Source organism: Ochotona princeps, chromosome 1 (genome assembly GCF_030435755.1).
Source record: "Ochotona princeps isolate mOchPri1 chromosome 1, mOchPri1.hap1, whole genome shotgun sequence".
Lineage (NCBI taxonomy): Eukaryota > Metazoa > Chordata > Mammalia > Lagomorpha > Ochotonidae > Ochotona > Ochotona princeps.
Genome location: NC_080832.1, coordinates 38,353,159 through 38,497,337, shown reverse-complemented (window position 1 = coordinate 38,497,337; position 144,179 = coordinate 38,353,159). Strand labels below are relative to the sequence as shown.

Here is a 144,179-nt window from a genome sequence, read left to right as displayed (position 1 = left end):
TTGAGCCAAGCTGAGTCAGAGCAAACACTGGCATGCACAGGATCTACGGCTGGGAACAGGCCCAGTTGGGGAACTAAGGGGACAAACCTAGCTGGGTTGAGGTTCCCACCAAGGGGCGCGTGGGCTGGAATGGGGGCTGTGTTCTGATCAGGAAGCGGTTGTAGTCTCCCTTGGCACAAGTGTGGACTGGGATTGGATGCACCAAGCCGGGCCAGACTCCAACACCCTCTGGTGTCCTGGAGGACCAGGGTAGATGTGGGATGGACTAAGCAAGGTCTCAACCCCTACTGAGCCATGTGTGAGCTGTACGTGGGTATGGACAAGCCAAGGCTGGGCTGAAACATCCAAAAGCAAGGACCAGTTTGGGTTGAAGGCCAGTCAGGAAAAGCCACTGTTCCTGCTAGGACAGGGGGTGAACTGAGTAGGGCTGGCTCATGGACCCCCTGGAATGCACAAAATCTGGCATTGGGAGAGGTTCTGATGGAGGAGCCTGGGCAACTCCTGTGGCAGGACACAGACCCAGCAGGTAAGCGCAAGAAGCATGATAGGAAACAGCCCAGAATAGGCCATGGAAAGTTACCCACTGGCATACATTTGGCATGGGTCAGGGGTAGACCAGGCTGAATCTGTTCACATCATCTACTGGCAAACCGAGCACCAGAACAGCCTGGGTCAAACCAGGTTCGGTTGCGACAAAAACCAGTGCACAATATGGAATGCCAAGGTGAGCTTGCCTGTACCGGATGTGACCGCAGTGCCTATCAAGCACGCATGAGAACCAGGAAGGGAGGGGGCAGAGCCGGCAGGGGAATATGGGGTGGTTCCCTTGCTGAACAGCTACTCCCACTGGAGAGTGTGAGCTGGGATGGAGGCAGACCAGACTAAGCTGGGCTACAACACCTGTAGGCCTCATATGGACTAGATTAGGGTAAAGCCAGGCTGGGCCGATTATTCCTATTGGTTCAAACAAAATCAGAAGGGTGAAGGTTGTTTGGGCTTAGCCACAGCATCAGCTGGCAGAAGCTGGCACTGGGGTCTAATTCTGTCAAGTCATACCACAGAACCACTTGGAGAGTGCATAATCCGGGAGTGGGAGAGGCCTGGGAGGGAAATAGTGGGCTCCTCCCTCTTGCATTACCACTCCCACGGGAGGGCATCAAAAACTAGGACAGGGGCTGGGATGGCTAGACAGACCCAACACATCTGTGTTGGCTGCATAGTCGATCTGGTTAGATGGAACTAAGCTTTAATACCCATTGACATGTACGAGAGCCGAATGGGGTGTGGGACAGACTGGACTACTGCTACACATACTGGCAAACCAGGATAGGAGGCGGGCCTGGTGGGGGTTATTGTGGCTCTGACTAGGCTGCAGCTCCCACTGGTTTATGCAAGGGCCGAGTATGTGCTGGGCATAATCAGCCTGGACTGCAACACCCATTGATTCATGTGGAAGTCAGGGCTGAAAACAAAACCAACCCAGCAATTGCAACCATCAGGTGATTGGGGCGATGGACTGTGCCGGGCCCTGTGCTTGCTAGTACGTACAAGAATCTGGTCTGAGAACACCTCAGACAAAGTTTCTTTAGAGATCTCCCCAATCGAAATGCTGGACTCAGAACCCTAACCAAGAAAAGACAGAAGACAGAAGTGGTCAATCAACCATCTCAGCAGTATGTTGGCAGCGAAATGCTGGGCAAATGGAGACTCTATGATGGACTATGTCAATCAGTGGATTCTTCAAAGACCTCATCGTGCTTAGAGTGGCAAGCTTGGCAGCGATTCATAACAGGTGAACTATCAAAGCCACTTCAGCAAGAACCTCGGAGCATGCCCTTCATCTGGGCCCTGGGGTGGGTGGGAAACTGGGTGGACCTTCTCCCTTAATAGCCCCCTTTAAACATGAAGGAAACAATATGGAAATAATAGTCTTACCCACTTTCCTATAGCCCTTGTACCTTTTTACCCTAACTAACTATGTAAAGATTGTCAAAAAGAAAAAAAAAAAAACCCGATTGATTATATAATTAGAACATTAGCACTTATCAGAATTTGTTGAAATGTCCAGATATTACATGTTCAAAAAGAACCTTTTTAAATATATCGTAAGATTTTTTGTATTTATAATGTTATCGTTATTTTCCATAATACAGTTTTGTAAATATAGGGATTTCTCTCTCCCTTCCCCTCTCCTTTCTCCTCCTCATCATTTTCTTCCCAGCAACCATTTACCCCCATATGATGACAATAATATGGTCATTCAGCAACAGTGACAGGTACAACATTCTGCTTTTTATATATTAGGAATTTTGAGTGCATAATATATCACTATGCATTATTAATGTTACCTTTCAGTTGAATATACTTATGGCCATATTGCCTCATTAACTGCTAGGAACCTTAAGGGGTTCTTGAGTAGCAAATATACCTAGAACAACACTGTATGTACAGAGAATCACAGTAATCAGTGTAATAGGAGCACATTCTAGAATACTTGGTACACAGTGAATGCCTAGTGAATACTCACTTCTTATCTTCTTTTTCATGCTTCCTATTGCTAAGTGCTTGTACTCTCAGAATTTAGGGATATCAAGGAAAGTAGCACTTCTGTCATTGTTGCAGTATTTTAAATATATTTTATGAATATTTTTAAGAAATAGTCCTAAGTCAAAAGGTTTCTAGCTCTTCAACTCTATGTAGTCTTGCCTCTTTTTATTCACCCTCTAATGGAGGTAATATTATTAATTCAGGGGTACAAAAATCTCATCTGTAAAGTGACAAATAGTAAATATTTTAGTATATTCTATATTTTTTACAGGCTCTTAAAAATGCAAAAAAAATTTTTAGCTGAAGAACTATGCAAAAACAGATGTTAGGCTATAGTTTGCTGCTTCTATGTATTAGACATTCTCTTCATACAACATTAGTGAAGAATCAGATGAATAGTACATGGGAAAGCACAGTGTAAATTACAATGTGGACACGATGCTAATATTAATTGTAATAATTACCAATTTTGGTCTGGAGAGCAGCAAAAAAGGCCTGAGAGAATTATATGTAGGTTAGGTGACAGAGGAAATGATGTTGGGAAAATGTGAATTTTGCCAGATTTTAGTAGTGAAAGAATCTTTTCCAAGCAACAAGAGCCCAGTACCATGAACAAGTATAGTATGGAAAACACAAACACAGTTGCTTTCTTTCACAATATTTTTAAAAGGCTTATTCACTACTATTTGAAAGGCAGATTTACAGAGAGAAGGAGAGACAGAGAAAGATCTGCCTACTGGTTTACTTCCCAAGTGGCCACAGTGATTGTAGCTGAGTCGATCTGAAGTCAGGAACGAGGGGACTCCTTCAGGTTTCTTGCAATGAGTGAAGTGTCCCAATGCTTTGGGCCAACCTCTACTGCCCTCCCATGCCATAACCAAGGAGCTGGATGGAAAGTGGAGCAGACAGGACACAAATTAACACCTACATGGGATCCCAGCATCTTCAGTGTGAAGATTGTGCTATACATGCACAGTATTTTTCTTTGAATTTTTCTTTGAAAAATTTATTTTCATTTTATTTGGGAGAGAGACAAAAAGAGACAGAAGAAAAGGTAATGAGAAAGAGAGAGAGACAGATAAAGGAAGAGTTTTTTATTGGTTAGTTCACTTCTCAAATGCCTACAAAAGCCAAGTCAGATATCCAAGCCAGGAGACAAGAATTTAGCCTTTGATTCCCACATGGTGGCAGGAATGGATGCATCTGAGCCATCAGCTTCTGCTTCCCAAATGTGCTTCATCAGGGAACTGAAGCAGGAACAGAGCTGATTCAAACCCGAGAACTCTAACACGAGATGCAAGTATTTCAAAAAGTTGCATTAACCATATTGTCAAATGCACACTCTAATCGTTTCTAATAATCAGTCATAACACAACTGCTTTGGAATTAGAGCAAAATGGCTAAAATAAATTGTCTTAATGATACCGGAATCATATCTGGCCAAGATTATGCCATAATTTGATCTTCTTATATTTTGACTTTAGTACATAATTTTTAGCCTATTAATACATGTGTCTTGTAGATCCTATTTATAAACTATTTTTTGTTTGAAAGGCAAGTTACAGAATAAAGAGAGAGAATCTTCCATCTACTGATTCATTCCCAATGGCCAGAACTGGGCCAGTCCTAAGCCAGGAGCCCACAGCTTCTTCCAAGAATCTCATGTGGGTTCTGGAGACTAAGCTCTTGGGTCATCCTCTACTACTTTCCCAGTCACATCAACAGGGAGCTGGACCAGAAGTGGAGCAGCTAGAAACTGAACTGAGACTCATATGGGATCCTGGCATTGTAGATGGCTGTTTTTCCCACTATGCTGCAATGCTGGCCCCGTAGTTCATATTTTAATTTTATTTCATAATCTTATAAAGTGAACAGTAAATAATCAAACAGTATAAATTTTCACTATCTTTTAAAATTTTCACTGTCTTTTAAAAACACAAAAATAGAAGATTTTGACGGATTATAAAATATTAAATGAGATTTTCTAAAATAAACACAGAGAAGAGAAGCAAGATGGTGGAATAGGGTAAGGACACGTTTAAACAGATGGAAAAACATTTAATCGAGATGAAGCAGAGAGGACATATTTCAGGAAATAGAAAAGGACAGAACAAAAGCTGAGGGGTACCTGGAGACTGGCAGACACAGGAAAGCAGAGGACATAACGATGTGGTGTTGCAGTGACTGATACTCCAGCATGGCTATCTGAACTCCACCAGCAGTCAGAACTCCAGCAGCAACCAGGTGGGAAGGGACTTTCACTGGGAGCTTGGGAGGTGAGCCCAGAAAAAGAACTGTTCGTCCTGCTGGTCCATTTAATTTGATCAGGAGCAGAGACAGAGCAGCAGATCCCAGCCGGACAGTGTGAGAACAGGGTGGATTTCACAGCCCAGTCAGACCCCAAGAGCTGAGTTGGGCGCCAGTTCGCATAAGGAGGCAAAGGACAAGGGAAAGGACTGAGCATACGCTGAGCTGGGAGTGAACTCATTTCTGACTCAGTGAACTGCATCAATGTGGCATTCTGCAGGTTCCACCCAAGATAGGTCTGGATATCCCTAAGACCTGACGGCCAGCAGATCAAGAACTCTAGTAGTGGTACGTCAGGCACCATTTTGTACACTGTGGCAATAGCTTCAGGACTGTAGGGGACAACAGTGATCTGCGCATGTGCTGAGCTTGTAAGAACTAACTGAGTTCCGTGGATTGCACTGGTCCCGCAAGAAAACAAAACTGAGTATGTCATCGTATGGGTTAAAACAAGTCTGTGTGGCACCCAGACCTAATGTCCAACAGGTTCTGACAAGATCACTGCCACCAACAACCTAACTATATAGGACACCTGGTGTCTCTCTAATCCTGGGACCTGCTCCAACTGAAAGTGGGAGAAAGGTTGTACACACAACAGTGTGGCCTCAGCACGGTATCACAGGAGGTGGAGAGTGGTGAGCCAGGAGCTGGGGCTGTGGAAACCATAGTGGAAATCTAACATAAGAACCCAGACCAGGAACTCGCTGGAGGTTGTGGCACAAGTGGCTGCAAGCAAAGAGTTGTGTACCAACTGCAATAAGTAAAATCGCATTCTAGACCTATGGGTGACACAGCTTAGAAACCTGCCCCAAGGAGAAGACTCTGCTAACCAGAAGTACAATGACCAAGAGCAAAAGAAGAGATAAAAGCACAAAGAATACTACTGGAAACTCCCCTGCAAAGGAGCAAAACCCTATGCCAACCTCAGAGTTATCACTGAGGAAGACATTGAGAAAATGGGGCACACAGAATTCATAAAACTCATTTTAAAGCTTCTGATCAAAAATGAGAAGCGGGGAGACTCGCAAGATGGCCGACATAGGAGGAAGACTGTGAGAGAGCTCACAGACAGAGAGGGCTAGAACGCGACAAAAGCGTAAGTGGAGCAGCATAGAACTACAGGGAGAAGAACGTGAAGTTCCCTGGACAGTGTGGAACCAAAAAAATCCACACAACTCGGAAGAGCAACCAGGGAAAAACAAAACGAAGGGCAGGGAAGACAACTTTCCGCTCCTGACCTGCTGAGTCACCTTTGAATGCAGACGCTGAAAGCCGCTGACCGACCCGCAGACACTGTGGCTGTGAGGACCGGCGGTGATCGGGACCTGCTGGCATCTGCTCACCCTGGTCACCAGGACGCGCCAGGACCTGCGCCCGCTGCGGACACCAGGACCCTGAGTCACCGGGACCCGCCGGCATCCGCCCACCCTGGTCGCCAAGCCCCGCCGGGACCACCGCAGCCTCCAGGTTCCACCCGCCTACACCCGCCGGGACCAGCAACGGACGCAGTAGCCGGGAGACACATCCGCAGCGAGGGTTCCCACCAGAGGAAGAGGCAGACTGCAAGAACCTGAGGTTTGAGTGAGTTGGGTGGGGACAGTGGTGGGTTGGAGGCTTCGGGAGTTGGCCCCCCAGGGGCATGCACAGAGCCTGAACACAATTGGTGCTCGTCTCCCCGCCCCTCCCCCCCCCGAGACTCCAGCGTCTAGAGACACCGGGAGAGTGCCTTGAAACTGCCAAAGTTGTGTCTGGGAGAAAGGCAAAAGGCACACTGAATACTCCCCGTGCCTTTGCGGTCTGGCACTCAGCTGAGCGGTGCTATCCCACAGGAAGCCAACCACGCCTCTGGGCTGGGCAGTCCCGTGCTAGCGCTGGGGCAGTCGGATCCCCGCAAGCGCTGGGGTGGGCGGGTCTGCGCAGGAGGCGCTTCCAGAGAGCACCTGGAACACCCCACGCCCTATAGTCCCGTGCTTGGGAGATGAACCAGGAGAGCACTGCGGACCCGCGTGCAGGAGGCGTTCCCAGAGAGCACCTGGAACCTCCACGCCCTGCAGTCCCTGGCACTGGGGACACACCGAGAAAGCACCTAGAATCCTCTGAGCCCTGTGATTGCGCACAGGGGGTGCGCACAGAGAGTGCCTTCACTCCCCCACGCCCTGTGGTAGCATACCTGTAGGGGACGAGCTGAGAGTGCGCTTTGAATCCGCTGGGCCCTGGAAGTGGCGCCCTGAGGTCCAGTGTTCTGGAGACGCACCAAAAGTGCCTTGAAAATTCCCACACCCTGCTACTCCACGCCTGCAGACTCCGATCTCTACAGGATAGTGCTTGGAGACCCCTCAGCACACTGGTGCCTAGGTCTCTCAAAAAAGAAACACTAACACAATGGGAAGAAATACCAGAAAAAGTAATGATCCAGATGAGAGTGCCAACACCCTACCAATAAAGGATCAAAAGCCAATGTCTATTTCGGAGATGCGAGATGAAGACATAGAAGATCTACCAGACAAGGAATTCAAAAAAATAATGTTAAAATATGTCAGAGACAATGAGAAGAATTGGGAGGACTTCAAGGAATTCAAGAACCACATAGCCTCAGAAATACAACAAATGAAAAGTAAAATCCTTGACTTAGAGCACAAAATTGAGAGCCTAACCAACAGAACAAATACAGCAGAAGACAGGATCTCTGAAATGGAAGACACACAAAACGAACATACCCAGTTCATTAAACAGCTGGAGACAAGTCTGAACAAAGCCAATAAGACCATACAAGAAATGAAAGACAACCTCAGAAAATCGAATGTTAGGATTATTGGCCTTCCTGAAGGAGCGGAAAAAGAGTCAGGAATGCAAATGGTGCTCGACGAAATTATACAGGAAAACTTCCAAAACACTTGGAACATGAACCCAGCCCAAATCCAGGACGCTCAGAGGACTCCCAGCAGATATGACCCAAAGCGATCTTCACCCAGACATATGGTGCTCAAGTTCCACTCCAATGAAGACAAAGAAAGAATCCTGAGACAAGTACGAGGCAGAGAAAAGATCACATACTGGGGAAAACCAATCAGGATCACTGCTGACTTCTCTGAAGAGACTTTACAAGCAAGAAGAGAGTGGACAAAGATCTTCCAAATCCTGAATCAGAACAACTGTCAACCAAGAATATTGTACCCAGCAAAGATCTCATTTGTATTTGAGAACGAAATCAAATACTTTCACAGCAAAGAGAAATTAGAAGAATATGCCAGCACAAAACCAGCTCTACAAAATCTCCTTAGAAATGCACTAAATCCAGAAAAAAAGGAGGTGAATCATAAGCAAAGATGGCAAACAGGAAGATCTCCCCACTAAAGTCCACACAAGGAAGGGCAATTACACAGATATCAACACCCACAAAAACAAGTATGGCAGGGCAAAATCACAACCTCTCAATTTTAACTCTTAACACAAATGGCCTGAACTCACCAATCAAAAGGCATAGATTAACAGGATGGATTATCAAACAGCACCCAACTATCTGTTGCCTACAAGAGACACATCTAACCAGAAGAGATTCGAAGAAGCTGAAAGTGAAAGGTTGGAAACAGATATTTCATGCCAATGGACGAGAAAAAAAGGCTGGGGTAGCTGTCTTAATTACAGATGATGTGGACTTCAATCTGACACACATCAAAAAGGACAGGGAAGGACATTATATATTGGTGAAGGGACTGATCCATCAGGAAGTAATTATCATTGTGAACATATATGCACCAAATTCAAACGCACCTAGCTACGTGAAGCAATTACTCACGGACTTAAGGGGAGACATAGATATGCACACAATAATAGTGGGTGATCTTAACACCCCACTAACAACAATAGACAGATCAACAAAACAAAAACTCAACAAAGAAACAACAAAGCTCATACAAACAATAGAACAACTGGACTTGGTTGACATTTATAGAATTTTTTACCCTAAGGCCACAGATTATACGTTTTTTTCAGCAGTGCATGGCACCTTCTCCAGGATCGACCACATGATAGGACACAAAGCAAACCTAAATAACTTCAAAAAGATAGGAATCATACCATGTACCCTCTCAGACCACCATGGAATGAAGCTGGAAATCAGCAATTCAAAATGCCCCAGGAAATACAGAAACTCTTGGAGGCTGAACAATATGCTATTAAACGAACAATGGATCAGAGAAGAAATGAAAGATGAGATCAAAAAATTTATGGAAACCAATGAAAACTCTGACACAACATTCCAAAATTTGTGGGACACTGCCAAAGCAGTGCTACTGGGTAGACTCATCGCAATTGGAGCTCATGTCAAGGCCCAAGAGAGGCGCCAAATAGAAGAACTAAACACACACCTCCAGGAATTGGAAAAACAACAGCAGAAGTGCGCCACACACAATAGGAAACAAGAAATCATCAAAACAAGGGAGGAAATCAACCAGATAGAAATAAAAAAAAAACATACACAAAATCAATGAATCAAAAAGCTGTTTTCTTGAGAAGATAAACAAGATAGACACCCCACTGGCCCGACTGACAAAGAAAAAACAAGAGAAGGCAAGAATTAACAGCATTAAAGATGAAAAAGGCAACATAACAACAGACACCGCATCCATTAAGGCCATAATTAGAAATTACTACAAAGCACTGTACTCCAACAAATCAGAAGATCACCAAGAAATGGAAAAGTTCTTAGACTTCTACCACCTGCCAAAACTTAGCCCAGAGGCAACAAACGACCTGAACAAACCCATAACTGAAGTAGAGACTGAATCAGTGATTAAAGACCTCCCAACAAAGAAAAGCCCAGGTCCAGACGGCTTCACTCCAGAATTCTACAAAACATTCCGAACAGAACTAACCCCAATCCTCTACAAACTCTTCAAAACAATAGAAGAAGAGGCAACCCTTCCAAACTCATTCTATGAAGCCAACATTACCTTAATCCCAAAACCAGACAGAGAACTAACAGAGAAGGAAAACTACAGACCTATCTCTCTCATGAACATTGATGCTAAGATTCTCAACAAAATCCTAGCCAACAGAACTCAAAAACACATCAGACAGATCGTTCATCCAGATCAAGTAGGATTCATCCCTGGAATGCAGGGATGGTTCAACATTCGCAAATCCATAAATGTGATACACTACATCCAAAAACTGAAAAACAAGAATCACATGATAGTATCAATAGATGCAGAAAAAGCTTTTGACAAAATCCAACACCACTTCCTACTAAAAACCCTAACCAAGGTAGGCATAGATGGAAAAATCCACAACATAATTAAAGCCATATATGAAAAACCCAACGCCAGTATCATACTGAATGGAGAAAAGCTGGAACCCTTCCCACTGAGATCTGGAACAAGACAGGGATGTCCACTTTCTCCACTACTATTCAACATAGTCCTAGAGGTACTCGCTGAGGCCATAAGACAAGAAAAAGAAATCAGAGGAATCCAAATGGGAAACGAAGAAGTCAAACTCTCACTATATGCAGATGATATGATTCTTTATGTAGAAGAGCCAAGAGACTCAATACAGAGACTGCTAGAACTTGTACGAGAGTTTGGTCGAGTGGCAGGGTACAAAATTAATGAACAAAAATCAACAGCCATAGTGTATGCGAACAGCCCCAGGATGGAAAAAGACTTAACCAGCAAGATACCATTCAAAATAACAGAGAAAAGTATGAAATATCTGGGAATAAATCTAACCAAAAATGTAGAAGACTTATTTGAAGAAAACTACAAACTACTTAAAAAAGAAATTGATCAAGACCTCAAAAGATGGAGTAACATCCCATGCTCCTGGATAGGTAAAATCAATATCATTAAAATGTCTATACTGCCAAAAGCAATATATACATTCAACGCAATCCCAATCAAATTGCCCAAATCATTCTTCATGGAACTGGAAACAATGATCCGAAGGTTCATCTGGAAGCACAAAAAACCACGGATAGCTAGAACCATCCTGAAGAACAGGAAGTTAGCAGGGGGAATCACAGTTCCGGACCTCTGGACATACTCTAGGGCAGTGGTTCTCAAAACAGCGTGGTACTGGCACAAAGATAGAGAGGAAGATCAATGGAGCAGAATAGAAACACCAGAAGGAAACCCACACAGATACAGCCAAATAATCTTTGACAAAAAGACAAAAGACAATCCAAGCAAATGTGAAGGTCTGTTCAATAAATGCTGTTGGGACAACTGGTTAATAGCCTGCAGAAACAAAAAGATAGATCCACATCTCTCACCATACACTAAGATCAGATCCAAATGGATAACAGATCTAAACCTACATCCAGAAACCTTCAAACTTTTGGAAGAAAATGTTGGAAACACACTGGAACACTTAGGGGTAGGCCCTCACTTCCTAAAAAAGACTCCAAATGCAGTAGAAATCAAGACCAAAATAAACAATTGGGACCTCATCAAACTAAGAAGCTTCTGTACAGCTAGAGAAACAATCAACAAAGTAAAAAGGCAACCCACAGAATGGGAGAAGATCTTCGCACACGACATAGGTGATAGAGGGCTGATCTCCAGAATATACAAAGAGCTACAAAACAACCAAAATGTCAAAACAAACAAGCCACTCAAGAAATGGGCACGGGAAATGGGCAAACACTTCACAAAGGAACAAACCCAAATGGCAAATAAACATATGAAAAAATGCTCAAGTTCCCTGGCAATAAGGGAAATCCAAATTAAAACATCAATGAGGTACCACCTAACGCCAGTAAGACTGGCCCACATGCATAAAAGCACCAACAACACTTGTTGGCGAGGTTGCGGGGAAAAGGGAACCCTACTCCACTGCTGGTGGGGCTGCAGGCTGGTACAGCCTCTATGGAAATCAGTATGGAGAATATTCAAACAACTCAAATTCAACATACCATATGATCCAGCAATAGCACTCCTAGGAATATATCCAGAACACTTGTTTTATGAGAAACCAACATGCACTCCTATGCTCATAGCCGCACAATCAGTAATTGCAAAAACATGGAAACAACCAAAATGCCCATCAACAGAGGATTGGATAAGAAAGCTATGGTACATCTACGCCATGGAATACTACTCAGCTATTAAAAAAAACAAAATGCAGTTCTTTGTGGCCAGATGGGCCAAACTGGAAACCATAATGCTAAGGGAAATGAGCCAATCACAAAAGGTTAAATACCACATGTTTGCCTTAATTTAAGATGATATGATGTTATGTATAACATGTTATGTTTTGAATGTTATATGTTGTGTATAAACTAAAATTGAAGTATAGGTGAGGTGGTCACAGAAGGTGGCTGGGAACTTGCATTTACTTTTAACATATTGGTTACTCATTACTATGTCAATTAATTCCATAATGATGTAAATTTTTGCTGATGGTATGTTGGAGCTTTCAATTGACTGGGATGATACTCTGCTGGCTCTGTCTTCAGACCAGAGAGGGTATACCTAAGAAGCCGTTGAACTTGACTGGACAATAAGATGCTGGACTCTATGTTTGGTATACGCTTGCAATGGGGGAATCTCAACTGAACTTGAGCTGTGGTTATGCAACAAGGTGGAGGAATCCACCATGGTGGGAGGGTTTGGGGAGGGGTGGGAGAACCCAAGTATCTATGTAACTGTGTCACATAATACAATGTAATTAATGAAGTTAAATAATAAATAATTAAAAAAAAATGAGAAGCACCTACAACAGTTCAAAGAATTTAAGGAAGCAATAAAGCAAATCAAGGCTGATATATCAGAAATGAAGAACACAGTAGAGCAAATTAAAAGTACAGTGGAGAGTCTCCAAAATAGAATGAAGCAAGCAGAAGAAAGAATCTCGGAATTGGAAGATATTTCCTGTCATTAGGGAGAAGCAAACAAAAAGCTGGAAGCAGAGCTGGATCAGGCCAAAAAAAGTATTAAAAAATTGAAAGACTATTAAGAGGCCAAATATAAGAGTTATGGGTGTCCCAGAAGGTGCAGAAAGAGAAGCTGAGTTAGCAAATGTATTTAAAGAAATAATAAAGGAAAATTTCCCTAGAGAAAGAATTGGGAAACGAGATCCAGGAGGGGCACAGAACTCCCAACAGGCTTGATCAAAAGTGATTTTCACCAAGACATATGATTATCAAGCTCTCTTCAATTGAAGATAAGGAAAAGATCCTTAAATGTGTACGTGAAAAAAATCAATTGACATATAAAGGAATGCCAATTAAACTCACAGGAGATCTCTCACAGGAAACTCTACAGTCAAGAAGAGAATGGAGTGATGTATTCCAGAGTCTAAAAGGAAAAAACTGACAGCCTAGGATAACATATCCAGGAAAGCTTACTTTTATCTTTGAAAATGAAATAAAATTCTTCCACAGTAAAGAAAAGTTACAAGAATTTGCTTCTTCCAAACCTGCCCTACAAATGATACTTCAAGATGTTCTCTTGACAGAGAAGAGGAATAGCACCTATGAAAACCAAAGGCAAATGGGAAGAACATTCCAGTAAAATGACAACAGAAGACTAAACCAGTGAACAACCCATTCCTAAAATGACAGGACCAAAGTACCACCCATACATATTAACCCTAAATGTAAATGGCTTAAGCTAAATCAAATGTCATAGAGTAGTAGACTGGATTAAAAAACAAAGCTTATCTATTTATTGTCTAGAAGGGAAACACTTCACCAGCAAAAATCAGTGGAAATTATATTGCATGGGTTTTGTTGTTTTCTGTTGGTTTCATTTCTTCAAAACACTTTCTTCAGATTAGATCACTCAATGACTCATAGATCATGCAGTGGCATCATTTTCTTCCAAAAGGTTCTTGATTTTCATTTCTTCAGCTACATGTTAGTCATTTAGTAGCATGTTATTTAACTTCATGGTATTGTTCATTTCTTTTTTCTTTTTTGATTTTGTTTTGTGGCTTTTCATTTAAGAGGATGTACAGTAGCTGTGCAATGAAGACGGTCATATCTAGTAACATGTCATTTAACTTCATGTCATTGTAAATTTCCTCTTTTCTTTCTATTGTTGATTTTTTTGTTATGACTTTTTATTTGAGGGGATGTACAGTAACTGTGAAATGGAAACTATCATATCCAGATGTGAGGATACAGTGTAGTATGCCTTTCTACTTCCAGAAAGAGATGGACTTACAATGAAACTGTTTACTATATCTTGACAATAGGATGCTGGACTCTCTGCCATTGTTCATGCCCGCAATGATGGACATATGACCATGTATGAAGAACTATACTTTTTTTTTTTTTTTTACTTTTTTTATTAATCATTATGCGTTATGTTGAAAGAGAAAAGTAGGGTTAATGCTTTACTGCTTCTGTATCCTGCTTGGCGAGACCAGATAAGGGGTAGGGGAATGGCCATGCTGGGCCTGACAATGGGAAGAAGGCCTAAGTTTCTATCTCCTGATAAGTAAATTCCTTACTCCGAGGAAATGAGGCTGGAGGACCCTGAGCTGGTGCCAGACTAAGGTCATAAAATTTGTACCAAACCCAGCAAGTGTGCTGAGCTCGCGGTATAAAATGCCTGTACCCCTGGACATCGGGGCTTCTTCTCCTTGCGGAGTGGGAGCCCGTTCGCGAACGTCAATAAAATCCCTCTTGCTTTTGCAGCCTCTGACCTGGTTATTGGGAGCTTTCGGGCGGCGACTCCTGGGGCCCATACTTGTTAAACCCCCGCGGTTTAACAATGTGACAGTTTCATAGGCTCTGGGAATCTGCTCACCCCCCCACGCCCCTCCCCCCTGGTGGATTCCTCCACCTTGGTGCAGTATTACAGTTCAAATTCAATCAAGATTCTTTCCTTGCAAACATATACCAAACATAGAGTCCAGCTACTTTAGTAATGATATAAAGGAACTAGATGGGGGGAAGGAATTGGGGAGGGGATAAGGGAAATGCCAGGAGCTTATGGAACTGTATCCTAAAATAATAATAATAATAATAATAATAATAATAATAATAATAATAATAATAATAAAGTGTAAAAAAATACAGAAAACAGTTTTTTAAAAAATCAGATCATGAATAACATGAAAAAAAAAGTTAGTTTAATCTATTTTTCCTCTGAAGCTTAAAGAAGTATACGTAAAACAATGACACATATTCTCTAGAGTATGTGTCACAGGTGGGCAGGTCCATGAGTGACTCTGACAGTTGGAGACCAGCACATCTCATTTCCATTTGTCTGCAAAATATCAGGCCCAGACGTCATTTTGAGGAGTAGTGCAGACATCATGCTGAACAGCTTTTAAGGTGTAGGAAAGCTGCCTTGTGGAGCTGCCATTTCACAACCTCTCTTAGTCATGCCTAAAATTGGAAGCAAATAATTAGATAAAAATTATGCATGATAGAACAAGCTAGAAAATCATATTGTGAGTGGAGTTAGACTGGGTGGTAGGCAGTTAGGGTTTTCTGGGTCCCCAAGTCATTTTTCTTCCCAAATATAAAGGGGTATTTTCCCCACCATGTCTTGGATTCACCAGAACACATCTCTCCCCAGACAAATGCATATCTTATCAGGAGTGTTTCCCCCAGGAGACAAGGGTGACATTAACATATCTATTCCTCACCTGAAGCCTCCGCCCAATTCTGTCTCCAGCCATTGCCAAGGGGGAGGGCTTCAGACTGGCCTCTTTATCATTAGAAAGGGACCAAGGAAGTTGGCCAGTGACACCTTGCTGGCCTTTTGTCCCAAGGCCAGGTACCATGGAAACCAGGAATTTCCTTTGTTTATGGAGAAACATCTTTGAGGGAAACCTTTAAAAGATGCTTTCTCCACCATTAATATGGGTTTTTCTCTCTTGCCTTTCCCCCTGCCACTATGGCAGAGGATCTCGAGGCCCCCTCCCATCACTAGGATGGGAGTCTACTTTCTCAACTTTTGTAATAAATCTTACTTTAAAACTAAACTGTGTCCGCATGAAAATTCTTCTTTCCTGCGAGACAAGAATTTGAGGTTGCTGCAGTATTCGGGGTTCAAAAACCCTACAACAATATTAAACACATTGACTAATTCTGTCACTTAAATATTTGATGCAAAAATGAAAGCATTGAGTCAACTCATGAGGCATAAGCATAAGAGTGTTGCATAAAGTTCAAGGAAAGGGAAAAAAGACTGGAAATCCCAACTACAACCCACTGACAGCGTGGCATCAACAAAATCTGCTAATGGAATGACAAAATACAAATCAGAAGTGCAATCTTAAAACTGTGCTTATGACTCACAGCCTACTAACATTTCTCATAGGAATTATTAGAGTATGACTAACATTAGGACTTTTAAAATGACAAGGCATGTCGCGGCTAGCTGAGCCGGCATAGTAGGCACAGCGAATGTCCGAGCGAAAAGCACCGACACACGGAGACCATGATGGTGTTAGAAGTGCTCGGAGCCGTCTCCCTTAAGCCTCTTTATTACCATATTATATCCTCTTTCCCCCAAGCCCATCAACAGGACAATAGGACGCCAGTGAGTCTGCAAAGGAGAGGTGCTACTGCCGTAGGCCCCGATTCCTGAGTGCTCAGCTAAAGGAATGTAAATCAACTCCTCAGCCCACAACAAAGGCAGGTGAAGGAAACTACTTTTCAAAGTGTAAAATGCAAAAGTAACTAAGCTGGGTTAGCAAATCCGGCTTGTTTCCCAAGAAAGGCAAAATGACTTGGATGAAACAAGCCTTACCTACGAGAACCTAAACCAAAATCAAACCAAATCAAAATAATAATAAAAACTTTGAAGCTTTATTTAATTCCTTCCCCAGTACTCTTTCCAACACATGATGTCCATTACCATATTCTATAGTTTCTATCTTTAAGGTGACTACCATTTATTAAGCCATTAATATAAGCCTACTGTGCATTTTGAACAGTTTCAGCAACTGGGGACAAAACAATGAAAAAGCCCCTGTTCTTGTGGAGCTAAAATTCAAAGGGGGCAGATACTTAACAAGAAAATAAAAAGATTCTATGCCATTGATTCAGTACTAAGAGGAAGGGTAAATGAGAATAAAGGAGAGAGGTGACTGGAGATAAATTGTAGCGGGGTGGTGATGTTATCCAGGTTTCTAGGAAGGAAGTTTTCCCTGACAGAGTTTGAAAAGAGATCAGAAAACAGTTGGGATGGTGACTGTCAGTGCACGGTTTGAGATGCAGGATGATGCCACCTGTAGGGAACACAGACCAAGGACTTGAGCAGCTGAGCAGCAAGTGAGGGTCTGTGGAAGGACAGAGCATGAGAGGAAGTGAAGGAAGAGTTCTTTGTGGAAAAGGGCACCACACCAAAGACGTGAAGGACTAGCTATGTGATTTCATTCTGGGACATGGGGCAGGGGTTCTCCAGTGCCTCTTCACAATTCATACCTCTTCCATATCCATAGAAAAAAGCAGGCTGCTGCCTCAGCGCTTGTCTCTGGGCTCTCTGGTTACTGATGCATATTTTACTTTGCCCTAGTAACCACGGGCAATCCAGATTGCCCGTGATTTTCCTGTTTTAAAAAAAATCTCATCATTAAACAAAACAAAATGGCAAAACACCTGATCAAATAGTTTTTAAGGCAATTGAATTTACATGAAGTAGACTCTGAAGAACAAGTAATGGTGCAAATCAAACAAGTTGTTTAGGGGAGTTCATTAATGGAGCCAATTAAAAGTTGGGCCGAGTTTTGGTCCTGAAGAAGAGACACTACTGTGAGATCACCTCAACTTCTTGGGGAGTCTTGAGATAGGTAGAACTGTGTACTCCTATCCCTCCAAAAAAGGCTTGTGAAATTCAGTCCTGAAATACTAAAATGTGATTTTACTTGAAAAGAGAACTGCTGCAGACATAATTAGTTCAGATGAGGTCATGCTGAAAAAGCACTCTTAATCCAGTATGACCGGTGTCCTTACAAAGAAAGAGGTACAAAGGTAGACACACAGGGAGAAGCGAGACATGACACAACAAAGGTAGAGAATCAGAGTGATTCTCTACATCTGCAAGCCAAGGAATTCCAAGAACTGTCAGCAAACACCACAGGCTGGAAAAAGCTAAAGTCTTTCTTGCTGAAAGGGAATATAGTCTAGACAGTAATCAGATTTCAGACTTCTAGCCTCCAGACCATGAGACATCAAGTTGTTGTTGTTTTAAGGCATCTAGTTTACTATAGCACTGTTTATTATCTTGTTACAGCTGCACTAGGAAACAAAAGCACTGCCCTTTGGCCCAAGGACAGAAAGTCTTAAAACCCATAGAGGCAAGTGACTGTGGCTTTCCGTAGAGTGTGCAGACACCAGACAGAGGCATGACAGATCGAGAACTGGGAAGGCAAACATCCCCAGACCTCTGGCCACCTGCTAGTGCTTTTCATAGAATTGGAAGAACAAGAAATTGTAGCTACTGATATGTCATCCTTCAGGTCAGCTGGTATCACAGAGGACAGACAAGAGAAGAAATGGGATTAGGAGGGAAATAGAACTATGCAGCTCAAAGTTCCTAGACATTTTTCTGCTGGCTTTTTTTTCTCGGTTTCGTTTGTTGCCTGTTCATCATAAGCAACATCAGAACCAAGACGCAGGACTGCTGTTTAATATACCCTCCGTTCTGCACTTATGATGGGTTACAAGGTTGCCTTTCAGATCCTTACCGTCTTTACAACTCTCTCCACTGGAAAATCCTAATTCATCTTCTAGGCCATCCATGAAACTTTCTATGATTCACATAGGCAGAAATCTTTTTTTTTTTTTGCGGTGCAATTTGCATAGTGTTGAGTTTATAGGTCTAAAATCATAGCAGCCACAAAAACCTTTCTAATATTGTAAATGGGTTTCCTCTGTTTAATTGTAAGATCCTCAGGGCTTGGATTAATTTATGTTCTCCACTTATAAACCCTATGTGTACCACACCAATGTGCAGAAGCTAAGGATTAGTATATATTGGTTAAATTGAAAATGATAATGTTAGTGTTGAAAAGAACCCAACAGTTATCCAGTTCAAATTACCCGTTTTACAAAAGGAAAAACTATGGCCCAGAAAAGGTCAGACAAGTGGTCAATTTGGCATACAAGTGTACTGAGATACAAATATGCATTTGCCCAATCCAACTTTTCCCATATAGTTATAGAACTAAATTGATTCTTTGGAAGCTCATAACTGTAGCTTCAAAGTCTTATAAAGATAAGAGAAAAATAAAATGCAAATGAGTTAACATGTTGAAAATTTTTTAAAAAGCATTTGAGGAAATATTTTAAGCTTTATTGATCCCACAGTGTTTCAGAAACAGCTTGTGGTATTTAACAACCCTCAAAGGCAGCTGGGCTCTCGATTCCAACTTGGTAGCAGTATGTTAAGAGATAAATAGATGAAATTATTTGCCATAATTTTAAAATAAATACAACCAAATGATTTAGGCTATGAACTTCGAAATTTTCAGGCTTAATTCATCTTTTTAAAAGGGATTTATTTACTTACTTAAAATCAGAGTTACAGAGACAGAGTGAGAGATAGAAGGAAAGAAAGATCTTCCATCTGCTGGTTCATTTCCCAAATGGTACAAGAGCCAGGACTGAGCCAGGCTGAAGCCAGCAGCCAGGAGATTCTTCCAGGTGTCCTACATTGGGGCAGGGTCCAAGCACTTGGGCCATCTTCCATTGATTTCCCAGGAATATGCACTGAAAGTTGGATCAGCAGTGGTGCATCATAAGATTCAAACCAGCACCTGCACTGGATGCCTGCATCTCAAGTGGCAACTTAACCTCCTATGCCACACCATTCCCCATTTAATCTTGGCATATTTCAACAAGAAAAATGCTAAAACCATTTTTGAGTGGTCTGTCAATCTAAATGGTCAGCTTTTGAGAAAATAAACAATTTTATTTGACAAGAACAATCTTTTCTTACTCTTCTCTCATATTAAGCTTGTTTAATTCTTTTTTTTTTTTTTAAAGATTTATTTGTTTTTACTGGAAAGTCAGATATACAAGAAGGAGGAGAGACAGAGAGGAAGATTTTCTGTCCACTGATTCACTCCCTAAGAGGCCGCAATGGCCAGAGTTGAGCCAAAAGCCAAGAACCAGGAGCCTCTTCCGGATGTCCCATAGGATCCCAAGGCTCTGGGCTGTCCTCGACTGCTTTCCCAGGCCATGGAAGCAGGGCCACAGGGATATGAACCAGCGCCCTTATGGGATCCTGGTATGTGCAAGATGAGGACTTTAGCCACTAGGCTACTGCTCTGGGCCCATACACCTGTCTAATTCTTACACTAGTGGATATCAAACCTTCTCAAAGACATCGTTCTGCTTGTGAAAACAAGACAAATGAAAACTTAGATAAGCTATCAGGTTTTAATTTTGTGGCATTATCATTTAGGCTGTGTCCCCTATTTCTCTTAGGACTTATAGAATCTATAGAAGCAGTATATTCCCAGGCATAGTTCAGGACTGTGAAAGGTTGCAGATTCAAGTCAGGTGCCAAACAAAACGTCACGTAGGGCAGGATCCAGGAGAAAACAGGCACGAGTCATTAGTGGTCCCTTGCCTGCAGGGTTGGGTAAAAAATGTTTATCCTCCTAGAAACGTGACAAAAATCCATGAGATGTTGCTAAGCAGGAAACTCGTGCAGGCCTTAGGGCCCAAGATTTTTTTTTTATTATTACATTTGATTTTATGACAGTTTCATAGGCTCTGGGATTCCCCCAGCTCCTCCTTGTACCCTTCCCCACCATGGTGGATTGCTCCACCTAATTGCAGTATTACAGTTCAAATCCAGTCATAATTCTTCCATTGCAAGCATGTAATTTGCATAGTGTCCAGCATCTTATTGTCCAGATAAATTCAACAGTTTCTTGGGGAGACCATCTCTGGTATGAAGGCAGAGCTGGCAGAATATCATCCTGACCCATTAAAAGTCACAACATAGCATCAACAACGGTTTACAACCTTATGGAGTTAATTGACATGGTATTGAGTTACCAATATGATTAGAAAATGCAAGTTCTTATCCACATCCTGTGACTACTTCATTGACCCTTCAGTTTTAGTTTATACACAACTGGCTGCTATATACCTTAAAATGGTAGGGTACTAGCCAGTTGTCTCGTATCTATTTTCATTTTTGTATTTAGTAGCTTGTAGTGTTGAAGCATAAGTTTTACTGAACTTGGTAGATTTTGGGATAGTCCATGCTGGCTTATAACTCTAACAAGGCATTTGTCAAGAGTTGAGGTGCAGAACAGTTTTAGAAGGAGTTTGCAGAGAAATCTTCAAATCCTAGTGAGGAGTAACTTATCTTTGTGTCCTAACTAGTAAGGTATATTTGAGTCCAGGCTAACCGTTTCCTGTCTGGTAATGAGCTTTCCTTGTTGTTCTCTATCTAATCTAACTTCTTTTTTGAGGGGGGGTGCTCTGGAGCGACCCTGATGGTCATCGCAAGAGAGGGTGGGGCTCCAAAGTTGGAACTAGGTAAGGACCAGACAAAATTCCTCTCCCGATTTCCGAAGGAAGTTTACTGTTCTTCTATTTCTGTGGGCAACCTCTTAACAGGAGGTCATATGCACAGAGCAGGGGACGACCTCAGAGTGGAGCAGGGGGACAGGAGGAGGCTTGTATCCTAACCCTGGAGACTCCCGGATCCTCACCAAGGACTGTCAGTACGGGCACCGAAGACTACATCCCAACTGCCAAGGAGACCACAGGGAATTGGAGTGCCTTCCGAGGCTGAGAACTCTGAGGTCATCCATTCCTGCTTGGATCTCCCACATGGGGTGCAACAAGCCCAAATCCTTCCTCGCAGGGGCCCAAGATTTTTACTGGGAGGTCAGGGAAGGAGACATGAACAGCAGCACAATGGCATAGCTGGCCTGAGTTTCTAATCTCTCCACAGGCTAACCTGAGACCTCAGAACTCAAGGCTCAGCCATAATTCATAATTCACATTGTTAGCATAGACCATTTAGCTCCAGGTAAACAAAGACATGAATCCCACATACCATTCTACGGATTTAGACTAGAATCTGGGTGTAAGGGCAGGCCTGTCTTTAATCAAGGCTGATTCTTTAAAGTGTGTCTTTCAAATTTAAAATAAAGTTTTCTGGCAATGAGGGTCTCTATCCTATTACTTCTGTCATACAGCCAAGATTTCTAAATTGCCATTCTTCTTTTTAAAAGAATTATTTTTTAATTATTTGAGAGGCAGAGTTAGAGCGAGAGTGTGTGCACTCACACACGAGAGAGAAAGAGAGAGAAAGAATGAGAGAGAAAGAGTGTTATCATTTGCTGGTTTACTCCCTAAATGGCACAATGAGTGGCATTCTGCCAGGCCAATGTCAGGAGCTTCACATTTCATGCAAGACTCCCAGGTGAATGCACAGGCCCAACTGAGACTTTCCAAGGCAGGGAACTTATCCTGTTCTTAAACCGATGCTCATATAACATGTCAGTGTCTCAAGCAGCGGCTTAATCCTTTATGTCATAACACAGGCCCCAACTTGAAATTCTAAAATGTCTTGTTTATGGTGCCCTGTGTCTATTATTTCTCACAGTATCACCAAAGTAAGTTCCTAATTAGGTAAAACTATTTCACAGTGGCAACATTTGTGGAGTGCAACAGGTGATGCTGTGATTTCCTCAAGAATGTTAAGCAATAGGCATTTCAGTGCAGCTGTTAAAATGCTACTTGTGATACTCACATCCCCTACAGAGTTTATGTCAGAGTTCCAGCTCTGCTTTCAATGGCAACTTCCTGCTAAGGCACAGTCTGGAAGGCAGTAGGTGATGTTTCAAATACTTGAGTCCCTGCCACCCATGTAGGAGATCTGATCTGAGTTATAGATTCCTAGCTTCTGTTTGGCTCACCATGGGCTATTGTGGAATTTCGGGAGTGAATTAGCATAATGAAAATTCATTCTCAGGCCTGGCGCAGTAGCCTAATGGCTAAAGTCCTTGCCTTCCATGCGCTGGAATTCCAAATGGGCGCCAGTTTGTGTCCCGGCCGCACTGCTTCCCATCCAGCTCCCTGCTTATGGCCTAGCAGAGCAGTCGAGGGTGTCCCAAAGCCTTGGAACCCTGCACCCACGTGGGAGACCCGGAAGAAGCTCCTGGCTCCTGGCTTTGGATTGGCTCAGCTCTGTCCGTTGTGACCTCTTGGGGAATGAATCAGTGGATGGAAGGTTTTCCTCTCTGTCTCCCCTTATATCTGACTTTCCAATACAAATAAATAAATCTTTTAAAAAAAAATTTGTTCTGTCTCACTCACTCACTTCCTTTCAAACACAATAAAAATAAGTTGATTACAAAAGCAAAACCAGAATGTTAAATATCCCATATTACCTGCAATTTTCTAACTTTTTTCAAGATGCTTAGGCGCACAGCTTGAATGCTTAGCTGTACTGGGTCTAGGCCACTCCAGCAGAGCATTCTTTAATTGATGCTTTTCTTCCAAATGCTTTGTTGAGATCTAAATACATGTGGAACGCTAGGGTCTGGACTGCAATATATACGTGAGATTTGTTGTGGACAATTAAACATTTTTGTAGATACTGCAAAGTTAATTGAAAAGGAACATTTGTGCAGAAGATATTCTCTTTTTTGAACAAATTGGTAAGCTAAATTTTCCAGAGTTTGGCACAGGGTTTAATAGCCATTCAGAATATGTTTGCTGAATTGAATTGCAGCCCAAAAAAGGAGAATATGCTTACTTTAGTCTGTCATGAGTGTGCATGTTAGTAACAGATTTAACACCAAGCCTATTTCTCTTCACTGGAATGAAGCTGTTTCACTCTTACAAAAATATTTTCGTTCTTGTCCATGATCAAAGCAAAAGGAAACTGGCAGCATGATTTCCAAAATATTAACTGTGACTGAACTAAATTTATTAGTTTACAGGTGTCTTTGGAAGAGGTAAGAGGAAATTCAAAACAGAGAAGGAAGAGAGGCTGACACAGTCATAGCCAGGAATAGAGGTCATTGCCAATGTCCAGGGGGACATTGACAGTTAATATTTGACTTCCCCTTGTTATTTAAAAGAATGTGAGTATGAATTAAAAAGTGTGATGTTTTGTACTAGCCTTGTTAATCTTAGAAATAACTTCTTAGATGGTTCAGGAGTTGGACTGTCTCATACTCACAATATGGATGGGATTATATATTGAGTCTGAGTTTATGTAAGTCAAAAGCCTTGAGAATATGTTTATCTGTTTCTGCAGAAATTTAAGCTTAGTATTTTATCCTGTGGTACATTAGGAATATATTCAGAGGTTATATGTTAAAATAACACAGTTTGGATCAACATTGGGGTCTAGGGAGTAAAACTTGCAGTGCTGCAGTATTAGCAGCCCATATGGTGGCTAGTCGGAGATCCAGTTACTCCTCTGTCAATCCAGATCCCTGCTAAGGATTCTGGGAAAGCAGCAGAAGATGGCCCAAGTGCTTAGACCCTTCCTTCACATATAAGACACAGAAGAAGCTGTTGGCTCATGGCCATTTGAGGGGTGAACCAGCAGATGGAAGAGCTCTCTAACCCTTACTTCTGAATAAATAAATATTTTTAAAAGTACAGATTTAAATTGTAAATAATCTATTTTCAACACAACAGAATTAATTATATACATTATGATCTGTACAGTAAACTATTATCAATGGTTAATAATCATGACGATGCGTAAGAGATGAATAGTAATGGCTTGAAGTGTTCTGATATATTACTAAGTCACAGAGGTGGAAAAGAAGAAAAAGGAGTATTATACTTGCTCATATTTTTATTTATACAGAAATAAAAATTATAATAAAATGTACCAAAGTGGTCTAAGTGGTTATTTTTGGGAGGTGGATAGTAAGTGAACATTCTTCTTTTTTTTCCTCGCAATTTCATTCTTTTCTCCCTCTTTCTTCATTTCTTCTGTTTCACAAGTATTTGAAAATATGAACAAATTACATTATTGTGGAGCAGCTGGGACATGAGCCTGTATGTGGGATGCCGGCACCGCAAGTAGAAGCTTAGGCTGATAGGTCATGGCACTGGTCCCATATGGTTTTATTTTAAACTTTAACGGATACATTTTATTATTTGTAATTGATCCTTAGGTAACCTAGATGGGAAAAGAAACAGTTGTGTTCTTGTCTTTTCCACTTGATGTCCCCTTTTCTTCATAATATCAAGTTCCTTTCCTGCACAGAGTGGAAAAAAATGGGAAAGAGAAAGACAACATCCCACTAACAAACATTTTGAAGGTATATCTACTGAAATATTCACTCTATTTATTTTGCTCAGGAAATGCATTTTTCTTTCTTTTTTTAAGGATTTATTTATTTTTATTGGAAAGGCAGATTTACAGAGAAATCAGACACAGAGAAATATCTTCCATTGCTGGTTCACTCCCCAAGTGGCCGCAACCACCAGAGCTGAGTCAATCTGAAGTCAGGTACCAGGAGTTCTCATGGGATGCATGGTCCAAAGGCTTTTTGGGTTGTCCTCTACTGCTTTGCCAGGCCACAAGCAGGGAGCTGGATCGGAAGTAGAGCAGCAAGGACACAAACTGGTGCCCACATGGGATTTGGCATGCAAGACAAGGATTTATTTGGCCACTAAGCCATTGTGCTGGGCTTGGAAATGCATTAAATAATTTATTTAACTTGTTTTGATAATTGATGGAGTATTTGGTAGACCAACGATTCGGATTTTTGTTTTATAACTGTTCCATGGGATTTAAATAACACTTATTCTTGTAGCAGTTGTGAAGAAATTAGCTTTTACTATAATATGTAACGCTAAAACAATTCACAACTCATGGAATATAATATGTTATAATAAACTAATAAATGTGTCTAATTAATGTCTGGATAAACAATTTCACAGAAGTCGTGTTTAAAGGCCAGGCTAAGAGATGTGGTAACAGAAAAAAAAATAGTAACATTCCACAGTGATCAAGGTTGGTAGTATTGTGATACAATCTTGTCTGGATTGTAAAAGGGTGCACTATTTATTGCAAATCGGGACATACTGGGGGTTGAGAGTAGTAGGGGCAAACATTAGTTATGGTTGTTATATTGTACATAACTGAATATGGTTCAATATGGGATAAATGCCCTGAGTTTTGAGAATATTAAGCTTATGGTAGATGAGTGGGATTTTTGCTACAGTAACTATATTTGGAAGAAATCTTTGTAAACAAAAACAAAACCAAAAAACAACCTAATCTTCGCAATGGGGATTGCATCTTCATGCATTTCAGCAGGGTAGAGTAAGTGCCTCAAACCTGCATTTTTAATTGACTTCTATAGTGCTGGGGACCCATTGGTCTCTGGCAGAATTCAAGGGCTGCTGGTTCAGTGATGCAAGCAGGTCTGAGTGTGTACGTGTTGAGTGCAGATACAGAAACAAATACGGCTGTGTTTTCACGAAAGCCAGGTGAATCCCACTGAGAAGTTACAGCAATGAAAACATGTACAAACAACAGAGCGTGAGTCATTTCGGGAGTTCCAGCCATGACACCTAGCTGGTTTGATGTCAAAGAAAGCCACTTCCAGGATGCAGGAAAATCTAACAGGGAACAAAATGAAGGAAAAAGAGAGTAGCAGTAACAAATGTGTGTGGGGAGGGGCTTCAAGAATCATGGAAGAACCTTGAGAGGTTTGATTCCTATAGATGCTGGGGTTTATGTGTTTCACATTTTTTCCTGGTGACTGTCTTATCCCTTATCTATTGCTTCCAGACAGTGGGTGACTTTCCCATCTCTTTGGAAAGAGTAGCATACTCGCCAGTGGGGATCAGCTGGAAATACCAGTTACCAGGAAATCATTTAGCTAAGACGGAAAAACAAATCCCTGAATAGCATTTAAACTTCAAAATAAGAATTTTCCATTTTCTAATCAGAGATAAAAGACAGGGCATTCAGGCTGATCAAACGCCGCCCTCTGGGGTTCAATGGCACCTCAGACTGGCGATGGCCTTTGGTGTACAATCACCTTTACCGTATTTACAGCTGACCTGGATAATATTTTAGAATAACCCAATAATGACAATACCAACTTCAAGATACAAACCATCCTACACACTTTACAGTTCCTTCCCATTCCTCGAATGTGTAAATTGAATTCCCTCTCAAGATAAAAAGAATCAGGGGGTGATTTCCCAAAAATGTTTTCATTGGCTTTAGGGCACTAAAACACATCACACTGTCTGGGTGACTAACACTTCCTGTAAAATAAAGATAGATTAACACATAATTAAGTTCTGGCTCAGATATAATTGTTGTCTTGGAAACAGTTGGGAGGGGGCGAGAATATGGCTATGCTAATGAAACTCTCCATTATTTCCACCAATAATCCAGTTGCTTAATTACACAGGCCACCTTAGACCGTGTGGTGTGTCACTCCTGTAAAAGAATTAAAAGAAAAACAAAACACTTCCTGAGAAAGAAAAAGAACCAAATCTTAACTTCAGATATTTATCGGCACTTGTAAGGGTTGTAGAAGTAGCCTTCTGCATGGTTTGCGGGGTTCACTGAGCCTTCCTGTCTCTCTCTCTGGAAAACAGAGTCCAGTGTACACAACGCTTTGCAAATTGGCCGGCGCTATTTCTTTAGCGCCACGGCGCGAGCAGCTGGCGATCTGTAGCTGCAGCTCCAAACATTCCGCCTTGTTGTAGGAAGTTCTCGAAGCGTAGCCCAAAGGAAAGCCGGCCCATTTCGAAGAGCTTTTGTTGAGGCCGAGTGAGAACTCCGGACACCGGAGCGCATCTGGGCTCCGAGCTCACACCCACCCGGGAGTGCGCGCGAGGGTGTGCGCGGTGCCTGCGCGCGTGTGTACGTGTGGGGAGGTGTGCGCTAAAGGGGTGGGGTGAGGGGCGGCTGCCGGGGCTCTAGGTGAAGCGCAAGCAGAGGGAGGTCGCCCGCTCCGGCCACTCCCCGAGGGGTTCAGGCGGCTCTCTGGCGCACGGGCACCTCCTGGCGCGCGCCTCAGACCCCCTCGACCCTTGGACCACCGCCCTGCGGCCGCCACTCCGGCCGCCGGGAACGGCGATGGCGCGGGACTGACGGCCGCCGCCCCCCAGGACCCTTCCGCCCCGCCGGGGGCTGGCGGCCCCGTCACGACCTGCATGTGGGGCGGGCGCACCCGCTCCCGAAGCCAGCGACCCTCGGCGCCCACCGAGGCCGTGCTCGACCGCGCCGGAGAAGTAATAGGAGGCGCGGCGGACCGGGCCGGGCTCCCCACGCACCGCGGCCCGGGAGCACGAGCTCCCCTGAGGGAGCCTGGGGAGTCCCAGCCCCGGAGGAGGGACCCGGAAGCAGAAGCGGAGCCGCGAGTGGAGCCGAGCCGCTGCCCCCGCTGCCCGCCGGCGCCGGGTGGGGGTCCCGGCGGCTGGATGGGCAGCGGCGGCGCGGGCCGCCGGCGGCGATGGGCGAAGAGCAGAGCACCGTGAGCGGCGGCGGCGGGCCCCAGGAGGCGCGGGCCCAGGCCGGCGGAGCCGCTGGCCACCGCGAGCCCCCGCGGCTGAGGGGGGATGGCTCCGGAACCCCTGGGCCGCACGCCGCCTCTGCCGAGCCGAGTGGCCGCGGTGGCGGTGGCGGCTGCGGAAGGGACTGGGGCTGCGCGGACACGAACTCCCCGGAGCCCGCGAGGCGCCGGGGAGCCTCGGACTGGAGGAAGAGTCAAGCACTGGGGCGGCCCGTGGGACTGGCGCTCCAGGGGCCTCTTAACCCCCAGACTTTGCAACTGCAGCTGGAGCAGAAGCAGGAGGAGGAAGCTGGTGACCGAAAAGAGGGAGAGGATAAAGAGCCGGAGGCGCCCCTCGGCGAGGAGCCGGACCCCAGCAGCTTAGCGGGAGCCCCCGAAGGACTGATCCTGGACGTGCTGGGGCAGCGGCCTCCGCCCCCCTCCAAGAGGCAAGTCTTCTGCTCTGTGTACTGTGTGGAGAGCGACCTGCCTGAGGCCCCCGTCGCCGAGCCACTGTCGTCGCCAGCATCCCCACCTCGGGCTTCGCCGGTGCCGAAGCTCCCCAGCCCTGTCTCCTCCTTCCCCAGCCCCCGGCTGTCCCTGCTGGCGGATCCCTTGTCCCCCGACGGCGGCAGCATCGAGCTGGAGTTCTACCTGGCGCCGGAGCCGCTCTCTGTGCCCAGCCTGTTGGGAGCCCCACCCTACCCGGGCCTGGGCGGGGTGGGCGATCCCTATGCGCCCCTCATGGTGCTGATGTGCCGGGTGTGCCTGGAAGAAAAGCCCATCAAGCCCCTGCCCTGCTGCAAAAAGGCTGTGTGCGAGGAGTGCCTCAAGGTCTACCTGAGCTCCCAGGTAACGTCACCCCATTCCTCTAACCCTTTCGTGCTCCCCTGTTTTCACCCCTACACAGCTTTGAAGGGGCACTGTCAGTGGCTCCCCTGTCCCTGCTACGTGTCAGCTACATGTGCCTGAACTGTGGTTGTGTATAACTGGAGCTGAAGTCGACTCTGAGCATCCTTGCTTGGCAGCTGAGAGAGTGTACCATAAGCCATGAGTTGCCCCTCAGCATGCTTCTCCTACTAGATGGCAAGCCTGGGCGCGCTGCCTCATTGGCCTGGTATCCCAGAAACTCCCAGACAGTGGCTATAAAATAAATATTGACAGAGCCGGCTAAGGAAAAGAGTTGGGATTAATGTTTTGGATCCATAATAATCAGACTTTTATATTTTGTTTCTTATAGTTGGTCCGGGAAAGTGTACATTTTGAATATATTTCTTGGCTCTTCCCACTCTCCGTTTTCTTTTTTTTTCCACTGCAAGGTTGAAATAACTTTTCTTCCCTGAAGTTTTTAAGCCAGCACAGTATTTATTTCTGCAAGAGGGACACAGAACAGAAAGTACAAAACAAACTGAGGGGAGGCTGAGAGGTTGGACGACACACGCAGTGGTGGAACTTTCTTCCTTGGCCTCTTCTTGGAGAGCTGGTGGATTTTTTTCTTGGAAAGTGTGAGAAGCAGACCCGCTTTCCTTCACTAAGTGTGAAGACATTCTCCCCCAGCAGTTCTCTATCTGGGATGTTCTGCCAGTGTGTGTTTTTGCACAACCCAGAATGCCCTTTGAGCCCGTGTTTTGATTGTGCTAGGCCTATTCATCTTTCAAAACCCTGTGTGTTCAGGTGCCAGCTCTTCCATGTAGCCTTGCCCCATCCTCAAGGACACTGCTTATATACTTTCAAGATGCTTCTAGAAACCTTGCACGTGCTGGAAATTGTTCCTTCTATGTCTGTTTTTCTGGCTAGGCTATCTGGACAATGTCTTACATTCTCGTAGTTTAAATATAGTGTTTAATAACATTGGCTCAGGGGACTTTCAGAGAGCTCCCATGTGGAGTGATGCCTCTGTGTTTTGTGGCTAATCCATGCTTTGGGCTAGTTTGGAAGTGTGTACCCTGTGCAACTGGAAAAGCAAAGGGAAACTTAGACAGAAAGGAATGTTATACAAACAGTAACTTGGCCCAGTTCGTTGAGGTTATCCAAGTGCTTATGAGCGATGATGTCTCTTTCATGCTTCATCCACAAACAGATACTCAAAACAGGAGGCATGTCTGTTGTTCCTTGTGGCGGTTTCTATGACATCCTATCAAACAGACATTGCTGCCGTCTATGTACAAACCCTGTGGTTGGACCTTGTTCCAAGGAAATCGCTGGGGCTGGGAGAGCAGAGGTGTACACAGAATAATACAGGTAGTGGTTAATGAGATGTAGCCAGAGTAGCAGTGTGAGGCAATACTTACTGTTAAATCCTGACTAACAAATACCAGTGAGTTTAAAAGTTCTAGGGAGCTGCTCATTGCAGGTTAGGGCCCTGTGCCTAGCAGTTTGATATGCTTAAAGTGAGTCCTTTTCCCAAAGCAATTTCCTCTTTCTTTTTAATTTGTGTGAGTGTGATGAGAACAAGCTGAGTCCAAATGCAATACCTGACCATGAAACACTCTTTTGAAGTGTCATCATAACTTTAGCTTGTCTGCGACATGTATGCTTGGATGTCCTGACGTTTTTCCAAAGTGTTTGATAAAACTTTCAATAACGGAAAAAATATACATTAGTTAATCACAAAATGGTGAGTCTTGTGTGCAGGCATGGTTCTGCCTCAGGCCTCTTACACTTGATGTTTGTTCTGCCTGGAATATTCTTCTGTTTAGTCTTCCTTGTTTGTTGCTAGCAACCTCTCTGCCCCCTTCTTCAGGCTCTATTTGAAAATGACACCCTTTCGAAAGTGTATTTTATTTTGGCCATAATACCAACTGAGTCTGCCTTGTACTTAAGTAATTACGTTCCATAAAGATAGCAATTTTCACACGCTTTGTTTACTTCTGTATCTTGAGCATGTATTACATGGTCTGAATATAAACAGATGTACAGCTAGTAGTTATTGGATTTATGAAAATTGTCCCAGAAACCATGCTAAGAAGTGGTATTCTCAGTTCTACTCTCAGCTTCTTTATATATGACAAAAGGTGAATACTAAAAGCCAACAAAATTAATGTGTTGCGTAAACTTGTTATTAGATTTAAAGAACTTATGTAAACTTCCAGCATATACGAAGATATTTTTCGATTGCACAAAAATATAGGCTTGGGTTATATCTAGGTATGACAGAAGCAAATTATTAAGCCTGAATTTTTGGGCTCTGAAGGTCTTTTGAAGCAGAATGAGATATTTGAAATGATATATATGATTTTTTGACCATTTTTTGGAATTTGTGCCAGTATATACGTGCTTAGTGCAGTATTTAACATTGGAAAAATAGAACAGAATTCCTATTAAGCATTTTATGCAGACATCAAAAATGCATATTAAATGTGAGCTGGAATATTGCCTGGTTAAATCAACATTCTTCCAAAAGAAGATACTGAGTTCTGTGAAAGAAGATATAAACTCAAGACAGGAATATGGATTTTTAGTTCAGTTTATTTCTGTGAGTAACGAAGGGCTCAATATGTGGCAAAGGCCAGTGAGCAGGTGTAATGAATGTTTTAGGACATACCCAGCAGATGAATCAGCAAGTCAAACAGCGCTATACTATGATAGAAGAATAACCTAGGGCCCGTTACAATGGACTAGTGGCTGAAGTCCTCACCTTGAACACGCTGGGATCCCAAATGGGCACTGATTCTAATCCTGATTGCCCCATCTCCCTGCTTATGGCCTGGGAAAGCAGTAGAGAATGGCCCAAAGCCTTGGGATCCTGCACCGTGTGGGAGACCTGGAGGAAGTTCCTGGCTCCTGGGTTCAGATCGGCGCAGCACCAGCCATTGCAGGAACTTGGGGAGTGAATCATGGGATGGAAGATTTCCCTCTCTGTCTCTTCTCCTGTCTGCGTATCTGACGGTTCAGTAAGAATAAATCTTTGAAAACAAACAAACAAAAGAATAGCCTCATCTTCCAACATGAACTCCTCTCTCCTGAAGGGACCCTTCTTAATGGAGTGACTTTACAAGTACCCTCCAGTTTCTGGTTGCCATGGTGAAAGGTTGAGCCAAGGGACTGTAATTCTGTCATCTGATTTAGGGGCCGGACAACAGTAGCAGGACAGAAGGATTTACACTGGCTTTTACTGCCTTGGTACGTATGTTTTAGAGATACATTCCGTAGCCATCGACATATGCATGTATGAATATGGCTAAAGCATATGTTGTAAGAGAAATCTGCTCTCTCCTGCTGTGCCCTGAACCCTAGTGTTGACCTTCTCAGCTGCTTTGCCCTGGTTCACATTTTCCTAGGAAGAAATGTTATCTGTTGTTTTCTTTGTTTCATAGATTGGTGTAAGGCTCATTTCCAAAATCTTCCACATATCTTTCCTTTATGATTTTGGCTTAGGCTGGAAAAAACTGTTGTAAAAATGAAGTATTACTATTTAGTACTGTAGAGAAAGAGAGAACTGAGTTTGCTGAAGTGCTTGCTAAAACAGCTGTTGTGGCTTTCACCACTCTGCTCAAAAGTGCTAGGGGTTGGCAGATGCATATGACTTGGAATGCATGCACCTGCCCAACGGGTATTAATAGAGACAAGCAACACATTTCTTCTGCAGATTGCGAACCAAACAGCTGCTCTATGGTAATGTCCCAGAATGACTGTCTGCTGCAGTCACCCCCAAAAGCAGTGACCCCAGTCAGAAGCTTCTATTCTTCATTATTGAGTTTGGAGTCGTCCAGTCTTCATGGGTAAAAGTGCAGCTTTTTTTTTTCTTTCAAGCTTTAATGCAACCTGATTATTTTTAGAAATCATTGCATTCAATGTGGGGTTTGAACACAGTTGTCTTCACAAAGGTGAACTTAGAGAACCTGTGATGCCAGGTGTGACTTTGGTAGCTCTGAAAAGTGTGAAGAATGAGACTGAAATCCATTTTGAAGTCACACGATAAATTTAAAAGTGACGATTAAGACTTAGGTAAGCTTACGCTTTGATGAACAAAATGTATATGCGTGTGTGTGCTTATGCATGTATTTATGTTGTATAGTAGTATTATATGCTTTTATGTTTTACTGACTCAAGCCACTCTTTTCCCTTTCTCTTTACTTTGTTTCTCTTTAATAATTTATCTTTGTTCCTTCACTGTTCAAAATCAGGTTGTAATTGGCATTTGATTTCTACGGAGGAATCCGCTGTCAAATGCAGATCCCTGGCCAGCAGGACCTGGGCCTCCTGCTGCAGGAGTATTTCTGTTTCCTGCCAGCTGTCAAGAGAAGGTGCTCCACTGCCTTCAGGATCTCAAATTACATTACAAGCTCTACTGACCTGAGGCGTCAACTGATACCTTCAGAGTGTGATTTTTTTTTTTTCTCCCAGAGTAGAGCTCAGTTTTTGTCCTTGAAGGCTTTATTTGACTCCTGATATGAGGAATGTATCAAGGAGTTCAATTGAACTTGAACTTTGCTTTTTCTAAGAGTTTGTGATGAGAAATGCAGAGAAGTACATGCGGTCATTTCTTTTTAACAAATAATTAGCTTATTCATTTTGTGTGTGTTTGTGTGTTTGCCATTTACCAAATATTTGTTGGGTACCTGTAAGCCAAGGCCATGATCTGGTCTATACGTATATTAAATACCCTATAAGTACCATCTTATAATCTTATTGATAGTGTTTTTTCCTAGATTTATATTGTGACATATATAGTCTTTTTTTAAAGTACCAAGATTACCTGTGGATTTCCTCCATTTCATCCACAGGAAATTTTTATTATGTCAATTTTTGGATAACAGCTGACATTTTATTAAGCACATTATTAGTCCCCCTAATATGCTTAATCCATAATAATAAATCTGTCCATTACTTATCTCTGAGTATACTTCTTAGAGTATGTTCCAGTGGTTTGAAAATGGAATATTAATATCCTGCTTCTTTCAAAATATTTACTGCCTTTGCTTACTATAAAATATAATCAGATCCGGCATTGTAGTGTACTGGGTTAAGCCGTTGCCTGTCATGCTGACATCGCATACGAATGCTGTCATGTCTTAGTGTCTTAGCCAACTTCTGATCCAGCTTCTGGCTGATGTACCTTGAAAAGCAGTGAAGGGCAGGCTGAGTGGCTGTGCTCCTGTACGCACATGACAGATCTGAAGGAAGCTCCTGACTCCTGGCTTGGCCTGGCCCTGTCCTTGCTGTTGAGGCTGTTTGGGGAGTGACCCAGTAGATGGAAGTTCTTTCCCTATCTTTTAGTCTCTCTGTAACTCTGTGCCTTGCAAATACATTTTTAAAGACTAATTTATTTTCATTGAAAAGGCAGATTTACAGAGAAACAAGACAAGAGAAAGATCTTCCATCTCCTGGTTCGCTCTCCAAATGATCACAATGGCCAGAGATGAGCCAATCCAAAGCTAGGTGCCAGGAGCCAGAAGCCTCTTCTGGATCTTCCACATGGGTGCAAGGTCCCAAGAACTTGGACCATCCTCCACTGCTTTCCCAGGCTACAACAAGGTGCTGGATTAGAAGTGGAGCAGCCAGGATACAAACCGGAGCCCAGGTGAAATACTGGCTCTTGGGAGTGGAGGATTAGCCAGTTGAGCCATTGTGCCTGGCCCCATCAAAACAAAGCAAAGCAAAAATTTAAATATATTTGTGATGTGGTAAAGTCACAATAAATAAAATTGTTTAGTTTATTGACATTCACTTGTTTCTTTTCAATTTTTTAAAAAATTAATTATATTTTTTTAACATAGTTGATCAGGGTGGAAAGGATCAAGGGTTAGGGTAAAGTGTTTAAGATCACTATTTTCAATTTTTTTTTCTTCCTCCTGTATCTTGGGGCAGGAGGCAGACAAATGGAGAAGCTGCACTCAGCCTCCCAACCATTCCAGTACTTGGGGATGGGGAATGGCCACCTGATATCAACCTCGGGTCCCCAGTGTGGAGCGTGTTCTGAGGGGTCTGCTTAAGTGGTTTCTGTAGTTCTGAGATGTAGTTGATCTCGTCCATCTGGGGATGAGGAAATCCTTCTAAGGTCCACTGGCTGACATAGTCCACCTTACAGTCTCCATTCACCCAGATATTTGCTGTCAGTGCTTGGCAAAGGGAGTTGTCCAATTTGTTCTGTTCTCTTTTTTCTGCTGTGTTACCAGATATTCTCTGCAGGTCCCAGTGGACTGCCACATCCTCCATGTGCATCTGAGCATGCTGTTCCATCTATTCCACTGAGGAGGCCCACTTCTGACACATGCACTCTACATTCAGGCCACCAATCCTGGACTTGAGCCCCTAGGTCCCTACATGCCCCACCTATGCTATCCTCCAGGACTCCTAACCCTGACAAGTGAACCACCCTGCTGATGGGCAGCCTGTGGCCTTTGCAAGGCACCATTGGTGCCCTGGGCCGCCAAACCTAGGCCCTGCTACACCCCACCCCGTGGGCTGCTGGGCATATAAAATTTTAAGAATCTACATTATAAGAACAATTACTCACAGAACATCTATGTTCTAAACATTCATACACATTTTAATTATTTAATTTTTAGTGATTTAATTATTTAATTTTAATGAACTTACCTTTTAGCTACTTATTACAAACCAGTTACTGATTTGACTTAAGATATAAGGAATTAAAAATATAAAGCTTCTGACTTCATGAAATTTCCTATTGCGGTGAGGAGGAGACAGGAAATGAAAGAAGTTAACATCTTAGTAGACTGTGAGGGTATGGATGAGAAGCAAGGGAAGGGTCATAGACAGTGGGGTGAGAGTGTCCTGGATATGTTTATGATTTGGAGCAGTTCGTAATTTTACCAGGTGACTTCTGAACAAAACTTTCATGATGGCAGTGAGGGAGAAACCATGTGAATATAGAGTTTCAGAGCCAGGAGCAGGGTTGAAGATGTTCCAGAAATGGCAAGCAGAGATCCCTGGGAATAAGGTAGAGAGTGGTAAGAATGTGACTGGCCAGGGCCTTTAAGCTGCGGTTTGCATTTTCTCCAAGTGCAGTGGGAAGCTGTCTGCATTACTAAGCAGCAGAGTAACTCCTGTGTGTCTTTATGGAGAATGCAGTCTAGGGGTTCAGATGTTAAGAGCGCAAGTGGAGAGACCAGTTAGGAAACTCGGGCAATAACCCCAAGGAGACAGAGTATCGCTCCAACTGGGATGGTAGGGAAGGATCAAACTGTTCAAAGTTTGAAGTTGATATGAAGACAGAGATGACAAAATTGGCTGATGATTTGATGTGGGATGAGCAGGTTTTGAGCACAGGCAATTAGGCAGAATGGGGTTGCTCTGTAATAAAATGAGAACTACTGAGGAAAGACCAGGATTTGGGAGAATGAAAAGCTTGAAATGCTAGGTTATAAATGTTTAGACATCCATGAATCCATGTTGTAGGCAGTTGGTGTTAGCAATTCAGAAGAGAGGTCTGAGCAAAAGATGGGAAACTGTGTATTGATAATGTAAGGATGGCAGAAGGGAGGAGGAGTGTGACTGAGTGTGAACTTATCAAGTGTTTACAAATATGGGGCACATGATAGAACCTGAGGGAAGTTTGAAAAGGAGTGAGCCTGTCAGATAAGAGAAACTGAAATACAGTGATATTATCTAGAATCCCAATTGAGGTGGTATTTTAAAGGAATGGGTGTTGTCTTCTGTGTCTAAAGCTTCCACATTCTGGCAGAATGAGGACTGAAAGCGCCAATTTGATTTTCCCAAAAGGAGGTTATTTGGTGACCACAAGTAGAGGTGTTTTTATTAGAGGCTGTGTGGTTGGCTTTCTGATTTCAAGAGGACAGTGAAAAGCTTCATTTGTACTGTAGTAGGGTGTTGTATGAGGAAGCCCAAGGTTAGAGACTGAGTGACACGCCCAAGTCCCACAACTAGGAAATGGCAAAGGTGGTATTTGTTCCCTTAAGATTTATGTATTTGAAAGGTACAGTGACAGAGAGCTCTTCCATCTGCTGTTTATTCTTCAGATACCTGCCACAGCCAGGTCTGTACCAGATCAAGGCTGCCAACCAGGAACTCCATCAGGATCTCCCACATGGGTGACAGAGACCTCCAGAGAAGGGCCATTTTCCACTGTCTTCCCAGCAGACATCTTAGCAGAAATGCTTGATAGGAATTGGGGCAGCCAGGACTTGAACCGGCACTCTGTTATGGGATGCCAGCATCTTCAGCAGTGGTTTAACTTGCCTTACCGCACTGCCAAGTCCCTTTAGCTCTAACACCTGTGGTCTTTTGTATTCTGCAAATGAAATAGTTTTCTTTCTCTTTTGAATTAGTATCTCTGTTGTACAGACTAGCAAGTCTTCCCGCCTAAGAGGGAGAAGAAACTCATCTAACATGCATTGAGGAAGTGGCAGGCATTTAGCCAAACCTATTTTCAGGGAGAGGTTTAGACCACACTCAGCATCATCTCCATGTAAGAAAAGCAAGACAACTTTGGTTTTGAAAAGCTATGATGTGACTATGATGTGACTTTGAAAAGCTGTGATGTGTTAAGTGTTTTAATAAGAGCATACTAACGTGTTTTTTCCATTTTCTACCCATATCTTATTTCTGGTGGAGTTTCTTTTATTTTGCTATCTATTGTTATTAGCATCTGTGTAGTTCTTTCATTTCCCCCAGCCTCTTTAATACTGTGGTAGAGCCATCATGTTTATTTTCTTGATTTTAAGTAAAGCTGTAGGATCCCACTTATCTGTATCCCCTAATTACTCTCTTCACGTGTCATACTCATCTCTTGTTGGGTGTACCATTTATGGACACCTTTAACTCGACTCTTTAGGACTCTTTCTTCCTAGACCTGCGAAGTTTTGCTTCTCTTTTGGATTTCTTTGTTTCTGTCAATTGTTTCAAGGTCAGAAGCTTGAGGGTCATCATTGAATTTTTTTCCCCTCTTTTCCTTCCTCTTAACAGTTCCTTTTAATTCTGCATCCTACAGTATTCTTGCTTTTCTCCATGCCTCCACTCTCTCCGGCATTCTAACAGCCTGCTCCTAGTCCTGCCCTCCACACTATGGCTGGGGGTTTTTCATAAACTGCCAATACTCAGTATTTAGCCTAGCGGTTCATAGTCGTGATGCCCGTGTCTCACTGGAGTGTCTAAGTTTGAATCATGTCTCTGGTTCTGGAGTCCAGCTTCATGCCATTCTGTTCCCTGGGAGGCAGCAAGTACTAGCTCAAGTACATAGGTTCCCACATTGGAGATTTGGATTGAGTTCCTCTCTGCTGGCTTTGGTCTCATCCCTTTCTGGCTGATGAAGGTATTTGGAAGTGAACCATTGTATGGGAATGAACAATGCAAGACTGGTTTTAGCAGGCTTCTTAACCTTTCAACATCAACATACTGCTTTTAGAACAGAAGTTAAATCAGAGTAGTGTTTACATGTTTCTCAGTTATATGACCCCTGTGTCCCTCACCAAGCTTTGTTTCTTATCAGATATTTTCTTAAGTTTATAGCCAGGTTAGACTTCTTTTTGTTCTTTGAATATTCCATATGCCTCTTGTTACGCATGTTTGTTTTTGATGACATGAAGTTCAGTGTTAGGGAGATCCTCTTTATTTCCATGCTGCTTCAGTTCCGTTTGCCTCTTTCCCACCTACTCATTCTTGTGATCTCAGGCTAGATATTTGCCCTGTGAGATTTATTGCCCTGTGAGCTGAGCAGATCCAAAGCCTGGATCCAGGAGTTTCTCTAGGTCTCCTACGTGAGTGCAGGGTTCCAAGGCTTTGGGCCATCCTCTACTGCTTTCCTAAGCCAGAAGCAGGGAGCTGGAAGGGAAGCAGAGCAGCTGGCATACAAACCTGTGCCTGTGTGGGATCCCAGCATGTGTGAGGCGAGGATTTAGCCACTGAGCCATCACACCCGGCCCCTGAAAGATTGTTCTGTACTTGCCTGATTCTCTGTTCTCCAGTGACTAATATAGAGCCCGATGCACGTAAAGACATTATCAATCCTTTTTTTTCCTCATTAATGTCCTAGTTCTTTGTGTATTGTAGGCATAAAATAAGTTTGTATGGAATGGGCTTTGTATTTATTCCTCAAATAATAGACTGGTGACTCATGTTATATATATGTAAATCTTTGGAATGAATAGCCAGACTATCTTAAAATTAAAATTTCAGTATTTCATTATCTTGCTTAAAAATCTGCAAGCCTTTCCTATTACTTTACCTTACCTTTCATAATACTGCTGTTAAGGTTCGGCCTTCTGGCCTTTTCTCTCAGTGCAGCGTTCCTCTTGCCAGCCGTGCTACTGAGTTTCTGTCTTGAGGTATCCAGGTTGAATCAGTCCTACATTTAGAGCTCATTTTCCTTTGCTGCGTTTGCATGTATCCCCCCCTTTTTTAAAGATTTATTTATTTTTATTGCAAAGTCAGATATACAGAAAGGAGGAGAGACAGAGAGGAAATTCTTCCATCCATTGATACACTCCCCAAGCGGCTGCAATGGCTGGTGCTGAGACAATCTGAAGTTAGGAGCCCAGAGTTTCTTCTGGGTCTCCCATGCAGGTACAGGGTCCCAAGGCTTTGGGCTCTCCTCAACTGCTTTCCCAGGCCACACGCACAGAGCTGGACAAGAAGAGGGGCTGCTGGGATTAGAACCAGTGGCTAGATAGAGTCCCAGTGTGTTCAAGGTGAGAACTTTAGCCCATGTATCCCCTTTGTAATTAAATATCTGTGTGATGATTGGATGTTTGATTCTTTAAGATATTTTGAGCTGCTTTCCAATCATTTACTACAGAATCCAGATCAGAGCATGTGCTCAGAAATATTTGTTAAAGACTGAATAAATGGGGCCCAACACGGTGGCCTAGCAGCTAAAGTCATCGCCTTGAAGTACCCGGATCCCATTTGGACACTGGTTCTAATCCCGGCAGCTCCACTTTCCATCAGCTCCCTGCCTGTGGCCTGGGAAAGCAGTGCAGGGCAGCTGAAGCCTTGGGACCCTGCACCCCCATGGGAGACCTGGAGGAAGTTCCTGGCTCCTGGCTTCGGATCGGCATAGCACTGGCCATTGCAGTCACTTGGGGAGTGAATCATCGGACAGAAGATCTTCCTCTCTGTCTCTCCTTCTCTCTGTATATCTATAAAAATAAAATAAATCTTTTTAAAAAAAGACTGAATAAATGATGGAAGATAAACTGTAATATGTTTATATAGGTAGAATAAAGGGAAATATAGGAATCTTAAACTTTTGACTTCATATTCCAAAATATAATTAAGTTTTGAATACATCAAAATACTATAGCTTATCTTTATTCTGTAATGTCCTTCCTATCAATAGAGGGTTTTTTAAGGAATGATAGCAACCCCATTCTGGTTGCTCTGCCTCCTCAATAAATTCTTCCAGAACCCAGGGGCTTAAGATAACTATTTTATTTTGATCTTAACACTGTGAGTCAGGAATTTGTGAGAGGCTCAGCTGGTCATTTCACTTGTGAGTTTCTCATGGGTTGTACCTGCTCAGTTTTGGCTGGCAGCAGATTCTGGTGGCTCCTTATGTAGAGGCTGGCTTCTTCCATAGAGTTGGGATGGAGCCGGAGCCGAAGTAAAAGCTGAATTGGCCTTTCTGCTCTAGCTTGGAGGTCCCTGCCCGTCACTTGCAACACTTGAGCAAAGCTGTTACATGGATGCTCATATTGAAGAGAAAAGGATACAGACGCCCATGTTTTGTGTTTTTTTTTTGGCGGGGTGGTGTTGGTGTTGGTGGTGATGGTGGGATGGGCACCGCATTGCTTCAGAATAAAATCAGGGATGTTGTGAATTTAGGTGGTAAAGCTTCTGAGTCAGAATTTCAATCTTTTCATTTTTTAAAATTTTGTGTCTTGTCAGTTATTTCATATTTCCAGTCAATTATATAAATATAGTATGCTATTATTTTTTCCTTTTATCTTGAAATAATTTAATAATTAAAATTCAGTTAATTTTAAGCAAAGCTCATAAAATATATTCTTTATTGAATTTAAGTATTTTATGTAATATTGTTATAATTGAAATATGTTCAAATGAGCTTCTAATATTTCTGATTCACAACACTTAAATTTATCTTCTAATATCAGTTCCTTTCTAGTATATAAAAATTTCACTTTTAATGGTGGTTACAATGTTATTTTTTAAAAGGTTAAGAATATCTTTCAGAGATAGATTCCCAGTGAAACTGTTGGACACGTGTAGGCAATGGGATGCTGGACTGCCTGACATTGTACCAACAATGTCGGGGTACACAAATAGGAGACTAATAGAGTTACGATTCCTTATGAAGGACCACACTATAGTAGTAAAATGGGGAAAATCTGTTTTGGGGTGGGAGTTTGAGGGAGAACCCCAGCCTATATGAAATTGTACCACATAATTCAGGATTCAAAATAAAAACATATTAAAAAAATATCTTTCAGAATAAAATCAGTGGTAACAGAGTTTTGGTGTTCCAGGCATATTCTGTATAAAATTATACTGTATCTAATTACACCGTAGTCTTAACCAACCTGGTTGTATTTGTTGAAATGGTCCAATAGCAGTGTTTTCTTACTATTTATAATATTTTACTGTGGGGGATTTTATTACTTGACTAATGTATCCTTAAGTTAGTAACTGTTTGGGTTTCCAGAAGTGTATCTGTTACATGCAGCAGGTGGAGGATCCTGCTACCTGACACAAAGGGACGTAATGCTTTTTTTTTTTTTTCTGGCTCAGGTAACTAAATTTGGGGCTTAGTGGTTCATGTGAATAACTAATCCCATTTTAAATCTTTCTAAGCTTTTGCTCAGAATTACCTGTGCTGTGAGATCCAGATGCCAATTACAGGCTGTCTGACAATGGTTTCCCCTTTGTGGTATTGCCGCTTGCCTTGTTTCCTCACGTGTCTGACCATCCTCAGTGTTCGTGAAGCTCAGTAGCTCTGAGCTATGTGACAGGTAGCATCACCACAGCTGTTCCCCCTAGTTGCTAAACAATTTATAACTGGAAAAATGAATGTTTTCCCCAAATGTCCCAAGTTCAGTTCATTATTAGATTATTTCTCTGAGTAGAGCTATTGGATAAAACCAGAAGTAACTTACATATACACTTTTTGAAAAATTATTTGAGAGACAGTAACAGACACAGAAAAAGAGAAAGTGCACTCTCACACCTGCTGATTTATTTTCCCTGTGCCCACAGTGGTTGGGCTGAGCTGAACCCACTGAGGGTGATGGGACCCGGGTACCTGAACCATTAATTTTGCCTCCCAGAGTCAGCCGGAGGTAGGAGACCTTGTGAGACATTGAAAGATATTGTGATGCAGGTTTTGTGACTAGAGTCTAAACCAATAGGTTTAACACCTGCTTTTAAAGTAAATATGGCCTTAGTAGAATAAATGATTTTCAGTCTTTTGTCAGAGATGTCTCTGGTGGGAATGGAAATGGGCAAGCCCTTCAGTTCTCATTTAATATTATTTGTAACTGATTTAATGCATTATTCATTGTTTTTGTTTTCTCCATTTTTGTTATTTTTTCCTTGTCAAGACTGCTTCTGAGTGAAGCACTATGAAAATAATGGGCTCCTAAAAATAAACAAAAATATATTTTGTGTCTGAATGTGTTGGTTCTTTATGTTTGTATGTACATAGCTTATAGAGTATGTATGTAAGAACATTGTTTATAAAACTGTATGATATATATATATATATACACATGTACCTACGGGGTATATACATACTATCTTTCAAGTTATGGAAGCTGTTTGTATCACAAAAGATATTTACTGATCTTTATTTTTGAAAACCTAAGTATAGTCATTTCCGGTTGAGTAGATATAGTTCAGGTGTAGTTTGAATTAACCAAAATAACCTTTGCTTTTGTAAGCTTTTTGTTGTGTTTTTCTTAGTGTTTAATGCTAAAGTCCTCACTTTGCATTTGCTGGGAGCCCAGATGGGCGCTGGTTCTAATCCCAGCAGCCCCACTTCCCATCCAGCTCCCTGCTTGTGACCTGGAAAAGCAGGATGACCCAAAGCCTTGGGACCCTGCACCCACATGGGAGACCTGGAAGAAGCTCCTAGCTCCTAATTTCAGATTTGCTCAGCTCCAGCTGTTGTGGCCACTTGGGGAGTGAATCATCAGAAGGAAAATCTTCCTCTCTGTCTTTCACTCCCCAGGTGGCTGCAATGGCTGGAACTGAGCCATTCCAAAGCCAGGAACCAGGAGCCTCTTTCAGGTCCCCCACTCAGGTGTAGGACCCCAAGGCTATGGGCCATCCTCAACTGTTTTCCCAGGCCACAAGCAGGGAACTGAAGGGAAAGCGGCACAGCCAGGATTAGAACTGGTGCCCATCTGAATCTTTCTTTCTTCCTGTCTATATATCTGACTATCCAAATAAAATACCTTTTTTTTTTTTTTTTTTTTAAGAAGTAGATGCTAGAATTCGCATTGCCTTTGCTACAGCAAAAAGTCATGCAGGCTTTACAGCCTCTTCTCCTCCTCCCTCTCCCTCTTCTTTTTGCATGCTAAGCATTTTGCTTACAGCATTTTTTAAAACAAATAGGAACTCTCATCTGCCCCTTCCCACTGATAGAAGCCCGGCTGGCCAACCTTGACCTTGAGAGGATTTTAGAGTTTTTGGCAATTCTATTTAGAGGTTTGGCAATTCTATTTAGTTTTTGTCTTTACTTTGCTAAATAGTTCTGGCTAACTGTTTGCTTTCCCAGTTAATTCCTATTTAGTTACATGCATATTCCTGTCTTTTTTTTTTTTTTTTTTTTGTAGCTGTCTTCTCTTCCAGTCCAAGTTCCTCTTCCTTTACCTTCAATGGCATAGGCCCTGGGGTTATGGCTTAATCCTACAATGGTTTTATTTTGATTGTGGCTGTTCTTTCCTTTGTTTTTAGTGAGTACAGCAATAAAATAACTAACAAAGATCTGCTTTGTTGAATTTATGCTGTGTTATTGAATTACTTCTCTTTCCATACTTGATTTATTTCATGGAGTCCTGAAATGTTTCCTCTGACTGCAGTCTGTATTGATCATAAAAACAGTGGTATTTCAACTGCAGGTAATAAAATGTTGAAATTTTTTTTTTTTTAAAGATTAATTTTTTTAAGATTTATTTTATTTTTATTACAAAGTCAGATATACTGAGAGGAGGAGAGATAGAGAGGAAGCGGAGCTGCCGGGATTAGAACCAGCGGCCATATGGGATCAAGGCGAGGACCTTAGCCACTAGGCCATGCTGCCAAGCCCTGAATTTTTTTAATTTATGAAAAAAATATGATATTTATCTTTAAAACAGATTTGTCCTGTGTTTCCATTTGTTCTGTCTGTGCTACCTAGATTTCAAAAGACTATAAACTGTACATTTTCTTCATGATTGGCTTCTCAGTTTTTTTCTCCATAGAACACTGCTGGAAAAAAGTTAGAGAACAGTTACTATTTGCTGAATTTAAAACATTTCCCAATTAAAGATTTAGAAAGAAAATTCAAATGAAACCAATGATGAAAGAGTTTTGAAAAATGGAGTTGGGAGTGTGTTGAGGGGCGTGTAGAACTTAGGCAAACTTGCAGCCGATGCCTGGGAATGTGGGCTTTGGTCACTTCCAACCTTTGACTATAAGGATGGGAAATACTAGACCACTTGGACAAATACTTTGCAAGCAAAGGTTGAAAATACGTATCAATAAGTTTTGTACGTCTTTGTGTCCTGCTTATATAGACTTTTCTTTATCTTCTATCAGTCAGTTGGCCCTGCTGCTTTCCAATAATCAGAGCTATCTGATCTCAGATCTCTTGATTGCAGTTCCTGAGATCCCAAAGATCGTTCTTTTTGCATTTTCAGTTTCTGCCCTTAGACTCATGGATAATGATGGGAGCAATTATTAGTATAAGTTATGAAGTAGAAGTACTGTAGTGTTTTAAGTGTTTACAGCACGATTTGATAAAAAAAAAAAAAGAACTTAAACTAACTTTAAAAGTTAACTTCAGGGCCCTGGTCTGGTAGCATAGAGGCTAAAATCTTCACCTTGCACACGCCAGGTCCCCCATGGGCACCAGTTCTAATCCTGGCTGTGCCGCTTTCCCTTCAGTTTCCTGCTTGTGGCCTGGGAAAGCAGTTGAGGATGGCCCATAGCCTTGGGATGCTACACCTGAGTGGGGGACCTGAAAGAGGCTCCTGGTTCCTGGCTTTGGAATGGCTCAGTTCCAGCCATGGCAGCCACCTGGGGAGTGAATCAATGGGCAGAAGATTTTCCTCTCTTTCTCTCCTCCTGTTTGTGTTGACTTTCAAATAAAAAATTTTAAAAAAATTAAAAAAACTTAACTTCATATTTTTGTTTAGAATATTCATTAAATTTAAATCATTTACTTTACAAATAATTTAGTTTCTCTCTATTAACTTGTCAAGACTCAATTCATTTTCAAGTGAATTTAGTGTTTGCAGAAACTTTTATAAATTTGGATGAGACTTAATTATCTGATCTTGGTATTTTAATATTTTTTCCCAAAGTATTGTTTCACTGAAAAGGTAAAGATATTTCTTTAAATAAAACAAACTTTTTTGATCTTTAACTCAATGTAAATTGACTAAAATTCTTAAATTTTTGCCAAAGGCTATTCCTAGAAGACTATTCAGAGAGAGAGAGTAATTTTTGTCATTTTGTTAAATCCTTATGTAAGCAATAATAAACAGCATCTGTGTATTTGATGATATGTAAAAAGGCAAGGAAAGCAACTTGAGAAAATATGTGGCTTATATTAGGATTGGTTATTAATGTTCTTTCAGATTCCTCAATTCTTTAAGCAATGCTCTTACCTAAAGACTAATTTAAACATACCTTGGCTGATGCTATATTTAAATTAACAATTTATAAGTAATGTCATTTGCTTGTCAAACAAACACCAATTCAAAACTTACTTTGGCAAGTCTAACAATCTTGCCTTATTTTCATTTTTACGTTTCGAGAATAGATTTTGCTGTGAGGTAGGGGATACTGCTATTTGGGTTTTTTATTTTAACTGTTCCTTTTCTGTAAGTTGGTAATGCTTTGATGATATATACTATACTCTTTTAGCATGGTTATAGTATTACTGCAAAATAAACAAAAGGCTTTACTATCTAATTCAATAACAAAAGAATTACACTCTACTGGCTCTTAGAGTATGATAGCTGGAATTCATTTATCTTCTTTCTTTGGACATATGCACTAGTAATTTAAAAAATGGTACTACAACAAGGCAAAATGTGTGGGACTTTTAGTGCCTTCAAGTTACAGCTGTGTCAGGGTGATTCCTAGGGAAATGACCAGGGGTGGGAGTTAGCCAGACAGTTACACGTGCTCTTTGTCAGAGCTCAGCTCTGTTGTTACCCAGAAGCAACTAAAGACATTTGCGCTTTGGACATAATTCTGTTCAGTAAAGCTTTATTTGTGAGCACTGGGATTTGGACTTGACATAATTCTTATAGGTCATTGAATATCAGTCTTCTTCTTTTAAGTCATTTAGAGGTAAAGTCAGTCTTAGTTCATAAGTTGTAAAAAAAAAAAAAACAAACAGGTAATAGGCCAGATTGGGCTCATGTGACAGTGTACTGAAGTCTGTCCTGATTATTGATTTTTTTCTTCTTTTTTGGATATTAGGCATCCATATACAAACCTTTCATCCTTAAAAAGAAAGGCAATAGAACAAAGCCTTTTGCATGAATCCCTTTCCTCTTGCATTTAATGAACCTTTTCTCTGCTCTTGCCCTAGTCCAATTCTTAAAAAACTTGTGTATTTCTACGTATAATTCCTTTTTATTTTTTTCCAATTCATTACAATCAAGTTTTGCTTTTATCTCTCCACTGTAACTACTTTTGTAAAGAACACCATTGGCCTTCATATTTATTGCTTTATCCAGTGGTTAGTTTCACTGTTGTATTGCTTGAATTCTTAACAGTATTTGACACAGCTATCCTTCTGGAATCCCTTTCTTTTGGCTTCAAGAATACCATTGTGATTTCACTTTTTTTCCTTCCACTCAGATATTTCATTTGTTTTCTAACTTAGTTTATTCCCACCTCAGTTACTTCCTTTGCTTTAAGTCTTTTAATCTCATTGGTTCTCATATGTTAACCCAATTATGCTATATTCTCTGATGATCTTATCTAATTCCGAGTAAAAATCATATGTCAATGATTTTCTAATTTATATCATCACTTCAAATTGTTTGGTTTAACTTGGCTTGTTAAATCAGATGTATGATACATCGGATTCGTGATACATCTCCCCTTGGGTGTGACAGAAACATCTCAAATTTAACCTGTGAAAACCTCAGCTCCTTCTGCTTTCTTGCTTAATACTTTTTGCCATTTCAGTTGATGGTGATTTGGTTTTCCAATTGCTTACATCAGAGAAGTGGCATCATCTCTGACTCCACTTTTATTTATTTCCTGCACTACTGTTTGTTCCACCTGTGTAATATGTCCAATACTGAGCTGATTTCCACCATCGGCACTGTTACCTCTGCTTACCATATGACCAAGATTTCTCACCAGAAATCCAGCAGGAAAATGCTATCTGCTTTCCCTGCCTGTGTCCTGAAGACTTTGGAGAGTAAGCTCCAGAGGGAAGCAGTTTACATCCTGCTGTGCGATTCCTCTGAAGGTTCACAGTGGTCTTCAAAGTTCTGCACTGTGCTCTGTCCCCAGCTGGTTACTCTGTGACCTGCATGGCTGTATCAACTCCTGCTGTGGTTAACGTGTACCAGCTAATTCAGATGTCTTGGTATTACACACACACAAGGTCCACCTTTGTGCTGATATTTACTCTGTCTCCTTTTAAACACTTTTTATGTGTTTATCTTTTTGAGAGAGAACAAATGAACTTTCATTGGCTGGTTCACCCCCAGCTGCTTCTGTAGTTATCAAAGCCAAGACTGGAAGCCACAAGTGTCCCACATTGGTTGTAAGAATTGAGTTGCTTGGGTTATCACCACTTCCTTCCAAAGTGTGCATTAGCAGGAAACTGGAATGAGGAACTGGAGGTGGGGATGTGAATGCAGGTGCACGGATGTGGGATGTGAGCATCCCAAGCTCTCGGATGCACTCTCCCCCCCTCCTTACCCCCCCCCCCCCACCGTGTGTTTTGCCGGCTAACTCCTACTTGCTCCCAGACTTTGCTCAGATGTCAATTTCTCAGGTGGCCTTCTGTTAGCACCCAGTGTGAAAATGCCACAAATCTTTAACCATGCACCTCTATAAATCATGTCTTCTTTAAAAAATATATACACATAAATTTATTTTATTTCTTCAAAAGGCAGAATGACAGGGAGAAAGAAAGAGATACCTTTTATGTGCTAGTTCACTTGCCAAATTAAGACAGCAGCCGGGCTAATCCCAGGAGCTAGGAGCAAAGTCTGGGTTTTCCATATATGTGGTGGGGACCCAATCACTTGAGCCATCACCTGCCTTCCAGTATGCTCCGGAGGTGTGAACGTCTACATTCTAATGCGGTATATGGGCATCCCGAGTGGGAATCTTAACAACTGCACTAAGTGATTTTCTCAATCGGTTCTGCTTTTCCTGGCCTTCTAATAATGCTGTGTTTTATCATCTTGTGGTATCATTATTTTTATCTCCCTATAAGTCTGTAAACCATCAGGACATATATTTCAGCCTGTTTCATTGGTTGGACAACCCTGAATGCTTACACCTAGTGCTCCAAAGGTTATTTGTTCCAAATATGATCTTGAATATAGTTTTGTGAATCATTTTTCTAAATTATATCCTCTAGATCTTTACTATTAACCAATGGTGCAATTTAAATATTAGTATTAAATATTAATTACAAGCGAATGAAGGTTAAAGTGCGGTTGTTCAGTCTTGGTAGCAGCATTTTAAGTGCTTCTGTGACTCATGACTACTGTATTTAAATTTTGCAACATTGAAGAATGTTGTATTGAACAAATCTGCTCTGGGCTCTCAGATTTCCCAGGGTCTTATATGTCATTGGCCTGGAACTGGAAATGAACCCACATGACCCTAAATGATGTATGAAAACTGCAAAGCAGTGATTTCCTTGTGAATGCCCTGGAATTTGTTAACCATGCAGATTTTGATAAGTCTGGACAGGGCCCAAGCTTTGTTTCTAGCAAGCTCCAAGGTAATGCCAGTGCTGCTGACCTGGGCTGTCACACAAGGAGTAGCAAGGGGATGGAATTCCTTTCGATGTTGTTTAATAGGATATTTTTGTCACAAAGGTGTATTTTTGTAATTAGGCAAATGTTTCCTCATTAAAAAAAATCTAACTGGCATCGAAATACTGATCTCATACAAAGTCACTTGAATTAAACCATGTTCCCCATTCTCAAATGAAAGCTTCATTGCAGGAGTCCAGCTCCGGCCGAGGTTCGAAACCCGCGAAGTGTGCGTGGAGTCGGTGTAAAGAATGAGAGATGGACCACCAGAATTCCTCGAAGATAGTGGACCCAGTAATAAAGCCGTCCGCTTTATTTATACAGAATCAGTTAAACTTTGGCTCAGACGTCATGATTAAATAGGTGTTGCTAAAGATAATTCTGCCATTTGTCTCACCTAAGGCAAGCTCATATCTCTTGAATCAACTAAGAGAGGAAATGTAAAACAGGAGACGAGATCCAAAGATCAAAGAAAGGAAAGAATGGGCTTCCCCTATACCTGGGAAGTTAGCACCCTTGATTAGCATATCGTCAATGGGAGAGGAAAGGCTGTAAACAAGTCCCCACCACCTGAGGACAGAACACCTTTGATTAACATAGCAATGGTGGCAGCCCTAGCAGCAGTAGGTAAAAACCTTTATGCTAAAGGCGAATATCAGTAACATCAACTTCCAGGCTTGCACAGATACCATACATCAACTGTTAACTCCGCAGGGGCAGACAGTGCCTAGGCAGATTACTGAAAACTCAGTGGGGAGGTCCGGTGTCCGGCAATGGAAAACGGGCTGCATTCAGGTGATTAAAGCAACGTCCAGCTGGAGCACTGCTCGGCGGGGAGTTCCTTCGCGGCCTTGCCTGCAATGGAAGCAATGTTTCTCACACCTTCCTGTTTTCCTACATCCATCACACGGACCCCGGCACTTCATGAATAATAGATGGTCAAACAGGAGAAAACAAGACACTGAGAGTCTGTGGAACATTCATAAGGATGTACTTGACACAGGATGTTTTGTGTACTTCACATTGCTAATAGTGTGTAGCTGTAATGTGATGATGACTGCTGATTCCTGCACAATACAGTGTTTGGCTAGCTCCTTCTATTTAATACAATGAGAAGTTAATGTAGTGGGAAAATGGAAGGCTTTTCTTATTGATGTTTTATTTTGCTTTGTTCAGAATTCATTTTTAGTTTTTGAAAATATGGTTTAAATTTTTTTTTTTACTGGAAAGGCAGATCTTCAGAGGAAAATATGATACTAACTTTTTATTTATAAAATTATATTGAGCTCTTTTGTTTCATATCTTTACAAGGTATGATTATTTACCAGCACATTATTTTTTGTTACAGTATAATTTGTCATTTTCACTTTAAAGTAATTAGATTACTATTAAATTTGCTAAGCTAATTAGTAAATTTGATCAGCTTGTCCCTAGTTGTTGATAAAGCTGATAAACCATTTTTACTTAAAATTGTTTATTTTTGATGTCTATTAGATGTAAAAACACGTTGTTGTAAAGCTTTTTGATATATTCAGTTTGGTGGAATATGTGTCCATTTCATAAACTGAGAAATAGCATTGGCCTTGCTGTCAGGAGGTATGGGCAGAGCCCTGTGGAGTGACACATCTGTGGCAGTAGTGTACTTTGAAATGAAAAATATACATGATGGCATAATACACTTTCCTGTACTCCACATTGCGAGGCCAGTTATTGCTCAAGTTGATTCTAGATCAGAAGTGTGTGAGGCATCCACTAAAAATAGATCCTCGGACTCTGCTGCCTAAGCTGTGACTCAGTAATTCTGGGATGGAGCCCAGGAATCTTTACTTTTAACAGGTGTCTGGGGTTCTCTGATTAGATGAATTAATATAAATAGAGTTCTCAGGGGAATAACTGGAAGATAGTAAGTACTAATACATATTAGGTATTCTCCCCCTCCGCTTCCTGCTACTGTGTGAAAGATTTTTTCTTATGCCTATCATTTATCCAAAATTTGATTAGCTCTCCTTTCTTTGATGGAAACAAAAAAGAATAAGATTATTCATTAGTTGTACAGTTCACTGTGGGCTGTCTGGAATCCTTTTTTGCACTAGTCCCCAATCCTGGCAATGTGAAGGTGAACCTACAATGTTTTTAAGTCCATTAGATATTCTAGTAAACAACCTGGAGAGTACATAATCTGGGAGTGAGTGTGGCCTAGAAGGGAAATAGTGGGCACCTCCTTCGGAGCTACCACTCTCATTGGACAGCGCGAACACCAGGACAGGGGCAGGGGTGGCTGTACAGAAGGGCACCTGCCAGTAGGTGTGTGGGCTGCATAGTAGGTTGGTTGGGTTGAGCTGGGCTTCAATGCCCATCGACACGTGCGAGAGCTAAACAGGATGTGGGACAGACTTGACAAGCCTGCAGTGCGTACTGGCAAGCATGGGAACCAGGGTAGGGGGCAGAACTGGTGCGGGTTATGGGGAGTCACCCCAACTAGGCTGCAGCTCCAACCGGTTTGTGTGAGGACCGAGTATGAAGTGGGCAGGATTGAACTGGACTACAACACCCGGTGGTTCACGAGGAAGATAGGGCTGGAAACAGAACGGACCCACCAATCCCAACGACCAGCATGTGCGTAAGCTGATTGGTGTGTCGGACTCTGTACTAGCAAACTCGCGCAAGAATCAGGCCTGGGATCATCTCAGATGAAGTTTCTTTGGAGATCCCTCCAACTGAACTGCTGATCTTAGAACCCCAACCATGAAGAGACTGTCAGCCAGTGGATTCTGAATAGGGTTCATTGCGATTGGAACTGAGAGATTGGCAGCAATCCAGAACTGATGAACTATCAAAACTGCTTGAGCAGGACCCTCAGAGTGCGCCTCCCATTGGGGATCTGGGATGGGTGGGAGGTTGGGTGGGGCTTTTCCCTTTGTTTTTTTCCCTGACCCCAGATACAGGGTAAAATGATATTGATGTGGAAACAATGGTATTACCCACTTTCACCCTGTAACCCTTGACCCTTTGTACCCTAATCAACTAAGTAAGATTATTTTTTTTTTTTACTATACATCTTTTTTTTATTTTTTTATTTTTTTTTTAATTTTTTTTTATAATCTATTTTATTGTGTTGTTGTTGACAATCTTTTCATAGTTAATTACAGTTAAAGAAAGAAAAAGAAAAAAAAAGGTTCAGGGGGATAGGGAAGTGGGCAATACTATTATGTCCATATTGTTTCCATCTTGTATCTGAGGTAAAGGAGGATATTGAGGGAGAAGCCCCACCCGGTTTCCCTCCCACCCCGAGTCCCGGATGTGGGGCATGCTCTGAGATATATGTGACATATCTAAGTAAGATTATTAAAAAATAATTTAAAAAAAGATATGCTAATAAACACTTGTTTTAGGCTGAAAAAAGTACTACACTGGAGTGAGTGCAGGTTTCTGGAGTATCAAATGGAAGAGCCAAGTAGGCTTATCAGTGAGGGGTTGGTGAGACTCAGTGAGATTTGAAAGCATATGGATCTGGGCCCGGCGCGATAGCATAGCGGTTAAGGTCCTAGCCTTGAACGTACCGGGATCCCATATGGGCGCCGGTTCTAATCCTGACGGCCCTACTTCCCATCCTGCTCCCGGCCTGTGGCCTGGGAATGCCGAAGACTTTGGGACCCTGCACCCGTGTGGGAGACTAGGAGGAGGCTCCTGGTTTCGGATTGGCCCAGCTCCAGCCATTGCTGCCGCTTGGGGGTGTGAATCATAGGACGGAAGATCTTCCTCTCTGTCTCTCCTCTCTGTATATCTGCCTTCCCAATAAAAAATAAATAAATCTTTTAAAAAAGAGAAAGCATATGGATCTAACCAGGTAAAAAAAAGACTGAGTAAAGAGTGAGTCAGGCGAAGCTGTTGTGATCTGAAGTGTCTCAGTAGAAGCAGAAGATGCTCTGAGTCTTTAATGCTAAACGAAGTGTTTAGACCTGTGTTCTGCAGACAGTGGGAATCACTGACCGACACTATGATTGCTTTGCATTTTAGAAAACAACCACTCAGATTGAAATGTGTAGAAGAGATTGAAAAATGGGAGGGGGTCATCATGGGAGGAAGAGGACAAACCAAGTTAGCAGAAAAATGTTACTCTGGAGAAGAAAAACTAAAAGGAGACAGTGTGTGTATGTGTGTGTGTGTTTTAGCATTTCAAATTTATTAAAGAATAAAATTTATTTTAAATGAGAATAGTAGAATCCCCATGTCTTAATTATGCAACTTCAAAAATTAGTAACATGATTAGTTTTTTAGTATTCCTAGTCACTTTACCCACTATTTTTTTTAAAGCAAAATCTTGACATAATTTTATCTGCAAATTTATTTTTTAAAGATTTAGTTATTTATCCAAAGCACATTAGTACAAAGTGGGAGAGGGAGAGAGAGAAAGAGAAGGAAGTATCCTATCTGCTAATTCATTTCCCAAGTGGCCACAACATTCATGGCTGGGCCAGGCTGAAACTGGAAGCCAGAAGCTTCTCCAGGTGTCCCGTGTGGGTGGACGGGACCAAGCACTTGGGTCAGCTCCTGCTGTTTTCCCAGGCACACCAGCAGGGAATGGGGTTGGAAGTAGAGCAGCGGAAACTGAAACTGACATCCCTATAGGATTGTATATCTGTGGTTTATATCCGTATGAGGTAAGGACTTCTTCTTTTTAAAATAGCCATAATATATTGTTGTACTTACATACTAATTTTCTAATGTCATATATTTAGTGTTCAAATTTCCAGTTATCTCATTTATTCCTTAAGTCATACAATTTTGAGTAGAATAAACAGAACTGCCTAGGCTTCTGGCTCTGAATTTTGAGTTTTCTTTCTCTCACACACAGCTGCATGGCTTCCAGATTGAAGGAAAAAAAAGTAGTTATTACATGGTTATAGGTTGGTACAGAGGTTTTCTACCATCTGCTTTTGCATGTACACTGAGCTACCCAGTGTTTCCTTTGGTGATGGTAATGCTAGATTAGGCAGTTGTATGGCATTATGTTCCCAATTATGTTATGCTTTCATCTTTTTGGGAATAAGAATTATACTTGGAAAACTGTGCACCTGTTACTTGACCCTGCCTTTTACAACCCTGTGACTGACTGTTGGAAGCCACAGGAATTTGACCTGAGATAGTCAAGGGTGTAATACAAGAATGTTTCATGATGGACCTGGCACGGTGGCCTCGCCTTGCACACCCCGGGATCCCATATAGGTGCCAGTTTGTGTCCTGGTGGCCCTGCTTCCCATCCAGTTCCCTGTTTTGGTCTGGGAAAGCAGTCGAGGGCAGCCTGAAGCTTTGGGACCCTGCACCCATGTAGGAGACCCTAAGGGGACTCCGAATCTGGTCTCCGGGCTCTTGGCTTCGGATTGGCTCAGCTCTGGCTATTGCAGCCACTTGGAGAGTGAATCATCAGATGGAGGATCTTCCTCTCTGTATATCTGACTTTCTAATAAAAAATAAATCTTTTTTTAAAAAAAGAATGATGATCCAGAAGCGTACATCCTAATTGGTAAACAGGGTATTTATATTGTCCAAAAACCAAATAGGTGTTCAAATACTATCTAGAATAATGCAGAGTTCCATTAAGGGAATATTTAAGCAAGATAGTTTTAGTTCTTGATTGTCTTACATAGAGAGATAGTTGTGACTTTTCAGGCATTTGCACCATAGTCAGCTTGAATTGTAATTTAATAAAGTTTTGCATATGAGGGCTCTAAAACGGTCATGAAATGCATATTGTTAAAAAAAAAACACTATGTATCAATTTCAAAATTTTCCCACCAAAATAGACAACTTGTAATTATGTTTTTTATCTACTTTCTTAAGTACCCTCATACTCTATTATCTCTCTATAATTCTTTCTACAAATTTTACTTTGTCAAATGTATATAAAGGGTATTTATAACATATGGTTAGAGTTTTAAAAATAGTCATACAGTGAAAGCCCCTGTACCTAACATGATGCGTAAGAGGATGAACAGTAACAGTATCTCTCAAGGCCATTGTGATGCCAACCAAAACATACTCTTCATTTCCTGTTGTGGAGCTAATCTGTATTTTAGATTTTATGATGTCACTTATTCGTGTGTGTGTTACTAAACAAGATTGCTTGGTGCAGCCTGATCTGTGCTTATGTAAATTAAATGGGCTTTGCATGTTCTTTTGTGGAAAGAGATTTGTAAGTTAAATTTCTGAGATTCAGCCGTACTGTTGCAAGTGGCAGCTTATTCATGTTCATTGTTAGTTTGTAGTTCATCGTATGGCCATAACCCAATATATTTAGATATTGTACTATTGAGAAACATTTGGGTTGCTTCTTATTATTTGATGTTTCCATTACAGATGGTATGTACGTTTTTAGGACTTTTCCCAGAATTTTTTTCTCCACTTCGCAAGACAAGGCGTCATCAGCTTAGTCTGGCATTGCCAAATTGTTTTCAAAAGTAGTTGTTGCAGTTTATGCTTGCTCTCGGAGCTGATGAAAGTTCCTCTTCGTCTGTAACCTTGGTAGCAATTGGTCATGTAAGGCTAAATGTTTTGCCAATATGCTGAATGTGTAAAAATATTTCACAGTTTTATAGTTGCACTGTCCAGGTTTATACTGAGGTTTTTTGTGGATCATTGTTTTCATTAATGTTACTTTATATTTTTAGCCCCTTTTTTGTCTCAGTGGGTTATATACATGTCTGTTTCTTATTGACTCATAGGTGTCACTTTTTTATGTCTAGAATTCTAATCCTTGGTTAGCGAAATGTATTGCAGATATCTTCTCTCAATTCATTGTTTTCCTTTTTCTGTTCTTTTTATGATACTTTTTTTCACTAAGGGATTTAATTCCGTTTAATTCTTTGCAGTTCTGTACTTATTTCTACTGATATTTTTCTCTTGCTCTTCATTTGTAATAAATCTGGGTTTGTGTATTCTGAAGCTTACAAGATGTGGACATATTCTTTAAGTCAAAGAATACTAAGTTATGAAAAATTAGGTGCAAAAATGAATGAGACAGGGCTTGGCAGCGTGGCCTAGTGGCTAAGGTCCTTGCCTTGATCCCATATGGCCGCTGGTTCTAATCCCGACAGCTCTACTTCCTCTCTATCTCTCCTCCTCTCAGTATATCTGACTTTGTAATAAAAATAAAATAAATCTTTAAAAAAAAATGAATGAGACAGTAAATCGCAAATTTAAAAATTGCTAAATACTACAAACATTGCAAATTTTTAAATGTATTTCTATTAATTGTTTTGTACATTATGAATGCTTATCTTTTTTTACTTTGTACAATTTGATTGCCTTTGTGATTCAAAATTTTGTAAGATAATTTTGAAAGGGAAATATAAAATATTCCACATTTCCCTCAAGTGGTTAATTTTAATAAAGCTTTGGTGTTAAGTTAAAATTAATAAGATATATACCTTTTCAACATACTTGTGTGTAGAACCTCTACATATTTGTGTCCTGCAGATATACATATCTTGATAAATTCTCTTTTCTACTTATCAAAAAATGTCCTCTGTTGTAGCTTGATGTGTATCTATTGTTAAACTGACAGAATGGAACTAGAGCATGAGGACACAGTCCTCTGTTTAAAATGTGTTTGAGGATTGGGAGAATTTTTTTCACATTTGTATTCTCAACTTGTTTTTTTCTTAAGTAGTCGCATATAACTCTGTAGGACATAGTGTGATATTATCGTGTGCCTTAAGTCATGAGTCCAGGTGAGTCAGTACAGAAGGAAGCAGAATATCCCACATGTCATTTGCACCCTGGGAATCTACCAGGAAGACTGAATCACATAGACATTCCCCAACTCTAATTCTGTCAGGTACACGCTGCTGTCTACAATGATAGCAGTAATGGGGGAGAAATCAGATTGAACAATGTTAGAGTTTAAAAAAATTATAGAGTGTGGGTGCTGAAGCCAGAATGCTTGAGTTCAAATTCTGATTTGAAGAAAAATTATAGTGAAGTATCACATTTCTGCAGAAACACAAGACTGATGGATACATTGCTAAGTCTTTAGAGGGAACCTGTGCAGTGAGAGATCATGATGTTAATTTCAGGGTCTCTCTTTCATCTGCTTCTGCTTACTCCCTCTACAACCCTGAACTAGGAAGAGCCATGGCTAGGTTAACTGGTGTTTTCTTAAATGCGCATGTCAATTCACAGGTTTTCAAAGATTTTCAACTTTTCCTAACCTCAAAATCAGAATTTCTCTATTATTTTGCTTGTACACTGTTTTCATCTTACGTGTAATCTGTATCAGATTTGTAGTAATCAGATGTCAACATAAACTTAACAACATTTGTAAAATGACAGACTTGTAGCAAGTAAGGACATTATATTCTGTATTAGTCGAGCACAATACCTTACATAGGCACTCGGTAAGTAAATGCATATTGAGTCTGCTACTCCAGAAGTGCCTTTTCCTACCACTTCTGTTTTCAGAGATAGAATATCTGGTTTTAGTATCACATAGATCTAGAATGTGCACTTGATTTATAGCAATATATGCCATCAAACACGTTTTCTTTCAAGGTGACTTGTGTCTCCTAACAAACGTACCATGGTAAACACATTGTGTGTGATGGAGGGGAGAGACAAGTCCTGCTGGCTCTTGTTAGCTCTGGTTCCGTGTCTCTTGGTCGAGTTCTGTGAGTGGTTGGTCTTGATATTTTATTTTAAGTTTCCTTTTGTGGCAGGATCATTCCATTTTTAGGTTGTTTGTGACATCAGTGGTGAACCGCAGGTGCACAAGGAAGTTGGCACTTGGTGCTGGCAGGGATTCATTTCTTCCTCAGCTGATGCCTAGCAGATCTCTTCTCCAGTTTCACTGGAAGCGTTCTGTCTTGGAAAGATCCATAAGTGTGTCTTTGCTCTCATCTCTTCTGCCTCTAGTAGAAAAACAAGCCCAAATGGTCTTTCTTTATATATTTTTTTCAAGCCCTAACGTTAATGTTTAAATTCACTGATATGTTAGTATGATTTTTTTTCCTTTTTAATAAAAAGCATATATTTCAGCATCATACACCATGATTCTGCCAAAACCTAAATCTAAGGACAGGCAGGCTAGCTAATCTACCTCTGTCATATTTGCCTAATCATGAAAATGGAGTGAGCTTTGCAGGGCTAACCTTGAGGATCAAACAGAACTAAGAAGACTGCTTTGAAAAGTTTGGAACAGAATTTCTTAACCTTTAGAAATGTTTAGATCATTCTTGTAGGCAAAAACATAATAATAATAATAATAATAATAATAATAATAATGGAATGGTATTACCTTAGTATTCTAAAAACAAAATATTTGGCTAAATGCCCCATGTGCTTTATGGATATTTATATGCATCTAAAGCAAATTTATAAAATAAAGTAAGTCCCGGAAAAATTACCTGCTGATAATTGTCTCCGAATTAGCAAGACCAGTGTAATGAACAATTTGTTGTGGTTGTTGCTTAATCAGCGTGAGCAGATATTGCAGTGATAACTACCATTGGTCCTGTGGTAATTCAGTTCTCTAAAACATTGTCTCCATATGGCTATGCAGAAACTTTGGTCTGTAAGATAGAGTTCCATCATTTACTGCTTATACACTGCATTTAAATCATTGTAACATTATTTATTTTAGTTGGAAGAGAGAGAAAGCAGAAGAGACTGAGAGATTTTCCATCTTCTGGTTCACTCCCCAAATGGCCTCAATAGCTAGAACTGAGATGGTCGGAATCTGGGAGTCAGAAGTTGCTCTAGGGTTCCACCCCACATGGGTGCAGAGTCGCAAGCTGTTGGGCTGTCCTCCATTGCTTGCCGGGCCGTTAGCAGTGAACTAGATTGGAAGTTGGAGCAGCCAGGACATGAACAATGCTCATGTGGGATGCAGTTGTTGCAGATGGAAATTTAGCTGGCTACACCGTTGTGCCTGTCCTCTTTGTAACTGTATTTATTTATTTATTTATTTATTTATTGATTTATTTATTTTAAAGATTTATTCCATTTTCATTACAAAGTCAGACATACTGAGAGGAGGAGAGACAGAGAGGAAGTGGAGCTGCCGGGATTAGAACCAGCAGCCATATGGGATCAAGGCGAGGACCTTAGCCACTAGGCCACGCTGCCAAGCCCGTAACTGTATTTATAAAACAGACATAGGATCCAGCGTGGTAACCTAGTAACTAAATCCTTGCCTTGAATCCTCCGTGGTCCCAAATGGGTACAGTTCCTATCCCAGCTGCTTTATTTCCCTCTCAGCTCCCTCTTTGTGGCCTGGGAAAACAGTTGAGGGTGGCCCCTGGCCTTGAGATCCTGCACCCGCGAGGAAGACCCAGAAGAAGCTCCTGGTTCCTGGCTTCGGATTGGCTTAACTCCAGCAGTTGTGGCCACTTGGGGAGTGAACCAACAGATAGAACATCTTTCCCTCTGTATCTTCTTCCTTCTAATATCTGCCTTTCCAATAAAAAAGGTGTATATAAAATATGTACATATGGAATAGGATTGATGTATTATTACATTATTAATGTCCTTTTAACATTGCTTATAGTGAAAGCATCCAATACTATCTGACAATTTTTATTATAGAGAAGTTTGCGCTGTTAGTATTAGCTGTCCTTACCCTACTGTCAGTAGACTTCAAGAACTATTTATTGCTCCAGCTCTAACACAGAACCCTGCAGTCAACCTTTCTAATTAGCATTTGACAATTAGTAGTGCAAAACCTTATCACATTGTTTCTATTTTGATCTTAAATAAATGTTTTTAATTGAGATTTACTTGAGAATCTAGAAACTAAAAACATTTTGTATTTGAATGGTGTTGTTATGAATAATTATCTCATAAAATTTACTCTTAAAAATTAGTTTTAAAAAAGCTCTGATTATAGTGGTGGTCACTGTATTTTGGATTCCATTTTGAAAAACACAGGCATTTAGTGTTATACTATGTGGTGTGTTGTATGTAATGTAGAAGGTAAATTCTGGAGGGGATACTTTGCAAATAGGTATCAAATAATACTTTTGATTTGTTTACTGTTATTTTTATATGTGTATCAAATGTATAGAAAACTGTTTCCTTTTTGAAAACCACATCTTCAACATTTATCCTTTCATTATCCCTCTGGGAATTTAGTTTTTTATATCAGTCATCAATCCTGGATTCTAACAAAATCTAGTTTATTGCAGATTGTATACAGAGTAGAGAAATAGGCATTCTTGAATATATTTTATTCAAGTATATTGACTGAGATTTATGGGCATCTGAATATTCAAGGATATAGTTTATCTATATCTAATGACAAATATATGAGTATGTGCATGACTATATTTTAAGGAAATTTCCCACATTTGAACTTGAATTGGGATTACTGTCCAGCATCAAGTTACATCAATGTAAACCATGGTCCTGAATGAATTACTATAGCAAAATGATTGTTAACATGTAAAATCAACTTAAATTTCTGTAGTTGCAAAATACCATATTTATCTCATTTTTTGTTCATCCTTTTGTGTTAATGCTGTTAGGTGTTTAAGAGCATGGAAGTTTTAGTGTGTCAGAAACACCTTTCAGTTGTAATGAAAGCATTCTAAAATGGCCTAGGAATGTGGAATCTCAGATTTCCTGTTAGTAACATAGATTAACTTTTACTTACTCATTTGGAATTTTGTAGAATGTTCCTTTTTTATATTTAGTATTAATTTCTACATATTCTTTTGTTTCTTTATTGATTAATATTCACCTACTGTTGATTTATGAGATTTTTGTTCTCATAAGTGAAATCATAAAGGACAAGTGATCTGGGGGTTGAAGTTATATAGGGACTGCTTCATACGTTTTCTTAACGCGCTTTGCTTACTATCACACTTTCTATGTGTTTATTCTCTGCCTGTACTCTCCACCTGCTACCATTTTTGTCTAGAGACTTTACCTTTTGAGGTCAGTGGTAAATGGAGTTGTGTTTTTAGGCTTCTTGGACTTAATTTGGGAACTGTAGAATTAGTGAAGTTTAGAATGTAAAGCATTTCATCAAATGTTACCATTTATGTAATATGGCAAATAAAGATATAGCAATATTGACAACTAGTAATTAAAATATGACAGTAGAAATGAATTGAAATAATTTGGTTCTTCCTAATAATTCTCAGAAATGGATTCCTTTAGCGTTAAAATGGAAAATTAAATTTTGAATCACAACTATTAAGATAAGGGGTTGTTGCTTATTACACATGAGTTCATGCACTTGTCTGATTCCCGTTTTTAAATTTACAGTTTTGAGCAAAGCGTAATATCTTCCTGTCTGATAAAAATGCATTGTAATGGAAACCTCCATGCATCACTGAATGAATTTTGTATTATTTGTGCTGAGAGAGGAAAGCAAAATGATTGTTTTTGTAATGCTGAGCGGTGTGATTTGAAGCAAAGATAAGTGAAAAAATGCACAGCAGCTGAAGACCACATGTTACTCCCATCAATTATCCCTGACAGATGAGGCAGTCTTCCAAGGCAGCCCTCTAGAATTACTGCTTTCATCTGAGCAGGGCATACCAAAATCATGATTTGGGGCCTGGGGTCTTTCTCAGTATGAAACAAGATCTTTAATGGCAGAAGTTTTTGTTAACCCCGACAGACCAGAGGAGGATAGATCTTGAATTACATTGGTATTGTTGGAGAGCAAATATCACAGAAACAGTTATCTTCAACTAGCCCCTTTCGGCTCTTCCCCCTGGGACATCATTGTGTGGTTCCTACTGGGTTCTAACTGAAGTGTGTTCTGTCTGGCCTGTTGCTATTGAGTGTGAGGAAGCTTGTTTGGCTGCTGGGGAATTTAGCTGCCACTTTTCAGGCACTGGAACACTGTGCTCATTAGTGGATTAAGTAAACCATGACCTCAGCTTTCCTAATCCTCCTCGTCACAGGCTTCATGGTCTCTGGCTTGCCCCAATTACTTTGCCTTACTGTGCTGCTTCTGCTTCCATAGCCCGACCGAAATGCCCATCCCCTCATGTCTTTGTGAGACTGACAGGATTGCTTGCTTCTCTGTGCTTTGCTTTGGTTTGGTTTCTTTTCTTCTTTTTGCATCTGGATACCTTCTTTGACTTTCATCCTAGCTGTAAGGGTTTGCCCATATTGTCTCCCACCACTGCCACATTATCTTCTTCTCTTTGCTTTGCTGCTTACCTGTAACCTGAATGTTTCCCGTGGGAAGTCTTGCTGATTCTTCTTGCTGTATTTTCTGTCAGTGTCCACATGACTCTTGCACTGGCTTGGGAAACGTTATGTCATTTACTGTAAGGGAGTTTTCCCTGTGACATTATCTTTGTAACTAAGTACTGACTATAGGTTGTGGAATCTGGTTCTGTCATAGTTAACAGGTGGAGAGGACCTTGAAGATAGAGGTGACTTAGTGTGCAGGGTTATTTCAGAAAGTTCATGGATAATGCAATTAAAAATTAATTTACTTTGGTGCAATTTAGAAATTCATACATAGCTATTCATAATTTGCATTTTCATGAATTTTCTCAAAACCGTATGGTATGAATGGATTTTAAACTCTTTTTTTTCATCCAATTAGTTATTTTTAGAAGTATCTATTGTAGAGGCACAGAGAGAAAGCATATATATTCCCATCTGATTCAACCCTCCAAATGCCTTCAAAGCCAGGTCTTTGGCCCGGTCAAAGTTGGGAGCTAGAAATCCAATACAGGTCTTCCATGTGGGTGTCAGGGACACAAGCACTCTAGCCGTTGCCTGCTGCCTCCCGGGATCTGCGTGGTTAGGAGGTTGGACTCAGGACTGGATCCAGTTAGCAACCCAGGCGCTCCCTGAGTGGTGACATGGGCCTCTTAACTGGCAGCTTAAACACTAGACCAAATGCTCACCCCCTAAGACATGCCTTTTAATTCCATTTTTCCACAAATTGTTGGAAGCATCTTTACAAATGTTTGTTAATTGAAAAATTCAATTAATTGTAGTGAAAGAAAAGCCCAGAATTTTTGAGTCAGTTCTTTCCCTTAACGCTAAATTGTTTTGTCTTCCACGTCTTCTTGTGAGGTACCGGGCTTTTAGAGAAATTCAGGTTCAAAGAAAGAAGAAAAGCCTGTGGTGGAAGTAAAAACTCACTTATCTCAACTTCCATGTTTAATATCCTGCCCAGCAGCCAAATTCTGTTGAACTCTGCAGAAATTTGTGCTTGAAATGCATGTTTTTAAATTAGATTTTTCATTTGGATCTTCTTAAATGGTTAAAATCTTTTTCTTTAAATGTAAATAATCCAGTAATGTTACTTTTCTCAGAACTAGGATGGAAAAAATATCAGGAAGATGTTAAATATATATTCTATTGTCAAAACCTATCTTTAAAAGAAACAGCACAAGCTAGTTATTTGCTTTCTCTTGACATAGGGCATGCATCTCATCCTAAGCTTGTTACTGAGGTGCACTTCGGTCATGGCCTTAAGAGTGGGCAGGCAGTTGGCACAGGAAGGGCTGTCATTAGGCGATGGCTTCCTCTCTTCTGCATCCTAGCCTTTTGACTCTGCGTAAGTACCTTACCTCTGTCCTTACCCTCAAGCCGCACCTGCCAGCTTCCAAGCTGGATAGTTTTCCTGTGGCTGATGAGTCACATGGTCAGAAGGACAGGGGTAGAACTGGAGGGAAGATAAGCAGAGCAGAGAAGTCCTAGCCATGGGAGAATGAATGTCTGGTAAACTCAAGATAACAAGAATGCTTTTCTTGCCTGGCTAGGAAATTGTCCCCAACAGCAGGTACCAAAGTGTTCTGAGTCATGATAACATCATTGCTGTCAGTGAGATTCAGTGAAGATCTGGATCTTTTTAAATGTCTCTGTTTTGCTAACAACAAGCCTCATGTGGAAGGGGAGAGGTAAAATGTAAATACACGATACAACAAGAGCAAGGACCACAGTTCATGTGTGGATATTATTTTTAGTTTGTTTCTTAGGAGGATGGCCTCACTACTTTTAACAGTCACAGATTTTTTTCAACTTGACAAAAGGGAATACAAAGGAGTGTATATGGGATTTGTAGCCGGAATGGAAAGTACTGGTTGTTGTGAACTCAGTGCCTAACCTGGTGCTTCAGGTACTAAAGCAAGTAAACTGAAATGCTCAAAGGAGCACACTGTAACATAGGCATACTGAAAGCAGAGCATTACACACCCTGTGCAAAAATGTTGACTCTGTAATTTACACACATGTGTGTTGCGTGGCATACGGATGTAAGGATGATGAGAAAACAGAAGCACCTTCTGTTTTACAGGTGACAGACTAAACTTGATCTGTGCTGGAAAATCATAATAAAAGCAGATATATCAGGAAGGGGTTTTAGTTGTCATCAGCGGTCATGTTGTAAGCTTCCATTGCAGCTCTCAAACCTTCCTTTGAGCATGAATTGAAGGAATTTTTGCCTTCAATGTAAACTTTTGAAATCTTCAAAGAACACTTGATTTTTAAGAATTTAGATGTGCTTCTAGAAATTCATATCCTGTGTTACATTCTAATTATGAATTTATGTGACTATTAATGTATTTGTTTATATTATGTGCACTAGAAAGCTCAGAAGTAGACACTGTTAACTGAGTTTGGTTTTCTGCACAGCACAAAGCAATAGAGCACAGGTAGGCATTGTAGGAAATTCAGATTTGATTTAGATTACACTTTCTAGGAATAGCATTTAAAATTTAGGAAAAGATTTTTTCTATACTGTGTCTTAAACATTTCAGCAGTGGGTAAGAAAAGGTGTCTGTTTAGAAGACCTCAATAATGAACAGAATAATGCTGATTCAGATGACTTTTTGAGGCCAAGGAAAGTGCTGTCCCAGTGGGGACCATCTCCAGGAGCTTCTGCAAATGACCAGAGGCGTAGGATTGCCACCCATTGCTCCTGCACTGTCTGTGATGCTGTGGCCTCTAGTGATGTCAGGTAAAGTGAATGACGGGCGGAGCCTGAGCCTGGCGCGGTAGCCTAGTGACTAAAGTCCTCACCTTGTACTTGCTGGGATCTTATATGGGCACCAGTTCTAATATGGCAGCCCGCTTCCCATCCAGCTCCCTGCTTGTGGCCTGGGAAAGCAGTCGAGGATGGCCCAAGTCCTTGGGACACTGCACCCGTACGGGAAACCTGGAAAGAAGCTCCTGGCTCCTGGCTCCTGGCTTTGGATTGGCTCAGCTCCAGCCATCGCAGTGACTTGGGGAGTGAATCAGCAGACGGGAGATCTTCCTCTCTGTCTCTCCTCCTGTCTGTATATCTGCCTTTCCAATAAAAATAAAAATAAGTCTCTTTTTTAAAAAAAGAGTAGAACCTAAAAATAAAGTATGCCTTTATGCTAGAGATGCTTATGTTGTAATTAATGTAAAGAATCTGAGCATTTTACTCAGTGTTCCAAAATTACTTGATAAATGCAATTCCAAAAATAAGAAATATCAGCTAAGAGAGTTATCTAATGTAATGAATCTCAGGTTAGGGCTACAGGAAAGATAAAATTGTCTGCCTCACTGCCCTAGCGCAGTCCCTAGTGAATTTTACATTTTATGTAGTTATACATAATTACTTTTTTTTGTAGATACAGCAGTTAACACTTACTTTTGTATAGAAATTTGCAACATCCCTTTTTCAGTTAGATTTTAATTTACATATATTTCCTAATTTGTTTCACAGACTTTGCACTTGCTGTCCTCCTAAATGAATAGTAGCAACTTTTGAAATCTACTTAATCAGCGAACATTAAAATTATTTCTAAATTTTAAATTTCATTATTAAAATTACATACCTCTATATATAGCACTGTCAGCATTTTTTGGATTTGTTCTGCAGTGACAAATCTAATTATTGGTATATATTTAACAATCTTATGTATAAGCAAAATTCTGGACAGTTTCCTGAGCCATATCTTGCAATTTGCAGATTTGGTTTTTAACTCTGTCTAGCCTGTGAAATCAGCTTGCCGGTTGAATAAATGCAGTGCTTTCCACCTGGAATTTGTTTTCACCTCTGTTCTCTCCTGCACCTTCATTCTTGCCTGGAAGTTTCTTTTCTTCCCTTTATTGATTTGAAAATTTTGAGTCTCTTTCAATTTGTTCTGCTACCTCTGGTGCTTGGGATGAAAATATCTTTTAGTTGTGGCAACTAATTCTTCTTACATATATATTTGCTCGTTCTGAGGCTTATATTTTCTTACAGTTGTAAGTCATCTTGACTAGGTAAAAATCTTATTATTTGCTGCAGACTTTCCTTAGTCTGCAAGCAAGAGAGGCATGCTGGCAAAAAAAATTAAGTGATAACTCTAGGCCAGTCACATCCAGGTTGCTTAGTGCTCAACCAGTGAATCACACGCATACAATAGTTGCTCTCTGTACAGCAGCTAGTGGCCCAGTCTGGGCATTAGTTCCCAACTTGTCTCTTTCTTCCCTCAGCAAAGGCTAATGCATAGATTTTTGCCCTTGGTGATGTGTTGTTTAGTCCCACGAGTGGAGCAGCCTCCTGTGGCTTGATGCATTCAGTTCAGATAACTCACCTCGTGACCAGATCCCTTTGTCCTTCATTGACTGCCCTTAGCCATTGCTTGTACTTACTTGCTAGAGCCACCTCTTTTCCTAGATCCTTGGCAATTTCCTCTCCTGATATCGTTTAATTTGATGCTAAATGTTTTTATTTTGTTCAGAACCCTTATGTTTTTGTGCCTGGTAGATTTCTTTTCCTATCAGTTCTGTGGGCCATATTGAACAGAAGTCACTAATTATTTGCCTAAGAGGTTTATAATTTACTGTTATGAACAACACAGGAGAGTACATGGTATCTACCAAAAGATCATGAACAATGTGTATTATGTAAAAAAAAAAACCCATGCACTGGTACCTAATTGTTTTGAACCAAAATAAACTTATCTTTTAAATTCAGTTTTTCACAGACCTTTTGGAGTACACTTATAATATATTAGTTTCTTGACACTGACATGTAGTGATTTTCCCCCTAACTAAATAGTTGAAAGTAATACTTTATTCCCCTCTAGGGCATTCTGTCTGTTCACTGCATCTCATCCATTTCGTGTAATTGAGATAAGCAACACTTTCCATTATCTTTGAGTGTTGCCCTCAAGAAATGAAGTTTGAGTTATTAAGTAGCACATAGATGCTGTTTATTGTAGCCAGAAATTATTTCCTCTTGCAATAGGTAGTGCTAGTAGACAATGATTACTGTGTTTTTACTTTATTCTTGGTTTATCATTAATCAGATAGGAGGTATGGTCAATTTTGGTTTCAGTTGCACCTTAAAATTGTATGGTGGTGCTAATTAGATATAATATACGAGCAGCTATGATTAAGAAGTTATAATAAGACATTTGAAATCCATATTAATATAATTATCTGCTCTATAAGCAGTTCAATAAATAGCTTAAGGGAACATTGCATTTTAAAGATTTAATCGCCTCAGTCAATTTCTTTTTCTCTGATGTAAACTATTTTACACTGAATCTCTAGGGATTCAGGTACCTTTAGTAGTCTCCCTGGTACTAATATTTTGGGGTATGACCTACTGGGGATTTGTGAAGAAGAGTCTTGAGATCTGCTAGATCCAAAGGCCAGCCCTGCCCTCCCCTCGTTTTTTCATGGTACTTCAAGTTCTGCTGTTAGATGTAAGATTTCAGTTAAGATGTGCCTTCACAAAAGATAGATGGTAACATTCATTGGTAACCAGGAAGGTTAATACGCTAAACTATTGGCAAGGCAGACACATCAGTCCAGACTCCCTTAGATTTGTGAGAATTCTTTTTTGGAAAGCAGTAATTGTTAAGGTAGTATAAAGGTAGGTATCAGGAACAAAGAATTTAAGAAGTGAGATTGGAACATTGCAATGGAATGTTGAAGGACATCAAAATAGCTTATCTTGTTTTAAAGTTTTGTCTAGGGCTGAACAGAATTGGGCTGTAACTTTTAATAATAATGATCCCTCATTTATTATCTGCTATGTGTCAGGTGCCGGCATCTATTACCCTCACGATAGCCTGATGATTCAGACACTGTTATATTCACCTGGAAAATGAAACACAGAGACTGAGAGGTGAAACGATGATTTTCTGGACCAGAGTAAGTGTTGAGATGGGTTTTAGACTTAGTATGACATTATTTCAGAGCCCCAACTTTTTTGTCCTTTTAACTAATTTATTTATTTGAAAGTCAGAGTTACAGAGACTGGGGTGGGAGGCAGGGGGAAAGATACCTTCCATCTGTTGGTTCATGTCCCCAGATGGCCATAATGACCAGGAGCCTCTCATGTCTTCCACGTGGATGGCAGAGGACTAAGCACGAGGGCCATCTTCTGCTGTTTTTCCCAAGTAGGGAGCTGGAGCAGAAATGGAGCAGCCAGGTCACAAATGCATGCCCATGTGGGATGCTGGCTTTGCGGATGGTGGCTTTACCTCTATGCACAACAGCTGGGACTCCAGGCTGTTGGTTTTTTTTTTTAACCTCAACTTGGGATTTTCAGTTTCTTGATCTTGTTTTCTCCTGGTTAACAGATTTTGTTAGTTATTGAAAACCCAAATATCCATATCCTTTATTGCATTTTATTCAGTAGTTTTACATGAGAAAGCAGAAAAATAAATGTTAGATTCTGAAAAAGTCCTCTTTAATTTTTAAAAGTACTCACTTAGGGTTGAGACTGTGGCACAGAGGTTTAAGGCACCACCTGTATCCCATGTGGGTGCCAGTTAGAAGACCAGCTTCTCCACTTTATTTTTCAGCTTCCTGCTGTTGGAAATGGAAGTGCATCAAATGCTTGGGCCCGTGTGCTTACTTGGGAGACCCAGGTGAAGTTCCTGGGTCCTTGCTTTGGCCTGGCATTACCACTGGTCATTGTGGCCATTTAGGAAATGAACTAGTTATTGGAAGATTCTGTCTCTTCTCTCTTTCTGTAACTGCCTTTCAAATAAACAAATGAATACGTTTTTAACATACTCATTAAGTTCCAAGTATTATTTTTTTTCATGGTCTTTTCCTGTTCATTATTTACCATTGCATTTGTTTTGCGTTTCCCTAGCTCTCCTCCTCTGTATTCACTACATCAGCTGTGGTTTAAAGAAAATTTTTTGTTAGGATGTTAACTGCTAGTCCTAATTCTTAGTTCTGAGCTTTACACTTTTTCCTTTCTTTGTCAGCATCCTAGTGAAATGGAGGGATCAAATAAGGAGGTGCCACCAGGGTATCATTTTAAAATAAAAATCCTGTATTCCTTTGAAATATTCAAATATATACTGAGTTTAATGAAAGGTCTAACTTTAAAAAGGTAGTCAGAAGTACTTGGTTTATAATCTTTCTAAGAGACACATTTAAATGGAAGTAATAAAAAAACTACAGAGGTAGTTAAAAAAACTAAGGCATTTTAGGTGTTACTATTTACAAGATCTCGTCTGTGCATGTGATCATAAGGTACAAGGCATATCGGAAGCTGTCATGATAAGTCTGACATCCGTGTTTTCCAGTTTAAGTAACTTGCAGGACTGAATTTGAGAAGTTCTTGCAAATTATCATGTACTGATAAATATGAAATTAATACTTTGAATCTGCTCTTTTAATCTGCTGTTAGTCTCCCGAGTATTTTTATGTATCAATTGTATTCATGCTGTGTGTATCCACTCTAAATAGTAACTCACAACTTTATACTGATTGGGAGCTCATGTTTTCATTAGGATAATAACAATATAAACTTCATTGATGACGGTGGATTTATGGCTGCTGTATTTTATATATTCTTAGAAAGCATTAGTTTGTAGTTTTCAGATATCACTTCTCTTCAGAATCTCCCTAGATTTCTTCCTGTGGTGCTCAGCACAAGAGGGTGCGTATATCCTATGGGAATTAAAGTTATGTTTTAGTTTGCAATGTGTTTATATCATTGATTCTTGAGAAATCAGATGGGTTGGTATGATGTGATTGGATTTGTGACTATGATCCGTGATGTCTGATTGTCTTTGAACTTCCTGTTCGTGTACTTTGTGGTCTGGTGGCTCTAGTCCACCCTGCTTTCAGGTGCCAAGTTCATATTTCAGTTCACTGAGGACTCCTTTTAGAGCTAATTGTATGGTAACAGTAAAGCATTTGTCATGGATAGTTTTTCTGATACAGAATATTAAATGTTATTTTCTGAAAGTTAGCATTTCTCTGTTTTCTTAAAACTCTATAAGGAAAATTTTTTTAAAAAACATTCGAAATAACTGACATGTAATTTTGATTTTTTTCATTGATTCAGTGTGCAGTTATTGAGCACCTGCATATTGTAAGGTGTTCCATGATTCTGGAGATACGGAAGTTAAACCAAATAGAGTCATGGTATTGAACTTTTTATGTTAGTGACAAGAAGCAGATCATTATCAAATAGATGTGACAGGAAAGTGGTCGTAAGAGTTATTATTAACCAAAGAACAAGGCAGAAGAGGAGCAAGGCTGAACGCAGGTAAGACAGTGTGTGTATTCAGCCATTGCTTTTCACTGTGGTCATGGAAGCACTCAGGGCTGAGGAAAAGCCGGAGTTCAAAATATTTGCATGCTTTGACCTCATTTTTTTTTTAAATGCAAACTAATTCATTGTCTTCTTCAGGTTCATCTGCTGTCTCTAATTCAGTTGTAATAATGCAGTAAAAGTGTGTGATTCTGAGAAAAGGTGTGTAGCTAGGACACTTAATACTTGGTTGTTACATTCCAATCATTCATTGTGTATTTCACTGAGTGACAATCAGAAAAGGCACAAGCTTTTTCTTAAATCATTTTACTTCAGAATAGTTTAAATTTTTTTTGAGAACAGTTTTAAGTTTATTGGGAAAGTATTACAAAGAGTTCTATTATAGCTGCCCATTTACTTCCTCTGTTGTTAGCATCTCACATTTGGATATTTGCCACGGTTATTGAACATCATTCAGTTTTCTGTTTATTTTTAATCCAAACTCCTTCTGTCCTGGTGTGAAGTCCCTATACATGACGAAACTAAGGAATAGAGAAAAAAGATTTTCAATTGGTATAAAACTCTGTCCCCCCCCCTTAGTATGAAGTTATTTGGTACAGTTGTTAGAGGCTATGTTGGCGTTTCTAATGCAAGAGACAGGTTATAAATCCATATCTGTGTTGTTATATCGTATAACTAAATGAATAATGAGCCCTGAGAGATAATTGAATCTTTGAGCCAATTAGGGCAGAAGCACTTCAGAGTCAAACACACCCACATCAAACTTTTCACATTGATCAAATTTATCATGTTGGTGATATTAATATTCTGCTGCAGAGTGATCAAGACTTTATTCAAACATTGACTCACTTAGTTGAGCTACGGATTTTAAAGGATCTATTTTTGTACTAAAGGGTAACCACTACTATGTTAAAAAATTAATACCATTTCATGTCAGGATCATCTATTACATACTTTACAGGGGATTCAGTCATGATCTTTAACTGAACTTCTGAGAAAATTCAAATCCACTTCGTGATAAGCCATGTTGACGCTGCTCGCAGTGTACCTTGGGCTATCTGTGTCCTGAGATGAACTGTTCTCTGTACAAACACACCAGCCATGTGTTTTCACATTCACAGAAAAACATCGCAATTTAGATACTTAGTGTCTAAGGCAAATTGTTTCATCTAACATTTAGCTAGTTATCAGCTTTCTTCATATCAATTTGCATGCTATTAGTTTTTATCAGAAAGATGATATTTCTAGAAATTGATGATATTTATACAGGCGATCAAAGGAAAATACTAGCTACACAATTTAAATTCACATTTTCAGAAGGCTGCAAACTTTGACTGCACAATTTCTATGTTTTAACAAATGCTCTTCATAAAATTTGTGTCAATTTTAAAAAAAATATATGTGTTCTCTTATTTGGAACAATTCTGCCAAGTACTGTAATCCTTGTTGTTATTTTCTAAACATTTATTTATTTGAAAGGTAGAATTACAAAGAGAGAGACAGACAAAGAGATATATTATTCGATGGAGCACTGTCAAAATGGCCACAACAGCTACGACTAGGCTATACCAAAGCCAAGAGCCAGGAGCCTCTTCTGGGTCTCCCACGTGTGTGGGAGGATTTGGGTTATCAAGGATTTGGATTATCTTCACTGCTTCCCCAGATATGTGGGCTAAGAGTCAGATCTCAAGTGGAGCAGCCAGAACACAAACTGGCATCTGTATGGGGTACCAGCATTGCAGGTGGTGGCTTCTACAGGTGTAGGTGACACAATGCCAGCTCCAGTGTTGACATTCTAAAAAAATTCTGTTTATTTATTTGAACGACAGAGACAGATAGGGATGTCTCAGTTGCTACTTTACTCTCCAAATTCCCATAGTACCCATGGCTGGGATAGCCTAAAACCAGAAGCAAGAACTCAAGCCACGTCTCCCACTTGAGTGGTAAAGAACCAACTACTTGGGACTGGCATGAAAGCTTAGTGGCTAAATCCTCACCTTGCATGACCGGGTTCCTATATGGGTACTGGCTCATATCCCGGATGCTCTGCTTCCCATCCAGCTCCCTACCTGTGGCCTGGGAAAGCAGTCAAGGATGACCCAAAGCCTTGGGAACCTGTACCTGCTTGGCAGACCCAGAGGAAGCTCCTGGTTCCTGGCTTCAGATTGGCTCAGCTCTGGCCATTGTGGCCACTTGGGGAGTAAACCATCAGACGGAGGATCTTTCTTGCTGTCTGTCCTCTCTGTGTATCTGCCATCTAATAAAAGTAAATAGATAAATAAGTCAATAAATTTTAAAAGTAAAAAAAAAAAAAAAGAATCAACTACTTGAACTACTTGAGCCATCTAGCTGCTGATTCCCAGGGTGTGCTTCAGCAGGGTGCGGAATGGATAGCAGGGTTGTACCTGAATCGAGAGATACAGGCGGCCTGATCATTGTACCCAAATGCTAGTGTTGATTTTTAAAATAGCTGTACAATAGATTTATCAGATACCTGTAAGAATGTTACACTATTTAACTCATCAGTTTTATGTTTATCTATGAAAAAGATAGATGTGGTTGTAATATAATCAGCATTAAGTCCAAGCTATGATAGTATGTATAGTATGATCCTTGTTTTTCTTAAGTTTTGTATATTCCAATTTAATGGTATAACTATAAATATGAATTATAAATATAAATACTTACACACTTACGTTATCTCCTCAGATTTTTATGTGCTCTGAAGGAAAGCAACAATATAGAAAGAGATTCAAGGATTTTACTTTTGGAAAAATTCACTCAGACACTTATATAACAAGTGTAGGGATATTTATTGCACTGTTTCTAGGAAATATCCTCTGGAAGTCTCAAAGTCCATCAGTAAGATTAGATTAACGAAACTATGGTATAATTAGATGAGATAATATAATAAAGCATTTCAGCCACATAATCGCAAATTCTGTTTACTGACAAAGATAAGTCTCAAAAAACATGGAGTCTAAAAAGCATCATGCAGAACAATTAATTTCAGACTTAGGTGTGATTGAATACACCTGTACATGAAAATATCAGGGAGCCCACCAATTGACAGTGCATGCTTTCTCAGACTGAAAGAGAAAGAATCTGGTTCAGGGAAAGTTCAAAAGATAGGTAGATGACTAGATGGAAAAAAATGGGTAGATATGTGGATGTAGATGGAGTATAGATGGATAGATAGGTTTATATAGACAGGTGGAAATCTAAGTAGTGTAATGATAGTATGGAGGAAGGTAGTACTCAGATTGTTCTCTATGCTTATTTATAGCCTAAGATTTTTTTTCCCAAAAAATCTTTAGCATTGATTTGGAGGCAAGAAAAAGAAAATCTAGAACATTCTGAGGAGTTTTAAAGTGAAAGGAAACAAATGGGAAAACAATCCTGAGAATATAGTGCCACTGGAGGGATTTCTCTTTAAGAAGCAACATACCAGATCTCTGTTTTCTTACTCCAGTATGAGTGATTAGTGGTTTATGAAATCAATTTGGTATGTAATTAGTGCATTTTCTTCTCATTTGAGATTCAGAGAGACAGAGAGAGGGAAGGCTCCCATCTAACTAGCTCACTGTTCAAATAATTGCCATAGTCCAATGACAAATAGAGACCTGAAAACTCAGTCCAGGCATCCCAGAAGGGTGGCAGAGACAACTACTTGAACTGTCTGCTTCCCACTGGGGTCCATCCGCAGTAAATTGAAACCAAGAGCGGAACTGGGAAGCAAACTGGGTACTCCGATATGATATGCAGCCATCTTTAACACTAGGGTAAACATCTGTTCTGAGTAGACATGCGTGAGGGAAAAAAAGCGATCTTCTATCCGTTGGTTCACTCCCCATCTGGGCAGTACTGGGCCTCAACCAGAACAAAGCCAGGAGCTGAGAACAAAGTCTGATCTCCCATGTGACAGGGACTCAAGTACTAGAACTATCACCTTATTCCTCCCAAGTTGCACATAAGCAGGAAGCTGGACTTGGGAACAGTTTGAGAACTCAAACCCAGGTGCTCTAATATGGGGTGCGGGTATCTCAGGGAGCACCTTAACCACTAGTCCAATTGTCTAACTCTGTTATTTCAATGGAATCTGTGTAGAAAAGCATTAGCAAGTTGAGGTGGCTATTTTTTAAAAGTCCAGCTTCAAGTTAGGTGATGGGCTGTCAAAGAAACCTGACTGGTAAGTATTTTTCTACACTGATATAAAACTTTCTGTATTTGATAAGAGTGACTCACTGTACCTACAGTGTTTGTACACTCAAGTAATTTGACTAGCTACCTGCCTTGCTGGGAATCTGGAATGGTGGTGCCTACCAGGTAGAGAATCTGTATGGGCTTTCCCTACTACAAACACTGGGCTCTAAATCTTTAAGAACTTGCCTGGAGGACAACACTTCATATATTTCCATTGCTGGAGGAATTATGCCCATTCTTGGAGCCCAGCACAGTAGCCTAGCAGCTAAAGTCCTTGCCTTGCATGACCTGAGTTCCATGTGAGCATTGGTTCATATCCTGGCTGCTCCACTTCCCATCCAGCTCCCTGCCTGTGGCCTGGGAAAGCAGTTGAGGACGCCCCAAAACGTTGGAACCCTGCACTCACATGGGAGACCCTAAAGAAGCTCCTGGTTCCTGGCTTTGGATAGGCTAAGCTCTGGCCCTTGGTGCTACTTGGGGAGTGAACCAGTGGATGGAAAATCTTCCTCTCCTTCTCTTCTTCACTCTGTAAATCTTTTTAATAAGAATAAAATAAATCTTAAAAAAAATGATTTATGCCCACTCTATAATGACACTGAGAAGGACTCCTGGAAACCTGAGCCTGGTTTCTGTTGGACTTTGCTCCTTACGCCTTTCCATGCTACTGTAATAAATCATTATGACCAAAAAGGAAAAGACAAAACCATGTTACAATATTTTCTGAAAGCTACTTTGAATAACATTGCATTTCATAGTGTTCAGAGTATTGTGTGAAGAATTGTGTAAATTTTCTTTTATAGTTTTATTTAGGGAAACATTTTTTTTCAAATGAGTTTCTTTTTTTTAAAAAAAAGATTTATTTATTTTTTAGTGGAAAGTCAGATATACAGAGAGGAGGAGAGACAGAGAGGAAGATCTTCCGTCCCATGATTCACTCCCCAAGTGAGCGCAACGGCCGATGCTATGCCGATCCAAAGCCAGGATCCAGGAACTTCTTCCAGGTCTCCCACATGGGTGCAGAGTCCCAAGGCACTGGGCTGTCTCGACTGCTTTCCCAGGCCACAAGCAGGGAGCTGGATGGGAAGTGGAGCTACTGAGACTAGAACCGGCGCCCATATGGGATCCATGTGCATTCAAGGTGAGGACTTTAGCCACTAAGCCACGCTGCTGGGCCCTTCAAGTGAGTTTCTATGTTTACTGTATTGAACAAAATGGAGAGAGGCGGCACTTGAAAGTTTGTAAAAAATGGAAGTAAGTTTATTGCAGTGTAAATTAGTGTGAAATCCATGGATATAAGTGGTCTTTAAAAAGTTCATGGAAATGTGTATGACAATAAAATGTGTATGAGAACAAAACTGTCCAACAAAAAAAAAATAAAAATTTTGTGTCAGAATACACTTACTTATAATTCCAATTTCCATGAACTTTTGGAAATCCCTTAATATATCATATTATATTTTGTTTGACCACGGGCTGGGAAACTGTTAAATGTGGGGACTAACTAGAGTTGTGGTCCTGAGCCTTGTTTTTTTTTTTAAATCTACCTCACTAGCTCTTGAGAAACTGGCAGGTGTTCTTTTACTCCGTAGAGGCTCTGTTGTATTTAACCCTCTTATTGTGAGTTGCTATTGTTCCATGGGGTTATAAATTAGTTAAAATAAGTACCATTTGAATGCAAAAGTAATGATTATAACCTATCTTTTGGCAGACTTAATATAGGTATCTGTGTAGGTAATTTTATTGTATATTTTACATTTCTTCCCAGTTGTTACCAGGCTCAAGTGTTATGTAAGCGTTTAAGCTCAGATGTCTATAATCCTATTATTAGACTGGAGGTTCAATTCCCTCTTCAATTGTGTATATTTACATGTTTTTACTTTTGGGGAAGTTATTAAATCGTTACTGATGGTATTTTTTTACATTATGGGCACAAGTCACTTTAATCCTGTTAATATTCTGTTCTATAGATATGGAGCTGAGCAGTACAAATGAATGAACACATTCAGTGCTGCAAGGTTAAAATGAAGTATATACAATTGCAAAGCCAGTAGATAGAAGTTAGCATATATTTTATTCACATTAGAAAATACATGTTTGTATGTGTCCATTGATCAGAATTTCAGATGCATTTAAAGTGTTTGGTTACACAACTAGGTAAGCTAGAGTGCTAAAGTTGTTAAGTAACCACTAGCCATTTCTAACACTGGCTCTGCTAGAGCTTGTGACACTAACAAAAGTCGTATGTTTTTTATGGAAACACAGTATGAGGGCTTTGATATTAGAATGCAATGAAAGCAGTATAGAACCGTGTGATGCTGCTATTTTATGCTTTCTATCTATACGCAGCATTTTCAATAATTTTCAGCAGGCTTTCTTTACATTTGAGGAGAGTTGTAGTTCGTTTGTTTCAGATTAAGCAAATAGCTTCATTGAAATTCAGAGGGTCTCAAATCATTTGCAATTTTTTTCAAGATTTTGACTTATTTATGCTTCATTTGGATGAAGACTTACTGTGTTATTTTGAAATACATCTTCTTGAACACAGGAATTTTCATTGAAAACATTTTGTTTGTTCCAAACACATTAGCATTCACAGAACTTGAATTTTAACTCACAAGAACAACGAGACAACAGAGCAGAACTCTTTGAACCAAAGGAGACTGGAAAAATGGTAACAACAAGAAAGAGGCCAGTGTGTAATCACTGAATCTCAGAAAGTCCTTAGGAGAAGGTGCTAGAAAATTTAGAAAATGGTGATTGATTGTGGGGCTAAAAGTAGTGAGATTGACAACCTAAGTGAGGAAGGAGAATGTCACACCTCTTACCTCTCACAAGTTTGTGAATTACCCAACCCAAATAGTAAAGTTGGGAGGTTTATCTGGAATCCTCCAGATGCAGTGGACAAAATGGAGCCCTTCTGATAGAGATCTGTGGGGCCATCCACACAAAAGGTGGCAAGCCTCCACATACTCCTTCTGGCCACACATTCCAGCACTGGCAGTTCAACATGCACATGTAGGCATAAAACTGTGGGGGAAGAGGCCTAAGCTTATGAACAGTTGGCGATTTCCAAATGAAAAGTCCAACCTGACGCTTAAATCCAGTGATCTGATCAGGCAAGGAAGTGACACCTGGATTTTTTATTTTAATTCTCATTGGTGCATTTAAATGTGGATTTAATGATACCTCTGAGTGGATCTTCCACACCAAGAAAGGGAAAGCACGAAGGAGGAGTAACATACAATTACAAAAGCCAATGGCTACCATTGTAGGACAAGTAGCTGACCAAACACAAGACCATGTTGTGGCAAAATACAGCTGCTGGAAGTACTGCTAGGAAGAAAAAATTACAATAATAAATTGATAATTCAAATTAAGTGGAAAATAATCATTGTTTCAGTTCATAATTCAGTTGGAAAGACTTAAGAAATACAGTGCTACAGAAAATTTTAAAAATAAAAATTTTTGAAAAACAGGAAATGTTTAGGTCATAAATATTCAGTATTCCTAAATTTTAAAAAATTGTGCTGAATGATTAGCAGGATGGATGGCATTAAGTTGACAAGAAAGAAATGGGAGCTTTAATGTTTTATTTTCTAGGCTAGGATGCCAATCAAAACTGTGAGATACAGGAACATAAGTATATTTAGAAATATTAAATACCATAGTTTATAGTTGGATCCATTTTTAAAAAAGATTTATTTATTTGAAAGAATTATATAGAGAGGGAGTGTTTGGGAAAAATAAAGAGAGAAAAAGGAACTTTGCTCTGCTGATTTGTGTTGGTTCATTCCTCAAATGGATGCAATGGCCAGGGTTGGGCCAGGACACAGCCAGAAGCCAAGAGCTTCATCCAGCTCTCCCACATGGCTCAGAGGGGTCCACACACTTGGACCACCTTCTGTGGTTTCCCAGTTGCGTTAACAGAAAGCTGAATTGTATGTGGAACATCTAGGACAGTAACTGATAGCCAAATTGGATGCTCACCTCTTTTCCCACTCTGCCACAAGGCCAGCCTCTGGATCTCTAATTCTATTATCAACTTCTTAGGAGTCCTATGTACTATTCACCTGCTTACCTTCTTAAAAGCTTTAAGTACTACATCATTTGAAAAATGACAATAATAACAATAATTATAACAATGAAATAATCTCAAATGAATATTATAAGAAAAAAACAAAATGATAATGGAAAGTACTTTTTATGGTGACAGGTAATATGAGTGTTGAGTATCAATAATATTAACTAAATTTTTCTACATTTTTAATTCTCTGCTTCACTAAATTTTTATAGGAAAATTGGATCACATGTGATTAGCACTTTGACTTTATTACTTTTGAAATCAGAAATTATTGAGTATACAATTAAAGCCCCTACCTAACATGAGCAAAATTAATTTTTTATCCTTAGTTGGAATTGTTCACTAAAGTCTTTTTTAAGTTTTGTATTTTAAAAGAAGTCTTTAGCTTTTATCTTATTAGTAAGCATTACTAAGATTTAATTCTAATTTTATTTTTTCATGGTTCTCATGGGGAAAATCTTGCTATATTAAATATTTCATGAACAAAGCTTTGGTTGTTTCAAAATTCTGTGATTGGCAAACTTGATTATCTAAATCTCCAGGAAGTCTCTTACATAGATATCCTGGAGGAGACTCCCTCAACATTTAGCAAATAGTGTATGCATTTTAGCACTACTTTTGGTTTCCATTTTCTTCCTGTAGTCTTTAATTAATTTTTTTCACCAAAGCATTCTTTTTTAAAAATTTATTTTATTATTTAATTAATTTATTTATTGTAGAATTTATTTATCCAAAAGGCAGAATTATGGGGAAGACAGGGTGTCTTCCATTTGCTGGTTCACTCCCCAGATGGTTGCAATGGCCAGAGCTTGGCCAGCCCAAAGCCAGAAGCTTTGTCTGAGTCTGCCACATGGACTCTGGGGCCCAAGCAGCTGGATCTTCCACTGCTCAGGGATGTCAGTTAAGATCTGGATTGGAGGTGGAGCAGCTGCGATGATATTGGATGCAAGTGGTCACTTTACCAGCTATGCCACAGCACCAGACTCTTTTAGCTAACTTCTTATGAAGAATGAACTCTTCTGCTAGATAACACTTAAACAATATAGTAAGGAAAAATAAGCAAATATATAGGAAATAGGAAAGATACCTTACAAAGAATCAAATGAGTACCTACAAACTTGGCTGGGAATAGTGTAGAAAGGATAATATACATTGAAAATACTACTTTTTAATCTGTGTCAGTAGTTTCTGAATGCATTCTGGAAGAAAATATTCTGATGGCTGGTGCTATGGCATAATAGACCAGGCTTCCGTCTGCAGCACCAGCATCATATCTGGGCATCATCTCTAGTTCTGGCTGCTCCAGTTCCAATCCAGCTTTCTGCTTACAACCTGGGAAAGCAATGGAACATGGCTCAGGTCTTTGGGCCCCTGCACCACCGTGGGTGACCCGAAGGAGGTTCCTGGCTTCTGGCTTCAGATAGGCTTAGCCCCTGCAATTGCAGCCATTTGAGGAGTGAACCAGCAGATGAAATATACTCTCTCTCTCTTTCGTTTTCTCCGTAACTTTGCTTTTCAATTTTTTAAATGACATAAATCTTAAAAAATACTGTGAATGTACTTTTCATATAGTTGGAATTCTGAACTATTATTTACTTACCAAACAAAATTTAAATTAAAAGGAATTTTCAAAGGGAGCACAAACTTGGAAGAAGAAACAAAGAACTAAACAAACCACTTGTTATTTTTTGTTTTTTGTTTTTTTTAATATATGTTTTTTATTGGTTACATTGCATTATGCGACTCAGTTTCATAGGCAGTGAGATTCCCCTCACCCCTCCCCAAACCCCCTAACTCCCCGCCATGGTGGATTCCTCCACCCCGTTGTGTTACCACAGTTCAAATTCAGTTGAGATTGTTTCATTGGAAGCATCTACCAAGTATAAAGTCCAGCATCTTATTATTCAGATAAGTTCATCAGTTCCTTGGGGAGACCATCTCTGGTCTGAAGGTAGAGCTGGTAGAGTAGTTTTGACATTTCAAAGGATCTGAATTGCTGCCACTCTCACCACTCTAAGCATAATGCGGTCGTTGGAGAATCCACTGATTGACATAGTCCATCATAGAGTCTCCATTTGCCCAGCACTTCCATTGCCAACACATAGCTGAGGTAAACAAACCATTTGTCAAATTGCTCGTGTAATCACAGAAAATACTCACTTTGTATTTGGTAGGATATGTTCAGAGTAGAAAATAAAGTCATAAATATTGACCTTTGTGTGGTAGTTGATTTAATAATTTAGTGGATAAGTCAAGGGTTAAAAGTGGAAATATTAGTCTGAAATCATGACTCAAAATAAGATGAAATCATTTGCATACAACATTTACGTATTAGTTTTGATCTCGGAAAGACCTAATATGACTGCAGGAATAATGGCATTATTAAAGTTTAAAGAAATAGCTGATCTCAGCACTAGTACAGGATTTGATCTAATATATGGACCTGTCAGTATATTGACTAATATAGGCTTGTCAAAGAATGTAAACATGGGGATTCTAGGAAATACTGATTCATCATTATAATTAAGAAAAAAAATAGGTGCTCTAAAAAATGCTTTCTTATATGTCAAAATGCAAGCTAATTAATATAGAAGGAGTAATAAAACTGTGTTTTGCCATCTGTAGAGGAATGTTTGCATCAAGTATGGATCATCAGTGGATGGTGCAAACCCACTAGGAAACGTACTTGTTACATATCAATTGTACAGGGAAAAAATACTTTTGCGAAAGTGAGATCTGGCAGACATCACATAAGTAAGTGATCAAACGTCGTCAGCAATAATGAGATAAACTGAAAGCATGTGCTTTGTGTCTGACACAGGATGGACATTGCACCAACTAAATTTAACCAAATTTTATTATAGTGAAATAATTGAAAAATGCAAATGGAGAATATCCTACAGAACAACAGACTTGTCTTATTACTTTTCAGTGAAAAAAACTTCTGAGTTGAAGAACTAAAACAGATAAATGAGATGACAATCCAATGGGCTGTGTTAGGGGACAGTTGAGGAATATGAATTTGGAATTTGTATTAGTAAATATTTGTGCTGGTTTTCTGGTGAGATTATTATCCTTTGATTTAAAAAATACACCCATTTTCTTAGATGATGAAGCAAAACTATTCAAAAAGTAGTGTTTGCGCATGTATGTGTATGTTTAACAGAAACTTCAAATGTTTAAAAATAGAAAGCACTGAAATGATTTGATGGGCACATTATGGCCATATATGTTTTCTTAAAGACAAAATGCTTTCATAAATTCTTTGCCAAAACTGGGACAGGATGAAGATATTTTTACTTTTACAGATAAGGCAGTATGGAATTAAAGGGAATTAATATGTTTTCTAAAATGTGCATTAAATGTCTTGAAAATATGTGATAAGATACTTTTGAATAAAATAAGATAAAGGTCTAGGTTGTCATTTCAGATGTATATCTTTTGAAAATTGCTTTTAAAAAACTCACTTCCATTTGAAAATCACCTCCCCCACCCCTTTATTAAACATTGGTTTGTTTTTATTGGAAGGGCAGATTTACAGACAGATGGAGAGACAGAGAAAAAAATCTTCCATCTGGACCCAGCAAGGTACCCTAGTGGCTGAAGTCCTCGCCGTGGCTTGCACTGGGATACCATAGAGGAGCTGGTTCATATCCTGGATGCTCCACTTCCCTGGAAGCTCCCTGCCTATTACCTGGGAAGAGAGTGGAGGCTGCCCCAAGTCCTTGGGACCCAGCACCTACATGGAAGACCTGGAACTAGCTCCTGACCCCTGGCTCCTGGCTTTGGATTGGCTCAGCTCTGGCCAATGCAACTGCATGGGGAGTGAGCCAGTAGATGGAAGATCTTTTTCTGTCTCTCCTTTTCTCTCTAAATCTGACTTTCCAGTTAAAAAAAAAAAAAAAAAAAGATCTTTCATCCACTGCTTTACTCTCCAAGTGGCCACAGTGGCTGAATGGCTGTAGCTGCTGGTGTGAAGCTAGGAGCTTCCTCCGGGTATGCCATGCAAGTGCAGGTTTCGCAAGACTTTTGGCCATTCCCTACTGATTTTTTAGGCCAGAAGCAGGGAGCTAGATGGGAAATGGAGCAGCTGGGACACAAACCAGTGCTCATATGGGATTGCAGCACATACAAAGCAAGGATTTAACCACTAGGCCACCGTGCCAGGCCCTTTCCAACTTTTTTGATAGTGAAAAATGTTCCACCAAAATTATAAGCCTTAAAATAATGTATTGCCATTTATACATATCTGATTAGAGTCACAGTTTGCTGCATGGGTCTGCCAGCTTTTTAGAGGATATCTTGGATCAAAGAACCATGAAGGGCGTGAGGCTTTCCACCTGCTGGGATGTGAAGTTCTTCTCTCATAGTGTTGCTCTTCACGGGCAACTGCTAATGCAAATTCTTCTGCCCAATTTTGCACGGCAGTAGGACTTTAGACAAAGATATTGACCCACCAATAAACAATTACCAGTAAAAATAAAAGATATCTGTGCTGATGTCTGATGGGGTTTTGATGATTCAGTTTCCATTTGTTTGAACAAACAACTACTGTGCTGACTGCATGCAGGACAGCATCCTGGCACTTCTTAGGATATCAATATAAGAAAAGTATGTGGATGAACAGAAGTATATAATCCAAAGAAAGAGGACTTGAGACAATTTAATTGGTGTCTCTTATGCAAAGGTAGAGAAGTAAAAGTGATTTAAGGGGCAAACACAAGTATCCCATGAGTGTTTGGGATTCAGAGATCCCTGGGCTCTTAGTGTTCTTACACCTATCTCAAAATGGAGGATTGGAGCCCAGTTACCCAGCTAGTATGAGGCATTTACAGAATTGTGATTCATGGATGTAAGATCTAAGTTTTCCCCCCCCCCATTCCGATTGCTGATGTTAATTATTGCAACCAGGCTGCCAAGTTAACATCTGTTCAAGCTTGGATTCTGGAAGCTGCTTTGGCTTGTCTTGCTGGAAACTCTTCTTACTTCACCCACAGTGTTATATAATCCCCATGAATACTGCCTGGTGTGTGTGTATAGGTCATTACATGGCCAGGAAATTCATAGTAAAAGGGAAAACCCAATAGAGATACTTATACATACCAACATTTACAATTTGTTAGACATACTGAAATAATAAAACAATGTCTTTTTTTTATCAAATTAAAGATAACACTTTTGAAGGTGGCCTGTGTTGCTATATTTAGATATGTACATATAAATGTATGTATTTGAATGATGTGCCAAAATAGTTCATGTCATGAAGTGGAAATGAATATGGCTTTTGGAAATCCATTTGGCAATGTGTATTAAGAATCTTGCAGCAATCTCATGTTTTAACCCAATGATTGCACTTCTAGGAATCTATCCTAAAGAAATGATGAGCATAGAAAAGTGGTTTATGCAGCAAGCTATTCATTCTACAAATTTACATTAACATTGAATTGGAAATGGCTTCCATGTGGAGATAAACTTGTTGATTTATTCTCTGGCATTATACAATGTTAAGAAACAATAATTACAGATGTAATAATATAGAAAATGCTCACATTTTGTTATGTGAAGTAGTGAGGTACCAACTTTAATTTAGAGTAGATGTATAGTAAATACAATATTTTCTTCAAAGAAATATGTTAGAATGTTAGCATTGGTAGTATTAGGATGATAACACAAAAGCTGATTTCCCCTCTTTTCTGTCTGCCAAATTTTCTTTAGAAAACCCATGTATTAGCTATTCAAACACAAGTCCCTTGCGTACTCTCTAAAAATTAAAAATTGAATAGAAAAATCAGTCGTTATATGCTTCAATAAACAAGACCTCCCCCCACTCCCAGGACTATCATCAAATACCTCAGGTACACAGTATGTCTGAGATCTGATTTCCTACTAGTTCTAGCAGGTGACACCCAAACCAGAACTATTTGATCTGAGGAGGAAAAATACATTGTTATTCTCTCAATAAAAAGCAGGAAATAATTTAGCAGTTGATGTTTACATAGTTCCATGTACACAGTAGAAATTCGTTTGAATTTATTCAGCCAGTAACAATTTTGACCACTAGGGAGTTTATAATTTATAATCAATTTTTTTCCATCTGGATAGCCCAGAAGTTTGAGGGCGCAGTTGGGCTAGAAGGAATGAGTAGACCCCTAGAGATTGCCACACTTGCATCTTCATGTCTTCCTTCCAGTTAATTAACAACTAAGCTCTTAACCTTTTAGAAATGTGACTGTTCTCCTTAACAGAGACCAGGCTGTTTGCTTGTTGAAGTCCCTGTCCTGATTGATAAAATCTTCTAGTTAACAACTTAGCAGGGCCTGTTTGGCTGTCATCTGATACTAAAGAATCTCTTAAAATATATAGAATAAAAACTTAATTATGCTACCCACAGGGCACACTAAACAAAACAGACAAAAATTACATTTCTTTCCCTCTTAATTCGTATTGGGTTTAGACTAGTGGCATGATGCTCTCCTGTATCTGGCATGTGTCTGTTCCTTTTATGACCTGTAACTTTGTCTGGAGACCCACTACCTGATGGTTAAACACACTACTTATATTAGCCTCTTTTGAATTTCAATTAATATTTGGTAAGCACCTGCTTTGTACCAGGTGGTGAGCAAGCTATTAAAGATGCAAAAATGAGCAAGGCAGGGCGTATACCCTCAAAGCATTTGTAAGATAATGATAAAATAAGCAATTATTCACGAATAGAATAAAGAAAATGACAGTAGTAAGCATAAGCTATTACAGGGGTACATGCTATTAAGGATCATCAGATGCAGTTTGAGGGATAAGAATGCTTTCAAATAGGATTGACAACTTAGCTAAGATTAGAAAGGTTTTGGCTAGAAAAATATGTCTAGAGTATGTCCTCAGTAGAAGGAACAGCATTTGTAAAAGCCTAAAAGGAATAAAATGCAAGTAGGAAATTGAGGCATGGAATTGGGAATGCAGAAAATGGGTCCACACCAATATGTGGAAACAACTTACATATCCTGGATGAATAGATAAATAAAGTGTATATACATATACTTGTACACCAGTGAATACCATCCAGCCAAATGAAAGAAGGTATGTTAATCTATAACATAGAGGAACCTGGAAAAATTATTTTGAGTGGAATAGGCTAAATGTACAAAGACAGATGACACATGACACGACCTTATTTACATATGGAATCTTCTGCTTGTCGAATGTTACGATTAATAGCAAATTAAGCCTATGAATATAGAGTGGAACAAAATTATGACTCTGCAAATAGTGTTGGAGAGAGGGAATAAGGGAGGGACGTGGTGGTAATAGGGAAGCGAAGGAAGTGTGATTCTTTACAGTTGTACTTATGACATGCATACAGTATGTTCTCTTTATAGTCATAAAAATAAAAAAGAAATCTTAAAAGTCAGATCATTGCATAAGAGAGTGGAATAATGTGTCTAATGGGGGAAGTGATCTGGAAGATGTAGGTCAGAGGATATGAAGTTTCAAGAACGAAGTAAATGCAGTAGGTTTGTACAGCATACTGAATGTAATCAGTACCAATATATTATAAAATTGAAAATTTTTAAGAATAGATTTCAAGTGTTTTTAGCAGAAGTAAGTATGTGAGGAAAATAATAAGTATTCCAGAGCCTACACTGGAAGTGGTAATTAAAAGAGGTAAATGGTTCTTTGATGTGTTAATAAAGCACAATTTTGTGGATTAGTTGAATCAGAAATGAGCAGGAGCAAAGTTTGGTGAGGATAATGCTTTGTGTTTTGGTTTCCATGATAAGGAGCGTGAAGGAAAGTGATCAATCACAGCTAAATGGAGAGGTACTGAGCTCGGTTTTAGTGTGTTGTGCTGGGACCCTTTCCCTCAAATCATCCCATAGGGATCCAAAGGTAGGCATCGGAAGCTCAGCATATGTATTTAGTAACCAGAAGGTCATTGGTAGTGTAGAAAATGACTTACTTTGAAAGAGGTAATGCAGATAGCAGTGTGTTTTTAAATGCGAACACAAAGATGAGAACATTAAATAGCCTTTCTTTTCTCTTTCAATATTCTTTTCTTGTAATTATTATCACTTTCCATGTAACAGTTGAAGGAGGATACAGGATGCAGATGCCTTGAACCCTAATGAACTTTTGCTTTGCTTTGCCTTTATGATAGGAATAACTTGAGTGTATTCACATGCTTGAGTGAACAGATTTCAGATTCCTAACATGGCGGGTATTAAATAATCATCCTGGGAAGCTTGAGAAGTCTTCCTTCCTAACAGGAGGCACAGGGAGAGGCAAACAGACTTCTTCATTTAAATGCCTTCCCTCGTAAGGGAAGGGATTGTCAAAAAGTCAAATTGTTTCTCAGCTGACCACACTGGAGAGGAAGGAAGTGAGGTTGTTAAATGTGTGCGTGTTGGTTAGCTGAAAGGAAAAGTTGAGGGTGAGGCTTTGACAAGGAAAAGGAAAAGTAGGAATGGTTCATATCTGAGAAGGGGTTGCTGCTCAAGTACTGCCAGTCCAGGTGACCTTGGAGACGACCTCCTTATCTACAGGAACAAGGAAGATGAAGGTTAGCCTGCCTAGAATTAAAACAGTATCATGTTCCAAAGGGCATTAGTTGCTTTTGATGAAGCATTTAAGAATTCTTTGATGAAACATTTGGCATAGTGGTTCAGACGTCACTTGGGGTGCCCGCATCCCATATCAGAGTGCCTGGGTTCAAGTCCTGGCTCTGCTCCCAGTTCCAACTTTGTGCTAATATGCACCCTGGGAGGTAGCAGGTGATGGTTCAAGTTCTTGGGTTCCTGCCACTTACGTAGGCAGTCTGGATTGAATTCCTGGCTTCTGGCTTCTATCCAACTAAGTCCTGAGTATTTCAGGCAGTTGGGAAGTGAATCAGCAAATAGAAGAGCTCCTCCCTTTCCCTGTCAAACAAATAATAAAGAAATAAAACTTAAAGGTAAGAGAATTCCTGGTAGCTACTAGCAACATGGCATTGCTGTTTCGAGTGGTTAATTTTGTGGCCCAATTTAAAGCATCCTTAATGGCACAATGGTTGTTGAGCTCGATATGGCAGTGAATTGTTCAAATTTTTCCAGCATTCAGTATGTCCTTAAGCAGTGTATTTTCTCTTGTGCTTGTGGTCTTGGTAGGGTCTTTATAAATTATGGTAATTGATAAAAAGTGCTTGGAATATTGACTGGCATATATTAAACATTCCATAAATGCTATCATCATCATTTTGCTCATTGTGACAACAGCAGCAGTTTCTGGTGGGTTCACAGTTCAGCCTTTACTCCAGAAGTTGGGAGCATAAACGTGTCATCAGTATTCTCATTGCTGTGATAGGAAAAATGACAGAAGGTCCTATGTTTTGGGAGTGTCGAACCAAAACAAATATTAAAAACATTGCTCTGGAAAGAAAAAGAGATTGAAAGGTAGCCCCAGTTTTTAGTAGGCAAGGTTACATAGTCAGTTCCTAAACTCTACGGAAACTGCACTGTTCTGCTAGTGTGAGTGGGTGAACAACACATAGGCTTAGTTCTGTCTCCCAACTACAGGGCTGGGAAACCTTTTTTATGCAAAGTGCCATTGGATATTTATATCATTAGTGGGCCATCCAAATTATCAACTGAAAAATTAGCCTACTGTAGATTTTTAAAAAATGCTTACTTATTTTCATTGGAAAGGCGAATTTACACAGAGAGAGACAGAAAGATCTCTCCCTTGGTTCACTCCTGAAATGACTACAGTGGCCCGAGCTGAACTGATCCAAAGCCTGTAACTTCTTCCAGATCTCCCAAGTGGTTGCAGGGTCCCCAGGCTTGGGCCATGCTCTAAGGCTTTCCCATACCAGAAGCTGGAAGCTGGATGGAAGTGGAGCAGCCAGGACTGAACTGGCACTCACATAGTATCCTAGCACCTGTAAGGCGAGGATTTAGCCGCTAAGCCACTATGCTTAGGACCCAAGCTTGTTTTCTTAAGTGGATAGTTACGCCAGTCAAAAATCACCATGTCTGATTTCAGTTCTAAGATGTGAACAAGTACTAACCTAGTTGACCAGTAGCACATTCAAGAGATTTCTGTGAAATTATAGTCACTCAAAGAAACTAAAGGTTTAATTACGGTATATTAGGATTTTTCTAATACTTCTGCCATAAATCCAGATATTTAACATCTGACTTTTCTATTCTTTTCTAATCTAGTCACCACATTCTCGCTCTCTTTTTTTTTTTTTTCAGGATTTATTGCTTTTATTTTACAGGGAGATTTTACTGGGAGAAAGAGGGATAGAGATAGTCCAACCACCGGATCACTCCCCAGATTGTCAAATCAGTTACTGCTGAGCTGAGCTGAGCTTAGCTGAGCTGAATTGAAGCTGAGAGCCAGGAACCGCTTCCTGGTCTTTCACATAGCTAGAGGGTCCCAAGGACTTGGGCCATCCTTTGCTGCTTTCCTTGACCATAGCAGAGAACAGATTAGGAAGTGGAGCAGCCAGGGCACAACAAAGTGGTGCCCATGTGGAATGCAGATACTAGCAGGCAGAAGATTAGCCTGTGAAGCCACAGTATCAGCCCCTCATCACCAGCTCTCCAATATGAGTTTATAGTACATTCATCATCCCCCATCATTCTTGAGGGTTTTGTTCCATGGTGCCTGAGGATACCAAAGCAGGGATACCCAAGTGTGTTGTATACGCATTCACACATACTCCACATACTCCCATATCTCTACATTATTTAAAATACTTCAAACAATGCAAATGCTGATATGCTGTTTAGTTTGGGAATAATGACAAGAAAAACCTGCTTGTATGCAGTTTAGACAGATTTTTTTCTCCAGTATTTTCAGTTTGCACTTAGTGGAATCTACAGATGTTTAGCTCATACGTGTTTAGGATGACCACATGTGCATTCGCCAAGCAAGTCTTATTTGGACATATCTCTGGTTTATTCATATTTTGTTCTTTTTTATCAGTAATTTATATGTGTATGTGTATGGAAGGCAAGGAGACAGACACAGAGAGGCAAAGAGGGAGATCTTCATCTGTTTGTTCTCTCTCCAAATGCCACAAAAGCATGGGCAAGGCCAGGGGCAGGAGATTGAAGTTTGGTAAATCTCCAACATTGATTTCAGGAACACCAATACTTGAGTCATCTCCTATTGCATCCCAGCATGTGAGTTAGCAAGAAACTGGCGTAGGACATGGGACTGGGGCTCGAGCGCAGAAGCTTTGAAATGGGACATAGGACTCCAAAGTGACACCTTAACTGATGTGCCAAGTACCTGCTCCCAGCCACATTTTTTTTCAAGATTGTTATTTTTATCAGAAAGTCCGATTTACAAAGAGAAGAAGAGAGGGAAAGATCTTCCATCTGCTAGTTCACTCCTCCAGTGGTTGCATCGGCCAGAGCTGAGCTGATTTGAATCCCGGAGCCACTTCCAGGTCTCCCATGCAGTTGCAGGATACCAAGGCTGTGGGCCGTCCTCTACTGCTTTCCCAGGCCACAAGCAGGGGTCCGGAAGAGAAGTAGAGCAACATGGATAGGAACCGGCACCCGTATGAGATCCTGGTCAATGAAACATGAGGACTTTAGCTAGTAAGCTACTGCGCCGAGGTTCTCCCAGCCACATTTAAAATTTTTTTTTACTTCTTTTTATTATTACTGTTATTATTGTTTTATGATACAGTTCCATATTTTAAAGAGAAATTACAAGTAGGGTGAAAATTTGTTAGTATTTTAAAATATTAAAATTCAAGTCTCAAAAAAGGAAATTGTTATAGATAAAAGCAGAGATATTCAAATACCTTGTTTGTTCCTGTGAAATAGAAAAGAAAAATAAGTCTCTCTAAAATAAACAGTATTATATATCTGGAAATAATGGGTAGGAGCCAGGATGGGGGAAATTATTTCTTTATTGAATCTAAAAGCTCCAGGTAATGAATGTGCAATTCCTAGAACTGGTGAATTTTGCACAAAGATACTTTGTTTTGGCATAAAAAGGCTCTGTTGGAATGGCTGTTTTTAAGTTAAAAGACTATGTTAACTTGGTCTGACGTCTAGGAAAGCATTGATCCTTGCCAACTCTGAAACACCAAAACATCTAGGGGGAAAAAATAACATTTAAATAGCTGTTAGAGAAAATATAGAACATGAATTTTTTTGAAGTGTCAAACTTGGATTACTTCCAAGTTACAAATACTATCATATTGGGTGATTTTGTTGTTCTATTTGTTCAACAGTTTTGAAGAAAGACATTTAAAATTTTTTTTTTTCACAAAATATTTTGAAATCAACTACATAAAAGGGACAGGACTTACTGTGAATCATCTGAGATGATGAGAGTACTACATGGAGTGCGATTCACATATGGTTTAACTTACTTAGGTCAAAACTGCTCCCTGTCGTGCCAGCCAAAGTGGACCAACAACAACAAAGCCCAGATTCCATTGGTGCAAAAGTGTAAGGTGTAAATTCAGAGTATCATCGTTTTTAAAAACAAACTTAGATAATGTTCATAAATTAACTTTGGTGGGTAGAATTCAATACCCAAAGTTCTCAAGACCATTCCAAAGATTTGGTTACTGGTTTTTCTTCAGTTTTCAATCTGTCATCTACCACATTCCAGCTACATATATGGAAAAAAAAAAAAAAGAAAAAAACAGAAGATAAAAGATGGCATGGTAATTGAGAACACTAATTTTGTAATGTTAAATATTAGTTTTTGCTGGTTCCTTCTTCCCTTCTCAGCTTACATTTTTTCTTGTATACTTTCCACACTTAACAACATTACACGAATAGAATTTTGTCTTGCTTTCTCACCTAGCATTATAAAATATCTGTATACTATACTTACATACTTTCCTATTTAAGGCATATGATGTAGCCAGAACTTCTCATTGATTTTTTTTTCAGTATTGTTTTATTTTTTTGTTTTTTGTTTGTTTACTTATTTCAGATTTTGTGGTACAGTTATGTAGGGTCTGGGATTCCCCTACCCCAAATTTTTCACTCTTTGAAACAGGTCTCTTCCATGAACAATTAAAAATCGTTTTCTGAAACCACTTACCTTAGCTGTGATTATTAATATCCATGTTGATCTCTTCTAATAAAACAAATTATTTAAAGGTGGCAGTTTGTCTTTTAGTTTCTCCACAGAAGCTACTCAAGCACTTTGCTCATCAAAGTAGAAACTTGATAGAAACTTGGGTGTTTTCCTGAAAGTAACCCATCATTTATAGTCAAGTGCTTTACTGGGACACTGAGTTGAGAAGAAATGAGCCAGAGAAGGCATTTGGTGCCCACTTAAGTTGTTGCTTGGGACTCCTGCATTGCACAACATAGGGCCTGATTCCAAGTCTCTGCTCTGCCCCTGATTGCAGCCCTTTTCCTGATAGCGTGCACCCTGGAAAGCGGCAAGTGAACTCTAGGGCTTGATTCCCTGCCACACAGGTAGGAGACCCAGATTGAATTTCCAGATTCAATTAAGTTCAACACTGGGTATTGACTTAGAAACCTTTAAAGTTGCCTTGTTTTTGCAAACTTTAGTAACATAATTTACTGTTGTTTTTGGAAAGATACAGTTGTTTCATATGCCTAAGCCAACAATGGCTTTTGCTCTGGGCATTTTTAGGATGAGTAAGCTTATTTTAAAGCCTAAGAGAAAGAAACCATTCAAGAGAAAGAGAAAGAAGTTATAAAATGTTACTTGTAGTTGTATAAAATATTTTACAACATTAGATTTTTCACAGTATCAGAGAATGTTACTTGTTCCTCTTCAATGAAATTGAACATTTTGGAAAAAAAAGTTTAAGATTTTCCTCTTCTATTAGACTAATGCTAATTATTCATCTTTGGTCTTGGCTCAAATATAAATATTTTCCATGCCATTTTATATTGTGAACATTCTTCTTGGTTTTTTTAACTGTTGCATAAATTGCCAGTCTTGGTTAAATAGGACAATTGGGTGGGGAGTGGAAATGGGACACTAATTTTTTTAAGATTCATTTATTTTTATTTGAAAGGCAGATTTTATATATAGAGAAGATACATCTGCTGGTTCACTCTTCCAAATGGGTAAAACAGCCAGAATTGAGCTAATCTGAAGCTAGGAGCCAGGAGCTTCCTTTAGGTTTTCCACATGGGTGCAGGGGTCCAAAGCCGTGGGCCATCCTCTGCTGCTTTCCCAGGCCATAGTAGAGAGCCGGGTCAGAATTGAGCAGCCTGGACAGGAACTAGCACCAATGGGATGCTGGCACCACCACTCCAGTCCCAAGGATGTTTTTAATGTGAAAGCATATGGCTTATTTTTTGTATGTACCTTAGTATTACTTTTTGGAATATAGTATATTCATGTATCTGCACTTTTATTTATATTCCTTTAAATACATGCTATTGGAGTGAGAACACTAAATTATTAATAACAGTATTGCATTAAAAATTATGAATGACTAAAAATTAAAAATATTCTTCAGATAAATATAATCATTTAGTTTTTAATCTCCAAAGTTAATGTTGTGTACTACTTTCTTCTGAATATCTGAGAATACTAAAACTAGCAAACTTTTGCTCAGAAAAGTTTGAACACTAGGTTTTTAGTTTCTAAAATTAATGTTGTATGTTTTCTAAAAAACCAATATAAATACTAGCATACTTTTACTGAGTATTCACTATTATTCCAGTTCTGTTCCAAGAATTCTGCAAAGATTAATTCGTACAGTCTAATCGTCCAAATTCAATTTTTTTGCATCCTGTTTATGCAGATGCAGATGCTAAATGAGGGAGAAATTAGGAAATAATTATGGTTAAGTGCAGGACAGCGCTAATCTGGCCATATAATCTTCTTTGTGTGGTTTTGAGATTTATTCACTTGTTCAAGCAGAAGTGAAGCAGCTGGGCCACAACAGTGCTCCCAGGGCGGGATGCTGTCACAGGTGGTAGCTTTATGTGCTGTGCTGGATTGCTGGGCTTACAGTCCACTCTCAGCTACTACACGCTACAGCTCTTAGGGCCAGCAACTACAGCATCAGTGTGCTTAAATGTAATTTCAGCCCACTTGTAAGGAGATCATTGTACATTTTATAAGAATGTGATTTTGGTGCTAGAAGGAATACTGAAAGGGAGTTTGTCCACCTCAGAGTCATGTGGGTCACTGCAAGTCATGGGTACATAGCTCACAAACAGCCCCAAGCCTTGTATCTGACCCATTTCAGGGTTCTTTTAATAAAGAAAATGTTTATCTTCTAGTTCTTTTTTTTTTCTTTTTTAAAGATTTATTTATTTTTGTTGCAAAGTCAGATATACAGAGAGGAGCAGAGACAGAGAGGAAGATCTTCTGTCTGCTGATTCACTCCGCAAGTAACTGCAATCACTGGAGATGAGCTGATCCGAAGCCAGGAGCTAGAAGACTCTTTGGAGTCTCCCACGTGGGTGCAGGGTCCCAAATGTTTGGGCCATCCTCGACTGCTTTCCTAGGGCATGGAACCCTGGAGCTGGATGGGAAGTGGGGCCGCCAGAATTAGAACCAGTGACCATATGGGATCCCAGCGTGTGCAAGATAAGGACTTTAGATGCTAGACTACTGCACTGACCTCTTTTAGTTCTAAGAAATTAGAATATCTCACTTGAAGTAGTGATTTAAAAGTGCTTGTAAGGGGCTAGTGTTGTGACATAAAGCCACCACCTATGATACTGCTATTGCTTAGGGGAGGTGATTCAAGCTGTGGTTGCTCCACTTCTAATCCAGCTCCCTGCTAATGCGCCTGAGAAAGCAGCAGAAGATGGCCCAAGTGTTTGATCGTGTGTACACACGTGGGAGTCGTGGAATAAAACCCAGCTCCTCGCCATTGGGCCATGTGGTTAGTGAAACAGCAGATGGAAGATCTCCCTCTGCCTGACCCTCTTTCTATAACTCTGTCTTCTAATAAATAATCTCTTATTAAAAATGTGTGTCTGACATTTAAATAAAATAAATGCAAATACTTTTAAAATTCCCCACAAAATATAATTAGATCTCTTGTCTTTTTCAAAAATTATGCCTTTCTATATGTATGTTTTATTGTAGTAAAATGAATTTGTACTCATTCCATGTACAGAAGCACATGTTATACAATAATCTTTCAGTCTAAATAGTTGTTCAGTGTTTCACATGAAATTTCTTTTTTTCCTCTTATTTATTTATTTATTTATTTATTTATTTATTTATTTTTGGATTACATTGCATTATGTGACACAGCTTTATAGGCACTGGGATTCCACCTCCTCCCCAAACCTCCCTGCCCCATGGTGGATTCCTCCACTCTGTTGCATTACCACAGTTCAAATTCAGTTGAGATTGTTTCATTGGAAGCATCTACCAAGCATAAAGTCCAGCATCTTATTGTCCAGATAAGTTCATCAGTTTCTTGGGGAGACCATCTCTGGTCTGAAAGTAGAGCCGGCAGAGTATCATCTCGATCAATTAAAAGCCCCGAGATTACATCAGTAACAATTTATAACGTTATGGAATTAGTTGACATGGTATTGAGTAACCAATCACATGAAATTTCTTACACAATTACTGAAATATCAGAATTTGGGACTTCTCACAAATTTGAGACAAATTATGAACAAATTTATTCGCTTATCATCTAATAATACATGTGTGTTTTTCAATGAAAAAAAAGTTGGATTACATTTGTTGTTCTTTGCAGTAATTATCTAGACAAATTCTGGTGTACTTTCAAATTTCCAATTCTGAATGTGCTGTTCACCTAAGAGGGAGACTTCAAAAAGCTCATAGAAAATTTGCATTATCAAAATATTAGGCATGGATTTCAAAGTAAACTTCTCATTTAGTTCTATTTTCCATGCAGTTTTCTTAAGAAACTTATTTATTTGGTCCTGATGCAGTAGCCTAGTGGCTAAAGTCCTCAACTTGCCTGCTCCTGTATCCCATGTGATTGCCTGTTCGTATCCCGGCTGCTCTACTTCTGAACCAGCTCTCTGTTTGTGTCCTGGGAAAGCAGTAGAGGATGGCTCAAGGCTTTGAGATCCTGCACGTTCCTGGGAGACCTGGAGGAAGCTCCTGACTTCAGATCAGCTCAAGCTCTGGCCATTTCGGCCCCTTGGGGAGTGAAACAGCAGATGGAAGATCTGTCTCTCCTTGTCTTTGTAAATCTGACTTTCCAGTAAAAAATAAATAAATAAATAAATAAATAAATCTTTAAAAAAACCAGAAAAGTATTTATTTTAAAGGCAAATGGATAGAAAAATGGGGACAGAGAGACAAACAGAGGGAGATTATCCACCTCCTGGCTCACCAAATGCAACAGCCAAGGCTGGTCCATGCTAAAGCCAGGAGTCAAAAGCTCCATCCTGCTTTGCTGTGTGAGTGCCAGTGGCCCAAGTACTCAGGCTAACTTCTTGTTCCTTGCTGCACAGTATCAGGAAGCTGGATCAGAAGTGCAGTAGCCTGTACTGATACCAGGGCATCACAAGGGATGGCATAACTTGCGGCAATAGAGTGCTGCTCCCTCACAAACTTTTTGAAGTGCCCATGTATTAGATAAATTTTATTTTATAATTTATCACAAATTATCTCCTGTGCCTCTTCACCATGAGGTTTCAAGTCTCTTTTCTGTTCAGTAGACACCAAATATATACCACCCATTGTACTATAAGCTTGTTCCTTTTGATTTGGCAGTCAAGAATATAAGGACTTGCACATGTGTGAATAATTTAGGCATAAGGTTATTCATTGCAACATTATTCAACAAAGAAAAATACCACTAACAATGTAAACGTCCATCAAAATGTGAGACTGCTTCCTAGAAAGTGGAAAGTGGTACTAGGAAGCTGCCAAACCAAAAACCAAGTAAAACTCACATTGATATAAAAATATTTGCAAAATATCTTGCAAAGAAGCCTAGATAAATATTATCTGCTACCACTTTTGTTTTAAGAAACAAAATATCTGAATTTTCATATTTTATATATACTTAAAAGGTTTTAAGACAAACAGCAACAGTTTGGAGGGGGCTGGTGAATGAAGAAAAGAGGATGATTCTAAAAGAAATTCGGAACTGTGTATCTGCTTTGTATTTTCTGGTTTTTAATTCATGAACTTACTAGAAATCTGAATTAAACATTTTAACTTTATGTAAGTGCAAAAGGGAACGTCAAAATTTCAACTGGTAATGAAGGAAGAAAATTCAACAGAGATTCTAATATGTAATAACATGTCCAAGGGCGGGGAGAATTCCAGTGCATAAAAAAAATGTGTCACATAATGCAATGAAATTAATAAATAAATAAATTTTAAAAATAACATATCCAAAGCATTAATATCACATTAATTATATAATTATTTCTTTTGATGAGTCTATAAGTGTTATGAGAATCAGTTAATTCTTTGGTAATTACATGTCGCTGTAGTTTAGTGGAATTTGCTTGGTGGCTTTTACTAGCGATTTGGACATTGTCCTTTGTGACATGCCTGCTAAATCCCTTAATCATTTTTCTGTTGGGTTGGTTTATCTGCTTGTTTTCTGAGAGACTTGAAGAATATATATATACACACATATGTATATATATATATTGCTATCCAAACATCATGCATATATTGCCAATATTTTCTCAAACTTTTGCTTGCATTTTCACTCTCATAGCACTATCTTTTGGTGAAAACAGATTTAGACTATATTTATTCCAGTGTATCAATTCTTTTATGGTTAGTGTTATGTGTCAGATATGTTTCAATTCCCCAAGGTCATGAAGATGTTCTTGATTATCTGCAGAAACTTCATTATTTCACTGTTCATCCCTAGCATTACAACCTACTTTGAGATAGGAGTTGAGACTGTTTATAGAAGCTTAAGTGAGCCAGTGAATTTTACTGAACAGCTCTCCTCCCAGCTGCTCTTTCACGTAAATACAGTGGTGTTTATAACATTTGTCTGTTATCTGTCCTTGTACCAGTGCCATACTATTTTAATAACTGTAGCTTTATTTTCAGATGTATGTCTGGTAAAACCAGTCTTCCTGCCTTTTTTTCCCTCTACCTCTGTTATCTTAGCTTGTTTGGGCTGCTGTAACAAAGTATGTAGCTTAGAAACAACAATTTTTTTTTTTTTTCTGGGAGTGTGGCAAATCCAAGATCCAGGAGTCAGCATACTGGATGTCTGCTTCCCTGTGGACAGCATAGTCTCCAAGTGTCCTCAAGTGGTCGAAAGGATGAGGCAGCTGCGAGACTTCTTTTGGAAGGGCATTAAACCTGTTGGTGAAGGCTCTAGCTTCAAGCTCTCATCCCCTTCCCACAACCCCTTCTCCTAATACTACCACATTCGCAGTAACCAGGCTTCAATATATGAAATTTGGGAGGAATAAGTAGTTTATATTATATCAAATCTTCTGGTTATCCATATTTACAGAAGAATTATAATTTTGAGCCCACCTTCCTCCAAACTAAAAATAAAAGGAAATCTGCTGGAAATGTTTCTGAAATTGCCTTGAATCTATTCCTTAATAGAAGCTGAATTTAATTAATCTTGCTATGTTGAACATTCCAATTCAGGAACATGATTTATCTCTTCATTCATTTGCTTCTTTACATTTTCTCAAAAAGTATTTCATATATTTCCATGTAGAAGTATCATATCTCTTAGATTTATTCATTTGATTTTTTTTAGTATTGCTGAACTCTCTAGTACTTTTCTTTACAGTACTTATCAATTTGAATTTTTAGTGAAATAAACCAGTCCCTAAAAGACAAATATCATTTGTTCTGTCTAATCTGTAACAACTAATACACTGAGCACTAAAATGCAATCTCGGTAAGTGATATTAGCATTCTGGGAATTAACTGAAGCTAAATAGCAGTAGTAGGTTTTCCATTTTTATTTTAGATTCCTTTAATGTTTGTTAGTCTATTTTTTTTCCTCTACTTGTTATGGCATAATACCTTTGTATATTGGAAAGTTAGACTTGTTAGTGTGAGGTGAATGAATATGCTATTGTAATGATTGGGGGAAATGTAGATAGGGAGCACGGGGGAGGGGAGGAACCCCTATACTTCAAAATCTGTATCATGAAAAATATGAACTGTATTCATTTAAAAAAATACAAAAAATGCAGAGTTATGGAGAGACAAGGGGCCACACACACACACGCCGATCTTCCACACACTGGTCACTGCCCAGATGACTGTAAGGAGACAGGAGTCTCTTGTGGGTAGCAGGGTTCAAACACTTAGGCCAACTTCCACTGATTTCCCAGGCCATCATCAGGGAGCTGGATGGGAGGTGGTGCAGCTGGGGTCAAAACCAGCACCCCTATCAATGCTGGCTTTACAGGTGCAGGCTACTCATTTACCAAAAACACCAGCCACATAATATTGATGCTTAATTAATGTTTTCTAATTTCTTATAATTAATACTTAGAAGTCAGTTTGATTTTTAATGTTGACCTATTTGACACAATTGCTAAACTCATTTTTTAATTCCAATAGTTTAATCACAAGCAGTTGTAGCATTCTTTGGATTGCATTCTTCAAGAACTGGGTTTTATTTCTTCATTTCCAGTTGCTTTATTTCCATTTCCATTTACCTTCATCATCGGCTATAAGTTCTGGCCATTATTGAATAATGGTGTCAGTGGCCATCCTGGCTCCATTTCTAGTCTCAAAAAAGGAGTTTTTAGTTATTTCACAATAAATATGTTTACTGTGTTTTTTTTGGGGGGTAGATGATTCTTATCAGATTAAGGAAGTGTTTACCTATTCCTGATTTGCTGAGATTTTTTTTATCATGAATAAATGAATGTTGGATTTATCAGATTATTTTCCTATCTCAGGTAATCATATGATGTTTTTCTTAATTTTATTAATGATTGAGTTACATAGATTTTTAAGTGTATTGTTGGAATACACCTGTGATACTGCCTGTATCACAATAATTACCATTTTGTGTGTTGTACAGTTGAGCTTGTAGATGCTTTGGTTAGGATTTTTTTACATGTGTGTCTATGAGGAGAATCGTCTCTAATTTTCCTGTTTACAATATCCCTTGCAGGCTTGGTGTCAGGATTATTTGACCTCATTCAACAATTAATGCAATGATTTTCTTTGCTTTTTTTCCCTCTCTTCAGAAGTGGCCATATAATAATGAGGTTATTTCATGCTTAAATGCCCCATAGAACTTAATAGCAAAACAGTTGGGACTGAAGTTTCTGATGAGAATATTCGCTTCCTTCTGGCTGTTTCTCATCACTTCCTTTGTGCTAAGTCTCTGACACTTTTACTTACCTCAGTGGTTTTCTTTGTAGTTATCTTGTTTGAAGTTGAGAGAAATTCTGAACTTTTTTGCTTGATATTTTCATCTTTTTTAAATTCAGATGCATATAGCACAAGGCTGTGTGGAAGTTATTGAGTGAACAAGGAAGGACATGAATCAAAAGAACCTTTTTATAATCACTCAGGAGTAAAAATGTGGAGAAATCAGTCAAAACATAATTAATCCACATAAATACTTGAGGCAGTTCCTTGCAAGTTGTGGTTGTTGTGAGCATTGCATGATTGTTCTTATTGCTTTAATTATGTCCTCTGTTATCCACTGCCATAGTAATGCATTTATTCCACTTTTCAGGACAGAGGAAATCTGAATTCCCTTGGTAGCAAGTGAACAAAAAAGCTAATATAGGGCCCAGTGCGATAGCCTGGTGGCTAAAGTCGTTGTCTTGCATGCACCAGGAAGCCATATGGGCACCTGTTCTAATCTCAGTGCCCTACTTCCCATCCAGCTCCCTGCTTCCATGCCCTGTGAAAGCAGTCAATGATGGGCCAAAGCTTTGGAACCCTGCACTCATGTGGGAGACCTAGAAGAGGCTCCTGGCTTTAGACTGGCTCAGCTCCAGCCATTACGGCTGATTGGGGAGTGAATCATGGAACGGAAGATCTTCCTCTCTGTCTCTCCTCCTCTCTGTATATCTGACTTTGCAATTAAAAAAAAAGTAAATCTTAAAAAAAAACTATTGTACCTTGGAGCTATCATAAACAACACTTACACCTGAGATCAGAGTCAAACTGCACATTTGATAAATTGAGCGTTTTATGAAGCATGTTTAGTATATAAAATCCTACAAAGAGAAGTTGGATGATAAGTTATTTTAAATGTTAATATTGAAGAATTGACATTTTGGGAGATACATGGTATCATGGTTACAGGTTTTTAAAAGGTTTCTTAGTTTTTTTTAACTGTACTGAAATTTTCATGAATAAAATGACATGCTGTCTGGAATTTGCTTCAAAATAATGTGGGAGAGCCATATGGTTCAAGGCATAGACGAAATGAGATTAGATAGAAGTTGACAATTACTTAAATTGGAGAATGTAATCAAAGAATTCAGGAGACTAATTTGTCAATTGTTGCATATGTGTATAATTATCCCAATAAAATGCTCTTAAAGCACTAAGTAACTATTAAATGAATTAATACCATAAAGTTTCATGTTTCTAGAAAAGCTATCAATACTAATTTAATTGTTGCATTCTTAAGTTCCGTGAAGGCAGTAGTAATTGTTTAATCCATCCACTGTATGTCATGAACATTTTTTATTGCCTACCTAAGGATTTTATATTTTTAGGAACTTATGTTTCAATGATCTATGTTCTTAACACTATGAAAATTTGTAGTGAATCATATCTAGAAAATATACATCAAAATAAACTATGTTTTATTATTAACAACTTCTTATAAAATAGTACCTACCAATCACCACATTATTCAAGTCAGAAATCTGAAGTCATCTTTATTCTTTCCTTTACTTTATCCCTCATATTTATACCATCATCAATAGCTATTTGGAATGGCTACATTCCATATTGGAGTGCAAATTTGAGTCCTGGCACCTCCACTTCCAATCCATTATTTCTGCTAATGCATCCTAGGAGGCAGTAGATGATGGCCCAGCCTGCTTGAGCACCTGCCACCTATGTTAGAGACCTGGATGGAATTTTGGGTTCCTGGCTTCAACATGGCCCAAACCTGGCAGCTGTAGAATGAAACAATAGATGGAATATTCTGTGTGTGTGTGTCTTCCCCAACCTCTGTCACCTTGCCTTGCAAGTCAATGAGAATCAATGAATAAATATCAAAAAATAAGACATACAAATAGTCAAAATGCATATGAAAAATTTGCAAATCATTAATCATCAGGGAGATACAAATTAAAACCACAATGAAATATCACTTTATACTTGTTTAAAAAAAAAAAGGCTGTTATAAAAAAGAAAAATGGGGCCCTATGTTCTGGCCTAGTGGCTCAATCCTCACCTTGCAAGTGCCAGGATCCCATATGAGCACTGGCTCGTGATGGGCTTATGGAGAAAACGCAACCTTTGTAAAATATAAGTGAGAAAATAAATCATTATAGACCTTTTGATAAACAATATGAAAGTTGCTCAAAAATTAAAGGTGGATAGGCATCCAAGAAAAATCAGGGTGTTGAGGACATACCTACAACAGTTTTCTTTGCAGCATTGTAAAAAAGAACCAAGGTATAGAATTGACCCAAGTGTTCAGCAATGGATGAATGGATAAAGGAAATGTGGCAAGGGGCCCAGTGCAATGGCTTGGTGGCCGAATCCTCGCTTTGCATGCGCTAGCATCCCATATGTGCTCTGGTTCATATCCCAGATGCTCCACTTCCCCTCTGTGCTTGTGGCCTGGAAAAGCAGTAGAAGATGGCCCAAAGCCCTGGGACCCTGACCATTATGGGAGACCCGAAAAAGTTCTGGCTCTTGCTTCTTCCAGTCAGCACAGCCACTTAGGAAGTAAGCCAGGAGATGGAAGATCTTTCTCTCTGTATCTCCTTCACTCTGTGAATTTTCCCTTCCAGTAAAAATAAATAAATAAATCTTAAAAAAAAAAAAAGAAAATGTGGTCTATATACATAGAATACTATACTGCTTTTTGAAGAACAAAACTCTTATTTGCAACAAGAATAAACACTAGTCAAAGGATATAAATTTCAATCAGGAGGAGCAAGTTCAAAAGATTTAATGTACAACATGGTGACAGCGGGGTGTTGCAAAAGGTTGAAGGTCAGAAGAGCAGTTTTCAAATATTCTCATCACAGAAAATAAATATTCAGGGCCCTGCATGATAGCGTAGTGGTTAAAGTCCTCGCCTTGCACTTGCTGGGATCGCATTTGGTCACCAGTTCTAATCCCGGCAGCCCTGCTGCCCATTCAGCTCCCTGCTTGTGACCTGGGAAAGCAATTGAGGATGGCCCAAAGCCTTGGGATCCTGCACCTGCGTGGGAGAACTGGAAGAGGCTCCTGGCTCCTGGCTTCGGATTGGCTCAGCTCCAGCCATTGCGGTCACTTGGGGAGTGAACCATTGGACGGAAGATCTTCCTCTCTATCTCTCCTCCTCTCTGTATATCTGACTTTGTAATAAAAATAATCTTTAAAAAAAGAGAAAATAAATATTCAAAGTAATACATATGCTAATTATATTGATTAATGATTTTGTGATTTGTACGTGCATAGATTTTTTAAGACATCATTTTTTAAGCATCCTTAGCATACATCTTTGGGCTTAACATTTTTGAACTTTACAATTGTACAAAAGTGCTGCACTTTCAGTAGAAGCTGCACTTGGAATTTTTCCTTGAGTTGCTGAGGACAAGGCACCACATCCTCCTGAGGGCAAACAACCCCTGCTCTGCATGGTACTCTCGTGCTAAGGTCCAAGTATGGGATAGATTAGGTGTATTTAAACATTCTGGACTGTTGGTGTTTTCAATTCACGAAGAGTTTATCAGGAGGGAACCCATTAACTAATAAGGTTCACTTGATTATAATTTTTACTTTTCAGTTCCTAAGAAATTCTTTTATTGATTCTACCTGCAAAATATTCCCATAATCCTCTGCTAAGTTGAGTCAGCTATCATCTATTGTTCAGATAACTGGAACAGGCAGATGCCCCTGTTGGGAAGAATAGTTGCAATCCACTATGACACTGTTTTTCCAGGTTTTTCTATAGTCAGTCCTCTGATCGGAACTTGAATGACTTGTTGATATAAATCAGAGTGTCACTCTTCCTCTTAAACTCATCAGTGACCCTAAGTATCTTAGAAAATAATCCCAACGTATTATGGTGCCCCACCAGGAATCTGTGATGTCTCCTGCCAACACCCCAACTTTATCTCATACCGTGCTCTGTCCCATCTAGGTTTCAATCATCTGTCATTGTGTTCAGAGCACAGGCACCTGAAAGTCATCGTCCTCGCTTCTTTTGCCTGCAGTCTCTTGTTTTCTGACAGGCCCTTTAGTTTTCAGCTCAAGTTGTCATTCCCTCAGAGGTACTTTTCCTGATTACAGTCGTCTGCCTTGTTTATTCTCATTCATTTCCTTTAAGGGAAACCTGTGTTTCTCCCTCCTGGAGGCCGCTCTGAAAGTTCCATCTTAGCATCTAACTTAGGAAAAGCACATTTCACTGAAATTTAAAAGAGGATCATTTGTAGGATGAAGTATTGTTACATGTTACGAAGAATATAAAGCACTGTAATAGCACAGTGTTAACACCTATCTAGTAAAACAATCTTGACTATTGAGATATTAAAATGTTTGAATAGTGCATCCTTGAATCATTTGGATCTATATCTTAACTAAATAAATTAATGGACTTTGCTTAATGTGTCTACGTTTTGTTAGTGATCATTTGAGAAAATGAGCACACATGTAGATACCAAGAGACTGCATTGGTTATGAGTAACACCATGCATAAAAAAGAAATAATTTACCATAAGGAAGTATGAGTAGCGTGGATTTCCAACGGCAAACTAGTGGGCTGTCTGCAATGATTCAGATTCTGTAAGTCTTGAGTGTGTCTTACATTCCCAACGGAATACAAAGAGAGTCACGTATATTTGTTCTGGATTCAGCCATATATACATATATGTACTACAGAAATGGAGGCCAATGTAAATAAGTTTATAGAATAGCTAGTAGGAAAATGTGGAAATATGTATTTCATGGCTTTGACATGCTCAATAAATATGAGGTCACTGGCTTGATTTAGTGGGGTATGGATTTTGCAACACAAAGAAGACACAATGTAGAAGATTCAGTGAAAAGATTCTGTAAGAGGAATTAATCTCTTCCATGGAAGTGGAATTTTTTTTACATAGATTTGAGAGACATTGACATAGAAGGCAAAGTGTTGGTTTGGTTGGATGTACCCCCAAAATGGTGAATAAGGAGCAGCACCCGGTCCTGAAGGAATAACAAGATAGTCTGCTCTTTTGAGCTGCCTGGGATTGTTCCGTTCCATTTTCCCAAATTGTGGCTGTAAAAGTGCTGCTTCCATTGTTGTCATAGATGTAGTTAAATAAACTCATAGATTGAGAGAGGCTGACACACACACACTATTCCAAGAATTAAAGATTGACTTCATCATGAAAGTTGAAGTGTACCTCCTCACTTACTTGTTTAGACAAGTAAGAGGTCCTCAAAGTGGGCCAAGTGAACCTCTTTTTATGGAATGAGAAATAACCATATTTCACACAATGCAAGCTTTGTAGCTTTCTATTGCTGTAAGCATAAAGCCTAGACCCCTACAATGACTTCATGATGCTCTGATTTTGCTCTGTCTTCCAAATTTATTAGTACAGCCGCTTCTTTAAGAAATCACTTTGTGGTTCACTCTTATTGCTCATGCTTAAAGCGCGTGTCCCCTCCGAAGTCTGTGATCTGTAGATTCGGACGCATGAACGTTCTGGCATGGCACACGTCGATCCAGTTTGGATGAGGGGATAGTGTAGACATGCGTATTCTCTACACTTACCTCTCTTCCCTTTAACCAGGCAGTTTTTTTTTTTTCCTGACTGCTTGGATCGCCTTCATTCTGGTTTTAGTAAATGCTGTAAGCTGGAGCCGTCACTGCGATCAGCGCTAATCTCAAGGATGTCCTGAACCTCCAAGCCCAAAAACCTCCCTAGCACCCTGGACTCCCCCTTTTCAGGCTATCACTTATATTGCTGTCCTTATTGTTGGTTTACCGACAGAAACCTACAAGATTTCGGCATGTAACTTTGTTTCTTGGCTCAGAATTGGACTTGATAAATGTCAACAGAATGTTAGAAGAGGAAGCATCATTTTTAAATGTTCTAAGTTACATACTTAATAAACCATACTGCTAAATATGTTATATAGGCAGTTTTAGCTTTGTAAAAATTTCCTGAGGACTTCTGTCTTGACATATAACTTGAAATAACTTATTATAAGGCATAATTTGAATTATGCCATTGTCATACAATAACATGTAATCACTATATACTGTAATATGCACAGTATTAACATTTGAAACTGATCAGACTCATTTTAAAAAGAAATCAATTATTGGCAACTATTTACAAAAGCCTCTTTGGATCACATTTTGTATAACGGTAACATAAAATTGTATACCAAGTTAGAATTTCATTAGGTTGATGCAGGTCAATGGATTTATCCATAGACAGACTTTTCTATTTCATTATCACTTGAGCTCATGTGCTTTGTTTTTCTCAAAATATTTTTCTCATGAATCCTTCTCTGTAACTTAGTAAATTTTCCTTACAGTTGGATCAGATAAGCAGCAAAGTTCAAAGTTACTGTGAACTTTAGGTGTGTGTGTTTTTTTTTTCCCTGTAACTGCTCTTTGTCATGATGGTTTTTTTCCTCTGTTTTTGAGAAAATGGCTGTCTCTCACTCCTGCATTTTCACTTAGGTACATATGTTTTGATTTCCTAGAGTGTCAGACTCACCCAAGTGAAAAAGCAAAAGGTTAGCATCGTTTGTCATTTGGCATTTTCAGTGCCTCCCTTTGATACCATTGGGTGGACAAAAACAGATTATGAAGCTGAGAAAAGAGAGTTACAGTTCACTGCTTACAGAAAACATTTAAATGCTTCTTATTTCAGAGTGCTTTGTCTTCCTCATCTCTTAAATATCAGTTGTGTCCACACTCAGTACTTTAATCTTTCACTGTAATCGTTAATGCTAGTGTCTCATATACACCTTCTCAAACTCTAGTTCTGTGATTCTTTGAATAAACTAATTGTGTAAATTACCACAGGTGAAACCAGATTTCACAAGGATTGGAGTTTTGTTGTTGTTTTACATTATTGTAGTGGTTTAATTTTTTTTCTTGATCCAGTGTTTCTGATAATGTGGAAGCTACTTACCTTTTAAGTGCTTAATGTAGAAAGGTCAGGGCAAACAGTTTTTGTGGAGTATTCGATTTTAAGCTGTTAGCAATTGTATATATGTGCTTAACAAAATCTCTTTGTCCTTTTGAAATTTAATAAAATGTACCCAAAATTTAGTGCTGAAATACTGTGTATTAAGGTTGAATAATCTGAAGTAGCTTTTATTTGGCACAGTTGTCTCACACTGCCATTCGCACAGTTGGCACCTTGTCCAGATGCTGCCTAACCCTGTGGTTTCCAGAAGGATGGTGTGATAGTATGCTTTATTGGTGTGGCTTTTGTCATTTAATATCACAAATAATAATGATGAGTAGAGAAAACTTGAAAATAAATCTAGACATCATTTCGGGAACATTATATAGTATTTATTTTAGCACAGCCTAATTCGGATATCAGATCACCATTTCTTTTTGCTATCTTTAAACACCATAGACAGTTCTTTACTACATCATGAAATAAGCAATACCATATTAAAGAGGGAAAAGAGAAAGAACCCTTACTAACCAGTGACCTTTCTCTTTTGTTTCCATCTGCTTTTTCACACAGGTACAACTTGGCCAAGTAGAAATTAAATGTCCCATCACAGAATGTTTTGAGTTCCTGGAAGAAACAACAGTTGTATATAATTTAACACATGAAGACTCCATCAAGTATAAGTACTTCTTGGAACTCGGTCGCATTGATTCCAGTACCAAGCCATGTCCTCAGTGCAAGCACTTTACAACCTTCAAGAAAAAAGGACATATTCCAACCCCTTCCAGATCAGAAAGCAAATACAAAGTAAGCATGCTCACCAGAATGGTGGGGTAGATGTCACATGATAAGAGCAGCCAAGTAGGCCAACTGTGGGCATTAAGTGGGCTTCCCTCCCTTACTGGAGCCTGAGGTGAGCATATATTGGTAATGGTTCTGAAAAAGTATGATCTGGGGAGACTAATAGTTCAGAGTACTCTTGATAATTTAATTGAAGTTTTTCTTTGACTTTAATAACAATATTGGAAATTCATGTAGTAATCTGATTGAAAGGCTAATGTTAGAATTGTGGTCACTTCTATTATCAGGCACCAAGTCTTCCTACCTTTTATCTTTCCATCCTTCCCTGCTTCCTTTTCTTCTTTATTCCTTAGACCCTTCCTTCCAAGCCACCCTACTCCCTCCCTCCATCCATCCTTCCTTTCTTGCTTCTTTCGTAACCTTTTTTTCAATAGCCCCAATGTATTCCTCCTCTTGCTCTGTTTACAGTAAGTAAAAGCAATATGAAATGTAATGCATCCATTCATTCATTTTTACAATACCAGTATGTGCTAAGGTTCAATGGTACAGAGGCAAATCGGACTTAGTCCCTGTTTCACAAAGTATAATGCAGGCGAGAGAGACAAATGTTCTGAAATGATAATGCAATGCTGTTAGGAAATGCTCTCTATGTGGGGTTTTTGAGAATGCTTGAAAGAGGACTAGGTATTGGGATATCAGCTATAGTTTCACAGAGGAAATGCAGTTCTTCGAGCACTATAATAGGAAGCATTTCAGAGCAGGGGAACAGGAAGAGCTCAGGCTAGACAGGTTGCAATGAAGTGGTTGGCAAGGCTGGCGAGGAGTGGAGGTACCACTGCTCAGGCAGATAAGGGTGGATCTTGTAGAATCTTGTTCACTGTGCACAGAAGTTTAAATTTAGTTGGGTGGGCATTAGCAAAAGGTCATCTTGGCCCCATTCACAGAGGCTGTCAGAGGACAAAGCTAAAGAAGTCTGAGAAACCAAAGCAGTGACTTGGAGAGCAGATCACTGATTTCAGTTCAGCCTGAAGACCTGGCTGTGCATTAGAAACATGGAGAAAGTTAGTAAAACAAAGTAACAGCATCTCAGAGCCGCTGTCTAACAAAGTTTTGATTCTCCTCAGCTGACTGATAAGCAGCACCCAGTAGTCAATGAGGCAAATTTCTATATATGAATAATTTTGAGTGAAATAAGTGTAATCTATAACATTTCCCTATGACTGTTCTTCTTCCAATGTCTACCGTTTGGTTTGTAATAACACAAGAAGCAGAGGGCAACTAGATCATGATCTTAAAGATTGTGAAGTCAGTCATTTGCTTTTGAGGAGCAAGAAGAATCTGTTGGGAGAGAGGGGAAACCCAATGTAATATAAACAATTAGTAATATGGTAAGAAAACTCATCAGGGCTTGAAGGGGGGCTAGAAAGCTCCACGAAGGTGAAGCTTGTATACATTTGAAGACGGTTAGTGCTGTTACTACTCTTCACTGTGGTGGAGGAGCAGACCTAGAGCACATGAGGTCAGTAGATGCCCTGTTAGTTGATGATGTCATAAAACAACAAGAACAAAAGGGGGAAAAAGGTTGTTGTTAATACCTAACATTTCTGAGCAATTTACATCTCTTTGTAATATCATTTATAACCTTAAGTATGTTGATGAAGCTCTTATTTCAGTATTATTCTTTTTGATTCAGGGCATTACATTATCCTGATATCATTCTGAGTATTCATTATGATTTGTACTATCAGTTCAGAAGCACTTAACAGAATATATTAAAATTGTTTGGAAATGTCACAAATATTTTATCGCTGATTGGGTGTTCCTCATATGAAATTTAGGATCTAAAATATCATATTTAGGATTTCATTGGTAAACATTTTTGTAAAGACCACTGTTTAAATTTTTTGTGTTAGTAGCCAGAAAAAAATTATAAACAGATTATGTGAAAAAGGAGTAACCACAACTATTAGATATCAGTTTATCTTTCCAGAGCCTTTAGGGAAAAACTTGAACATGAAGTACTGTTTATTATGTTCTGAGTATCATGAAACTCAGACTATGTATAAGTGGTCCTGAATTGTGAGATTCACCTTGAGAATCCTTGGGTAAACTCCAGTTACACTTTTTCTATGATATTTCCATCTTCTTTTTTCAGCTCTTGTTACGATACATTCTATCATCTCATTTCCACAAAATTGACCTCATTTTCCTGCTAGAAATCTAATTTTATAGCCTAAACAGTTCCTTCAGTGTGTCAACACCAAATCAAATGCATACAATTACAAGCAATTAGTTAATGGTAGGAAAATTAAAAATAGTTTATGTTCCAACTCTGAGGTATTCATGTGATGCCTAGAGACAGATATATCATCCACACCCCAAGAACTTTTTCATAGCAATTATCATCTGGAATTTTATGGCATATTTGAATGTCATTTACTTAACATTTCTTACTAACCCAGATCAAGTCTAGGCCTGCTCCATTCATAGCTGATAATTTCTGTCAAGCACTATCTCCTGTGTAATATATTCAAAATATATTTGCTGAAGGAACTAAGAAATGGGCCTGTTACATAGTTATGTACTAACATAAATGTAGGTAGAAAATTCTGACAGCCAAGAAGAAAGGACAGGAGAGGTTGAGAAAGTTTTGTTGAAGAGTGAATATATTAAACTAGCCCTTGAAATGTGTTTTCCAGGATAAAAAATGGAGAATCAGAGTACTGACTTCTAGCTAGATCTACTTTGTAGGCCTGTCACACACTCACTCACCTGAGGGACAGTTTCCATATCTTTAACTGGAAATGGTAATAGTACCTCTGAAATAAGAGTAGAGCAAGAGTTAAATGAGAGCACGTATGTAAACTGCTTAGCTCTCTGGCTGAGACACAGAATGTGTTCACCATGTCATTATCAGTTCTTAAGTTTCTGTTGGACAAAGGGAACAACATGGCCAACCCTAAGTATTAAGAAGTGAGAGGATGAGTTAGTAGATGGAACAGGCATTTGGTCTGGCAGATGAGACATTCACCTACCTTAGCAGAGTTAATTGGATTAAGTTCCCAACAGCAGCTCTGAGATTCTAAATTCCTCCAGCTAATGGAGACCCTGGAAGGAGCCATGATGTCAAGCAATGGGCTTCCTGCCATGAATGAGAAGCTTGGGATTGTTCCCAGCTTCTGCCTTCCATCCCAGACCAGCCCCAACCGTTCATTGCAAACAGGTAGATGTGAGCTCTCTCCCATTCCCACCTTCCCTTAGGATAAAAAATTGGGTGACAGTGAAATAAAGGACACATGAGATTGATTGTGACTGGAAGAGGAGAGAGTTGTAGGGGTGCTGAGGAAGTCCAACAGCTTGGAATATGTTGTTAGTGTTACATTTGAAGCTTCTGGGGCTTGGGGGTAGCTTGTTCCCGTAGCTTGACTCCATGATGATCTGATAGAAGATGTTAATACTCAGAATGAGAGGGAAGGGGTGTTTGTCATTGAACTTATAGAAATGGGGGAAAAGGTGTATACATACACAGACACAGACACACACACACATATGTGCTTTGGGAGACAGAAAAAGTGGTCATTGTTCTTGACAGAAGAGGGGAGAGGGTTACAAAGAATTAAAAATAGTGATTTTGCTTGTGTAGGAGCAGTTCTAGATTTCATTCTTTCTCCTAGCACAGGGTAAGAAATACTCCCCTTTTCATGTAGACTTGCAGTAAAGAGTTGAAGCTTGGGCATATCAACATGGGGGATGTGTTAGAGGTCATTCTCTTGACAGTTTCCTTGTCTCCTTCCCACAAGTTTTAAGCAGAACCTAGAAAATGTATGCAATCATGCTCTGATTCATCATCACTAGATAAAGGGGGAAAAATCAGAATTTTCCAAAGAAAAATCTCTGTGTTCTTTCCTTAGTACTTTTCTTGTTGTTTTGCTTTTGTTGTTTTGTTCATTTTTGTTCATTTGTGGGACAGGGAGAGAGAAGAGGAAATCCAGTCTCTTAGCTCACTCTGCACATAGCTAGATCCTGAGAACTCAGTCCAGGTCTCCATCAGAGTGGCAGCAATCCAACCACTTGAGCTGATCCTGCTGCCTCACGGTATGTGCATTAGGTGGAAGCTGGAGAGCAGGAACCTTGAGACCAGAGTCAAGCACTCCTCTGTTCCCCCGTGCATCGTAGCTGTTAGGCCAAAAACTCACCACCCACTTCGCTTGTATCTGTAGCATTTTTTTTTTCTCTCTCATCCATAAAATCCTTCTGGATAAGAATCAAATTTTATAAAACTACATTAATATTTATTTCCCTATATGAAAGAAGAATTTTTCTAAGGGCTTGAAGAACACAGTCAAATCAATGGGTTGCTCCTAATTGCTCTTTGATGTGCTTTAGGCACATTAAAATATGCTTAAGTTTCCTTCTGGTGAAGAGATTTGAAAGTTTTTTTCATGTACCTAAAAATGTGTAAAACTTTTCCCTGAAAGCCTGATTAAGTATGCTGCTTGCACTCTGTGTTCCTGACACCATCACTTTCTCCTCCCTCCATCCCCCCCATATTCTTTTTCCCTTCCTATATCTGGAGGAAAAGGGTAGATTAAGGGGAGAAGCCACACCCAGCCTCCCAGTCATCCCAGGGTCCCCATGTGGGGCATGCTCCCAGTGGTTTTGATAGTTCAGTGGTTCTGAACTGCTGCCAATCTCACCACTCCAAGCACGATGAAATCTCTCCAGAATCCACTGGCTGACATAGTCCACCTTAGAGTCTCCGTTTGCCTAAATTTTCACTGCCAACACTTGGCTGGGGTAGTTGATAAAATGATTCTATCCTCCATCCTCTGTATGGTACCTGGTGTCCTCTGCAGGTTCTAATGTAACATTGTATTCTCCATGTGCAACTGGCTGTGCTGTCTACTGTTTTGTCTAAGCCAATGAGGAGGCCCAGATCTGATATAAGCACTCCACGGTTGGCGATGGACCCTGCAATTTTCTTCTGGGTTGAAGTTCTAAGTCCAGCAGTTCAGTTGGGGGATCCCCAAAGAAATCTCATCTGAGGTGATCCCAGGCCTGATTCCTGTGTGCTTGCCAATAGAGGGTCCAGCACACTCTGACACCCCAATCAGCTTACATGTGCACTGTTGGTTGTTATCTCCAGCCCTGTCTTCTATGCAAACTACTGGGTGTTGCAGCCCAGCCCGATCCCACCCACCACATCCTCAGCCCTACATAAACCAGGGGGAGCTGCAGCCCAGTTGGGGCAACCCGCAATAACCCCCACCAGGTCCACCCCTGCTCTGGTTCCCATGCTTGCCAATGGTACAGCAGACTGGTCCCGTCTGTCCTGCATCCCATTCTGCTCTCATGCATGTCAATGGGCATTGAAACCTAGTTCAACCTAATCAGCTCCACTATCCAACCCACACATGTGTCAATGGGTGCCACTCTTTGTCTAGCCATGCCTGTCCTAGTTCCGGTTCTTATGCTCACCAGTTGGAGTGGCAACCCAAGAGAGAGGTGCCCATTGTTTCCCTACGGGGCCCACTCCCAGATGTTGCACTCTCCAGGTGGTTCTGCAGTTTAATTTGACAGAATTTGCCCCCAGTGCCAGCATCTGCCAGCTGATGCTGCGGCAGAGCCCAACCAATCCACATCCACTCTGGCTTATGTATGCACTAGTAGAAACTATCAGCCCAACCTGGCTTTCCCCTGATCTGGCTCACATTAAGCCAATGGGTGTTGTAACCCTGACCATCCTGGTCTGCCCCCAATCCCAGGTCTCACGATCACCAGGGAGAGTAGTGTTCAAGCAGGGGAGCCCCATGCACACCGCCATATTGTGTTCATTTCCTACCCCCTGGGTCTCACATGTGCTAACTGAGTGCTGTAACCCATTCTGTCATGTCCTGCCTCACCTCAGAATTTGCCAGAGGGTGCTGTAGCCTGGTCCAGCCCAGTACCACCTCCAGTTCCAGCTAATGCTGGTGAGGGCTACAGCCTAGCCTAACCCAACCCAGGCAGCTCTCAGTTCTGGCCCTAACCGAACCTGGTTGGTATTACAGCCTGACCCGGCATGACCCACACACCATTCTGTTTCTCAAATTTGCCAGCGGGTGATGTGAACTGGCCTAGCCTGGCTTACTCCAGATCTGAGCCAAAGGTATGCCAGCTAGGTATGATTACCTGGCCTGGTCTGAGCTGCTCCCTTTCTTGGTTCTTGCTCTCACCTGGAGGGACTGTGTCCCAACAGAGGAGTTGCCAGGCTCTTCCATCAAAACCCTCTTAATTCCAGATCTTGCACATGCTGATGGGTCCATGGGCTAGCCGTACTTAGTCTACCTTCCGTCCTAGCAGGAACAGTGACCTTTCCTGACCGGCCCTTACCCTTTCCGGTTCTTACTATTGGGTGTTATACACTGTCACCTTCAATTGACAACGTTTACAAATTGAGACTCAGGTTGTGCATCAGGCCTTCAAGGTCATTCTGGTTTATGACACACACTGATTTCTCTTGAAATTGATTAATGCATCATCCATGCCAAGAACTGAGAGAAAACAAACACAGCTTCTTAGATGGTTGTTGCCGAGATTTATGAGGGAAATGAAGTTTAAAGAAGCTGAGTTTTAAAGAAACTGAGTTTAAAAAAGACAGGCTTAACAAAGGGTATATTATATATGCTACCCTTGGAAAAATTTATAACAGTAAGCCACAAGGAAAGCCTACCAGATTTCATTACACTATATTTCTACCTTTAGTTATTGATGAGGTACTTTGCCAAAGTTGTTCTCTTTGCTTTCTTGATGCATAAATTAGCCATAATATTTTCAGAGATTTTCTTGTACTTGAGCTTCTGACAGGCTTCTGTTGAAATCATCTGCTATTTAAATTAAAAACTATAATGCCTTGCAATTTGTCAGTGTCTCTTCAAGGAAATAATCGTCAGTTTCTAAAAACTGAGTTCTGAAACACTCATCCAGAAAACAAGATTCCCCAGTTATCTATCACACTGGTTAGTGTCAGTAGGCCACTCTGTAGTCTGCTGCCTGTAGTTTACTTGTTTCCTATTCAGAGCTTCTAGGTCACTGTATATTTCAAGAGACAGGCTAGCACTGTAGGAATGAAGTGGGTCCTGTATATTAGACACTTCAGCAAGGCTCAGGCTGAGCTAGTTGAAGTCATGCCTGTTCAGGTTCCATTAGGACTTTTCGTCTTTCCCCTGTGCACTGTGTTCTCCCAGGCTTCTGTGTGGTAGCTGGACCCTGTGTCCAAGGTTATTACCTGTATTAGCCATCACCTGCTGCGGTGACATTCTACCCATTACTCAAATGCTCCCTGAACACTTGCACTCCAACCTTCGTTGAGGCACTTGTCCTGTGGCACCCTCCTGTGTAGATTTCTGCTCTAGCAGTTGCATTATATGGCATTATCACTCTTTGAGCCTACTCCTAATAAACTACTTAAGAGCAAGTGTTTTCATTGTTTCTTCGATGCTAAATTCAGTACAGGGAACAGCTGCTGTTTGAAGCTGCTTGGTAAATATTTGTTAAATGGACAAATGAACCTGTGTCATTGTTGAGAGTCTATTCAACCCATGGTTCTGATGAGTTCAATCCTTGCTAGAAAACTCTGTTAGTTCCAATTTTGCAGTGCTGGATTTATGCAAGGATGTTGTCTAAAATTCCGACCTGGCTGAGTAATGATGTTGTAAGCTATTGTAAGTGATGGTATGTAGAAAATTTGAACAAGATATGACTTTTCTAGGATGCTCCTTAATTTTGGACTCTCTTTACTGTGGGTTGTTTCTGTGTTTACTAAGCTTATCATGAGAATATGTTACTTATGTAGCCCAGATTTCTGGAAAACCTAAGGGGATTCAAATGTTAGCAATAGAACATGCAGTTCTTTTTTCAATGTGGATTCTAGTGAAAGTTAATAAAGATTCCTAACTCTAATAACGTTGTTCTGGAAGGACTTTCAGATGTGGGCCTTTAGCTCAGTGGTTAGGACAGCCCTTAAGATGCCTCTGATCCATCTACAGTGACGATTCAAATTCCAGCTCCACTTTTTTTTTTTAATTTGAAAGATAGAACTAGAGAGAGAGAGAGAAGAAAGAGAATTTCCATCCAGTAGTTTATTCCCCAAATGTACACCCAAGTTTGAGAATTTCTGTTTTATGCCACGGAACTTCATGTTTCCAGGCCCAGTTTATTTCAGTGATAAGTCTCTAGGCCAAAGCATGTATTCGGTGGTTAACACAGCTGGCAAGTGCCCAGAGGAAGATGGCATGAACTGTGAGTAGCAGGAGTGCTCATAGTCAACGATTAGCCTAAACACATTTTCTCTTATGAGAAGTAAACTGGGGATATGCTATAATCTGCCATTGCTGTGGAGCAAAATAGAGAAATGAGTGAGCACAGCCCAGATCACTGGACAAAGCAGCAGACATTCACTTCTGACGACTTGACAGAGGGGCTGTCATACTGCAAAGCAGTGCCTGATCTTCTGCGAGGCCTACATTGGTGGTTGTAGGCATTGGGGTGTTTTCTGTGGATGTAAATTTAAATTATTCGTATTCACCTGAGAGCTTGCTGTGTACCTTTAAGTCACAGTTTGTCACTAAATGTATGTTGCTCAGACTTGGCATTAGGACATGCAGTCAGAATTGGTTGGTTATCACAAGAAATTGGGAGCTAGAGTCCTGGTTTAGATGCCAAGTGCAGATTTCTTATTCTGATAGCTTCAGAATATCAGATTTCTTAAAAACAAACAACAACAAAACGCTTATACATTTGAAAGGCAGAATGACAGAGAGACAAAGAGATATCAAAGTTTCTATTGAAGTTTTCAAGTACTGATTCACTCCACAGATGGCCACAACAACCAGGTCTGGGCCAGGCCAAAGCCACCAACAAGAAACTCCATTTTGGTTTTTAGCATGGGTGACAAGGGTTTGAGTACTTTGGGCATCTTCCATTGCTTTTCCAGGAGCATTAGGAGGGAGCTGAATCTGAAGTGGAGCACTCGAACAACAGCTGCTCTTCATTCTGGGCTGACAGCACTGCAACCAGAAGCTAGACAAGTTGGGTCACAACTTGAGCTCTGAACTGTAAAACTCTGTTTTCTTCATCAGTCCTCATATACATGATAGTTCCCCATTTGGCAACAATGATCCATAAACTGAAATAATGTCTAATATTCAATAGAGAGCCTCCAATTTTAAAGACCCTTTGCATTCTTCTGTTAATTTAGTAAATGTAATTTAAGGGCCCAAAGGGTGGCTCAATGGCTAAATTCTCACCTTGCAACCACTGGGATGCTATGTGAGCATCAGTCCATGTCCTGGCTGCTCCACTTCTCTTCCAGATCCCTGCTTATAGTCTAAGAAAATAATTGAAGACGGCCCAAAGCCTTGGGCCCCTGCACCCGCTTGGGGGACCCAGAAGAAGCTCCTGGCTTCAGAACGGCTCAACTCAGACCATTGCGGATTAAACCAGCAGATTGAAGATCTTTCCATCTCTTCTTCTCTCTGTACTTCTGCCTTTTCAATAAAAATAAACAATCTCTAAAGATAATATGTAATTTAAGAAGGATTAAAAAACAAAAGAGGTCTTTTTAATGTTTATTCAACAATGCTAGAGTCTACTAATTTAGGACTATGAATAATGTCTATAGATCTGAACGATATATTCAGGTCCTCTGAATAGCAGGTATATGAGGAAAAAACAGCATCCTTCTAACTTCTTCCCGCTTTAGTGTTATTCAAAAGGGAAGCCCCACAAGATATTTAAATCTCTTCTCCAATGTTCAATGTCACAGGGCAATAAACATCTTAATGTTTTTGTTGTGTGAAGCTTGTCCACTTAAAAAAAAGAAAAGACATAAATTTCTAATAATGGGATCCTTTGCATTATTGTTGTAACCAGCTGCTCTGAAATTGTTAGAAAACCAGGAGGTTCCATTATTTTAGATAGTGCTTCATGGAAAATGTTGGTATAGCAGGAAGGCTGGTTAAAGGAAAGTTAGAGGGCATGAATTTGGAGCTTTGAGGCCGCTCAGGTTTTATTCTGTACTGTGGCCTAGATTCTGATTTCCAGAATGTCCCAATCATTTAACTCCAGTATCTGCAAATAACCAGATTGGCTTTGTCAAATAATTCTCCTGTTCTTTAATAACAATGTTCATACCTTATCACAGTTTTATTCTTGCACAAGGGGAGGTGTTTTAAAGGGTAAGTTCTCATCAATTTGCGCTACCATTACCATTCTAATCCTCTGAGACGTTTTACAGAGTATCTCCCAGTTCTTAATAGTGTTGTTTCCTCACACAGATCCAGTGCCCCACTTGCCAATTTGTCTGGTGTTTTAAGTGCCATGCTCCTTGGCATGAAGGTGTTAACTGCAAGGAGTACAAAAAAGGAGACAAATTGCTGCGTCACTGGGCCAGTGAAATTGAGCATGGACAGAGAAATGCCCAGAAGTGTCCAAAGTGCAAGGTGAGATAAACTGTAAGAGGAAAACAAAGTATATCTCATATAATCAAACAACATTTACAACATTGAAGTGAATCACATGAGGGCGCTTAAAAATATATGTGGACAAATGCAAATAAAAATAAATTTTCATATAACAAAATGATTTGGAAACATGAGCAATTTTTCACAACATGCAGCTGTGATCTTTTTGAAAATTCCTGATACGCATGGATTTTTAAACTTTATCCAGCAAAATAATCTTACTTTTTAATTTTGTTTTCATGAAGATTTCGAAGTTATTAGATGTTTATAACTGTCTTAATTCAGGTATAAACAAAAAGAACATTTGCTTGTTATTTTGGAGTAATAATTATGTTACACAGATAAAATAAAAATAATACATAAAATGACACATATTCTTAAATTTTGATAAGAAGGTCATATATAAATGTCATTGAGACATCAAAATCCTTACTTTTCCTTTTTTTTAATTTTAAAGATTTATTTTTATTACAAAGTCAGATATACAGAGAAGAGGAGAGACAGAGAGGAAGATCTTCCACCCGATGATTCACTCCCCAAGTGCAATGGCCGTTTCAGTGCCGATCCGAAGCCAAGAACTTGGAACCTCTTCCTCCAGGTCTCCCACGCGGGTGCAGGGTCCCAAGGCTTTGGGCCGTCCTCGACTGCTTTCGTAAGCCACAAGCAGGGAGCTGGATGGGAGGTGGAGCTGCCGGGATTAGAACTGGCGCCCACATGGGATCCCATGGCGTTCAAGGTGAGGACTTTAGCCGCCAGGCCACGCCGCCGGGCCCAAATCCTTACTTTTCATTTGAAGCTGTGTGTACAGAGGAAAATTAGTGTTAAAATGAGATGAAAGTCTTTCTGATATGCCATATATACAATAAGCACTTCTCAAACAGCAGAACCCAGAACCTAGCACTCGTTTGTTTTACTTGTCCTCCTATTATTGCTCATCACTCTAGAAATACACTAAATTGATAATTTTCGGTTTCTTTGTAAATCTGTTGAGGTGATGCTTGTAACATCCCTTAAAGCTTGCAGTGTTTTTAAACTTACTTTAGAAAACCATGTGGGAGCTTGTATCATTTAAAAAAACAATTAGGGGAAAGTATATTATGAAAAAAATCACAGAATTTCACATGTTTTTGGAGTGAATATACTGGTCTTTTAATTCTATACCCCCCAAACTTTTTGGCATGTAAGTGTGTGTGTGTGTGTGTGTGTGTGTGTGTGTGTATGCACTCTAGTATGTGTGGTTTTTACCTTTTGCCAAATTTTCTTTTGGAAATCAAGTCCAATTGGAGCCTAATTTGGGAATCTATTCAGGTCTCCCATGTGCGTGGAGTGGCCCAATCACTTTTGCCATCTTCTGCTTCTTTCTCAGGGACATTAGCAGAAAGCTAGATTGGAAGTGAAGCAGCCAGGAGTTTGAAATGAGATGCTGGCCTTGCAGGCAGTAGTTTAATCTATTCTGCCACAGTCCCAACCCTGATATGAGTATATTGCACAAGGCCGTTAATCATCATAATAATAGAGTCATTGTACTAAATGATACAACTTACTGCAGTCTTAACAGTTGATAATTTCGAGTAAGTTTAGGTGACCCAGCTCTCTTTAAAGTGATGTGTTAAGGATGTTGGAGCTGGTACTTTCTTTATTTTCCCTGTGGAAGGCAAATTCATCCACTGAGCTACCCTTCTTAGTTGAGAGCTATTTCAGGACTGTGCCAGTTGCTTAGTGTACTTTTACTTTTTATTCCATTGATGAACCATTAGCAAGGGAGAGCTTTCCCCTTTTCACTTGACTTTCAGTTTATTGAAAGCTATTGCTCAGGTCCAAACCAAATGAAGACCAGTAGGAATTAGAAGTGCTACTAAGTTGCTCCACTTAACACTTCATAAGTACATTTGAAGTTTATCTGCGAAGGTATAAAGACAGTTAGCCATTCAAATTGTCCTCTGAATGAGCAATGGTGTGGGATTATACACTGAGGAAAATCTGAAACAACTGAAAGAATACCCTAAAAAACATACTCTTGTTGCTATGATCACTTCACCTAGCATTAAATGCCTTCTGATATGGAGCAAAGAAAAGCAGCTCAGTGTAAGGAATTAGCTGAACACACTACCAGCTTCCCTCAATTCTAACAGTTAAGAGAAAGCATACATGCTGGTTCACTTTTGAAATAGTAACTAAACAACCAGGGCTTTAGCAGGAATTATATTTTAATAGCTGAAAGGAAAAGGGTCATGGGATGATTTTACATCAGTAAGTTGTACCAGAGAAACTACTTTGTGACGTGATTCAGGTTCCATACAATTTACTGGCTTAATTCATACTAGTTGTACAAATGGTTTCTTTTGCTTTTACTGGCAAATTGACTTTTAAGCTTTTTATTTTCTTAATTATAATCCTTTTGGTTGAGCCTTAAAATTTATATTTTGATCCATGAAACATTCTATTTTTATAATAGAATTCCTTGAGGCTATATTATTCAATGATTTTATATTTGTCATATTAAAGGCTTTCCTTTCTTAAAAACATCTTTTAAAATTCATAAATATGAAAAGGAACAAGGGTAGGAGTCCTTGAAAAAAGCAAAAGTCATACGTGTCTCCAGGCAAACAAAGACCATATATATAAATGATTTCAATAATAATATAATAATTAAGTGTGTTTATAAATGTGTTGTATACCACAGTATATATTGAATGCTTTAGATTAAAACTTTTAATAACTATTTTGAATTTTAAATGATCATTTTCGGGCCTGTTGTGATGATTCAGTGGCTAAATCCTTGCCTTCCAAGCACCAGGATCCCCTTTGGACACTGGTTCGTGTCCCAGCTGTTCCACTTCCTATCCAACTCCCTGCTTCTGTGACCTGGGAAAGCAATAGAGAATGGCCCAAAGCCTTGGAACAGTGCACCCCAGTGGGAGACCTGAAAATAGCTCCTGGCTTCAGATTGGCTCAACTCCGACCACATGATCAGTTGGGGCGTGAACCAGAAGATGGAAGATATTTCTCTCTGTCTCTCTTCTGTAAATCTGCCTTTCCAATAAAAATAATTTTTTAAAGTATTAAAAAATAAATTTCTGATTATAAAATTTTTATGAAAAATGATAGAGATTTGGAAAAGAGAAGGCAACTATTTAGAATCCTGGTACTCCAGTATTCTCATTACTACCATAATTCTCTGTTTCCTGAGTCATTCCTCCATTTGTATGGCAGGATAATTTGATATCATTAGTTTTTCCATTTAACATCACAAACATTTCTGATGTTACTGATTGGTTTTCAACTAATTGCTTAAAAATCCTTTATTTTTATTTTAATAGGTAATTGTTTTTCTTAAACCATGATGCATGAGCCTCTTTTGGAGCATATAATGTTCAGTTTACCTTAATTCTGCAGAAGCTGATCTGCGACATAAAGCAGTTATTTGTGTATACATTGCAATAAGCAGACTATGAAAAGGCTCCTGCTGGGTAACTTGGGCCTGGAGAGAATCTAGCTCAATAAGCCTTCAAAATGTGAACTCTTTGCAAAGGACAAACAAAAAACAAACTCTCAGATCCCTGATTTGTCCGTCCATCTGTCCTTCCTTCCTTCCTTGCTTTCTTTGGCACTGGATTCCAAGGATAGCATGAACTGTTTTTGAGATGATGGTGATGATGATGATGATGATGATGGTGATGATGAATTTTTAAATCTATGGTGGTACCAATTTGAGCCAAGGTTAACACTCTGCCTGGGACACCCATATTGGAGCCCTGGCTCCACTACCAGTTCCAGCTTCCTACTGATGCATATCCCTGGAGGCAGCATGTGGATGCTCAAGTGGTCAGATCCTTGCCTTCCTTGTGGGAGACCTAGATTGGGTTCTCGGCTCTTGGCTTCGGCCTGGCTCAGCTCCAACTCTTAGCAGGCATTTGGGGAATGAACCGCTGCACAGGAGATTCTGTTGTTCTCGTTCTTTCTCTTCCTCTCTTGCTCTCCTTCTTCTCTCTGCTTTTTAAATAAACACTGAAAAGATTTTTAGCTGTCTATATCTTATAAATAATTTTGATGATGTTTATGTTGAATATATATTTTTTCAATATTTTGAACTCACAAAAGCATATATTTTCTAAAGATAAAGTAGGTTAAAAGATATCAATACTTTTAGAATTTATAAAAAGAAACAATCGAAACCAACTTATAAGTACATTATAAAAAATCTGAGAATCCGTTTTTTGACATTTTAACCTTTTTAAATACTTATCTAATGATTTAAAAATATTTAATTGTCAGAATCCACATTTCCTTGCTTGAAGACTAAAAATGTATTGACACATCTTGGGATTTAGAAATGCTCATCTTACAAAAATACTCATGTATTTGATGCTTAGAAAAATGACCCATCTGTTGATTCAGTCCCCAGATGTCTCAGCAGCCAGGGATGGACAAAGCCAAAGGCAGGAGTAATGAGCTCACTTTGTCTTGTGGAGGTGGTAGGAGCAGGACCTAACACCTGCTTGAGCCATCACCTGTTCCCTCCAGAGTGCGTATTGGCAGGAAGCTAGACTTGGGAGCAGAAATGAGACTTGAACGCAGGCATTCTTGTGTGGATGTTACAAGTGGTATGTTAAGTACTGTGTAAAATGCTCACCCCAAAACCCACTTTTTAAGTTTCTTTTTGCATATCTTTTGTTCATTTTTGTGGGTTAGGTTAGGGCATATTTTTCATTAGGAAATTTCTGACATTTTTATTTGAAAATATTAACTTCTTCTGTGTATTTTTCCTTCCCACTTTCCCTATGTTCTAATTTTTTATTTTATCTGAATTGAGGAGGTGTTTTTTTTTTTCTTAATTGATTTGCTTCTGTATATTTTGGTTTTGGGGTTTTGTTTGATCAAATATATAATCTCTTAATTTGTGTACACTTGCCCAAGCACACCCAAACGTCATACATGCATACTTATACATATTCTTTTATATGTTTTGGGTAAATATTTTGCATTTTTATTGCTTAACAAGTCATTCATCATCCAACTTTGATTAGAAGTTCTGCTGTATTCTTGTCTTTTAACTATTTAGTTTCAAAATGGTTTAAGTCTTTAATCTAGCTATAGTGTTCCCATCTTTTGAAACATTTATTTATTTAAAAGGCAGAGTTACAAGGAGGAGATAGGGGGAGAGAGAGAGAGAGGAAGAGATATCTTGCATCTGTTGGTTCATTCTTCAAATGGCCTCAACTGCAAGAGCTCAGCCAGACCAAAGCCAGGAAATTTAAACTCCATCAGGATCTCCCAAATAGGTGACATGGGGCCAAGGACTTGGCCTGTCTTCCTCTGCTTTCTCAGATGCATTCCACATTGTATGCCAGCATTGCAGGTAGCAACTCAACTACATTTATTAAATGATTCTCTTCTATCAGTTGATTTTTAAGTGTTTTCTAAATTTCTGTTAAATTGTTATGCATAGTAGTCTCTTTGCCAACCTCGTTCATCTTCCTGCTAATTCTGCATGAAAATTCATATTTGTAGTGTTGAGTAAGTGGTTATTCCTTTTTAAAATTGCCAGTCCAAACAAGATTCTGTCATCTATTCATGCATTATTTCTGATTAACATTGTAAATGAAGTAACCTTGTATCTCATTTATCTATAAATGTTAACTTCTCCCTTAACTAATTTTTGCTTTTTTCTCAAGTAGAAAGATCAATTAAATACATGGTATCATGTTTTATATTGTGCTAAGGCATACAAATTATTACTCATAATTCACTAGTGGCAGGTAGCAAGGATAAAAGAGGCTCTTTCTTCTGATTTATGATTAAAATATTTAATTTTTTATTACTAGGATAAAGATGTATGATTTCTGAAAGTTATTTTTAGAACATTTTTATTAAAATTTAATACTCTTGAGCTAGGATAGCTTGTCCATTTTTATTTGAAACTGGGTATTAATGCAAGAGCATTCTTTAGTCACTTGTGAGACATGATTTTTTTATCTTAAAAATAAGAAGAAACATTAAAATATCTGTTTAGCTTCATATGGAATTTCATTTTGAAATCATGTTTTGTAACACTAAATCAATGTAAAATTACTGAAGTCAAAGAATATGAAAAATCAGTATATGATTCAATGTAAGATAAACAAGTAAGCACAATTATAAGTGGCTTCACATGTTCATATACTCCAGACTTTAATTGCATGTGAAGTTGTTTTGTGTTTTAATGTTGGAAATTAAATAGTGCTTTTTAAAAAAATCATGGTGAGGGGCCTGGCGGCGTGGCCTAGCAGCTAAAGTCCTCCCCTTGAACACATCGGGATGCCATATGGGCGCCGGTTCTAATCCTGGCAGCTCCACTTCCCATCCAGCTCCCTGCTTGTGGCCTGGGAAAGTAGTCAAGGACAGCCCAAGGCCTTGGGACCCTGCACCTGTATGGGAGACCCGGAAGAGGCTTCTGGCTCCTAACTGTGCATCAGCTAAGTTCCAGCCATTGCAGCCACTTGGGGAGTGAACCATCGGACGGAAGATCTTCTTCTCTGTCTCTCCTGCTCTCTGTATATCTGACTTTCCAATAAAAAAAAAGAAGAAATATTTTTTTAAAAGTCATGGTGAGAACATAATAAAACTCACCATCCCTTATGATTTTAAATGCAGAAGATAGTTGAATAAAATTTGTTTTCATGTGGGAGCTTAAAGACAAACCCATAAACTCTATTAAAGTTTTGTAAATAGTAAAATAATGTATCACTAAATTAAAGGCAAGGAGAAAATTTTTTTTTTCAAAATGTAGCAGTCACATATAATTTTATTGGTCAACATATACTTTTTAAACAAAAATTTTGCATAAATGTGTATTTTAATTTATTAATACATGATTCAGGGGTGGCAAAAAAACCCAGATGAGCATTTTTTTAATGTTTCTAAGGAATTAAATAATTTTTTAAAAATTAGAAGTGCTAGCAGTACTATCTAACATTATATAAAACATCATGAAAAAGCTAAAAGCAGTTTTAAAGTCTCAAACATGTGGGCGAGAATGTTGCAAGATTGTGAGTCAAGCAGTCTTCCTCAGAAGATCTAATATTGCCCAATTAGTGTTACTCATTTGAGAAATAACCAGGTTTTGACTTTTATCCTTATCGTGTTTTTCTTTCCTGGAGCTCAGGATGAATAAATTCCATTTTGCAAAGAACCTCTGAGTACCTACTTTGAACCCATATTCTTTAGAAAACCTGCTAGACATATTTCAGGCTCTTGTATCTAACATTTTGAAGCAAGCAAGTGTAAGCACTCAAAGAAGTTCAAGTAAAAAAACATTAATATATAGCAAAAGCATTGTATAAAGGATGTGTTACTGCCTCAATATTTCTGAAGTAAGTATTGAAAAATAATACTATTATTAGATGTAATTGGAGACTGCATATAGAGTCATTACATTATTTATTTTTAAGTATGTTTGGAATATTTCATGTTTAAAAATAATTACATTCTAACAAAAAAAAAACAGGAGAGAGGTAATATCACAGCTTTCTAGAACAGATTAGTCCACAGAAAACCAGCTGTATTTGTCTATTCAGCCTTTGGGGATTTGGCTGTTAACATTTTTTTCTTTGTGGGTAAAGGTTAAATGTTGCTCTGAGTACTTGCTTTCTGAAACCATGTTGGGGTTAATATTTCTCAAAATGGTTAGCCCATTGCTTAAAAAACTGAGACGTTAGAGGGGAATTCTGAAAACATTTGTCCTTCAACTTAGTTTCAGATGAAAGAAATATTTGTATAAGCATATATGTAAAATCATGATAGAAGTACTATAACACTAGATTACCTTCAGCCTACCTCCTTGTTTTTAAAAATAAATATTCTCGCATCTTGATTTTATTTAACACTAAATAGAGAAAAGAAAATTACACATTTTCTTGGTGTAATATGCAAGTTATGATGTAAATACATTTGTTTTTCTAGAATCAACACATCCCTTGTTTCTATGGAACTGGATGTTTATTTTTCTATTTTTAAAAGAAGTAGACATGTTAAATTTTGATGTCCTTGATATCTTATTAATGTAAACATGAAGGGTGCTTTTGTCCAGTGCTGTTTTGAGGGGTGTTAGCGCAGTAATCCTAACTAATGCTGTCCAGCATAAGCTGGCATTGACTATGTGTCAATCTCCACTGTAGTTATTATACATGTATTGTCTCATCATATCCTTAAGTGTGACACTAAGATGGTGATGACAAGGGTGCCATTTAGGTCTTTGTTAGGGAGTATCTTTCGATAGAATGGTAAGGTGTTACACGTTCACAAGACGATGACTGGCTTCATGGTATGTAAGCCACATTTAATGTCTCATTTAATTTTCCAAAGAAAGTAAAAAGGAAGAGTTAATTACCACCATTTCCTGAGGGAGAGTTGGTTTCAGAGAGTGGAAGAGTTTTAAGGCATAACCAGAAAACAGACATAAGAAAATGAATTATGTTCATCAATCATTTCTTTGTGAATGTAGAATTAAAGGAACTTACCTGTCATTATATTTCCTTTCAGATATTTTATTCTCTTAAATCCCCTAATAGGCAGCTTTGAGGAAGAATGCATTGATTCAGAGGAAATGATTAATTTCCCCTTGTTCACATAAGATTAACACAAAAGCCACGTCTGTAACCTGTTGTTCTTGAGTTGTGGGTAGCTGGTAGTTTCTGGACAAATAACTGGGAGTACTCATGTTAGGTCTTACACCTGCAACTCCACAGTACTCCATTTCCTGTTACAACAAGCACACTGAGGCTAATTGCTGCTTCCAGATAGCACCCATCCAAGTAAAAATACCTCCCCCTCGACCACTGGCACATTATTTTCAACTTTCCAGTTTGCATGAAATCCTTAACTGTGGAGACATGGGTATCACACAACTGTTTCTTTTGCAGGCCAAATCCAGAGCTTAGTCATTAGAATCTGATTGAGTTGGGACAGATTGATATTTTCTAGGCTATAAGCTTTGTAGCATCCAATACCCTATTCATTGCAATTTTATCTTTTTCTAACATTTATTTATTTATTTATTTATTTATTTATTTATTTATTTAAAGCAGTTGCAGAAAGAAAAAGAAAGAGAAGAGGCTTCCATCTCAGATACTATTTGACTCCCCAGATAGTCATACCAGCCAGGGAAGGACCTGGCTGAAGCAGGAACCAGGAGCTTCTTCCAGGTCTCCCACGGGAGTACAGGGGCCCAAGCATTTGGACCATCTTCCCCTGCTTTCCAAGCCAGGAGCTGGCTTGGAAATGGAACAGCTGAGACTTGAATTGGCATCCATAAGGTTGTCAGCTTCACATGTAGTAACTTAACCAGCTACAAAAGCAGCTACGAAATGTCCCTTTTGAAGACATTTTTAATGCTTGTCTGCTGTCTTGATATTTAATATATAATGTGACAATTTATAAATTTATCGTAGTTATAAAATATAAGTGAATGAAAATATGGTAAGACAACATACATTTTGACATGTAAATACTCAGGTAATCATGACATTGAAAGGAAAAACAGTTAGATTTGTGCATGATTTATAGTATAGAAACCTTAAAGTTTGAATATTAGTAACACCTATTTATATTTGGTACTTTAGAATGAGGGGAAAAGTGTATATAGTCATGTATGCATATCTGTGTATGTATACAAATATTTGTATGTATGTGTATCTATCATATATGTATACAGAAAGATGTGTTGTGTTGTTATAGTACTAGAAAATTTAAATATATTTTGAAGCCATGGAAACAAATTTTGGGTATATAGATAAAATAGAGCTTGATTCTAAATACAACCTGTCTTTTTCAACTTTTACAAACTAGCTAAAATATTCATTGTGTATGAAAACCATGCAAACAAGAGCATGGAGTTCATATGCAACATTCAGAAACTTGGACTTTATCATCCAGGTTGTGGGGTCATTGAGCAGTTGTAAGCGGGAGTGCAGTGGTAGCAGATGAACATTTTTGGGTGGTTGTTGTTGACTTTATGGAAGTAGTGGTAGACACCCAGAAGGAAACGATGAGCATGTAAGTAACCCTAGTTCTCTGAAGGCAGAAGAGAATGAGGCAAATATCTCGGGGCTGAAGTGGTCTGAAAAAGTGTGTTCTGTTATTTGACAAAGAGTCATGAATTATACGCATTAGTTCTTTTAATGAGCATCTTCAGAGTGCCGTAAATACACTGTGTTTGGAGGCCTTTGTACAATCATCATTATCCTTGCCTGGGGAATTACTGATTGTCTTTCCTTTCCCATTCCAAGTGTAATTAATTCCCTTACAGAAACTTCCTCTAACCATGATGGCACATTGAGCTTCTCTATTTGCCTTCCACTTTGCCTTCATGGCATTTGGCATGGCTTTTGGCTATAGTTTATTTGTATGAGTATTTAATGTCTGTACTTTCAACTGTAAACTCTTTAAAGGCAGGAACCATGTCAGTTTTTGTCACTGAACCAGGAATTATGTGTTGACCGAATGAATGATGTAAGAACAGCTAGATGTTTCAAGACTGTGGGGTCACAGCCAACTGAAGTGGATTAAATATAAGAATATTGAGTGTTCTTTTTAAAGGTTTGTTTAAAATGCAAGGATGAGGATTACCATTGGCTGGAGGGTCTTGTGAAAGTAAAGGGAGGGTGTGTCAAGCTGCAGTGTGCTGCAGTCACACAGGAAGGGCTGGGAGGGAGGAGAACACGTGCATCTGAAGATTTCTGAGACAAGGGGGCATAGCATTAAGGCACTATGATAAAGAAGAGAAACAGGACTAATTCCTAATGAACATCCACCCAAGAATGTAACAAACAGGCAGTACTGTACACTGTACTTCAAGGAATTTCTGTCACCGTAGACTAATTATGAGGCAGAAATCCATTGTAAGTCAATAACAACAAACCCACTATGCCAGGGTTCTTCAAAAAGTTCATGTGAAAGTGAAATTAGGTTATCTTGGTGCAAAAAAATATCGAAGCCCATGCATGTTTATTTTACCAATATTGGACTAGTAGGATTTATTCTTGGGATGGTTCAGTATACAAAAACTAATAGGATGCATCTAAATACCTTGGGATAAATCTACCCAAGGATGTGAAAGATCCCTACAATGAAAATTAGAAAGCATTAAGGAAATAGAAGACCCAATAAAAGGAAAAAAAATCTTCCATAGTCATGAACTAGAAAAAATAATGTCATCAAAAATCCATATTATGCAAACCAATGTAAAGATAATGAGAACTTGATCAAAGTGCCAAACCATCTTCTCAAGTTTAGAAAAGATGACCCTAAAATTCAGTGGACGGTCAAGCTGAAGAAACTCAACAATAAAGCAAACAATCCAGTTAAGAAATTAGCTAAAGATATGAACAGTTTTCAAACAGTGAAATACAGTGGCTGACAAATACTCAGGATCAGTAGCAGTCGAAGAAATAAAAACTGCAATAATGTTTCACCTCATCCTAGTTACAATGGCTGTCATTCCTAAATGAATAGGGATTGGTACCATGGCTAAGTAAGCTAAGCCTCCACCTGTGGCACTGTCATCCCATATTGGCACTGGTTCAGGTCCTGGCTACTCCACTTATGATCCAGCTCCCTGCTTATACCCTGGGAAAACAGCAAAAAATGCATAGCCCTAGACTTTGAGCCCCTGAACCCAGGTGGGAGACCTGGAACAATCTCCTAGCTTCAGATCAGTCCAGCTCTGGCCAATGCAGTCATTTGAGGAGTGAGCCAGCAGATGGAAGATCTCTCCATCTCTCCTTCTCTAACTTTGCTTTGGAAGTGATTTTGTAATAGAAATCATGGCAACTACTTAACAATGGGATGCTGGACTCTGCCGTTGTCCACGCCTGCGATGATGGACTTACAACTGTGTATGAGGAGATACACTGCTGTAATGATATGGAGGAACTCAGTGCATGTTTGGGGAGATTTGGGGTGGGAGTAGAGGAAATCCCAGGACCTAACGAGCTGTATTATAAAATGATATTAATAATAAAAACTGAAAAAATGCAACTATTTTAAGTCATTTGGATTGCACTTACGATAATTGCCTGTAAATAATAACCTGTAAATACCACCCTGCACATTGTCTATGAACACTACCACCTGGCAAATTAAGACTCATTTCACTTATTAATTCACTTCATTTCTATAGTTTTTTATAGTTCTGATTAAGTTCTTTAATCAAGTGTTATTAAGTATTCGTTGAATAAATACAAGGGCACTTTCAAAAAGTATATGGGAAAATACAATTTAAAAAGTTTGCTGGGCCTGGCACAGTAGTCTAGTGGTTTAAAGTTCTTGCTTTGCATGCACCGGGATCCCATATAGGCACCTGTTCATGTCCCAGCTGCTCCACTTCCCTTCCAACTCCATGCTTGTGGGCTGGGGAAGCGGTTAAGAATGGCCTAAAGCCTTGGGACCCGGCACCCGCATGGGAGACCTAGACGAAGCTCCTGGCTCCTGGCTTCAGATTGGCCTCAGCTTTGGCAATTGTGGCCACTTGGGGAGTGAACCAACAAATGGTAGAGCTTTCTCTCTATCTCTCCTTCTCTTTCTAAATCTAACTTGGCAATAAAAATAAATCTTTTTTTAAAACGGGGGTTTACCTTGGAACATGCAATTGGCCCACAGTTTAAGCTACTCACATCCCAAATGAGTATACTAGGATTACTTACTCTTCTCTCGCTCCTGCAGTAGGCAGCAGTGACAGTTCAAGTGGCTTGAATCCTTGATATCCATGTGGGAGATCTGGATTGCATTCTTGGCAGCCAACCCAGCGGCAGCCACTGTGGGAATTTAGGCAGTGAGCCAGCAGATGGGAGAGCTCTTCTTTCACTCACTTTCCCTCTCTCAAATGTATGTTTTTAAGCTGAAATACATTTAGGTTTATTTCAGTGTAAAAGATTTTTAAATTCATAGATACTTTTTTCATAACATACATAGCACATTAACTTTTTAAACAACCCCTCAGTTCTCTTTGTTCTATGGTCTAATCATTTTAGACACTGTATGAGGATGTTAGCATCTTGAATTCCTTCCACTTTGTCCTCACTGCCATTTTCTGTAAGTTGCAATTTTATTTTTATATTGTCATATTTAATAACATTCACATTCTATTCTAATTTTAAGACTGTTGGTTTTTTCTAATAGATGGTTGTAAAATTGAAAACTCATTGAATGTTTACATGATCAAGAATATATTCTTATTTGACTAAGATTATATTTATTTTTCTGAAGAATGCATATTCTAGGAAAAGTGTTCCTGTGTCCTTGCTCAACATTAATTTTATATTTGTATTTTGTTTTGGCTCATATTTGTGACCTGGGTGCCATTTATTTTGTTTTCTGTGAAAGTTCTTATTGTTTTTCATTTTAGTCTTACTGAAAGAAGAAATACCATTTCATCATGTTATTTAACAACTAACTCCTCAGGAATGTTATTAGTTGGTGCACCCACCATTGTTATATTTTGAAAATGTTCCTGAGACCAGCTGACCTGCTTTTCTAAAGTGGCCTGGTTGTGTTTCGATTTTTCTTCTGGATTTCTTGCACTGTATTCTACATGTATCAACACTGTCCTATTTTGATTTTCATTTTAAAAAAAAGTGTTGTCCTTTACCCTGTAGTTTCAGAAAATGTACAGAGGAGTTTTAGCTTTTCTGCAAAGTGATGTATTTTTGCCTTTACCTGTTAGTTGTTTCATAGTTGGACAGAATTCTGGGTTCACAATATTTTTTGCCAGATCTTTGAAATAATTCTATGGATTTGCTTTTTAAAAACTCCTGTGTGGTTGGGAGTCTCAGTTCAGTGAACTCAGGGAATTCTGCATTGGTTGTTGGATTTTGTTTTTAATCTTTCTGCAGAATGATTGCTTCTAATTAATTCTTCCAGATATCAAAAGTCATGGAAAGAAATAAGTTAGCTAGTTAATCATATATAAATTAGTTACTCTATTATAAAATACAGTAAAAATATCTGACAATATTCATATCAGTTGGGACTGACATTGTGGCGTAATGGGTTAAGTCTCCACAAGAAGGTTGGCGTCACACATAGGTACCTGTGTGACTCCCATTGTTCCACTTGCAATACAGCTTCCTGCTACTGCACCTGAGAGAGCAGCGGAAGATGGCCCATGTGCTTGGCTCCTGAACCAAGGTGGGAGAAACAGATGAAACTTCTGACTCCTGGCTTCTCCTGGCCATTGCAGCCATAGGGAGTGGTGTGAAAAGTGATAGTTCGAAATAAGTTTATGTTGGTACAAAAAGTTGAGACCCATGCACATTTGAAAGTAAATGGAAATTGTATCATATGAAGCATGGCTTTCAAATTTTTTCACCAGGTTAAACTTACTTTTCAATTCCATTTCCCATGAAGTTTCTCAAGTTATCTTGAATTTGTAGTAGATATGCACAGGTAAAACTGAAAAATGAGTTCAGTATTTTAGCAATTAGTGTTATCCTTCCTTACATTTAAGTGGAGCATGCATGAAACTAAAAGGCTAAATTTCTCTCCCTAGTTTTCAGCTACATCATGAGAATTTTGAGAAAGTGAGAGAAGGAGACATCCATCCAAAGATTTCATCCTCAGATGGTCACATGCATGGGACTGGGCAAGGCTGAGCTAGAAGGCAGGAACTCCAGCCTGGTCTTCCACTTGAGTGGCAGAGGCCCACACATGTGTGCCATCTTCCACTGCTTTCCCAGTTGCGTTAACGGGGGGCCAAAGTGCAAAGTAGTTGGAATTTGCATCAGTGCTTTGATGTGGGATGCTTGGCATTGCAGGTGATGACTCAGCTTGCTGTGACATAACGCCAGCCTCAATTATGTTTTAAAAAAGAGCAAAGAATGCATTGTGCAAATATCACTTTAAGGATAGATCCAGTCATGTAACATGAAACAATATCCTCTGGGTGTTAAGACTTCCGAGTCACAACTTGCTTAGGAACTTTGAGAAGTAATCCTGGCTCAGATTTCTCTTTTTGTCAATGATTAGAATTCATGGAGTCAAGCACAGTATACTTGACAATAAATAAATTGTGACTTGATTTTCCATTCAATGGATGAATTTAGTATGGAGCATCATCAAAATAATTTTATTATTTCCATTGCAGAAATTATTTGACTACCAATATTTTAATTGTCTGAACTTTAGCAATGCACATGCATTGTAACATTTTACTCAATATTATAGTGAGCATCTTCTAGGTTGAGACATGGGAAAGGGGGAAGTAACTTTTAAATAGCCAGTAGATGGCCCAGTACGATGCTAAACTATTACATTGCAAATGCCAGGTTCCCATGTGGGTATCCATTCCTGTGCTGGCTGTTCCACTTTACATCCAGTTCCCTGCTTGTGGCCTGGGAGAGCAGTAGAGAACGGCCCAAAGCTTTGGAACCCTACACCTATGTCCCAAGCTGGAAGAAGCTCCTGGCTCCTGGATTCAGACTGGGCTCAGCTCCAGCTGTTGGCAGCCACTTGGAGAGTGAACCTGCTGCTGGAAGATGTGTCTGTCCTTCTCTCTGTAAATCAGATCTGCCTTTCCAGTAAAAATAAATAAATCTTTTAAAAAAAATTTTAAATAGCTGGTAGAGCTAGAATTAAGAGCATACTAAATAGACATCCTTGTCCTTTCAACCTCCTGATGGGGCTGCGGTTTATCTGCCAGTCATCATTCAGCCATTTGGAAGGAATGGATATTTAACCTACAGCTCAGCGATTTTGAGTAGCTAATATTCTATCTGTCAGTTAACAACTTTTCTTTCTTAGTTGATTCATTTATCTATGCGCTAAACACTTGCCTCTAATTTGCCACTCTCTACTTAATTATTCCTCCCTCTTGAAAGGCAGATAGATTCTAAATGACTGATAGATAAATAGGTAGGTTGGAAAGTAATTTGATTGGTTGATTGACATATACCTGAATTAATATCTATTATTATTTTACAAGCAACTTTGTTTATAAGTCATGTAACAATTCATATTGGGCCTTTAAATCACAGTTTAAGATTTTTTAATCAAATCACTAAAACTGTAATACTACACATGATTTTGAGCCAGCAACTTCAAATAATTCTATTCTCAAAATCAACAAAATAAAGTTAGATTATCAACTGAAATTTTTGTTTTCATCTCTGTTTTTGCAGGGTTCTTCCCTTTCTCCTGGGTAAATTTGTTCCATTTCCGCATCATTGACAGCTTTTAAAAATGCATTTGTAACTGAATTACACCACTTCCAAACTTCAGAGAACTATGCTGCCTGTTAGGTGAAGGAGAGCACCATCTCAGATGAAATAAGTAAAGTGAACTGTGGCCATGACTTAACTGAGAAGTTTCAAACCTTCCAGAAGGATTTGAGTCACAAGTTCATTCTCAGGTTTCCATTTGCATTACAACATTCATTGACTGTCATCCCAAAGAAATGTCACTGATAGAACCTTGCAGTAAGCAAAGTGATATTAGAAACACTTCGAATAAAAATTCAAATTAGAAAACTCACAAATGTTTAGTATTTGAATGAATGAAATTGTGGTTCAGCAGTACTGAACCACCTGTAATGAAATAGGGGAACTTTTTTTTAAAACATATTTTTATTGCATTTCATTTTTTTAAATTAATTACATTGCATTATGTGATACATTTTTTATGCACTGGGATTCCCCCCGCCCCTCTCCACACCCTCCCCCCACGGCGGATTGCTCCACCTTGTTGCCTTTCCATAGTTCAAATTCAGTTGACATTCTTCCATTGGAGGTATTTCCCAAGCATAAAGTCCAGCATCTTATTGTCCTGGTAAGTTCAATGGTTTCTTGGTGAGACCAATCAATTAAAAGCCCCAACATAATATTTCCAACCATTTACAACATTGTGGCATTAATTGACATGGTATTAATTAACCAATATGTTAATAGGAAAATGCAGGTTCTCAACCACAACCTGTGACTTCTTCATAGACATTTCAATTTTGGTTTATATGCAGCTGTGTTCTATACCACCTTAAAATGGCTTAGATTGCTATTCAGCTGTCTCATGCCTGTTTTAATTTTAGTATTTAGCAGTTTATAGCATTGAAGCACGTTTTCGCTGAACCTGGCTGTTTTTCAGGTGGTCTAACTCTATAATTCTAACAGGACATATGTGAACAGTTTAGGTGAGCATGTTTAGGAGGGATGTGCAAAGAAATCTTCCATACCCCAGTGAGGAGTAACTAATCTTTGTGTCCCACCCATTGAGTTATAAGTGTATCCCCACTGACTGTTTCCTGTCTGTTTCTAAGCTTTCCTTGTTGTTCTCTATCTATTCTAGTTTTGTTTGTTTGTTTGTTTTGAGGGGTTTCTGGAGCGCTCCTGATGGTTATTGCGAGAGGACGTGGGGACCCAAAATTGGAAGCAGACAAGGACCAGAGAAAGCTCCTCTCCCTAGTCCTGAAGGAAGTTTACTGTTCTGAAATAGGAAAACTTTTTTAAAATGATCCTGTTTTCAGTCATCTAAGAGCTGCACTGTATAAGCAAACTATTTTTCTTTCTATGAAATAATGTTAAATCCAGTCAGCTTAAGTTCTCTTCCGTGATTGTCCACCTATCAAACAAAAGGCATACGTGAAAAACAGCCTCAGTTTATACCGTGTCTGCTGGCATGCTGAGTCAAGCCTCCAGTTACAGGCCAAAGAGTAACAGCTTGAGTGTACCAGGGCCTCATGCAGTGGCAGTTAGTAATTGGGTGTCTGGTACACTGCCCAGGAATGAAAACCTTGCTGTATTACAGATGAAGCTGTATTTACATATAACCTCAACAACATAGAAAGGCACACATAATGTTGTACAAACAGTCCTATAACCAGTATATTTACAAATGATATTAGAGTTGGAAATAAGAATGATATACAGATACACAAATCTGTTGTCATTTCCTTCAGCCATGAAAGATTTTCTGTTCCTTGAGCCATATTCACTTACCCTCTTCATTTCTCATTATTCCCTCGGGTCTCCTTGCTCTTGCTACTAATTGCATACATAAAATAGAATTTCAAAGCATTCTACATTATCTCATAGCTAGTGAGTTACATGTGCTGGACTGTGTCTGTTCATTTGTTGGTCAAAATAAATCAACAGCTTGAGTACCTGAAATGTTGTTAAGCTTTGCCCACAGTAAAATATTTGGGAAAAATCAAATCCTGGAGGGCGTAATTGCGAGCAAATTGACATCTTTGGGAATGCTCTGTATTTATGCTCTGTATTTTTTTTAGTGAAACATATATGTGTTGTTCCATAAAATTTGACAGATTTTACTTTTTAAAAATGTAAGTGACCCTTTCTTCTCTTTCTCTCTGTTGCTGATGCAGATCCACATCCAGAGAACTGAAGGATGTGACCACATGACCTGTTCACAGTGTAACACTAATTTTTGTTATCGATGTGGTGAAAGATACCGCCAGCTCCGTTTCTTTGGAGACCACACATCAAACCTCAGTATATTTGGATGCAAATACCGCTACCTCCCAGAAAGACCTCATTTAAGGAGATTAGTGAGAGGGTCAGTCTGTGGTGAGTATTTGCCATGTCTTCAGGAATCTTCCCTGGGAATTGAATACTGACAATACAACTTAGAATTATAGCAGCTGGGAAAATTGCCTGTTACGTGCCAGGTATTATAGTGGAGACTCCAACTCCAGGCAGGAGAATATTATCTCTCGCTTTGAAATTAAAATTGAAAACTTACCTTTTTAATGGGACACTGCTGATACAGGTATTTGAAAAGCAAATTATTAATTATGTTGAACAAATCTGAAGTCATTAGCTTCTTTAAAATTCTGAAGCCCTAGGAAAGGTTCTTGACATTCAATGTCACATTTATTTTCAAACAATATCCACCTGCCTGTCTTGTACATGTCCTTCATTTATAGAAGGTAACCGTACCATAATGTGGGGAACATGATCTAAAAAGAGAGGGGAAAAAAGGACATAGGTGCTTATTTCAGAGCCCTTTGGTGGGGTTCTGTGTTATCTGTATAATTGATGTCATGGTATAAATATTTTTTCTATTATCTTAAGAATCAATGACTAATTGTTGGTGGAACAAGTATTAAATGTTATCATTACATAAGAAACCAAGTTTAATTACCTGAATATAAATATTTTCATGGAGTGACTCTTTGTTCCTATCTTCGTGAATAACAAACAGCTTCAAACGCAAGCCTTCCCTCTCCAAGCACACACACACAAATATTCAGCCATACACACAGATATCTGCTCCTAATCAAATTACCCTAGCCCAGTACCACTGCCTCTGGGTGAGAATATTCTTGGCACCTCATACTTCTTAATCTAATAGCTCCCGACTCCACTATGAGATTTCTTCCTTTCTTTTATGCCATGCAGAATTCCAATGTTTCTTTTTTAAAGAATGATTTATTTTATTTTTATTTGGAAGACAGAATTACAGAAAGAATAAGAGTCAGACACAAAGAGAAAGACATACGGAGATCTTCCGTCCACTGGTTCACTCCTGAGCTGAGCAGATCTGAATCCAGCATCTTCTTCCTGGTCTTTGACATGAGTGCAAGGACTTGAGCCATCCTCTGCTACTTCCCCAGGCTATAAGCAGGCAGCTGAATCCTGGGTGGAACAGCCAAGACTCTTAACTGGCACATGTATGGGATGCTGGTACCGTAGGCAGAAGGTTAGCCTATGCACCACAGCACTGGTCCAGAACTCCAGTATTTCTTTCTCAAGTAGTATTTCTCATGTGTGTATGATAGTTTTTAATGTCTTCATCATCCCCTGACCTACTTTTGCATGAAATTCTCTTCTTTAGAAAGAATTTATTTATTTTCATTGGAAAGTCAAATCTACAGGGGAAAGGAGAAACAGGAAGAAAGATCCTCAGTCTGCTGGTTCACTCCCCAAGCAGCCGCAAGCGCCAGAGCTGAGCCAATCCAAAGCCAGTAGAAAGGAGCCTCCTTCACATCTCCCATGTGGGTGCAGGGTACCAAGGCTTTGGGCCATCCTCTACTGCTTTCCCAAGCTGCAAGCAGGAGACTGGATGGGAATTGGAGTAGCTGGGGCACGAACTGGTGGCCACAAGGGATCCCAGTGCATGCAAGGCGAAGACCTCAGCCACTAGACTATTGCACCAGACCCTCTCTTTTAAAAATATTTTTTAAAAGAATTATTTATACTAGGAAACATTACAACAGAGAAAGAGAGAAGAGACACACATATTAGAGAGATCTTCCTTCTGCTCATTCACTCCCCAGAATTTCTGCAGCAGCCAGAACTTGCCGGTCTGGTGCCAGGAGACAGTCTTTCCCTGGGTCTCCCACATAGGTACAGGGATCCAAGCACTTGGCCATCCTCCACTGCCTTCCCAGCCACCAGCAGGGAGCTGATGGGTTGTGGACCCAAATTGGCACTCATACAGGATTAAGGCTCTGCCTCCTGTGTGTGTGTAGCTTCCTAATGGAGTAGAAGATCTTAGTAGGGTACTTCAAAAGTTCATGGAAAATGCACATTATAAAAATCCATGAATGAAATTAAAGGTTTTTTGCACCAATATAAATTTATCTTTTATTACCATTTTCTACAAACTGAAATGTCCCTCTATGTAAATTCTTCAGTTCTGTGACGTTTGAGGGAGAGAAAATCTCAGCATTGTCACTTTACAAACATGTTTCATTACCATAATAAAAATGTGATAATCACTGTTTAAAAAAGAAACATGCATGGGAAAAATTGACCCATGTGCATGGTTGAGAAATATATGTAAGCCTCTTTATTTTCAACTTTTAAACATAGAGTTAAGAGTATACTTAAGGGCAGGCATTGTGGTGCAGTGGGTTAAGTTCCTGCTTGGAGCTTGGAGCTCCCAAATCCCATATTGGAATGCTTATGGAAGTCCCAGCTAATCTTCTGATCCAGCTCCCTGTTGAAGCATCCTAGGAGGCCGTGGATAACAGCTCAGGTGCTTGGACACCCAGCATTCAGACAGGAGACCCTGATGGAGTTCCAAGCTCCTGTCTCCTGGTCTGACCCTTGTAATTGTAAATATCTGGGGAGTGAACAACTAGCAGATGGAAAATCAGTCTTTTTCCTTTCTGTCTCTGTCACTGTGCCTTCTAAACTGATGAAAATGAAACATTGTCTGGAAGATTCACACCTTTTTTTTTTCTAAGACTTTACTAAAGCATTTGTTAACTGGGACCTGTGCTTTGTTTACATGTGGTTTATAAATATCACTGCTCAGTCATTTATTTGGAAAGCAGAATGTTGGCTAATGCCTTTGGCAGGCTTACCACCATTTAGCCTTAAGAAAGCTAAAAATAAATAATTGTAATAAATAACAAATAAATGTAATAAATATTTGATTTTTAAAATTTGTTCAGAGAGGGATGTGTTTCTGGCATAGAGGTTAGAATGCTGCTTGCAAAGTATGCTGCCAGGGTGTCTGGGCCCAGGTCCTCGCTCCGTTTCCAATCCTTCTGCCTACTAATGTGCACCCTGAGAAGTAGCAGGTAATGGATCAAGTACTTGGTTTCCTGCTACCCACATGCAAACCTGGTGGTTCCTAGGTCCTGGTGCATGTCTGAATGAGCCCCTGGCTGCTCTGTTTGGAGAGTAAACCAGCTGATGGAAGAGCTCTGTCTCTATCCCTCAGTGCCTCTCTGCCTTCTAAATACAAATCTGAAATACATTTGTTAAAATGACTCAGTTGACTGACCTTCAACATTTTGTGTATTTTTTGTTTGCTTTTCTTTAACTGTAGTCTTAAAAGATCCTATTTTGGTGCATACTGTTTACTAGGTGTTCATTAGTTTTCTTTCAACCCAAGAAATAAATAAACTGCTTATTTAGATATGAACTTAGGCAGAAGCCTCTGTAGGAATCCTACCGATCTCCATTTTGTGAGTTAACTTGATTTTTCTCCTACAAACTCAGAGCGTATCGCTCCTTTTTTTTTTTTTAATATCTTAGTATCTTTAAAGCTGAAAGTGGAAGCTACCCAAATAAAAGCAAAAGGACCATTGTTTCTAAAAGGATACAATGAGCCCATTCCTCTCTGGTTTGTCTGGTTATGACGTACAGATGATCTGTAAGATGTCAGAAGCATGTCCCTATGGCTTCATTCAAGTTACTGAACCTCCAGCTGTCTATTCTGTACCTGATAGATCTCTTAGAGAAATATTGCCTTACTTATAATCAGACTTGGAAAAAAATTTAAAGCATATGCCAGGGTATTTTGAAAGCATTTTAGTAATTGCTTAACAAATTCATTTTGAGACCTTTCTAAATATTTTTACCTTTGTTTTCCAGCTGGAAAATTATTCATTGCACCTCTAATCCTGGTGTTGGGATTAGCACTAGGGGCCATAGCAGTTGTAATCGGTAAGAAACATTCCCTGTAATTGAGATTCCCCTTCACTGAGGGCCATGGAGACAACAGGACTGTAAATGTAATAATGTGAGCTGATTATAAGTGGTTGTGATTTGTGCTCCTTGCATGCTCTGCATAACTAATTAATGTGTGACTCACAAGTTCAAAAGAGCGTTTTTTCCTTCAGGATATATTTGCATGACGGTTTTTCAGTCTGTGCCCACTTTGGTTCATGTCTGATGAAGCAATATTACTTGCTTTTAATACTGACATGACAAAACTAGTATCCTAGTGAAAGAAAGGAACGAGGTTCAAATTTACCATGTTCAAAGTTTTCAGTTCTGGATTCAAGTTTAAGCAACAACAAAAAACGGATTCTAGTACACTGATGATTAAAAAGAAAATGATGTCAATATGAATAGGAACATCCAGTCAACTTGGACTTGAGCACCGGCAAGTGGAAAACCTATTTGAATACTTTTATTCATATAACTGTACTGACATATATGATTTATGATAGTTCTTAGATTCATGTTATAGAATATCCTACAGAGCTGGTTAAAATGTGGATTGTTGTTCCCTACTCTAGGTTATAATTCACTGTGGGGGCAGAGTGATGAATTTGTGTGAGAGAACCTCAAAAAGTTTGTGGAGAATGAATTATGAGTGTGTATTTTGATACACACAAAAAATTGAAAGCCATGAATGCTTTCTTTCACAGCGGGCATTTTCTACCAACTTAATATATCTCATAACATATTTATCTTTCCTCCTTCCATGTTTATGTATCACTGAACGATGCAGTTTGCAATTCAGTCAAAATGAAAAATTGTGAAAATACAAAGTGAAATGCCTATCCTGCTAATTCACTTTACCTTTTTCGCTTTTCATCCCTAGGTCTATTTGTATTTCCTATCTATTGCCTTTGTAAAAAACAGAGAAAGCGGTCACGGACAGGTATGCACTGGTGAAGCGCAAAGCTTCCCTCAGCTGCGTCGGGCCGGGGAAGAGCACTACAGAATGGTACAGCCACCTGCGCGTCACCGCTGGAAAACACTAGAGCAGCCCTCTGCCATCTCCTGTGGTTCCCTGCAAGCCACAATGCCTCTAGCTATGGTGCGCTCCCTGCCTGGTATCCTGTTCTTTCCTAAACAAATTGCTGCTTTTAAAAAATGGTCACTTTCGTAAACTACAAACATCTATGTCATAACTTGGATTTTCATAGTTCTTGGAAGAAAACATTTTCATTGCCGAACCAGTTATGCACAGAATTTTTCTGAGCAGACTTCTGCAGAGCATTGCATGGGTGGGCTCTGACCCCTGCCCCCGCCTCCAGGACATCCTGGGAGACTTGGTGTGAACAGCTCGAGCCCTACCTGTACCGGGAAGCATTCGGCCACTTGGAGAAGATAAAAGCTCACCTAATGCAGCTGTATTCACCTGTGGCCCAAGCAGTATAATTCTTTTATACTTCAGATGCCATCATTGCTAGAAAAAAAATCTCAATGCCCAAAAGGGAACTAATGAAACTAAATTAATGAGAAGAATCATGAGTTACTAAAGTGTATATGTGTAGGGGTGTGAATATGTGTGTATATTAATATATATTAAAAGTAGACCCAGTAACCCTGTATTTATCTACTTCCTTGCCTCTACACTATTTTTCCACATTTTCATAGACCTATTTAAAGATGATGGTTCCTTTGTGGGCATACTTTGGGAATGTACTGAATTAAAAGTCAATGTAGACAACAGGCTATCATGATGTTTGTCGACCATTTCTATTTCTTGCTGTGTCTTATTGTCACACACGCCACACGCAATTTCTTGTTGTCTTTTTTTGTCACACCCCCCCCACACACACACATACACGAGAGAGAAACTTGTGCAGTCTCCCTTTGCCCCGTCCCCCGAGGGATATGAAGCTTTGTAAATTGACAAAGCCTGCTTTTGTGAAATTCTCCGGACCCAAAAGCTGACTCTGTGCTTGTTGGGTGTGATTCACTTTATGGATAAGTTCTTCACAAGGGATCATTTAAAACAAAGAACAAGTTTGCTGTAAAGGGAACTACTCAAGCCTTTAAAAAAAAAAACCTATTCTGCCAATGTGTTAACCAACTTGTAATTACAGAGAATTCTGCTATAAGTGAAGGTTTTTATGTCATTTAATATGACATCTTTTCTCCCTCTTTTTTCCTTTGATTTGTCCCAAAGCTTTTCAGAAAAGCAATTACTAATTTTTAAGGATTTGTCTTAGGCTTACTTTTCAAACACATAAATCCTATCTTCCTACGGAGGGGTAATTGGAAATAAATAAAACTTCCTTGTCCATAGGTTTATCTACAATATAAACTGCTTTTGGAGGAGAAAACACACACAGTGCAGAAAATGTCTCCGGAATTTTTTCTAACCTGCGAATTGCTTTCAACTAAGAAAGGACACATAATTGTTGAACTGTGATTCTTTGGTGTTCATCAGAAATGTCACGAGCACAAAGGAGGAAAAGGCCCCTAAGAAGGCTAAATTTGCAGTTTTCTTCAAATTCTTCAAAATTTAGCTGCATGCCATAGACAAAGCATTTCTTTACCAGCATCCTTGTCTGACTTGAGTTGGAATAGATTATGTCATGTTTTATCATTTTTTGTTTGACCTAAAGAGTGTATGATACAGTTTTGTGAAACCATGATGTATTCACCTGAGTTAATAACAAAGTAGCTCTTCTACAGCTTCTGCACTGGTTGTCTGTTTCAAGCTAGGAAAGGTTTGGCATCCCTGTTCCTGGAATAGCAGAAAGCATAACATGACACGAGAAAAACTCTAGTTTCACAACTCCATCTTTCATTTACTCGTCCATGCATTCCTGAGTGCCTGTTTTAGGGACTTCAGTATTAAAATCTAAACAATGGGGATTTCTAGCTACCATAAAAAAAAAATGCTTCATTTTTGCAAATTCATCAATCCTAGACTTAAGCATTAGTTCGGCAATGTATGACTAACTTCTAGATCTAACATACCTGCATGAATGACACAAATCTCCACCTATGTCTCATCCGTACAAGTACATTTGCCATATGCATATACATCAGCTGACAAAGTTAGATGTTATCTGGTCTTAAGTCATCTGTTCTCTTGGATTTTTATATCTGTTGTCTGGCTTACTCAGGGATT

The 144,179-nt window shown here is 39.4% G+C and overlaps 1 protein-coding gene across 1 annotated transcript; it reads left to right on the top strand.

The window, feature by feature from the left end:
* The first annotated feature begins 27,593 nt into the window (after nucleotides 1–27,593).
* On the top strand, nucleotides 27,594–143,923 carry RNF217 (ring finger protein 217). The gene is made up of 6 exons (XM_058678865.1): nucleotides 27,594–29,136; nucleotides 107,908–108,141; nucleotides 118,452–118,616; nucleotides 136,984–137,185; nucleotides 140,951–141,022; nucleotides 141,909–143,923. The coding sequence occupies exons 1-6, from the start codon at nucleotides 28,246–28,248 to the stop codon at nucleotides 141,980–141,982; spliced, it is 1,638 nt and encodes a 545-aa protein (XP_058534848.1). The 5' UTR covers nucleotides 27,594–28,245; the 3' UTR covers nucleotides 141,983–143,923.
* The last annotated feature ends 256 nt before the right edge of the window (nucleotides 143,924–144,179 follow it).

Coding starts and splice junctions, on each gene's coding strand:
- RNF217 (XM_058678865.1), top strand. CDS start 28,246: ATGGGCGAAGAGCAGAGCACCGTGAGCGGCGGCGGCGGGCCCCAGGAG. Junction 29,137..107,907: donor AGGTCTACCTGAGCTCCCAG/GTAACGTCACCC, acceptor TTTTTCACACAG/GTACAACTTGGCCAAGTAGA. Junction 108,142..118,451: donor GATCAGAAAGCAAATACAAA/GTAAGCATGCTC, acceptor TTCCTCACACAG/ATCCAGTGCCCCACTTGCCA.